General features: G+C 44.2%; 5 protein-coding genes across 5 annotated transcripts; all 5 read left to right on the top strand.

Annotated features, from left to right (window-relative positions):
• Window positions 1–42,131: 42,131 nt before the first annotated feature.
• On the top strand, window positions 42,132–67,324 carry SLC30A5 (solute carrier family 30 member 5). Its single transcript, XM_056848395.1, has 16 exons — window positions 42,132–42,243; window positions 46,847–46,969; window positions 49,642–49,708; window positions 50,617–50,702; window positions 51,551–51,638; window positions 52,033–52,120; window positions 53,645–53,721; window positions 55,048–55,218; window positions 57,593–57,881; window positions 59,954–60,162; window positions 61,369–61,526; window positions 62,662–62,791; window positions 63,627–63,852; window positions 64,671–64,897; window positions 65,396–65,524; window positions 66,913–67,324. The coding sequence occupies exons 1-16, from the start codon at window positions 42,167–42,169 to the stop codon at window positions 67,081–67,083; spliced, it is 2,316 nt and encodes a 771-aa protein (XP_056704373.1). The 5' UTR covers window positions 42,132–42,166; the 3' UTR covers window positions 67,084–67,324.
• An 11,627-nt stretch (window positions 67,325–78,951) lies between these two features.
• Window positions 78,952–85,503, top strand: CCNB1 (cyclin B1). Its single transcript, XM_056848063.1, has 9 exons — window positions 78,952–78,983; window positions 79,927–80,079; window positions 80,171–80,284; window positions 81,498–81,680; window positions 81,923–82,081; window positions 82,324–82,560; window positions 83,958–84,098; window positions 84,513–84,623; window positions 85,389–85,503. The coding sequence occupies exons 1-9, from the start codon at window positions 78,963–78,965 to the stop codon at window positions 85,491–85,493; spliced, it is 1,224 nt and encodes a 407-aa protein (XP_056704041.1). The 5' UTR covers window positions 78,952–78,962; the 3' UTR covers window positions 85,494–85,503.
• A 7,103-nt stretch (window positions 85,504–92,606) lies between these two features.
• CENPH (centromere protein H) lies at window positions 92,607–99,654 on the top strand. The gene is made up of 8 exons (XM_056848853.1): window positions 92,607–92,657; window positions 92,882–92,930; window positions 95,166–95,240; window positions 96,114–96,170; window positions 98,009–98,072; window positions 98,218–98,269; window positions 98,559–98,722; window positions 99,552–99,654. The coding sequence occupies exons 1-8, from the start codon at window positions 92,630–92,632 to the stop codon at window positions 99,642–99,644; spliced, it is 582 nt and encodes a 193-aa protein (XP_056704831.1). The 5' UTR covers window positions 92,607–92,629; the 3' UTR covers window positions 99,645–99,654.
• Window positions 99,655–101,515: 1,861 nt separating this feature from the next.
• On the top strand, window positions 101,516–109,680 carry MRPS36 (mitochondrial ribosomal protein S36). Its single transcript, XM_056848764.1, has 4 exons — window positions 101,516–101,572; window positions 103,590–103,653; window positions 105,951–106,153; window positions 109,585–109,680. Exons 1-4 carry the CDS (start codon window positions 101,534–101,536, stop codon window positions 109,600–109,602), a joined length of 324 nt encoding a protein of 107 aa, XP_056704742.1. The 5' UTR covers window positions 101,516–101,533; the 3' UTR covers window positions 109,603–109,680.
• Window positions 109,681–112,151: 2,471 nt separating this feature from the next.
• On the top strand, window positions 112,152–134,826 carry CDK7 (cyclin dependent kinase 7). Its single transcript, XM_056848616.1, is given in 13 exon segments — window positions 112,152–112,241; window positions 112,243–112,332; window positions 118,377–118,436; window positions 120,437–120,470; window positions 121,836–121,903; window positions 123,095–123,163; window positions 123,908–124,018; window positions 126,178–126,296; window positions 129,395–129,494; window positions 130,561–130,647; window positions 130,804–130,953; window positions 133,070–133,217; window positions 134,613–134,826. Coding segments are annotated over 13 exon segments (1,152 nt in total). The 3' UTR covers window positions 134,639–134,826.
• The last annotated feature ends 8,590 nt before the right edge of the window (window positions 134,827–143,416 follow it).

The following is a 143,416-nucleotide window of genomic DNA, read 5'->3' as shown; positions in this document are numbered from 1 at the left end:
CCAAGTACAATCTGCATACTTCTGTCTGCAGCTAGACTTTTTGCAACTTTGGATTCTTTAGCTAGTGCATTAATTTGAGACAAAGCATATAAATTCTTTTGTTTATGTTGATTTTTTCCCCTCTACTATGTATATAGTTATTATAAAACATTAAATACAGTTAAGCTAGAATTTTATTGCTGGTACACGATCACTCATAAAAAATAAGGAAGAAATATTTTAAAATCACTTTATGGCTCATAAATTGGCCCAGAAAGAGCCCCTATTAATATTTGAAGAAATGCTCTTGCTTCATTTTTCTTCCTATCAGTCATCTCTTCTGCACTTTTCAGTGGGAAAAGTTTTCTCTAACTTCCTTTATTCTTACAACACCTCTCTCAGGTAAAACAAGACGAGGGCAAGAAGATAGCCAATCTCCATATGACTGCAAAATGCAGATTACAGGCTAATGATACACCTCCTGCTGAACACCCTGTCATCTGAACTATGGGTGTCTTGACTAGGGTTTAAGTAGTATGTAGGAGGGCTCTGATTGGCTGCAGATTTACAGCCCATTCCTGACTTCTGAGGACAAAGGTCCTCAGGAGTCCAGGAAGGGGCTGCAATGGCGTTGGGGCCCCCCGTGCCAACGCCTAGGCTATTTACGCCATCTTGAGTGGCCCCAATGCTGGCAGGGAGGCCCAGATGCCAGTCTCCTGGCGCTGCCATGGCAGTGCCGCCCCGGAATGCCAGCTGGGCCTTCTGCCAACATCCCACTGGCGTAAAGTCCCACGCTGCCATCCCGGGGGCAATCCCAGCTAGTGCCTGTAGGCAGCTTCCTGTCCCCGTTCAGCCCAGAACGCCGGTGGTGAGAACAGCCTTGCTGCAACTGTTTTTTAGCAGGCACAGCATCGTTGTTCTCTATGGGGAGAAAAACCTCATTTTTACAAAAAAAAAAAAAAAAGCTTCTAAAAGGCTTTTTTAATGTCTTTCAGTGGCCGTGAAACAGCTTTGGAGGCACCGCGGCGGCACCTTGGCCATGCCACTATGCCACGGTCGCCGAAAGTTCAGGAATGGGCTGTTAGTCTGCATCCTAATTTGTGCCGAGGCTTTGCAGTATGGTGGGAGGCTTTTATGGAATATTATGCTGACCAGGATTATCACCTGTGTAGTACTACACTGGTGCAGGGTCATGCTCAAGGCTAAGGAGACTTAGGATGCTGTCTTGGTCCAACCCCAGCATGCCCGACATCTCCCATTTTTTCAGTGCTGTTGCTGGAGTCATACTGGCTTAGTGCTGCTCTGGCATGACTTGGAGTTACAACAGCTTTGGGCTCAGCCTCCATCCTCAGGTGTTCAGCAGAAGGGTTTAACATGGCCCCTTAATCACTCCTGATGAAGAGAGGGAGCAAACTCAGGTGCCCTTAGAGGAGGCACCACAGGGATGGGTGCTCTCCTCAGAGTGGAGAGAGAGCCAGTGGGGTATAGTGGTTAATAGTGGTGGACTCTAATCTGGAGAACCAGGTTTGATTCCCCACTCCTCCCCATGAGCGGTGGACTCTAATCTGGTGAACCAGGTTGGTTTCCCCACTCCTCCACATGAAGCCTGCTGAGTGACCCTGGGCTAGTCACAGCTCTCTCAGCCTCACCTACCTCACAAGGTGTCTATTGTGGGGAGAGGAAGGGAAGGAGATTGTAAACCAGTTGGATTCTCCTTAAAAGGTAGAGAAAATTGGCATATAAACATCAAATCTTCTTCTTCTTCCACACAGTAAAGGGAAAATTTGGGCTCTTAGACAAAAGCAGGCCTCCCAATTAATATTTGTTTTTTAAGCCTGCCTTTGCTATCAAAACTTTGGAGAAAATTTGCTCACAAACACAGAGTGAATTTCATATTGTAATTAAATACAGTTGATTTCAATGTATTTAAGGGAGTTTTATTCTGTACTGGAGTATGCCTACTGTATAAAGTCTGAAATTAACTCACTAGAATACAGCAGTGTGATTCTGGAAGACATGACTTCCTGTATAACTACAGAGGGGAAGTTCTGTTTACAACTGCTGTTGCAAAACCAGCTAGAGAAAGCAGTTTTTGCTCAGTGGCTGAGGCTGGCTTTTTAAATAGTTTTTTTATTGCATTTTTCCCAGCAGTCGGTTTTTGAGGAAGCATCAATACATTGATGTAATCTCTGCAACACTGGCTTCTTATTTTTCATCCCTTTTCTAATATAATTGATAATAAAGAAAAGGTAGGGTTGTAAGTAAAACTGCACGTGAGCAGTCAGAAAAGACCTTTTAGACATTCTTCGGGACAATTAGCCTTCTCAGTCATCATATTTCACCAGCCAGCTCACCCCATTTGAGTGAGCTGAAGCTATGATTTCTTACTTGCACGGTTTTACTGTGTGTGTAACGTTGGGAAGACATTGTGCACCTGAGGATTACTTTCGTAGCATTTGTTGCAAATACTTTGCTCCTTCCTAATAACTGTGCTATTTGTGCCAAGAATAAACTATGCTCCATTTAAAGTTTTCGTTGTATATAGTTCTTTATTGCATTTGTACCCCGTCTTACTTCATGATGGGACTCAAGATGACTAACAGTGCATTCCTGAAGGGGAGGCAAAAGCTCTTAGGAGCCGGCGTGACCACTCGCTGGTGTCCGTGCCACTTATACAGTGCAGACTGGCACAGATGCCGGTGTAGGGGCACTTACGCCGGCCCCCCAGTCCACCTTTTTTGGTGTCAAAGCATCAATGGGGCCTTTCCCCCTATTTTTGGCTTTCCCCCCTATTTTCCCCCCCTTTTTCACCCCACAGCAGCCGCAAAACCTCTGAGGAGGCGCCATGGCCACGCTGTCCCTGGCCACTCTGGCTTTCAGGAATGGGCTGTTACAATAGCATTTATAAGAGGTATGTCATCCAGGCATCACAGGCGGTCTTAGTGATTCTGGAGCAATGGGCAAAAGTCCAGGATGGGGCCCCAGAATCACTGCCCACCCAGCCAGAGCCGTACCAGCCCGCCCTTGCCCTGAGTGATGCAGGCAGCAGCTACTGCTATTGCAAGCCAGAAGCCTAGGGTTGCCAGCTCCGAGTTGGAAAATACCTTGAGATTTTAAGGGTGGAGCCTGAAGAGGGCGGAGTTTGGAGAGGGGAGGGACCATTTTCTCCAGGGGAACTGATCTCTATAGGCTGGAGATCAGTTGTAATAGCAGGAGATCTCCAGCCACCAGGTTGGCAACCCTACATGGAGCCTGAGTGGGCTGCCTGAGGTCCAGGTTTGAGCAGCCGCCACTGTAGGTGGGCAAGCAACCTAAGCTAGGGCAGGCATGAGCAGCTGCTGCCAGAAGCGAGCGGGTGCGAGCAGCCACAGCGGTGAGCAAGCGGATGGGTGAGAGCAGCCGTGAGCAGGCTGGTGGGCACGAAGCAACCTTGGCTGCAAGCAGATGGCTCCAGCCCCGTGGGAGACCACTCTTCCTCCTTTCTCCAGGAAACGCATTTGGTGTTTTGGATGAATCATTCTAGCTGTTATCTGGAAAAGTGAGCTCTGGCTCACGAAAGCTCAGACCCTGCCAGAAATTCTGTTAGTCTTTAAGGTGCTACTAGACTCTTGCTCTTTTCTTCTGGATTAATTGAGTATGTGACAAACACGGTGGTTGTTCTTGATGAACTAGTTAAGTGATAAATACTTGTCATATTGGTAGATCCATATCTTTATTGCATATATTGGTTTATTGGCTATATAGCATTGGAGAAACTATTTTTATTGTGTTGCTTACTATATACTGTTGAATATATTTCGTTGTTACCATTAAAGTGTTCTTTTACTTTGGTTTCTCCATTTATACAATTTCGGAGCTTGCTCAGTCAACCTTTTTTTGGTTACTTAATCTGAGATGTTGTTCAGACTGTTCCCTGAGCTCTCTGACCTATATTCCAGAATTGCTTTTCCATTTTCTTATTTGAGTCAGATTTTGGTCATTTATGCAGGGGAAATTTGTGTTTGGTTTGCTGCAGTTTTCTGCTCCAAATTCTCAAACATCATATGCATGAGGGATTCTCCCCACCCCGACACACACACACACACACACACACACACATATTCCAGGAGTATCTTGTGATTAATTAGGTATCCCCAGTGAATCACGGAGCTTCTGAGTCTCCCCCGAAAACACAGCCTTGTTGCACTTTACTTAGAGAAGGCCGGTCAGCTCTTAAAGGGGCTGCGTGTGCTTTTGCTGGGTATTCCTCCCCACCTTTCTTCAACCGCTCACTACCGGGAGCTGCCTTCCAATCTTTGCAGTCTTCTTCGGTGTCTTCCTGCACATTTCATGAAGATTTAACTCCCTCTTTTATGCTTTGCTTTGAGGGAAGAGGTTGGATGGGAGGGGCAGACACATGGAAGGGAGAAGCCAAAATGGGTGTGGGGAGAGAAACCCGAAGTTAAGAGCTGTGCATGGAATTGGGGGGAATTTGCGTTGCTCTTGCCTTGGAGCAGTATTTAAATTCATCCTAAAACAGGATCCTAGAACTGTGGGAGAAGAACGAGGCCAGAGCAAAGTCATGTCTGAAGGTCAGTAAAATCATGAATAATGCAAAAGAAACCTCAAAGCAGTCCAGCAGGGTCTGCGAAGTAAATACCCCTGCATAAATGGCCAATGTCTTTGTCTCAGCTCAACTTCTTATGGTTTCCAGGACCTGACATTCTGCTCCTCCATGATGTCCTAAATATGTATATTTGAAAAAGGGCTCAATTCAGCCCACATATGCCATTTTAAAAAGTAGTAAAATAGGAGAAAAATCATAAAACAGCATAAAATCATAAAACAGCATTTAAGAGGAATAAATGTTGTGTACTGAGCTTCCCAGTTTGCCATACTAGGACGTGTTGGAATTCAGGCTCTCAACAAGAATAGTTTCACTTTCCTGTTCACTTGGCTAGTAGTAGGGTTGCCAGATCCCTCTTCGCCTAGTAGGGTTGCCAAGTCCCTCTTCACAACCGGCGGGAGGTTTTTGGGGCGGAGCCTGAGGAGGGTGGGGTTTGGGGAGGGGAGGGACTTCAATACCATAGAGTCCAATTTGCCAAAGGCAGCCATTTTCTCCAGGTGAACTGATCTCTATTGGCTGGAGATTTTGTAATAGCAGGAGATAAACACACGAACACACGAAGCTGCCTTCTACTGAATCAGACCCTGGGTCCATCAAAGTCAGTATTGTCTACTCAGACCGGCAGCAGCTCTCCAGGGTCTCAGGCAGAGGTCTCCTGCTACAACCTGGAGATTGGCAACCCTATTGCCTAGTAGTCAGTTCAACTATGGATTATAATGCAGCTACCAGCTAGTTGTGTTCCTTCACCGTGGCCTTCATGATTGTTTTATAAATCCAATACAGAATGAAAAGTACAGAACTGAAGCCAGTATTCCAATCCAAGTGATATTAATATAAATTTTAAAAGCTTTATCTTGTTTCCAAAAGCACCTGGAGTTCCACACTTCCACAGGGAGTTCACAAAGTTGAAGCACAAGACATTATTCCAGATCTCAGAGTAAGAAACTCCCTCACTGTGCGGGAAGGCGTTCTCTGTGATGCACTGGGCAAGTCTATTTGTGTGTGTGTGTGTAGCTCCATTTCAGCTACTCCTAGGGAAAGAAATGAGAATCTTAAGGTTGTCAGCAAACAGGAAGAATCAAGTCTTACATTATTCAGTGCAGTTCCAAGACAATCCAAAGTGTATTTGGTCTAAATATTTTAACAGTGGGGTGGAAAAATAGAACAAAGATCTGACACAGTAGGGAGTCCAAAAACTTCAGACAAATAGATAAGGTCAGCAGGCCTAGAAAAGGACAGCTTAGCCTGAATCAACATCGCTTGCCTGCTTCAAGCTTCCAGTTGATCGATTTCATGACTACTGAGTTCAACACAAATTCAGAGAGTCAAATAGAGGCTAGGCAATCATCTCATTGTTTGTTTGTTTCCTGCTTCCTTGGTACACATTATCAAGACTCATAAATCATACAGAGGTGGCCATCTGAAACTGTACTAGGTCCCTTTCTCAAATACATGGAGGACTTCTGCTATAAGTAGATCAACCCCCAAAAAATGGAAGCAATGAACATGATTCTAATGCAGTAAAGGCAGGAAATATTATCCCAAATATACAGTCTGTGTAATGCCTTTAGGAATGGCTCCATCAGCTAGAAAATGATTGAATTGTGTTAAAACAGAGTTGCTGTGGTTGGTGTGCCAAGTTCCAGCAACCTCTATTTCATCCCTGGGGCCGAGTGCCCTTAGAGCTAGGTGCACCCACTTTTGGGAGGACTGCACCGTGGAGGGATCAGCCATCCATACGGATGCTAGGTGAGTGTCAGGGGTTAGGGTTGCCAAGTCCCTCTTCACCACTGGCGGGAGGTTTTGGGAGCAGAGCCTGAGGAGGGTGGGGTTTGGGGAGGGGAGAGACTTCAATGCCATAGAGTCCAATTGCCAAAGTGGCCATTTTCTCCAGGTGAACTGATCTCTATTGGCTGGAGATCAGTTGTAATAGCAGGAGATCTCCAGCTAGTACCTGGAGGTTGGTAATCAAAGTTATGGCTAGTGCTGACCAAAACAGACGTACGACTACGTAGTGCTGTTCTTTGTAGTACCTGGAAGTTGGCAACCCGATAGATAGATAGATAGATAGATAGATAGATAGATAGATAGATAGATAGATAGATAGATAGATTTGTGTTAAAAACAAGTACATTGAAAATAATTGTGTTGACATAAACTTTGTCTCTCAGTTCAACAGTCCCAAGCACATGCATACATGGAGGGGGGGGAAACCTAGTGAGAACTGCCAGTTTCCCAAGTCTGAAATTTCTCTCTTTCCCTCCCTTCTCTCTCATCAAAGAAAAATAATAATATCAGGCATCAGCTGATTTGTTTTTACAAGCCCAGAGCCTTCTGTTGGAAGTCAAAGGAAAAGAACAAGTTCGGACAGATTTATTTCAGAGGCTGATGTGATGAAAAATTGTCCTGACTCTTTTTCTGGCTCTGAAATTGTTGTGTGGGATCATTTTATTGTCTGGTTTATGTGTAATTATGACTCTATGTTGTTTGTTTGCATTTGTAAATCATCATGTGTCAGTTCATAAATATACTAAATAAATAGTGCACATGTCCTATTATAGGTATATACATATTGGTGGGGTTTTTGCCCCAGTGGCTTTTCTTTCATCTGAACTTTACTGCAACTTATTATTTTCTAAGTTTTTGCTGTTCCACGTGCATAGAATGTTTCCCATGAAACTGCGAAAATGGGAAAACACCCCCCTCCAAGCACTGTTTTTGCACAGAAAAACAGCTAGGGGGCGGTAGGAACCCATCCGAGCCCTGCAGTGACATTCCGAGCCCATTTGGGCCCTTCCTAATTTTTAAAAAAGCCATTCCCAAAGTTGCTGTGTGGCTACTGGGAACCCAACTCAATAAAAACCCGAATGTATAGTCTGGCCTTTCGTTGGTTGGAAGAATATAAATTTTAGAACAAACCAGCTGGCACTTTGTTCTCCTGTTTTGCCATATCTACGATTAAAGGTTCGAGTATGACACGCTGCAGACTGCGGACCTGTCCAAATTGCTGAGCAGCTGCCAGGGTTTGTAACAGGAACAAAATCTCGGTTGACATTGAGACATGCTTTGGAATTAAATAGGCAGCGGTAGCTTGGCTAGCACGCAAATGTAAGTCTGATTTGTTAGTAATATTAAATAATTAAGTCACACCCCTGTTTAAAGCTCCTCTGTCGAATGCCCAGCTTTCTATTGATCCCTGTCAAATAAATCTTCATTGTGCTCAAAATAAAGAGCATGTACACTGGAAGTCACCTTTAGGCCCCTCAGTCGCGAGCCTCCAAGATTCTGCGCAGGAACTGGGTGATATTGGGCGAAAACTTATGGTCGCTTTAGCCTCCTTTATTCTCTATTTCAGCCAGGATTCAGCCAGGATCGAACGCAGTTCGGCGAAAACGCATGCGTTCGATCCGGGCTGAATCCTGGCTGAAACAGGGAATAAAGGAGGCTAAAGCGACCATGCCTTAATGGACCGCACCACTTCAGGCGGCAGGTAAGTGATCACATCTTGGAATGTTTTATTCTATTAAATAGGCCTTGCAATAGGCCTATTCTATTAAATAGGCAAGATCAGCAATCAAAATGCTGGAACTGAACTGATCTCCCTATTCTGTGATGTCTGTAGGATACTGTTTCGTATGACAACCAAGTATTGACAACCAAGACCCTGTCTGCAGTGGCGGATCTACTAAGAAACTAATGAAGCTTAAGCTTCAGGGCCACTAATCACAAAGGGCCCCTGAAGCAACTTGTTTTTAATGAGTGAATTTTTCAACAAAATCGATGGAGTTTTTTAAGTGTTTGTTATTAAAATTAGGCTATTTTAGTGATAGAATCATAAACCAATGGGTTGAAGTACTTAATATTGACCTTAGAATATGCTCTAATACCCATTTCATATGGCCTCAAAATGTCTCTGTAATTGGTCAAATTTCAAAATTTTCTTGGGGGCTTGCAGCACCTGAACCCCTAGCTGTATGGGCTCGCTGAGCTCGCCAGAATCTATTCATAGTCTACATTTTGGCAGCTGGATCCTTGAATCCTTCATTAGTGCACAGCTTAATAGTTCTATAGCTCAGCCCTTAGGCTAGAGCCAATTGGAACCATAAAAAGACATCTGAATTCTCAATTCAGGCTGCACTCGTCTCTCTTGTGCATTTTAACAGCAAAAGTCAGATTTTAACCGCTTTATCCTAACGAGCTCCCTCTGAGGACCTTCTACCTCTCTTTTAGAGAATGAACCAATACATCCGCCATAGAACAACCCTATTGAAGACTATAACAGCGGTTACCCAGACCTCGTTGCTGGTGGGAAGGTACTCACTATTTGGCCCATTTTCAAGGACTGCACCCCACCACCCTGTTCTTCACCATTTGGGCCTTGAAGTCTTTGCAAGGGCAGCAAGGCCCTTTGGACCTTGTTGGACGTTGCCCTATTGTTGCTGGTTCTGAAGAGGCCCCCATAACATTTCAAGCTTCAGGGTCCCAAAAATGTAGGTCTGCCACTGCCTGTCTGCAGTCTGATATGGCACAATCCATTCTACCACCTTATTCCCATTTCCTTTTCCTGCAAAACAGACCAGCACTACAGAAAAGTGGTGTTGTCTTTTTTTTTCCCCACCTGGCAAGACTTTTGGGCTTTTAGATGGCAAAAACACCTCCCCTGCTCAAGACGCAACGGTGGAGAAGATCCACCTGTTGGCTTTTTTTAATATCATGCTGCTATTAAAAGCACTGGAGCCCCGCCAAATTTTTTAAAAATGTAACTCCAGAGGAAATTAGAACATAGAATATTCAGTCCTTACTGTAGTCAATGGAAACAATGAAGTGTACTTGTTTTGAAAGTGAACTATCAGCAGATAATCATTGCTGCTAAGGGCTCACTTTGCAATTCTGTCCACTCCATTTGCTCTCATTTGTTTCCACATACATTTTTGTAAAAAGGATTTTGAAACAGTGTCATAGGATACCCTCTCTTATGGTCTCATTAATTCAGCACCGCAATAAGCATTTTTGTGAAAGACCCTGCCTGCCTTCTCCTACACAATTAATCCTGTGACCTCCCGTCAAAGGTTTACCAGAGAACAAGAAGTAGGACAGTCTCTTCTGTGAGACACAGAACACAGTGCCGCAGCTGCAAGGAGACTGGGGAGGTCAGCGCCTAATAGGGCTGCAGGTCTTTATAAATACTCCCACACACTTAATAATTGCCAACCTGTTTGACTCCACACCTGGCCCATTTAATTTAGGATGCTGATACACTGTCCACAAATAATTCACATCCAGATAACTTGAATTTCATCATGGCATACCTGTAGGGAAGAGTGATTATCATAATTCTTCCAGTACATCAAATGGGATCCAACCCTTTAAGAACACAAATGTCGAATAACTCATGCCGCATCATCCAATGGAAACTTGGTGGTGGTTCAATATTTCAGGGAAGCAATCGCACAGTTCTTTCAGAAGATTTATTTCTATTAATTCTCCCATTCAGATTAATCTCTTGATCCTACACAGATTCACAAAATATTTTAGTTATCAACAGAAAGTTCCTACGGACTGGAGATGCTGGTGTCCATAGCTCCTGATCTGAAGGATGTGTAGCCTATCTAGTTAAGAGGGACATTACTCAGTGGCTAGAGAAAGGCAGGATGCCATGCTAAATGACAATTTCAACTAGATATGTAAGAATTTGAAGACATGGGGGGGAGAGAATAGAGTTTTCTTCTACTTTTTGGAAAACAACTGAAATTTGGGGGAAACCTAAATATGTCCAATAATGATTTTCTTATCGAGCCTAAGCTGATCTTGCTGTTTTAGCAATATAAAATATGTAATTAGCTTATAAAATGTGTTATTTGGCATATTTATAATATTTAAACATATAAATGCCTTACAATCTAATTCTGTGCAGATCTAGTTCAGTCTAAGCCCTTCGAAATCATTGGGCTTACACTCAAGTAACTCTGCAAAGGAATGCACTGGTAGTTTTATACAAGCAACCTTGTGAATTTAACCAATACCAAAAAGCTGAAAACTGCTACACCCTATGCTGTCTTAGCCCTGATACTTTTTTGCCATCTGAGAGGCAGAAAAAAATTAAGTCAAAGAGGAAGCACAGATTTTATAGGTTCTTGTAGGTTATCCGGGCTGTGTAACCGTGGTCTTGGAATTCCAAGACCACGGTTACACAGCCCGGATAACCTACAAGAACCAATGAACTCTGACCGTGAAAGCCTTCGACAATATACAGATTTTATAGTTTTAAAAATGTGTGTTTAGACTGAAATAGTGTTATACAGGACTAACATCATACTTTGGTATCGGGATAAACATTAAAATATTGAGATCAGTGAAATCTTAAAACAATGCCTTTGAAATAGCTATTTTATCTATAAAATATACCAGGAGATCATAGTGAAAGCAAATAAACTCCTTCCACAGGATTGGAACTCCTAATTTGCTTCTAAAAGGCACCTGGGGAATGGAGCAGGCAATATGGATTGGAGCCATCACACGTGGGAAAGATGGATTGACTCTTCTCTCTTAAATTCATATGGGTTTCCCAGTCAAAAATGTTCCCCTAGGCCAGGGGTCCTCAAACTTTTTAAGCAGGGGGCCAGTTCACTGTCCCTCAAACACTGTTGGGGGCCGGACTATAGTTTGAAAAAAATATGAACAAATTCCTATTCACACTGCACATATTTTATTTGTAGTGCACAAAAAATAAGAGAAACAATGTAATATTTAAAATGAAGAACCATTTTAATCAACATAAACTTATAATATTTCAATGGGAAGTATGGGCCTGCTTTTGGATAATGAGATGGTCAATATCCGGTTCCATATTTGTCACTGCTAGTCATAGCAAGTGATACAAGTCCATTCTAACTAATAGCCTTGAATACCCCTCTCCTCCATGAATATGTCCACTCCCCTCTTAAAGCCCTCCAAGCTGGCAGCCATCATCACATCCTGGGGCAGGGAGTTCCACCATTTAACTATGTGTTGTGCGAAAAAATACTTCCTTTTATCTGTTTTGAATCTTTGAATGTGGAATCTTTGAATGTGTTTTGAATCTTTGATGTGGAAGACCTCTGCCCAAGACCCTGGAGAGCCACCGCCAGCCTGAGTAGGCAGTACTGAGGGGGACCAGGGGTGCCACCCTGAAATCTCTGTAGCCCTATAAAAGAGCAAAAATCCAGCAGTACCTGAGAGACCAACAGAATTTCTGGCAGGGAATGAGCTTTCGTGAGTCACAGCTCCCTTCTTCAGATACCAATCTCTGAAATCTCCGCAGAGGCTTAGCGGAGGAGTTTCGGCTGGGCGTGCTGAGGGTCCTAGGGCTAACCCCTGGCAGCATCTTTGGCTAAAAGGGCAGGGAGGAGGTGACAAGAAAGACCTCTGAGGCCTGAGACCCCAGAGAGCAGCTGCCAGTCTGAGTGGACGAGGCTGACTCTGACGGACCATCCCAGAGAGGATGAATTCCACCTCAGGATTCTGGGCAAGTCGGTCTCCCCCTGCAACTTCAGCTCCCTTTTCAGAAACCATATAACCAACCCTGCAAGGCAGTTGTGAAGGCACGCCAGGAAGCATCGTCAAAACACAGTCCGCATGCATGCGCACTAACACAACTCTCCCTCCCTCTCCTCAAAGATCTGAATGCTCCAGCCCACCCCACCCCCTCGCAAAACCGCTCCCCAGGCACGTTGAGGGCTGGAAACGGGAGTCTGAAAAGTGTTTCCCCCCCCCCAACAGGCCGAGAGGGGGAAAGCTCCGCAGGGCGAGGCCTTTCCTGACCTGAAAAGTGTTTTCCCCCCTGGGGGGGGGCGCTCGGCGGGCTTCGCGGGGCTCGGCAAGGACGAAGGCCTTGGGCTAGGTGCGCTCCTGGCGCCGGCCGGCCAGCAGTCACTAGAGGCCACCCTGCCGCTGGGGCCCGGCGTCCGGGCCATCGGGCAGAGCAGGTCGCGCTTGCTGGGGAAGGCGTGCAGGTAGGCGGCGGCAGCAGCGGCTCCCTCGCTGCAGGTGCGGCCATGCGCAGGAGCCCCGAGCCCAAGCGTGGCAGCTCCTGGCCCTGCCGCAGGCGGAAGCTGAAGCTCTTGTGCAGCGCACCCCAGCCCGCCCGGCCCTCTGCCGCCGTGCTCGCCCACGCCCAGCAGCAGCCGCCGCTGCCGGCATGCCCCAACCTGGCGCCGCAGCACCTGGCAAGCGCCCGCCTGCATCCCGCCCACCGGGAGTGGCGGCCCAGCAGCCCCGGGGCGGCACAGAGCAGGGGGGCGGCTGGACCTGCATCCTCGCAGCTTGTCTCTCTTCCCTCTTCCCTCCCGTGTGTAGGGAGCTGGGAGGAAGTACCTTGCGGCTGCACTCTTTTAAAGGGGCCGGGTTCAGGACCCTGACGGGCCGGATCCGGCCCGCGGGCCGTAGTTTGAGGACCCCTGCCCTAGGCTTTAAAAGTCAAGATATGAAATATCTTTGTATCACTCTTTGTACCACTCTAGGTGGAGCCAATTCATGTACCTCGGAGGCCCTATTTCCAGTCTGGCAAATCGCACCCAGGTCCCTGAGTTCTGGCTTTGCTCTCCCCTCTCTTTACCCCTTCCTGGGAGACCCTGAAGTACTTCAGCTGATAAATTGGGTCATCAGCTACAGCTAGGGTTACCAGGTCCCTCTTCGCCACCGACGGGAGGTTTTTGGGGCGGAGCCTGAGGAGGGTGGGGTTTGGGGAGGGGAGGGGCTTCAATGCCATAGAGTCCAATTGCCAAAGCAGCCATTTTCTCCAGGTGAACTGATCTCTACCGGCTTGAGATCAGTTGTAATAGCAGGAGATCTCCAGCTACTACCTGGGGGTTGGTAACCCTAGCTACAGCCTGGCTTTGTTTACTTCCGGTCATTGTATTTATGTTGCAACTCGTAGAACTGCTGAAGAGCCATAAGTGATTGTGTTTCCAACAACTGGCTTGCACAGCTCCTACTTTTTAGTTACTCATGAAGTGTGTTCCATCCAATGTTCTTTGATCCATTTTGTGCCATAATATTATGCGAAATAAATAATTTGAGTGATGCTACTTTGGCAGTCTTACACCATTGGAAATAACCAAGATGGCTGCCAAACTATTTTGGCAACAGAACAGAGTTCTTTGAATTAACATGCAATTCATCAAGTCAATGTTTGCTACTAATTAGAGTAATTATAGTTCAAATTTGCTTCATACCGACTTTATGGCCCACTTAAAGAAACAATTCATTTTCCTTAACATCACTTGTTAAAATTTACTTGATCACAGTAGCCCGAAAAGAAAGCAAAAAAATCACTTAAGATCAGCAAGAATAACAAATAAAACCAGCATGAGCATCAACAACAAAAAGTTATGTTTTTGTTTAATCTTTTTATTTGCAGAGCTGGGTTAATGAGAACATAGCCAATGATATGTAGTGATCAGAGTGTCAGTGTAGGATCTTGGAGACCCAGGTTTTAATCCCCACTCTGCCATGGAAGCTTGCTGGGTGACCTTGGGCCAGTCACATACTTTCAACCTAATCTACCTCACAGGGTTGTTGTGAGGATAAATAGAAGAGAGAAGAATGATGTAAGTCACTTTAGGTCCCCACTGGGAAGAAAAATTGGGTATAAATGAAGTAAATAAATAGCGCGGGCAGTATAGAAAAGCCACATTTGCTATATTTCAAATATAAGAACTCAACCATCACTCTGAAAATTGCTCCATAAAACAACGTATTTTTGATTAAGAAGAAGAGTTGGTTTTTATATGCCGACTTTCTCTACCACTTAAGGAAGAATCAAACCGGCTTACAATCACCTTCCCTTCCCCTCCCCACAACAGACGCCCTGTGAGGTGGGTGGGGCTGAGAGAGTGTGACTGGCCCAAGGTCACCCAGCTGGCTTCGTGTGTAGGAGTGGGGAAACAAATCCAGTTCACCAGATTAGCCTCCGCCGCTCATGTGGAGGAGTGGGGAATCAAACCCGGTTCTCCAGATCAGACTCCACTGCTCCAAACCACTGCTCTTAACCACTACACCACACTGGCTCTAAACATACACGATGCATTATAGCAATTTTTTACATCTGTATTACTTAGAAAATAAACAATTGGACAGAGGCATCCCTAAACCAAGCTTGCTTCAAAGCATTGAAAGAATGAATAAAATAGAAAACTCAAGTATAAGTTAGTCTGAGTTAGCAAAATCACTTTTAAGGCACCCACCCCCACATACAAATACCGATTAAAGTTTTCTTGAACATTAGCTACTTTATCAGGCTAACCATTCTTTCCATCATCTCCTTCCCGCAAACTGACCTCTTAAATCTCTCTTACCTTGAGAGTCAAACAAGGCCTACCGTTTTGTACCAGCCAAGGGAAGTCAGAAAATGCTTGTAAAAGCCATAACAAGTGGTGTTGCTTATGCCCCAGAAATATTCATATTACTGTGCAAATACAGGGCATTTGCGGTAAGAGAAGCAATTTCATTAAGAGAAGCCTTATCTGCATTGATATTTGATTAACAAAGAAAGAAGTCAAACAGACTGTGCTTTCACTTTGGCAACCAATTCCATTTCCTGGGTACAAGACCAAACTCTTTTTTTTTTTTAAGAGTGTATTTTTAGATGCAGAAATTATTTATTACCTGCTATAGGCTGTTTCATCACTATTTGCTGTCACCTTCATAAATCTTTTGGATGAATGAACTAGATACATTTGAACATGAGCATCCCTCCATGGAAGCTTAAGAAGCCTGAAACCCTCAGTAAATAAATGGAATCTAAGTATCTAAGAAGCCTCTCCATCCATTTATCCGTAACACGGACTGAAAGAAAGTTTGCCTGAACTTTTTAAATGAGCAACTCAACCACAGTTAAGTGTCACTCATTACAATGTAGAGAACGTTCAACACAAGTTTAAACTCTGCCATTGAAACCAACAGGACTTTAAAGTTTATTTGTTTATTTGGGATACCTCCTGCCACTTCTTCCAAGCCTTGCTTGAAGTATCTGATATTTAAAAACATAACCATGTTTTTTTTAAATCCATAAAAATCAGCCATTAAAAACAAGCCATGGGACATAAACAGCATCCATAAAGTAGAAGCAGACCATTGAAAAGCTCGTAAGATAAAACCCCTAATTTCAAAATCTGGGTTAAAAAATATGTTTTGGCCTGAAGCCTGAAAAGAAGTAAAGTAGGTGCCAGATAAGCCTGAAGGGGGAGGGTGTTCTCGAGGTGAGGTGCCACCCTAGAAAATGCCCTGTTTCTAGTTGCCATCTGCTTCACTTCTGAAGGCAGGGACACAGAGAACAAGGCTTGAGAGGTGGATCTTAACTGGTGGGCTAGATAGTACAGGAGGAGTTGGTCCTTCAGGTACCCTGGCTCCCAAGTCACGGAGGGTCCCTCTTCGCCACTGGTGGGATGTTTTGGGGCGGGGCCTGAGGAGGGCGGTGTTTGAGGTAGGGAGGGACTTCAATGCCATAGAGTCCAATTGCCAATGCGGCCATTTTCTCCAGGGGAACTGAACTCTTTCAGCTGGAGATTAGTTGTAATAGCAGGAGATCTCCAGCCAGTATCTGGAGGTTGGCAACCCTAGCTCTAACAGAACTGTAACTTGCCCAAGGTCACCCATCTGGCTTTGTGTGTAGGAGTGGGGAAACAAATCTAGTTCTCCAGATTAGCCTCCGCCACTCATGTGGAGGAGTGGGAAATCAAACCCGGTTCTCCAGATCACCGCTCCAAACTGATCCAGAAATGTTTTATTTTGAGAATATCAGTTAATCCCCAGAACACTCACACTCAAACCAAAGGGGTATAGATTTGACAAAAATTAAATCTTTTACATGATGACTACAGAAGTAACCATTTGGATTAAAATCTTCAGAGAGTGTCATTGAACTCCTGCTGCTTATGGATTGAGGAAGAGGGGGTCTTTTGAGCACATTGCCACCGTCTTTTAATTATCATTTCCTGAACTCGATATGTAATTCTTCTCTTCAGTACAGAAACTTGCTATACCACAAGGGCTGAAATACAGAACATTTGGCAGATGTGGCATAAGTGATGTCATGCTCAAGTATTTCATTACGCATGCAGCTCCAGGCTTCTTCCGAGGAATGATTTATTACATTTTGTCAATCTAGTTCTTAGGTATCCACATCATTTTTTAACGTCATTTTTCTTCTGGACATCTTTACACTTTTCCAGAAGCACATTGAAGAAAGGCATTGTAACAGGGCAGGCAGTGAAGTTGGCAATTTAGAAATAATGTTATAAATAAGTATGTGGGTGTGGGAAGGGGGAGAGCAGAGTGCGGAGCTAAAAGCAAAGGCAAGCTGAAAGACAAATTTGCTTCAGAAATAGTCAGGCGGGAGAGGGGAGCCCAGGGAGACAAACCTACTAGTGTGTCTTTCTGCCTAGGTGCAGAGCATGAAGGGGGGGAATGCTCACCCTCCTCAGTTTGTTCTTTCATTCTCTTTCCCTTCATTACCTCGAGCCCCCACTTTGGTGTCAAGGCTTACTTCTATCGTCTGCCGTCACAAATAAACACTGGCCTGCACAGAGAAAACAGGGACTGAAGGGTAAGAGTGAGGCTGCTCCTAATTCAATCACACTAACCCGGAAGAGTTAAAAAAAAACTGGCCAGAACTCTGAAGTAATGAAGGAGAAGGAGAATTGGCTTTTATATGCCAACTTTCTCAACCACTTAAAGAAAACTCAAACCAGCTTACAATCACCTTCCCTTCCCCTCCCCACAACAGACACCCTGTGAGGCAGGTGGGGCTGAGTGTGACTTGCCCAAGGTCACCCAGTTGGCTTTTTGCGTAGGGGTGGGGAAACAAATTCAGTTCACCAGATTAATGTCCGCCGCTTATGCGGAGGAGTGGGGAATCAAACCCAGTTCTCCAGATCAACCGCTCCAAATTACCTCTCTTAACCACTACACCACGTTGGGGAGAGTCCAAGCTGTCTTACATGCAAAGAGATCCCCCACAGCTTCTCGGACACTTATGGGCAAGGAAAGCAGGGAAGGGGCGAAAACGCATCATGGTCGCTTTAGCCTCCTTTATTCCGTTTCAGCCAGGATTCAGCCAGGATCCAACGCATGCGTTTTGCCGAATGTGCGTTCAATCCTGGCTGAATCCTGGCCGAAACAGAGAATAAAGGAGGCTAAAGTCGACCATGCGTTTTCGCCCAAGGATGGGTCCCTTCAGCTGTAGCCACTTTCTTAAGAACAAAAAAAAAAAAAAAAACAATAAAAATCAGCCTGCATTTTTTTTTTATAAATCTGCATTGATTTTTAGTATTTTTCTTCCTTTGAGATGGTAATGTATTCTGTGCAGATGCTAATATGGTCTAAACGTGATGAGACCCAGAGGGAAAGAGACCTTGGGCTTGTAGTAGACAGCTCAAGGAAAGTGTCAACCCGGTGTGCCGCAGCAGTGAAAAAGGCAAACTCTGTATTGCAGATTATTAGGAAAGAGATTGAAAATAAAACAGCCGTTATTATATGGCCCCTCTATGGTGTGGCCTTGCTTGGAATACTGTGTGCAGTTCTGGTCACCATATCTCTAAAAGGACATCACAGAGCTGGAAAAGGCACTGAAGACAGCAACTGAGATGATTAGGGGGTTGGGGCACCTTCCCTATGAGGGAAGGCTGAAGAGTCTAGGACAGGGGTGTCAAACATAAGGCCCGAGGGCCGCATCCGACCCCTTGAGAGCTCTTATCTGGCCCGCAAACCAGCCAAGGCAGCCGCCCACCACCCCTGTCAATCTGGCCAGGCCCAACCAAGTATCATTCATGTCATATCTGGCCCTCGTAACAATTGAGTTCAACACCCCTGGTCTAGGACTTTTCAGTTTAGGAAAGAGATGACTAAAGGAGGTCATGATATAGGTTTATAAAATAATGAACAGAGTGGAGAGAGTTGACAAAGGCCATTTATGCTTGGTAATTAGCAGCGTGCTCCAGGCTGAAGTGCCCTGCATATTTTTTTTTTTTAGTTTTTCACACTGAACCGTCATTCAGGAAGTGACTGTGAAGCTGGCGCATACCGGCTTTGCATTTCTTAAGAGCCCCTTTCACACAATCTTTTGTGTTTGCTCCGCCCTCGCCATGAAGAATCCCCTCAAGGAAGCATGCAAAACGACAGCTGCGCGTTAGCTATGCAAACGGTGGTTGGCTAATGAAAGGAACAAAGGAGCAGGCAAGTGGGGGTGGGGTGGAATTTCTCCTTTTGCGTTGGGACCGTGAATAGGCATTTTAAAAAAGAGCTTTGAGCAAGCATCAAAATTGACCCTGCAAAAATGGCCAAAGCGAACTTTTTCTCCTTCTCCCAAAATACTAGAGCTCAAGGATATCCAATGAGGTTGACGGGCAGTAGATTTAAGACGGACAAAGGAAATAGTTCTTTACACAATGAGTGATTACAATGTGGAATTCACTGCCAGAGGATGTAGTGATGGCCACAGGCATTAAAAGGGAAGTGGACAGATTCATGGAGGATAGGTCTATCAGTATCTACTAGCCATGATGAGAAATGAGAACCTCCACATTCAGAAGCAGGAAACCTCTGAACACCAGTGTCAGGAGGCAACATCTACAGAAGGCTTCAGCCTCTATGCCCTGTTGTTGGACTTTCAGAGGAAATGGCTGGCCACTGTGTAAGACAGGACGCTTGACCAGGGAAACATGCATAGATTTCAAGCTCAGCAGAACACATTAGGAGTCATCACCCAAAAAGCAAATGAGAGCTCTGTTGAAGGTGTTTTTAAGGTTCTGCCACAAATATGGAAAGAGCAATTAAGTCTGTGGGGGAAAGGATGCATTTTTCTCTCCCTTGGCAGGCTATTATCTAGCTATCCACCATATTTAAACTGGCGCAAATGGGAGTTTCATTTTCTTTTCAGATTAAAAGTCAGGATGCAAATGAGAATTTTATTTTGCATGGAGGAGTGACAAAATATGGGCCTGAATCCTTCTTGATCACAATCTTCCATCATTTTGATTTTATAATTACTGAATGGAATCAATCAGCTTTCAATTGTTACCTTGGTGAAAGATTAAAACATCATTACATGTCATACATATTTCACACTTTAGCAAATTTAATAAACTGAATGCATGAGGAATGGTTGCATTATCTTTCATAGAAGTGGGATGCTAATGACATTTCTATTGATTTTAATTCATATTTGTTGGTCAGAATTACTCAGATTCAGGCAAGGAATGGTGTCTCATAATTATCGCTAACAAATGAAGACCACAGAATACTGAACCAGCCAAAATGAAATCATTAATCAAAAATACCGTAAAATAATTGCCTACAAGTTAGGCAGGTCTAATCTTTTTTAATGACCATCTTTTATGGTATATTGATCTGTTTATAATTTGTTCATGTAGGTGATTTCTCTATCAGAATTTTAAACAGTTTTTTTTAAATATCACTACAAAATGGACATGTGGGAAGATGATGTAAGTGGTCATTTCACAGGTGGAAAACTGCCAAAACATGATACAGTGATGAATGCAGGCCACATTTCCTGCATATTGGTCCTTCAGGACAACTTGTTGGCTACTGTGTAAAACAAAATGTTCAAGGTGAATCACTGGTCTGATTCAGACTTCTTTGGTTTGCATTTCCAAACAAGCCCATGGTCCAGGAGAAAGGCACACTACAACTCTGGGAGATAGCCATAGCTCAGTGATACAGCCCATACTTCGGATATAGACAGGCGCAGTCCAGTTGTCTCAACTATCTCACGTAACAGGGATGGAGAAGATCTTTGCTTGAGACCTTGGAGGTGCGTCTGGCAATGGAGAAAATACAGTGCTAGGGGAACCAATGTGTACAGAAGTGGGAAAATATGCAACCCATAATCACCATGAATATACAAGTGCTTCTTTCAGTCTGCCTGTCAAACAAACAATATAGTATTGTCGAAGGCTTTCACGGTCATAGTTCATTGGTTCTTGTAGGTTATCCGGGGTGTGTAACCGTGGTCTTGGAATTTTCTTTCCTGACGTTTCGCCAGCAGCTGTGGCAGGCATCTTCAGAGGAGTAACACTGAAGGACAGTGTCTCTCAGTGTCAAGTGTGTAGGAAGAGTCAGAGAGGGGTTGGGTTTGAGCTGAGTACTGTCCTGCAGACGTAATGTGCTAATCATTGTCCTGTAAGTATCAAGATAATGTACTAATGAGAGTGTGGTATGTTAATATGGAAGCATTGTGTCCTGAAATGATCTGTCCTTCAGTGTTACTACTCTGAAGATGCCTGCCACAGCTGCTGGCGAAACGTCAGGAAAGAAAATTCCAAGACCACGGTTACACACCCCGGATAACCTACAAGAACCAAACAATATAGTGGTGCTGTGTGAAAATGCCCATTGGTCTTTGGCAGGTCAGTTGTCCTCCTCGACTAGGCTTTCCTGAAAATTCCCACAAGAAATCATAGTTGAGGGGGAATTATCAGTGAGGGCACATATCGGGCAATTTTCAAAGTGTTTTACAGCCTGATAATTGTATTCCTCATTAAAGATTTGTCCAAGGGATATGAAGTTTGAAATTAAAAAACTCTAGCGATGTGCCCATTCAGACACATTTCAGAAAAAAATCAAATGAAGTATGGTTGAGTTTAAAACATTTGCTTTGGTCACAGTATGCATAGGGTTACCAGCTCCAGGTTGGGAAATACCGGGAGATTTTTGGGGCGGGGACTGAGGAAGGCAGGATTTGGGGAGAGGAGGACTTCAATGCCATAGAGTCCAATGGCCAAAGCAGCCATTTTCTCCAGATGAACTGATCTCTATCGGCTGGAGGTCAGTTGTAATAGCAGATCTCCAGCCACCACTTGGAGGTTGGCAACCCTAAGTATGCAGCACTTCCATATTTGTGGCCTATCATTTGCTCACCCAAAGTGTAATTTTTCCTTTTCCATATTTAGAGTCATTCAAAAATGCAAGGCTATGCCAGTATAGGGGACAAAAAGATGATTATGAGGAAAGAGGAGAGAGAGAGATATGGTTGTGTTGTGCATGGTATAGAGATACAGAAAAATGTGTTTCTTCGTAGGAAAGAGCAAGCACAATGAAGAGTAGGCACATGTGATGAAACTCTTAGTGGAAGAAGCATCTACAATGCCTTCCCACCTCCGCCATCAACCTGGTGCTGCTCAGGCAGATGCCAGCTCTTCCCCCTCGCATTATGCTATCAGCATATGTAGGAGACTTGTGCCGAACACTGTCCCATTTCCTTAGTTCTTGTTGATTAAAATGTGCACTGCAAAACCTCATATCTTTAAGAATGCGCTGGGAATGCTCAAATGCATGAAGATGAGCCCCCAAGATGTAATGGCAGAAGGCTGAAAAACATTTGAGAATGGGCCTGCGCGATTCTCCCGACAACTCCCATCTCTTGTGGAAAATATATCTTTGGAAGCTTACTCAATGAGGACAACTTATAGGCATCATCCATCAATAGGCATTTATACACGAAACCATTATTCATTGTACTTGCACGGAATGGCTGCCTGCCTGCCTATTTTACAGTTCAGGGCCACTTCGATTCAAGACCCTAAAGAGCTAGTTCCAGTTTTCCAGTATTCTGACCACACTGAATGCATGAACTTTGAGTGCTACAAAACTATCCCGTACATATTGAACTTTTTTGACTCCAGAGTTTGGCACTCAGATTTATATTGATTGGTACCACAGAAATAAGAGGCATTTATATGAGGCTTTTTGGTAGCGATAGCGAAAGATAGGGAAGCATTCATGCAGTGTTCCAGTCCATGTATGAGAAATCTACTTGGCCCAATAGTCCAGTTAGGCCAGTAATCTCCAAACACAGAGAGTGATTCTTCTGGGACTTGAGACACGCACCAATCTATATCCTACCAATTTGCTCAGCAATATTTGAAGCTTTCCACCAGTCTAGGGAACCTTTGACCACTTAAGTTGGAGGAAGGCTCCTTAGGTTGGAAGAAGACTGCAAACTTTGCTGGGTGGAGTGTAAGGCTGCCAACTCCAGGTAGGGAAATTCCTGGAGATTTCAGGGTAGAGCCTGGGGAGGGCAGGGTTTGGGGAGAGAAGGTGTCAGGAAATTGGCCTTTTCTAGCCATTTCTTGGCCTTTCAAAATCTTTGGTTCAAGCTCTGGGTCTAGTTAAGTTGCTGAAGCCCCCTCTCTGGAAAATAAATGTCACAATGACTTGCCGTTTCAGAGAGAGAGGTAAGGATGAGATGGATTCAGACTAGAGTTGCCAGCTCTGGGTTGGGAAATACCTGGAGATTTTTGGGGCAGAGGCTGAGGAGGGTGGAGTTTGGGGAGGGGAGGGACTTCAATGCCATAGAGTCCAATGGCCAAAGCAGCCATTTTCTCCAAGTGAACTGATCTCTCTTGGCTGGAGATCAGTTGTAATAGCAGATCTCCAGCTAGTACCTGCAGGTTGGCAACCCTAAGTCAGACCCAGATGTAAGTGAGATTATGGGCCTAGGAGCTCCAAGGCTAGAGACCAAGAGATAGTTTCACACCCACATTCCATCTCATTAGCACAAGGAATCCTGGGCATGGGAAGGTTGCGTGATTGTGAATATGTGTCAGTTGCAGAGGTACATAGTCACATGTCTTAGCAACACAACAGATTGGTCAACCAGAATCAGTCCAGATTCGGGCAGACAGGCATAAAGGAAGACCATTCATTCTAATTTTGATCCTTGAACCTTCCTTGATTCTTGATTCCTTTGTTGGGCCCTGCATGGCCGGAATACCTGCTTTTGGACTTTGAAACTAGGGTTGCCAGGTCCTCTTCACCACCGGTGAGAGGTTTTGGGGGTGGAGCCTGAGGAGGGAGAGGCTTGGGAGGGACTTCAATGCCGTAGAGTTCAATTGCCAAAGCAGCCATTTTATCCAGGTAAACTGACCTCTATCGGCTGGAGATCAGTTGTAATAGCAGGAGATCTCCAGCTAGTACCTGGAGGTTGGCAACCCTATTGGAAACTCTATTTGGCCTCTTGTTGTGTTCCCCCAGCGCACACACACACCCCAACCAGTTTCTAACCTCACAGGGGCAAGTCCAATCCAAAAGTCAAGTCCAAGACTTCAAGCCGAGGTCCAGAAAGAGCAACAAGGTCAGGAGCAGATAGACGTGTTGCTTCCACACAGCTATGCTCTTTCCAGCTGCTTATCAACAGCATGCCACTCAGGCAGCCTGTAATGCCATGCACCTGCCAGCCACCTCAGAGCTGCTCCTGCGAACACTCATCCCTGCTATCCGTGCTGGGTCAGTACCTAGCTGCCAGTCGAGCACTTCGTCTCCGATCCTGTAAGGTCCTGCGTGTTCGCCTCCTGCGCCATTCCCGAGGCTCTGGTGACGAGGGGGGTGAGCAGACAGGCAGCTGGCTTTCTGCAGCCAGCTCAGAGCTGGAGGGCTGAGGAGCTGCTGCGCTGGTCCCTGGCGGCAGGTTTGGGTCTGGCCCCGCAGGGGCTGCTTCTTCCTGTGCCACCTCAGCTGCTGGCTGTGTACAGAAGGGCTGCTGGCTGACTCTTCATCAGAGGAGTCGTCAGTGTCCCCTGGACCTGGCTGCGCCATGAGACACCTCTGCACCTTCAGGTCTGATTGGGTAACACTGGTGAGCCATGAACACCAGTGACTGGGCACACACTTCTTGTTATCTCCCCGTGCCCCTTTTGAGGTGATGGCAACCTTTGCATCGTATGAGCCATGGACCTGCTTGAGGTCGCCATGGGAGGGAGACTGCTGGGGCCCTTGCCAACTCTGACAGCCGCCCAGGGCTCAATCCCTTTAAGGGGGTGGGGGGGTGCTGCAGACACAGCTCTTCAATCCATGGCCTTCCCCACTCCCACCCCTCTGCTGCAACGTCTGCAGGGCCAGGCCCCCGCTCCTGCCAGTCCCTGATTGGTTCTGCCTGCCCAGTCCGTCACAGCCCTGCTATCACACCTAGGGACCTGTATGGGATGCAACAGCACAGTTGCTGAGAATGCTGATGCAGTTGCAGCCTCAGCAACCCAGCTCCTATGTCTTTTTCCTGCCTCCCAAAACTCTTCAGGTAGCAGACCGGCAGCACCATGGTTACATGGGCAGGTGGCTGGTGCGGCACAAGCATCCCTTTGAATTGCACTGTTAGAGCATCAAAACAGGGTCATAGATGGATTTTTTTAAAAAAGTTGTGACACATGTGACACATTACAAAATCATAATCAAGTTCTTTCAAAAAGCACAAGAATAAAATGAGCAAGAGTTGAGTAGTGCCTTAAAGACTTACCAAAATTTCTGGCAGCCATTTGTTAATCTTTAAGGTGCTACTGGACTCTTGCTCTTTTCTACTGCTACAAACAGACGAACACAGCTACCCATCATGAAGAATAAAATGAGATATCTTTTAAATGCTATGTGGTTCTACTTTCTTTCCCAGACTTAACGAATATGATTTTTTTTTAATTGGAGACATTCCAGAACTGTTCTAATCATGAAGAAGTGTCACCTATTTCCTGCTCCACCCATTTCTTTCTGATGTGTCTATGGTGGGATGATTAATTTTGCCACCCTGCCTGCTGTGCCTTGAAGTTAGAGCCATATTTAATCTTTCCCTTGGAAAAAGATGATGTAAAACGAAGAAGAGGTATTTGCTTGCAACTGTTGCTAAAATATGTTTGCTAAGTTATTTCTTAAGTAACATTCTCATATTTGCTAACTAGCAACATTGGGCAAAACATAGAGAGGACATTCTTCCTTGGACCACTTACAGCGCATTCCTGAGAGAAATGCCTGCGCTGGGCTTAGGAGGCAACCCAGCGGTGTTGCCTCCTAAGGAGGTTTCGGCAGTGCCGAAACCTGTACCCAGCGCAAAAAAACCATGCAACCCTCATAGGGTTGCACAGGAGATACACCACCTAAAAGGTGGCATATCTCGGCAAAAAAAGGGGGCATTCCTGAGCCGAAACAGCTTAGGAGGCTGACTAACGTAGGCCCCGCCCCCCGGCCAAAACGCCCTGGGAACGCCTCCCGGGGCGCTGGAACATCTCCCAGGGCGCCGCTGCAGCCTGTGCCGGAGGCCAAAGGCCGGCGGGAGGCTCCGGCGGCATCCGGGCCCAGAGCTGTTGTGGCGGCAGCCAGGGACCTGCACTGGGGCCACTAATGTCGGCGTACGCCTTCCGGGGGCCAGCGTTGTGGGCCCTTGTGCCGGGGGAGGCCTTCGTCGACCTCCAAAGGCCTTTGGGTCAGCCCACTGGCACGGCTCAGGAATGGGCTGTTAGCATCCTATATCTTTTTTAAAATGTATTTTGATAGATAGATAGATAGATAGATAGATAGATAGATAGATAGATAACAATGTATAAGGTCTTACATAATCAGAAAACATTGTATTCCAGTGCTCTATAAACAAATCCAAGTTTTAACAAATTGTTTGACAGAACTCCTTCTCCTCACCTTTTAGGATAAGTCATTTTAGTCAGAAGGGCCACAATACAGATTCTTTCATATCTATTGGTGGTCGTTCTTTAATTTCCAAGCAGTCAAAGATGTAACCAGTTCTATATCATTATTCCAATATGTTTAAAAAAAAAATTATAACAGAAGCACTTTTAAGTTTCCAGTGGCATTAAATACCTTTGATCTGTTTCCAGAACGATATAATTAATGGGCATTTCCAGAACGTGTATGCATTATATCTGAAGCTGGAGTATGACATCACCAGCAATCTATTCTGTCCAATCCATAAATATGTTTCAACCTCAAGGGGATTAAATATCACCTTACCTAAAGTTTTTTTTAATTAGATTTTTCAAAGTATAACACAATATATACAGCATATTTCATACTCCCAGCTACAGAAACAAAGAAGCATTATAATAATTCATAAAACAGATCTCTTACCACATTATTCCAAAACATTATAAACAATATCCAACACTCAATAAATTTATCTGAACGTTACAAATCATTTCTCTGATCCCTTTGATGTATTAATTTAATTAATACCACAGTATTCCACACACATTAGATCTATTCAGCCTCCATATCTGAAAGGGCAGCATACCCTTTAAATAAGCCAAGGGAATAGCTTTTGGAGGAATGGGATGTACTGCAATCCAACATTTCATCAAGAAACTTAATTACCAATTATCAATCTGGGTTTAGGCTTGGGTTTGGCACAGAATTGAGCTAGGTCTCCCTGACTGGTGATCTTCACCTGCACAGGAGAAGTGTGTCCCTGTTGATTCTCCTGAACCTCTCAGAAGCATCTGATACTGTTGACCATATAGCATTCTTCTGAGGAGGCTGATTTTTAATTTGTTTGTTTGTTTGTTTGTTTGTTTAGGAAATGTTTATACTGCCTTTCCAAACCTGCACAAGGCAGCTTACAAAAGAAATAAAAACCCAGCCCCACGTAAAAACATAAACCATAAAAACAGATCACTGACATCTTAAAGTAATAGTTTCCAGACCAAGATCGTGTTAAAAGATCAACCTCTTAATTAAAAGCCTGGGTGAATAGAAATGTTTTGGCCTGGCACCTAAAAGAAAGCAATACGGGCACAAGGTGATCCACAAAGGAAAGGGCATTCCATAAGTAAGGTTGCCACACCCCAGGTAGGACCTGGAGGTCTCCTGGAATTACAACTGATCTCCAGAGTACAGAGATCAGTTCTCCTGGAGAAAATGGCTGCTTTGGAGGGTGGATTCTATGGCATTATACCTTGAATTAATGCATTATTTCCCTCGCAAAACTTTTATTTATTTATATATATATACCCCACTTTGTCTAAAAGATAAGATTGATGAAATACAAGTAGTACAATGCACACTCAAAAATCTCTGAGTAAAGGGTCCAAGGAAAGTCAAGACCCCAGTCAGCTCGAGTCGTTTCAGAACCTTTGTGTGAACTAAGTACGTTTATTCTACTTCTCACATATGTGCTAAATGCCAGAATGAACCATATGTTTAAAACAGAATGTGAGCTGTTGACCCCAGACCCTGGAAACAGGAAATCAGAGAAGGGAGGTGAAAGATCAGCATTACTCATCATTCCAAAGGTTTTTTGTTACATTTTATTGCCATTTTTGTTATAAATATATTCTGTAAAATATTATGGTATTTATATCTTATGACTCGCTCCCACCAGCACAGAAGAACGTAAGGACAAAGAAGCAAATTGCCATCTATAATTGAAATAGGTAGCATTATCTTTGTAAAATACATTTCTATTTAAATTCTATTAACAGGAAATTAGGAAGATATCCCATCAGCGTTATTGTTTGCTATACAATGAAAACAAATAACATTTAAAAAATCAGCATCAGTGCATAGGGAATTCAGAAATGGATGTAAACCATGTTAATTACGATCCCCGTGTGTAGCTTATGGTGACCGGCAATTTGGGTATTCATAAAGAACAAAACCAAAGCTGCTAAGAGAGAAAGGACCTGATGAAAAGAACAGATGACCTTGCACAGGTACAGGATGTGTGTAAAAAATCTGCACCTGTACATAGGGTTACCAACTGCCAGGTGGCGGTGGGCAAACCCCCACCAATCCACCTGGCTGCCCACCGACCAGCTGAGGGTCAGCGGGCAACACGTGCACGCGCACCTGCCCGCAGCGCCACGTCACTTCTGGTTTACACCTGGAAGCGCTGCATTGCAAGGGGCTGTTTACCACTCAAACTGAGAGTCAGAGTGGTAAACATCCCCTTGTGGTGCGTTTTACACCCAGAAGTGCCGCATCACAACAGGCCTTTTACCACTCAAAGTGGTAAATATCGCAACACCAAAGTGGTAAATATCGCAACACCATCCAAATCCACAAAACAGTGCTGATATCCAGTAATCACAGAGCAACATGACAACCATCTTCCCATGTTTGCCATGAATGGAAAGAACCAATCCTCACACAGCAGCATCAGCCATGACATCACCGTACCCAACAGAAAACAGAACATGGAAAATATCAGCACAAACACGGCAGCCTCAATGTGAATTACTTCAGTGTACATTGAAGTGCCCACAATAAAGGTATTTTACCTGTGGCACTATTAACTGCCCCTGTATACATGAACAGGTGCAGGAACCTCCTTTTAGACGTGACACCCATGTAGATAAATGCGGGTCAAGAATCACCCCCCTTCCTCCTGTTCTCTCTCTCTTCAAACTGAGTTTGCATAAGCACTCACATACATTCCTAAATGTTGCAATATCGCAAGCACAGCGGCTTTCCTGTGCTTCGCTAGCTTCCTGGTAACAGGAACTTCACGTTCAGCTAAAGAACTGGCTTAATGCAGAATTGTTTGTTAAGGATGACAGCATTAGAAAATTAGGATTGTATCATCTTCCTCCTCTAAAACTTCCTCCTCTAAAAACTTGTCTTATGGAGCAAATGCTGGCTGGGCGCGTGCTCGTCGGGATGGTGCGAGCCGGCGTTCCCCGCCCCGACGGCCAGCTGGGAGGCGGGCAGGGCCGCACAGAGCGAGCCGGTTCATGCGCCCAGCCGGTTCTGTGCGGCCCCGCCCGCCTCCCAGCTGGCTGTTGGGGCGGAGAATGCCGGCTCGCGCCGTCCGGACGCGCATGTGCCCTGCCGGCTCTGTGCGCCCCGCCCGCCTCCCAGCTGGCCGTCGGGGCGGGGAATGCCGGCTCGCGTTGACCCGACACACACGCCCAGCCAGCATTCGCTTCATAAGACGCACTGACATTTCCCCTCACTTTTGAGGAGGAAAAAAGTGCGTCTTATGGAGCGAAAAATACGGTATATGTGAGCCACCAGAGGGTGTTAGGTCCAGAAAACCTCAAGACTATGAACCTGCCCTGGGGTGGGCATTCTCAAACAAATTCTCCTGCAAAATCTAGATGTATTTTAATCTCTTTTTCCAAACAAGCAACTGAGAAACAGTAAGATGTACAAGATTTGCAAAGATCTACTTTATCATTATTGCCATAACATTCATCAACCAGACTTAAAATTGGGTTTCCCGAACCTCAAATGTAATGATAAACAGAATTGCACTGGAACTTAAAACCCAGTAACATAGCAAATGAAAGGTTGGCTTTGTTCAGATTGGCTACCGGGCTGATGTCAGCTCTGCTTTATCAGCAATCAATTAGCCCTCCCTGAGTCACAAGTTTATCAAAGCACCTTTCTGGTGCAAGCACAAAAAAAAAAAAGCCTTCGCATGTTTACAGTAAAGAAATGTGACTTGAGATAAGATGCGCCTTGTTTTTCTGGATCTTATACCCTATCCCGTGCCCCAAAGGCTTAGTTTCTGCAACACTGAAAAGTGTAAATACAAAAATGATACTAAAATACATTCTCAAAACAGTTAGGAGTATGAGATAGAGCCCTTCAGTAGTGTTGTATTTTTTAAAAACAGGAGAGTTTTTAAAACAAGACACTGCCAATTAGGGTTACCAGGTGCACACTGGTGGCGGGCAAACCCCTGGCAATGTGCCCTTCTGCCCGCCAACCAGCTGAGGGCCGGCGGGCAATCGTGCACGCACGTGCCGCCTCACGAGGAGCCTTAGATCCTATTTGTTTGGAAAATGTTTAATCAGTATCATGTTGTTTAAGCCAATAAAGGTGTTGATTGATTGATTAATTGATTGAGCCTTAGACCACTCTTAAGAGTTTGAGTGGTCTAAGGCTCCTAGCAAGGCTGCACTTCTGGTTGTAAAGGAGAAACACGCGCGCACACAAGATCTACACAGAAATTGTAATGAAGAAACAACATTCAAAGAAAATCCTCCCCACACGAAACTTGAGATGAGAGCCTGTATGAGAACCATACCACCTTGTTATGCATGTTTAATTGTCTGCTCAGGCTATAACTAATTTTGCCCTTTATTAATGCATCTCAAGCCCCAAAGTAACTTGTGCTACAGTCACCCTGCTAGCTCTACATCCTGCGAAAAAGCTAGCCCTTAATTTGAAAGTGTGTCTAGTGAATATGAAATCAGTGTTACTGAGTTGTTTCAATAACTTTGAAGTGGTCTTTTTTTTAAAAAAATCCTCTGGCTACAATACACAACAAAAAGTCCACTTCAAAGTGAGATGTTCCCTATGTTGGACGCCAATGGAATATAGAGATAATTTGGTGTAGTTATGATAAATGTCCTGAGCGCTGGCATAAAACAGCCAACAACTGTTTCAAAAGAATGCAAGATTAAGCACATTTGGGCACTTATCTAGGGAACTGTCTTGCTGGCTGTGTACGGTCTTGTTTTTACAATATGTCGCTGGTAGAAAAGCTTCTGACATTTATGTGCTATGGAACAGTGGTATTTCTGAGAATTCAAAAAACACACCACAGGGCTATTTTTGGCCAGGTGGGAGGGGGAAAAAACCCCAAACCAAAGCAGTTGTGTCTAGCCACCGATGCAATGGCTCCCATACTAACCCATCTATGTGGGCAGAAACACAGTTGAGGGGGGTCTAGTTCCTCCCTTTCATAGGAGAATTCCACAGCAGAGATGGTTGAATGGGCTGCTAATCTCCTGAGAGCAAATTCCAGACTCTCATAACAAAATGAATTTCAAACTCAGCCACAGTCTAGGCTACCTACCCTATATATAGGAGCACTCACTCATTCACCCACCCACATATATGCACACAAATAGAAAAAGCAGGCACGTTACTACAAAGAAAAGATGCCTATACTTTTTGTCAAGGCGAATGGCTTGCAGGGGGAGGGAAGACAGCATGGGTATAGCCTGATCTCTGAAGCTAAGCAGGGTCAGCCCTGGTTAGTATTTGGATAGGAGACCACCAAGGACTACCAGGGTTGTTATGCAGAGGAAGGCACTGGCAAACCACCTCTCTTAGTCTCTTGCCTTGAAAACTCCATAAGGGGTCGCCATAAGACGGCTGCACTTGACGGCACTTTACACACATGCACATTACTTGAGGAGGGAAGGGGACATGGTATGTCAGATCTCAGAAGCTAAGCAGGGTTGGTACTTGGAAGGGGGACCTCCAAGGAAGACTCTGCAGAGGAAGGCAATGCCGAACCACCTCTGCTTCTCACTTGCCGTGAAAGCCCAATTGCTGGTAGGCTTGCCATCCTCCAGGTGGTGGCTGAAGATCTCCTGCTATTACAACTGCTCTCCAGGCAACAGAGATCAGTTCGCCTGGAGAAAATGGCCACTTTGGCAATTGGACTCTATGGCATTGAAGTCCCTCCCCTCTCCAAATCCTGCCCTCCTCAGGTTCCACCCCCCCAAATCTCCAGGTATTTCCTAACCCGAAGCTGGCAACCCTACTAGCTGAGGTTGCCAGAAGTGGGGTTCAGTCTACTAGGCTGCCTCTGTGTGGTCCCCCAGAATCCTAGACGGGAATATATTTAAACAAATCAACATTTTTAAAGTTCTTTGTAAGTTAACTATACATTTGCAAGAATCTTAAGATCCATCCTCTCTCCAAGTCTGCTAAGGGGTGTTTTTTTTTTTTTTTTTGGTGGGGTGGGGGTATTTTATTTTTGTTTTAGTGGGGGAGTTTTTCTAACAGCATGTGCCAGCCCTGGAATTCCCTGCTTCTTGCTGGAGATCCTATTACTCAATGGAGGTATTAAGAACTGAACCCAGAGCCACGGAATGCAGCCGTCTGCGTGCTTCTCTGCAACAGCTTACCCCACTCCGTCATATTTTTGTACTTGAAAACCATACGTGCAAACGGTGGCAGGAGCAGCCGAATGAGGAAACCAAAAATACAAAGCAAAGCCTTACCATATGTTATATCCTCTTGGGCTAAAATGGGGGGGGGGAGGCAGAAGAGGCAGACAGATACACCCGCCATCATCCCCATGCCTGGTTATTTTGTTACTCAGCTGTCTCTTCCTTGACTAGCCTTCTGGTTGCTATTGCTTGATAAACACTAGGCCATAGATGTAGGATATATATCGGGTTGCCAACCTCCAGGTGGTGGCTGGAGATGTCCTGCTATTACAACTGATCTCCAGGCAACAGAGATCAGTTCACTTGGAGAAAATCGCCACTTTGAAAGGTTGGACTCTATGGCATTATACCCCATTGAAGTCCCTCACTTCCCCATACCTTGCCCTCTTCAGGCTCCACCCCCCAAATCTCCAGGTATTTCCCAACCCGGAGCTGGCAACCCTAGATCTATAGTCTAAACCTCAACCCAGCACTGAATTAATAGACTTGCTAGGAACTTTACAGTTATAATCAGTATCCATTTATTAAGCATTTTAAGAAACATTAAAAACCAAATCCTCAGATAATCCTTAGATTGCTATTTTATACAGGTGCTTCTCTCACTTTTGTTTAAATTTCCAGCTTTTGGTCCTTTAAAAATATTTATGGCATGTATTTACTTGATATTTATTTTGTCCTTAATTTTTAAATACCTACTTTTTCATTTTGTGTCTGTGGAAGGATTCCTTCCTTTCTTTATTTTTCTTACCTCTTTCTTCTCACTTTGCTTTAAACAGAAGGGTGACATTTAAAGAAAAGAAGTGGGTATTTCCCAACCCAGAAAGTTAAAGAAGAATCTTGAGATATAAACGTGTAGGAGGCAATTATAGATGTAAGTACCATGCATATTAATTTGGTCTGTTTAAACATTCCTCTCCCGTCCCTCCACATGGCAGCACAGGAGATCTAAACGCAGAAACACTCTTCCGTACACAGATAGACCTGAGGGATCAAGATCCACCCATGCAACATGGTGCTACTTGCATGAATCTTTGGCTGGATTGCCACTGGGATTGTGCAGAGGCTTCTTCATGTCAAATTGGGGGCCCCACACACATGACACACACTACTGTGGACTGGATACAAACTAGGGTTGCCAGCTCTGCGTTGGAAATAGGATTGCCAACCTCCAGGTGGTGGCTGGAGATCTCCCGCTATTACAACTGATCTCCAGGCGACAGAGATCAGTTCCCCTGGAGAAAAATAGCCGCTTTGTCAATTGGACTCTATGGCATTGAAGTCCCTCCCCTCTCCAAACCCCACCCCACTCAGGCTCCACCCCCAAAATCTCCAGGTATTTCCCAACCTGGAGCTGGCAACCCTAGCTGAGAAATATCTGGAGATTTTGGGGATGGATCCTGGAGAGGGCGGGGTTTGGGGAGGAGAGAGACCTCAGCTGGGTATAATGCCATACTGTTAGGGTTGCCATGTCCCCCCGCTCTGGCAGGAGGTTTTTGGGGTGGAGCTGGGGCAGGGATCACGCTTGTGTGGCTGCGCCGATGCAATCACATCACTACCAGTTTACACCTGGAAATGCCGCATCAGGACAGGCCTTTTACTATTCAAAATCTGGGGGTTTGAGTGGTACAAGGCCGTCGCGATGCCGCACTTCTGGGTGTAAACCAGAAGTAACATGATCGGGTCAGTGCAGCCATGCGCACGATCCCTGCTTCTGAGCTGTGCGATGGATTGGTGGGCAATTGCCCACCAATCTAAGCGACCTGGCAACCCTACATACAGTCCACCCTCCAATGCAGCCATTTTCTTCAGGGGAACTGATCTTGGTCATCAAGAGATCAATTGTAATAGAGGGAGAACTCCAGGCGCCATCTGGGAGGGGGCAGCAACACTAATATAAATCCATTTGCACAGTTGGGATTTGCACAGTTGCACAGTTGCCCTCCCACTCCAGGCCCCTCTGCTTCAGCTGCTTGGTAAAGCAGTGGGAGCAAAACTGGAAGGGGGAATCAGTGAAAACCAGTGTCTCATGGACACTGCAACATCATTTCAGGACCAAACCCGGAACTGCTGTCACCGTGGTGGGGTTATGCTCTAGGCAACTCCCATATTCCATGGTAAAACTACAGAATTTCAGGTGAATCCTAGAGTAAGGTTGTGCATATTGATAAACCCGATCCGAAAATAAACCCAAAATTAGCCGTTTCAGCTTCGTTCAGGTTTTGGGTTTACTGAAGCCAAAACCTGGGGATCTCCTCGAAGCCAAATAGGCGCTTCCTGAAAAAGCCGTTTTGGGTTTGGGACTAGTTTTTTTTTGGGGGGGGGACTAGTTTTATTAGGGCCCCATAGTTGAGGCCCTTTTGAGGTAGGGATTGTGCATATGGAGCCAACTTGGTCTGACCAACCTTCCAACCACACGATCATCCATCATCATCACCATTCAGTGGGTTAATCTGGATAAAGTATATGGGTTATTTAAAAGACAGGGCTTACCCAGTCCCATCCGGAGAGATACACCCTCCAACTAAACAGGTGCCATCTTCAGCTCCTGCTACCACCAGGCTTCTGAAGGAGATTTCTTCATCCACATGGATGAGCAATCTCCTTCAGATGGGCCCCGTGATTGAGACTTTGACTGGCTCCGATCTCACCCCCCCCAAACCTGCTCTCAAACTGACGGTCGCCCCGAGTAGAGGCTTCGTTTCCCTGCACTGTGATCATCTCTTTAAATCATATTTTTGATGACCACAATAAAGGACTGTTCACAGGATGTCATTTGCCACCAAAAGAAATGTTTTCTGTGTCTTATTTTTCTTGCATTTAAGCCTTTTTCCTCAGCTGGGAAGCTGATTTGCATGGACATCATGCTATGCACCCAAGATATGAAGGCAGCCCCTAGACTTTGAAGCGCCAGCCTGGCAATCAGCTCTTTCCACCAGTCCTCGGCAACGCTGAACTTCTGAACCTGAAACCGATGGACAGCTCGGGTCACAAATGCCTGGAGGATGGGGGCAACCCCTTTGCAAGCCCATAAAATCGGACCCCCTGTCCCAAAGCTCACCAAACTTTGATGACCATCTAAGGAGAGTCCCTTGCAGCCGTGCTGCAAATTTGGGGACCCTACCTCAAAAAATGCCCTCTAGGAGCTTCAGAAAATTCAGAAAACCCGAATTTTTCGGTAAACACAGCAATAAGCTGAATGCCAATATTTACCGGTATGGGTATTCAGCTTATTCCAGGTTTACCAAAAAAAAATCAGGCCCAATAAACCCAAACCCAACATTTACCGAATTTTTTTGTTTTGCACAACTGGAGATCAGTTGTAATTCTGGGAGATCTCCAGGCCCCACCTGGAGGTTGGCAACCCTAATTTTAAAACATTGCTACCATACCCATTACCAAAGAGCTCAAAGAAGCTAACAAGAAAAATCAAATAATTTCATTAAAATGATCTGAACAAAAACTACTCAGTTTTAAAAAAAAATCAAATCCTTGAAGTCTACCAAAAGCCAGATATCAACCAAAAAACCCCAGCATTTTCTCACATGGCCGACTGAACAGCAAAAGAAAACTAATCGCTCTGAATATTAACAGAAACTCTTTTGAAAAAGAACTATCTTTCTTCCTGAAAGCCTGCTGCATGACCTCAGACAAGTTATTCCAGGGCTGGTGATATACCAAAATTTACCAGATTTCTAGTAGAGAACAGGTGGGCAAATGGGGGGAGGGAGGTGCGGCATACCCAAGGTGGTATGCAGGTATCACGAGAGGCAGTCCTTCACATATGCGGGTCCCAGGTTGACCAAATCAAGTCAATTTCAGAAGGCATACATGGAAGCAACCCCAATTTGTTATCTGAGGGCAATACATGCAGTAATGTCTAGTACCTTATTTCTATCTTTAGCTGCCATTATATCTTGAGGCATACAGCTATCCCTGTGATCTCTTAGCCTGAGTAATCATTCCATAAGTTTAGTACCGTATATTCAGGAGAATGCTTATAAAAGTGGTGATTGCCTAACTCCAGAGATTTAAAAAAAAAACACCCCTGCAAATATTATGCAAACAGTCAACTCTTGTCTCCCAATACTTCGCTTAAGTGTCTTCCTGAGGTCAACTCTCCAGAACTCTTTAAATATGCATTCTGCTGTTTGGCAACATCTCCCCCTTCTGGATATAAAATCCACACTATTAAAAAGTATCCACAGTTAAATATATATAGTGGAGGGGGAAGAGAATTTGTACAAATCTCAGCAAGAAAATTGAGTCCCACTGGGGCTATTATCACAAAACAAAAAATCTAAAACCAAGACTTTTAGTCTACGGGACTGTAGAATTCTCTGGTCATTCATTTTGCACACATAAGAGTTAGGTGTCCATGAATGGAAGGCATCTGTCTAATGGAATAACAATGTGATACAGGCAAAAGTGGCTCATCATCTGGTATTTGCATGAGTGAATTTGAAGTCAGCAAACATAAGTTGCAAGTATGTGCTCTCGCTTTCTCTCTGCCTCTCTCTCTGAGACCCTTCCGTTGAAACCCCAAGTAATATATCAATTGTATAGCCTGAAGGAGCTTAAATGCAGGCTATGAGTCACTGGGAAAATCAATGCCGTAGCAACAAAGTTCTCCTGGTCGGGTATCATCAACTTTAAGGAGACACGACCAGTTGCTAAGTTTGACACAAGCTCCTCCTTCATCCTGACAAGCAAAATTGTGTATGGACGAATCTGGGCCAAGAGCCAGTTCTCCAAAATCATTGATCTCCCAGTCAAGGCAGTATGAGCTAGTGGGAAGAATCTATGCCACCTCTTCTGCCACCAATTCAACTGTGTAGGGAGCTGTTTTAAAATCTACCTGTCAATATTCACGAGACGTTTCTTAGGCATGGAAACACAGTTGTCCTGGCACTGGAGTTCAGCAATCCATTGAAAGCTACTACCCTCCTCAGATCAATTAAAGCTGAGGTCCTTTGCAGACATACCTAGAAGTAAGTGTCTGTGAATGTGGTAGGGCTGCCAAATCTTGGTTGGGAAATTCCTGGAGATTTGGGGATGGAGCATGGGGAGGGTGGGGTTTGGAGAGGGGAAGGACCACAGCTGGGTACAATGACAAAGAGTCCATCCTCCAAAGCAGCCATTTTCTCCAGGGGAAATGATTTCTGTATACGGTTGCCAGGTCCCCCCCTCTCCTCCAGTGGAAAGTTTTTGGGATGGAGCTGGGGCAGGGATCGCATGCGAGCAGCTGCACCAATGTGATCACACCAATGCAATTCAGCCTGGAACACCTGCTAATTACCATGCAAAAATGGCCATAGATTAGTTCTGACTGTGGCTGAGCCACTGGGGGAAGCTGGGAAGCTGATTTGCATGGACATCATGCTATGCACCCAAGATATGAAGGCAGCCCACCACAGACAAGCAAGTTTCTCTTACCTAGCCAGTGAGAAACTCTCCCCTCCCTCATTGAGCCTTGAAAGCGGAAAGTCAATGAAGGGAGAAGAGGCCCCCAGTAGCAACCACAGGCAACCCAGGGTTCCATCAACAACTATAGCCAGTTTGAAGAAGCAAATCTGACTATGGAAGCCTAGAAGGGCAGGAAACCTGATCTATGGTAGAGGGTGGCAGCTAGAGAATACCTCAGAATATAAAATCATCACGGTTCTTCACACTGTTGGTCAGGTAGAAGACAACAGGGTTGCCCTAAGGCAGCTGCAGGTATATTGGATGAGGCATATCATAGCCCAAGCTGGAGGTTCAGAGCACAGATAACGATCTTGGGACCCCAGTTGAAAAGCATGGAGGAGAGGAGTTGACAAGACAGGACAAAAGTCGGTCATACCCTTCTAGTATCTTAGCAATACAATAATGATAGCTGGTGGGTTGAGTAACTTTGGGCAAAAACGCATGGTCGTTTTATCCTCCTTTAATCCCTGTTTTAGCCAGGACTGAACTCACATTAGGCGAAACGCATGGGTTCGATCCTGGATGAATCCTGGCTGAAACAGGGATTAAAGGAGGATAAAGCGACCATGCGTTTTCACCCCTGATATTTGTTGGGCAAGGAGTGAAGGAACTCCACCCAGGGCTTTTCTTTTGTGACCAGGGGAGAGGTTTAAATCTAAACACATTACACCAACAAAACCGGTTCTCTTACAATGGACTTGGGAGGGCCAAGATTAATGGTCGGGAGGTGGGGGGGAGTCCACAGAGTTGAGTTCTGTCCAGTGGAATGCGACCCCTGGTGCACATCCTGTAACATTTTGTCGTACCTACTTGGGAGTCAGCCTATTCTTAAGCTTCCCTCAGTTGTTCCAGCAGTTTTTTTCCCCTTTCAATAAGAGAAAGAGGTATTAGAATTTCTCACGGGCAATTCTTACATGTGTCCAATGTGTGGCACTGTTGTAACACAATTCCGCAACCAAACATCCTTCCTACATAATAGTCTAATGAGAAGTCGAATTGTACAGCAAGGAGACCACAGTAAACTTCCTTTGCTCTTTCCACCTCAAAACCCACATCAAATTGAAAAGGGAAGCTGGAATTAGCAAAGTGAACATCTATGGGCCATTGAGACAGATTAACATAGAGTTCATTGAGAGAGCTTGCTTCACTTACTATTCATCAGCCTCTCCCACAGTACTGTTGTAAGAATAAAATGTGATAATCACCACATACATGGGCCAGAGATCCTTAGGGAAATGGAATCTCATAAATTTGATTATTTTTTTTCAGTTACAGGTTTCTGAGTCCTTAGAATCATAGAGTTGGAAGGGACCACCAAGATCATCTAGTCCAACCCCCTGCACAATTCAAGAAACTCACAACTACCTCCCCCACACATCCCCAGTGACCCCTACTCCATGCCAAGAAGATCGCAAAGATGCCCTCCCTCTCATGAACTGCCTAGGGTCATAGAATCAGCATTGCTGACAGATGGCCATCTAGTCTCTGCTTAAAAATCTCCAGGGAAGGAGCACTTACCACCTCTCGAGGAAGTCTGTTCCACTGATGTTCCACTGTTCCTTGTCTGATGTATGATACATTTACAGCATAAATATTTGTTTGTTTTTGATGTTCATGTCATTTTGGGAAAAGAAGAAACATTCTCTGTTCAAATATAACATGCTACCACAGTACACGGGCCAGCCAACATTATAGAAAGACAACATGGACTATAAGGTCTGGGTTCAGATCCTTATTTCCATGCAAAAATAGCTGAATAATCTTGAACAAGTCATACAACTGTTAGAAGCACTGGGGAAATAAGAAGCTGGCATGCTTTTTCCAGGCATTGGTTTGGACCCTCTAAGGAGATCAGTCCTGATATCTCACTCCTGCCTTCTAAAGGCCCATGGCTTAAAATATGCATCAGGAGTAATTAATCTGCATTAAGTGACGCTCGGTCAGGTTAACGTGCCCTGATTCTCATTTCTTGCTGATGTGTTCATATTAGCTTGTCATGGGTCTAATCACTTGTCGGAAACCAGCATCGACGCTGGGTGTTGAATGACCACATTTTGAGTTGCAGGGCTGGTAGAGAGTCTACACTGGTAGGGTCAGACGTGGCCAACTCCAGTGTCGCCTTTCACAGTGGCTGGATTTGCCTGTCTCTTGCTGAGCTTCCAAGGCAGGGCTTCCAACAAGTGTCCAGCTGGTGTGCACGGAGCGGGTGGACAGAGCAGCAGGCACAGAGAGCCTGGGCAGCCAGGGTCAGGTCAGATCATGTCAGGGGGTGAAACTGAATGTAATTTCAGACTCTGAGACTCCCAGGCCTCCCTAGCAAGGTGTGAAATTACACTCATTCCTCAGTGTGGAAGGTCAGGAAAGAGCAGAGCACTTGGACTGTCGTCGCATGCGTGCCAACTTGGGAAGAGGCTAAATCTAACCACTATACCACACCACTATTCTCAAGACACACGCAGGGCAAAAAGAGGTTTGCCAGCCATCAAGTATTTTACCTGCCTGTGTAGTTTTTCCTCTGTTTCAGTACCAAGAATGTTCCTGGAAAGCCACCCCACTCACTGTTTTCACTGGTGAAGAAGAGTCCTGAATTTCCACCTCAAAAACTCAGCACTTTGATCCACTAATAATTGTCTCCTGATTCACAGGTCACACCCATCAGGCTCCACCCTGTGACGCATCCTGACTCCACTCACTAACCCCACTTCCCTGGGACTGGAGTTCCATTGCCAGTGCGGGTTTCCTTAAAGATCTGAATCTAGCCCCTTTCTGCCAGCAGATCGAAGGATAAAAACAAGGCTACTGCTGCCTCCATGGACGGCGTTTTTTCAGAGAGCAGGAATCGACCTCCATCACCTCCTTCAAAGCCCATAAGCTTATGCCTCAGGAACACTGCACAGTTCAGTGATTTCCCCCAGCGAGCAACAAAGGTCACCTTTAAGTGGGTTTGAGAGCCAGATGCCAACAGCACAAACTCTCCTTCCTCGCACAGAATCCTTCCCTTGCTGTAGTGGAAAGTTGCACCCACTCAGGGTGGCTACCCCCCACAAGGAAGACAGTAGCCATTTTGGCCTCTGATAAGAGAGCATCACGTTTTTGTTTTTTGTTTTTAGCGTTACTGTTTTTATTCACTTCCTTTTTTTAAAATATATTTTATTAACATTTTCAGAAAGAAAACACACAAATTACATATACACACATTCACGCAGTTTGTACTCCTCCGGGGAGTCTGTCTCTTCATTTCAAATACCCTATACATTATTCTTATAGTCAACGTTTTGTTTTTAAATAAGTTCCTTCTATCCTATATAGTAAGTTTTATAAACTAATATTTATCTCTAACAATCTATTTTTTTCTATTTAACATATTCGAAATAGCATTCCCATTTTTTTTGGAAGTCTTCAGTCGTCTTCTCTTTTATCAAATTGGACATCACATTTCTTGAGGTCTGGGTGGAGCAAACTCATTTGGTAAATACTTTAAAGCCAATAATTAAGATGTAATTTGTGATCTACTGGAAGTATTGTCCCAGCACAATATATTCTAATTAATTCAGATATGACTCTAAGAATATAAAATAAAAATTCAATCAGTCAGGATATTTGGAGAGTATCCTATGTGGAGATCTGGATTTAGCTTGTTGCAGAACACATGCAAGCAACAGACAAGCAACCGGTATGATTCCCTAATGGGCAAATCACTCAAACAAAGGCTAGAGAAATGGCCAGTGGATAGGGTTACCAGGTCCCTCTTTGCCACCGGTGGGAGGTTTTTGGGGCGGAGCCTGAGGAGTGGGAGGTTTGGGGAGGGACTTCAATCCCATAGAGTCCAATTGCCAAAGCAGCCATTTTTTCCAGGTGAACTGATCTCTATCGACAGGAGATCAATTGTAATAGTGGGAGATCTCCAGCTAGTACCTGGAGGTTGGCAACCCTACCAGTGGAAAAGCAGAGGAGAGTTAACCTCAGGGTGTGAGCTTTCGTGAGCCACAGCTCACTTCTTCAGAAGTGAGAAAAAGTTACTTCTTGAAGAAGTGAGCTGTGGCTCACGAAAACTCACACCCTGCCAGAGAATGGGGGAAGCCTATTTCCAACTCTACCCCGCCCGTTTGGTCCCGGATGGGACCAGGGCGCTTTAGCAGCGCCAGATCTAGGCCGACAGGTGGCGCAGGAGAGCCCATTTCCGGTGGGAGGGGCGAGGAAAGCCGCCTTCTTCCTCTGCCCTCAGTTCCCCCTCCCCCATTGCGTCAAGCGTTTCCGGCGGCAACTGAGGACGTGGCTCTTCGCGCAGCCGTGGGCCCGCCTCTTCCTGTTCCGTTGCGGGCCGAGGCCTGCCTGCCTGCCTGCCTGCTCGCGGGCCTGGCCTCTTGGCGCGGAGGATGAGGGAGGCCCGCGCTGGCGGAGGCGGCGGCGGCTGACGAAGCCCGGCCCCAGAGCCGGCATGGAGGAGAAGTTCGGCGGCGGAGAGGTGGTGGCCGGAGGCGGGCGGCTGGGGCCCGTGGATGTGCCCAGCGCCCGGTAACTGCCCCTGTCCGGGGAGGCTCGGCTCCGGGGGGAGCCGCGAGCGCTGAGGCGCCTGCGGCCGGAGGGAGGAGGCGGAGGCCAGCGCCGCCGCCGCCTCCTCGGCTGCTGGGGGCCCGGTGGCTCCCTGGGTTGGGAAGAGGGGCTGGGGGGGGGAGGCGCAGAGGGCGTCAGTACGGCCGTCGTCCGAGGGATCTGTCGTGGGGATGTAGCCTTCCAAAGCAGTCGCTGGTTGTGACGCCCTCAGTGCACCTGTTACTTTACAGGGCCGTGAAAATATAATGCAAGTACAATACAGAACTGGGGAAGGGGCTTATGGCTCAATGGCTTTTAGGCAGGCGGCCCCAAGTTCAGTTCCTGGCATCTTCCAGTTAGAAAGATCAGGTATGCCCCTGACCTGGATGGCCCAGGCTAGCCTGATCTCGTCAGATCTCAGAAGCTAAGCAGGGTCAGCCCTGGTTAGGATTTGGATGGGAGACCACCAAAGAATACCAGGGTTGCTGTGCAGAGGAAGGCACTGGCACTGGCAAACCACCTCTGTTAGTAGTCTCTTGCCATGAAAACCCCAAAAGGGGTCGCCATAAGTCGGCTGCGACTTGAAGGACACACACACACACCTGTCTAACTGGCCAAGCGAAGGAGCTATTGTTATTGCTTACATTGCCCTGACCTGGATGGCCGAGGCTAGCCTGATCTCGTCAGATCTCAGAAGCTAAGCAGGGTCGGCCCTGGTTAGTATTTGGATGGGAGACCATCAAGGAAGTCCAGGGTTGCTGTGCAGAGGAAGGCACTGGCAAACCACCTCTGTTAGTCTCTTGCCATGAAAACCCCCAAAAAGGGGTCGCCATAAGTCGGCTGCAACTTGACGGCACTTTACACACACACACATGCCTCAAGTTGCCTAGTATTGAATCAGACTGTCGGTCCATCAGGGTCAGTATTGTCTACTCAGATGGCCAGTTGCTCTCCAGGGTCCCAGGTGGAAGACTTTCATCGCCTACTATGTGATAATTTTAACGGAAGATGCCAGGGATTGAACCTGGGATCTTCTGCATGCCATGGCTCCTTCCCCAGGAAGTATAGGTGGTATGAGAAAATAAGTAGGAGGGCATGTATGCGATCATTTGAATGTACTCGGTCTTAGTAGAAACATGAATGAGATCTGAGGGATGTTCCCAATGGTACATTTTGTAATAAGGGTTGGTGTTGCACAGGTATTCTAGGAGGCAGTTTCAGACATATGGAAAAGCAAGTAAGATGCAGCCAGAACCAGTTGTTTCTGCTGCAGATGACTGGCAGCTATACATCTACAAGTTGTGTCCTTTCACAGGTTGTATAGAAAAAGAAAATACAGCATGTGCATGCAGTGCTGCTCATGTGCATTAGTCCTCTGAGGTGGTAGCTGCACCTGCTACATTTCGACTTCTACATGATGATTAAATGTACGATAGTACAAGAAGTCTTGTGGCACCTTCTGGCTCATGAGGCTTATGCCATAATGTATTTGCTTCTCTGGAAGGGGTCACAAGACTCCCTATAGTTTTGGTTGTAGTAGGCTAACATTCCCTGTTACCGGAAGGTAAAGGTATAGGCGTTCTGCCTCCTGTGTTTCTGGTTGCATTTGTTCTGAGATTCTGTATCTAAGCATTATGCTAAATGAAGAAAATGAAGCAGGAACAGCTGAGATCTGGTGTTGGGTTCTCCCTCCTCCCAACTCTTATGGCTCTACATTAACATGTTTCTGCACAGAATATGCAGGTGTGTGAACAGCTATGTTGTATACATATTGTGAGGGATCATAGCTAAAGAGTCTTCAGCGGTTTACAGATCATGGTGGAGTGCCATAAGTTCTGTATAGAAATTTAATAGTATGTGAATCAACCCTTAAAAGTTCAGAAGTCTTTTCAAAATGTGGACCTGGAAACCTGTGTGTTCTTTTATTAAGCTGCTTGGTGTGCCATAGTATTATAAATTGCGCAGAAGTGTGATAGAAATATATGCTTATGAACATTTTGGCTTTCTTTGTCCCATTTACCTTTTTGGCATTTGTTTTCTGGTTACGTTGAAATTTCATAGTGTTCCTTATTATTCAAAACAACAAAGTTGCATGATATTCTGTTGATTTTGTGTACATTCATAGTATCCCATAGGCTACTTTCATGTGCACCATAATGCAGTGTTTATGGATCCGTCCAGCCTGATACTTAACCTCTCACCTATTTATCAATCACTAATGCTGGACCAGAGTGGTAAGCTGCAGTACTGCAGTCCAAGCTCTGCTCAAGACCTGAGTTCGATCCCGACAGAAGTCGGGTTCAGGTAGCCTGCTCAAGGTTGACTCAGCCTTCCAGCCTTCCGAGGTCGGTAAAATGAGTACCCAGCTTGCTGGGGTTAAAGGGAAAATAACTGGGGAAGGCACTAGCAAACCACCTCTTAAACAAAGTCTGCCTAGTAAACGTCGGGGTGTGACATCACCCCATGGGTCAGGAATGACCCGGTGCTTGCACAGGGGACCTTTACCTTTAATGCTGGACCACACCTATCTGGGATTGTTCTTGAAATTTGCTACCCTAGAGCAAGAAATCAATACCTCTGTAGTGCATTGTGAACTAAATACACATTGACTGATCACAATCCTGTAGGGTTTGATAAACGAGATGTGTCATATGCAGCAATTTTTTTATTTCAAAACATTGTAGTCCAAGGATGTTTTGTACACTAAGCAGGCCTACAGGCCAACAATGCTTTATAGACCAAATAACATTTTAATTATCTACCAAAATCAAGGAAGTTGTATAATAAAATAACCTTAAGCATTGGAGTTTTGTGTCTGGTCCACTGATCCAATGCTCTGAACACTAGCCTGTTGTCATAAGAACATAAGAAAGGCCCTGCTGGATCAGACCAAGGCCCATCAAGTCCAGCAGTCTGTTCACACAGTGGCCAAACAGGTGCCTCTAGGAAGCCACAGACAAGACGAGTGCAGCAGCACCATCCTGCCTGTGTTCCACCTCACCCAAAATAATAGGCATGCTCCTCTGATACTAGAGAGAATAGGTATGCAGCATGACTAGTATCCATTCTAACTAATAGCCATGGATAACCCTTTCCTCCATGAACATGTCCACTCCCCTCTTAAAGCCCTCCAACCTTCTAGTCTCTGAAGGAAGACTTTTTTCTCTAATTGCTTCCTTCACCATACCCGTTAGCCATGGTGGTGACCTCTTGGACTTATTACTACCTTTCCTGACCTGTGGTATACAAGCTAGCTGAGCCTCTAGTAATGTGGACTTGAGTAACCCCCAAGCCTTTTCAAGAGATTTAACCCTCCTAACTGTTCCTTTCAACTTCCTCTTTACCAGTTTTCTCATTTTAGAGAAGTTCCCTCTTTTAAAGTCAAAGGTAATTGTGTGAGATTTCCCAGTCACTTTCCCACTTACATATAAATTTGATGCTATTGTGATCACTTTTGCCAACTAGCTCAACTACATCCACATTCCGCACTAAGTTACTGGCAACACCACAGAGTATTAAATCCAGGATCGCCTCCCCTCTGCTTGGGTCTATGACCAACTGTTCGAGGGCACAGTCATTTAGGATGTCTAAACATTTTATCTCTTTGGCTTGACTGGAGCATACATTTATCCAATCAATATGAGGGAAGTTGAAGTCTCCCATTATTACTACTTCATTACCTTTACATGCTTCCCTAATTTCATTTTCCATCTCAAGATCACCCTGAGCCATTTGGTCAGGGGGCCGATAGAACGTCCCCAGTACTAAATCTCCTTTGGGGCCTGGAATTGTCACCCATAAGGATTCTGTGGATGAGTCTGCCCTTTTTATGGTCTCTAGCTTATTAGACACTATGCCTTCCTTGATATACATAGCAACACCCCCTCCAATACGCCCTTCCCTGTCATTTCTATACAGTTTGTAACCGGGGATGACTGTATCCCACTGGTTCTCTCCCCTCCACCAGGTTTCTGTAATGCTCACTATATCTATGTTTTCTTTTAAAACCATGCACTCTAATTCCCCCATTTTTGCTTGGAGGCTTCTAGCATTAGCATAGAAACACCTCCATACTGTTTCTCTCTTTCGACTTGCCTGGCATGTGCCTTTGGGCATCTTTAAGTGGCTGTCCATCATTTTTTTTTCATTCCCTTTCATGTCTAAGTAATTCCTGTGTGGGCAATCTGAAGCAATTTTCCTTTTGTCCATGTGAACTGAGTTTGCCCGAACCAGATGCTTCTCAGCTCCTGTCGGCTTTCCCCCCAGGTTCAGTTTAAAAGCTTCTCTGCCACCTTTTTTATATTACACGCCAGCAGTCTGGTTCCATCCTGGTTCAAGTGGAGCCCATCCCTTTTGTATAGGCCCGGCTTGTCCCAAAATGTTGCCCAGTTCCTTACAAATCTAAAGCCCTCTACCCTGCACCACCGTCTCATCCATGCATTGAGCCTCACCAACTGTGCCTGCCTAGCTGGTCCTGCACGTCAGTATACCCAGTTTTGTCAATATACCCAGTTTTATAATCTGTATTCTTTTTATGAGATTACCATAATTTCTTAGTAATTTTTGTTCCTTTCTCCCTCCCCAGGCTGACCAGATATATTGTGTTGTTATGTTTAGCTAAGTTTTTAAAGGCTTTAGGATTGTTTGAATCCTATGATCTCCTGAAAGTAGTCCATCTTGCACAGTTTCTCTTCATAGTAAAACTTGGGTAAGTAGAGTTTTGCTTCATCATTCTACAGCTGTTTTCACATGCTTTTGAATTAATCTTGTATTGGAACATCAAGGTTTTTGTTTCTTATTCCTAGGTTAGAGGTCTGCCTGCTCATTCCCTTCCCCAACCCAGTTACATGTTGTTCTTCCAATATTCATCAGTACTTTGAATACTGAATGAGCAATTCTGCTTCCTGCTAGAACTGCAGCAGTATTTGATGAAGCAATAGCAATCGTCTTTTTTTTTGGTGAACTGTAGACCAAATTAGATTGCTAGCAAATGTCATACCCCCCCTTTCTACTCAATGAGGACTTAAAACAGTTGACATTGTTCTCATCTACATTTTATCCTCACATCAACCATCCTATTAGTTATGTTAGGCTCGGAGTGGCACAAGGTCACCCAACAAGCTTCAGTAGCAGAGTGGGAATTCGAACCTGGGTCTGTGAAATTCTAGTCAGATACTCTAACCACTACAACTATACCACACAGGCTCTGATAGGGAAGTTGTTAAATCCCCTTTCTTTTGTAAAAGGATATTTCCCACCCTTCCTGTCTGTGATGCCTGCACTTTTTTGGCACCTCATGAGTAAAATATTTGCTTCTGTTGCAAATAGGAGATGGATGTTCTGGAACTAGTCTGTGCTAGGATGTTCTGATTCCCATCAGTTTTGGCACTGCAAGTCCAATCCTGAAGCTGGTGACCAATTTTGAGGCTTCTAGCTTTATTTTCTGAAGTAGTTATGTGTGCCACAAATGGGGAGAGACTTTCAGTGCATTCCTGAGAGTTACTCCAGTGTAAGCACATTAGTTTCAATGGGCTTAGACTGGAGTAACTCTCCTTAGGAATGCACTGTTTATTATTACTTTAGATTTGTGGTGGAAAATATCAGGCATTTATCCTGTTTTGCTTTGCTGATCAATATCCTGTGATGACTTCTTTCTCATGTGGGCATTCTCCTCCCCATCTCTTTTCTGCACCAGCTCTAAACTAGTTAGTTAAAATCACACCTACATTTTAGCTAAGGATGCTGTCAAGGTGAATGGCGCATTGTGGTTTACCATTTTCATGTTTGACCCTTGGCAATCTTGACTGATCACATTCAGTTGAAGGGGAGTGGACATTTGGGTCTGGGAGGGGGTCATGTCTTGTTAAGAGAGTGGGCAGTTACTGCCTCCTTGAAGGAAGTGGCAGTGAGACAACCGTTATATAAGTTTTTTCTGAAACCTATCAATTTGTCTACTGATCAGCTGGTCACTAATCTCTCCTTTTGGGTAAAGTTGCTTAAACTAATCGGCTCCTGAAATTCTTGGCTAATGCAGATTATCCATATCTACTTCAATTTGGCTTGGGACTGGGTTATGAGCCTGCTTTGGTTGCCCTGGTAGAAGTTCTTTGCTGGGAAATAGGGAGGTCAAGAAACTGCTGATTCTCCTGGACCTGAACAGCTTGCGGTACCATTGACCGTAGTAATTTACTGGATCTTTTCACACATGCTAGAGGACTGTATTACATATAGATGAGAGAAAGATATGATGAGATTAGTGCCTTGCTGCTGTTTATCTTCAAGAGCATCATGCAGAAGCAGTTATGCCTTTCCAGTTGTTGGGGGGGGAGCAGATGGTATGCCCATGGTGGTGGAAACACCATACTAGCTCATGCTGTCTTTCTCAGATATTTTAAAAATCAGCTGTGCCCTTACTTGCACTGTAATCTGCAAATTCTGCAATGTGTTGTACTGTTGCTATTGAAAATCGTGTATCAATCAGTAATATTATGGTCTGTAATGGCATCAAGAATACTGTTGCAGTGTGGAGATAATCGAGAAGGTGGCATGAGCAGTAAGGTTAGGTAACCAAAAAAGGCTTACATATGGAATGATGTCTGGAAATTAACAAAAAAACCTAAAATTATACTCCAAAAACTGTAATCAAATTAGAATGGATAAGCAAAGGAGTATTAAAACTTGGGACTTGTGCCGTGTCAGTGGGGGGTCTATAAACTGCTGAGCAGTGTCTCCATATGCTGCACACTGCAGTCTGCAATGGAAGGATGCTGCTAGGAGGAAGAGTGGGCAAGGGTATATTCAGCCCCCTTTTCCCTTCTGACCTAAGGCCACAGGGAAGATCCTTGGTAAAGAAGCAGAGCAGGGGACCACCAGGGATAGCGCGGCAGCAGCAGCACGCAATGAGGAAATATGATTGCCACTTAGTGGGTCAGTTTGCGTGGAATGGCCATACTATATCAAGTCACTTATTGCCTCGTCTCAGGCCCACGTGCTTCCTTCCTCTTTCTCCATAGCTTTTTGTTGTGTTTGCCCACAAACCAAAATTGGAAGCCATAGTTTCTTAAAGGAGGTGTGTGTGAACTGACAGCACATTCCCCGAGAGTCTGGAGATTCGGAAATGTGATATGTGGCCCAGCCTGTTGAGGTTTCACACTATCTTCTAAAAAGAAATGCCGTAGTAAGAGGGAATAAGGTAATTTGTGGAACAGCCCCCCAACGTGTTTGAAACTAGTAGTTCAAGGTGTGTTTTGTACAATTGTTAATTTTGTGAGGAGTGCGGTTCTAAAACGTATAGCCAGTGTTGCGCTGAAAAGAAAAAAAAACTTTAATTTTTAAAACTATTGTAATTTCACAATCTAACAAACATCCCTGTTCACACAGGTCTGCATTTTTTATGGTTTTGTTCCAAAAACCATTTTCTTCTGGAAAACCTATAACCAAGCATCAGGTGAGTAGAATATTTATTGCTACTATGCACCACAAAAAATCCATGTTTTATAAAGGAAATGTTTGCTTCTAAAACATGAGATTTAAAGTTAAGGGTTTTTCCCACTGCGAATGGGAACTATATTGCTAACTCAGGGTAACAGCCCCATTGAAATGAATGGCAGTGGTTCAAGGGCTTGAGTGTTCAAGATGGATTTGTGCACAAGAGAACTTTTGAAAAATCCATCCAGTGGGAAGGCTTCATGCTTTTATCAGCTTGGCGTGTTCACAGGTTTAAGTATAACTATATTGGTTCTTACAATTTCTGAGTTTCTGGGAAAGGGATGTGTCTGGCATGCTCAGTCATAAGTTCCTTTGCTGCTAGCTGATCCAGAAGATTTCATGTAGTTTTCCACACCAGAGGGATGTTCACAGAATGCTTCCTTTATGCATACATCCAGAAATAGTAAACCGCGGAAGATCAGTGCTAGAAGACAACAACATGCCTTGGCCTCTTTGCCCTGTTTCTTGTCCTTTCTGGACAGCTGGTTGACCACTGTGTGAAAAAGGATGCTAGACTCGGACCACTAGTCTGATCCAGCAGGACACTTCTTATGAACAAGCTGGAGGCTGGGGGGCAACCAAAAGTGCATAAGATAATATGATATGGATGTCTAGCAATAGGGTCTCATGTTCTTTAAGGGGGGAAAGAGTTAGTACAGTAGCAAAGAGTCTGAGATTGCAAAGCAATATTAAAATTAATTGCAAAGTTTGATGTCTCATTACACTGTTTATTGAAACAAAGCTGCCAAGTATCCTTTTTCTTCTATAGGAAAACTGAAGTAAAAGGAAGTGTCTGATAATTTTTTAAACCATTACTTGGTATATAAATTGTGTACCTATTCATTGTTAAAATATTTTCTCTTGCAGTGGGTGAAAATAATTAAACATGCTGTTGGTGGCTGCATAATTTCACTCTTGTGGTTTTTTGGCCTCACTTTGTGCGGACCTCTAAGGTAAATATATATTTTCAGAACTGTACTTGGCAACTGCATGCATAAGCAGGCATTTGAGTTGGCAACTTGTCTGCTTTATCAAAAGAATAAAGTGTTCCGGTCACCCAACACTAACAGTCATTGAAATAAAAGATCTTGCCACAGTAATTACTCTGGCCAATGTTCAGTTTTATATTTTGACGTAAATATCGGAAGGCTCTTTCGAAGAGTGTGCTTGTTTTTATGTACAAATTTTGTGGTTTTTTCTGCCAAAATATGAATCTTGAAGCAGCTTGTGGAAATTAGAAAATTATTTCAAATTATATATAGTATCAGTTAAAATGTAATAGGTTCTCAGTGAGGGAAACTCAGTCCGAGTATGATTGGTGAAGATTCTGCCTCTTCTCACTCTGGTTGCAGCAGGTAGTTGTTGGTAAGGGCAGGGGGTGGTACTCAGCCAGAGCCAGGAGTTCTCAAAGTGACTTGAACAATAAAAGAGTGTATTCTTACTAAAAGTTCTACTTGTCAGCCTGTGGTGGAATGGCTGGCCATGACACAGAGCGCTTTCACACATGCTGAATAATGTGCTTTCAATGCACTTTAATGATTGTTTGCAAGTGGATTTTGCCATTTCACACAGTAAAGTCCAGCTGCAAAGTGCATTCAAAGTGGATTGAAAGTGTACTATTTGGCATGTGTGAAAGCGCTCAGAGAGCCCCTGCCCTTGTGGCTCCTCAGGATGCTGCAGCTGGAATCTGAAGGAGTCATCTGTGGTCTCCTCGGGAGCCTCAGATGGTCTGGCTGACTGTCAGTTTGTCTGCCTTAAAATCGACGTTCTAAAGTGAGGATTTGTATCTCTTGATTTGCAGGACTGTATTGCTCTTTGAGCACAGCGATATTGTTGTCATTTCACTGCTTAGCGTACTGTTCACGAGTTCAGGAGGAGGCCCAACCAAGGTATCCATGTTACTTTGTAAAAATATATGATGGTTAGTCCAAACCTCTTCCACAAGTAGAACCGTAAGAACTGCTATAGAACCTCTCTATTAGCATTGCTTGTACACACGCCAATGTACGCATTTGCCCCCTTTTTTCGTATTCAGCTCATTATGTATTGTAGTCACTTCACCAAAGAGCCCTACATGAAGACTGAAGATTTACCGTGCAATCCTATGCAGTTGGTGTCAGTGTGTTTGGATGGGAATAACTAGACACTGTAGATTTCCCCCTTCTCTCCCTCCCCCCAAATTAAATGTAATTTTATTGCACGTTCTTTGCATATCTTTTTGAAGCTTCTCTGCTGTTTCAAACATTTACTTTACAAATCAATTATTGATTTCTTGCCTTTCAGACAAGAGGTGTGGCATTTTTCATCATTGCTGTGATCTGCCTGTTGCTTTTTGATAATGATGACCTCATGGCTAAAATTGCAGAACATCGTATCCTTTCTGGCCATATGAGAGGGATCGGATCTCCTTGTTTCAGCTGCCTCTGCTGGAGTACTTGTTACTGTTAGTTAAGAAATCGTATGTGGCAAAATTTATGCTCCTGTTTTGTGTCTCTGCCCTGACCGGGATAGCCCCAGGCTAGCCTGATCTCGTCAGATCTCAGAATCTAAGCAGGGTCAACCCTGGCAAGTATTTGGATAGGAGACCTCCCAGGGTTACCGGGGTCATGACGCAGAGGCAGGCAATGGCAAAACACCTCCGAAGGTCTCTTGCCTTTAAAACCCTACAGTGTCGCCGTAAGTTGGCTGTGACTTGATGGCAAAAAAATGTGTCTCTGTTTTACTTTCCCACTGGATAGACTGCTTTCATACCATTTTGGGAGGGTGAGAAGGATATTTGTTTCTACCGTTAAACGTTATGAGGTCCCTGCTTTCCCAGCAGTAATGCGCTGGAGACAAAGGACTGGATCCAAACTTTTGTGAGCGGAAAGAATTTGCAGCAACATAATTTTCCTGGCTTCGACTTCTCCCAGCAACCCCTTGTACCTGCAGCAGGCTGAGAAAAATGCCTTGAGACATTGATAGGCAGGCTAGAGGAATAATGGGCAGTTGTGCAAAATGCATACACACCATTGCCCTTGTCAGTGCATTGTATCCTATGTAATATGAGAGGGGTAGAATTTAGCAGGGATAGTGCAGGTAGAAAGGGGAAGAGCATGGTTCAGCGGTAGGGCATCTGGTTTGCATGCAGAAGGTCTATCATTCAATCCCCAGGATCTCTGGTTAAAAGCATCAGGTACTAGTAGATAGAAAGACCTCTGCTGAAGACCCTGGCGTCTGCTCCACTGAGAGTAGACAGTACTGACCTTGACAGACCAGTGGTCTGATTGTGTGCAAGGCAATGTCACATATGTTCCGTTATGCCATGAAACTTGCTGTGTTCCCCTAAGTGGGCGATTCTTCCTGCACATACACACCCTGGCCTCTTTTGGTTAAGAGGGAAGAAAAATCTGCTTCTGCAGACTCCTGTGAGTGTTTGGATGGCGCCCACCTGTGGGAAGCACATTGCGCATCCTTGTGCCAACTCTTCTGGAGTTTGTGCTTTTTCCAGCATGGCTGAAGAAGAAAGATGTGAACTCTCCACCAGCGGCCCCACCTTTCTGTGACAATTCACTCAAATATTGCCACTTCATTCATGTTGTCTTTTCTGAAATCTCACTTTAGGTACCACTCCATTTTGATGGGAACAGTTTCTCTGCTTAAATGGCAGCATATTGTGTCTGACTGTTAAATGAACCCCTGATCAATAAGTATTTTTTTCCAGTGAAGTGTGTTCCATAGTATTAGCCAGTCCTTTAAACCTCCCGCATCTTCCCTTACTGTATTTGTATTGCCCTCCCTTACTGTATTTGTATTGCCCTCTGTTTCGTCTCCCCAGAGATGGAGATTCTCTTCGCATTTAATCATGATTGAGGTAGGATTCCAAGGTACATTTTCCTGACCTTAATTTTCTCAGCTGAAGGACACCATGACAGTGCTCTGACACACATACTTTATACAGTCATCGCTTTCTTAGGAGTGGCAGATCACAAGGTAAATGCTGTGGCTGATAGTATGTACTGAATTGTTTAAGAAGTGTATGGTACATGGTGTTAGGAAGCGGAATGAACTTTTGCTCTGGTAGCATGTAGCAGCGGTACACTTTTTTCCAATTACCTTTAACTTTCCTTCTTTGCTATCCTATTTCAATGACAGATTTTAAATATGCCCAGCATTTGTATGCTGAGACAATTATGATAATAATACGTTAATGAACTTTAGAATCTAGAAATAATAAAAAGCAAGTGAAGCTCTACCAAACTTGCAATACCATGTTCATAACAAATAATTTGGTTTTAGCAGGGACTAATGTGCAGCATTTCAAACAGCCTTTTCCTTCACATTAATCAACATATTTAGTCACTGGGTTGGATCCAGACCTTCAGTTCCCTCTTCCTGCTGCAGACCCCCAATTTGCCTGAGCAGTATTTTGGGGAGATCAGTGGGCTTTAGAGGGTGGTGGGAGCAGGAATGTTCCTTTCTGCTGACAGAAGTGCCTTGCATGAGTGGAAGATTTTGTTTGGATCCAACCCATTGATTGTGCAGGGGTTAAACCTTAAGATAACTACATTTTGTATTTCTTTCCTTCTCTTACCTCTTGGCACAAACTCAGGAGTCCATCGTGTCTGATGGAATGTCCACTACGGACACGGGGAAAAGAACTAATAGAAGTGAGATCAATTGCTATGTGTGATTTATAAAACTCTTGTCACATAATCTTTCAAAGAAAACAAGACTAAGCATGGAAAGCAAATTAAGCAAGTTTAACAGCATGCCTAGAAGGCAATTACTGTAATTAATTATCATGATTAAAAGTACACTTGGTTGTTGGTATTATATTACTGATCATTGTAATGACTATATCCAGTGTGCAGCAGGGCACAACGTATTTTTTATCATAATTACAGTGGGTCAGTGAGAAAGCACAGAGGAGGAAATTCCTGTTCATGGCATGTTTTCAGCCATGCAGTTCCTCCAAGGGGTAGCATTTTACATTCATGGAAGAGTTGCTGATTTTCCCCAATTTTCCCCTCCTACTTCAGATCTCCACTTTAATCCCCATGCTCTTTCTAAGGATCCATTGGCCCCACCTCCTAGGACAAAATTTTGAGGGCTCAGTGCAGCAGGATGGGGAAAGTGGGAAAGCCTGCACCGCAAACCCCACAGGTGATTGGAAACATGCCTGTACATTTTCTGTGACTCACATAATGAGCAGAAGGGACATCAGAAGTATTTCTTACCTAGTCTTTACATGAATGTGAAGATGTGCAAAATACCTGATTTTTAGGCATGCTGATTGGTATCTTTCTCTGTTTTCAGGGCGGAGTGCTTCTGCTTGTGTTAGCATTATGTTGCAAGGTCGGTTTTCACGCGGCTTCCAGAAAGCTCTCGGTAGATATAGGCGGAGCCAAACGCCTTCACGCGTTGTCTCATCTAGTTTCTGTTATCCTCCTGTGCCCCTGGGTGGTCATCTTGTCTCTAACGACAGAGGTAAATAGCAACATACAAAACAGTTTAACTTTAAAACGGTCAGAGCTATACTGCTGCAGGATGAAATGCAACATGTTGCAGCTGTTTCCAAACCTGGAAGAACAAAGAAGTTGCGACTATTTTTCAAAGAATACATAGCAAAAGTATTTGGAAGAGAGATTCCATAATTAACACTATGTAAAAAGATTGGTTTCAAGTCTCCAAGAGGTGAGACTAAGCAGAGCCTCACCTGGCTACATGGTGAGGGAAGATAATATGGAAGAAGATGGTAAACCCAGCAGGATTATGCCAACCTCTTAAATCCTGCCTGGAAACCATCTGGTAAGCAGTATAGTTCAGAGAGTGCTGGTGGTTTAAGCTGTCTGCAGATGTTGATGGAAGACAAATATCTACTTTGTGCATTATTAAGTTTCTAGACAGCTTTCAAAGACAGCCCCATGTAGAGTACATTGCAATTGTTGTAGAAATTGCATAGCCATTAGCCTTATCGGTATATCTAATTCTCAACATTGCCATGTCTGTGGATACTTAAAATCCAGAAAATAGAGCCATGGGCAGACAAGGCAGATCTTTCTACAAACCTGAAAAATGCCTCCGGTTTGCAAAAAAAACTGAAACCGAAAAAGGGGGTGTTAAACTCCCCCCCCCCCAGTTAATAGAAGCAATGCCTGTATCTTTAAGAAACTAATGCCTTTGGTGGCCGTTGCTAGGCAACCGCTAGGCCTTTAAGCCTTTCTGTAAGTGAAGGATAGGGGGATGGAGCAGGGCACTTTGCAGAGATGTTTGACCTTTGAGGGAGGACTGATTGGGACCAGGCCCACCAGCAACCACTGGGTAATCTGCTACCACCTGACTTGTATGAGTCACCCAGGCCTGGCTGCTTGCTGTTGTTCAATAGCAGTCACCCTATAAAAGCCAGTGTAGTGATTCACATTTCAGACCAGGATCTGAAAGACACAGCTTCAAAATATTGTCGAAGGCTTTCACGGTCAGAGTTCATTGGTTTTTGTAGGTTATCCGGGCTGTGTAACCGTGGTCTTGGAATTTTCTTTCCTGGCGTTTCGCCAGCAACTGTGGCAGGCATCTTCAGAGGAGTAACACTGAAGGACAGACACTGTCCTTCAGTGTTACTCCTCTGAAGATGCCTGCCACAGTTGCTGGCGAAACGTCAGGAAAGAAAATTCCAAGACCACAGTTACACAGCCCGGATAACCTACAAAAACCAAACACAGCTTCAAATTCCCCCTCTGCCTTGATAGCTCAGGCCAGTGGCACATTCTCAGGCTAACTTACGTCATAGGGTTGTTGTGAGGGTAAAATGGAGGAGAGGAGAATGAGGTAGCAGCATTAAATCCCCATTGTGGAGAAACGTGGGGCAAGAATGAAGTAAATAAATAATGTAGTTGAAGTAGGAGATCAGATCAAAGGTTGATTGGGTGGGAAGGAGGGGAGAAAACAGAGAAAGGTGGTGATATGGAGGTTCCTCAGAGGAAGGAAAGAGGAAATAATGTGGGGAAGGGGATTCAGGGGGAAATGAGGTGCCTTCTGCAAGACCTTGCAGGTTCCCTTCTGCAGAACTGGGCCTGGCCCGACAGCCTGCTCTAAACAGCTGAGCCACAGTTTTCCCAGATAGAGACTGCGAGTGGGAGGGAAAGCTGAAGATGGGGCAGATAAAGGTAGGTTGGCTGATGGTTGGGACAGAGAGAAGGCAGCAGGAAAAGAGGCTACAAGAGTGTTCAGGGAAGTGAAAGAGAAAATAGTGGAGGGAGGGGAAAATTACATGTCCCGCCAAGTTCTGGGGGGCCGCCCACTTGTTTTCCTTAGTTGCCAAAGGGATAAACTTATTAGATGTTGTGTGCAGTCACTATATGCCTTGTTGGAAGTCAGTATTAAAAGCTACCGTTCGCTTTGATCAGTTATTCTCTATATTTTTTTGATTAGCTATGCTACCAACACTTATTTGAAGGGCGAAGCAATTATAGGCTATGTTCGAATAACAGCTTCTGCTTAAAAGTGTACCGGACTGGCTTCGAAATGGAATAAGCTTGAAGTTGCTAATACATAGCTGAGGTAGGCAGCAAAGAGGTTGAGGCCTACTGGTTAATTTCTAGTGGACTGCCAAAGGCCCATTTTTTGCTGGGGTTATTGTAAAGAATGCTCGGCCAGGTAGGCCTTGATCTGATCCAGCAAGTTGTTTCTTAAATTCCTAAACAAGAATTGTAAATTCAAGATGGTGGATAGAGACAGCTTATGCCTTAAGAAATCTTAACACAACTTGGATAGACAGGTTCACTGTTGTGTAACAAAATTTACTGTGCATACACATTTGTTTTGCCACCGATGCTAAATGCTTTTTTTCCCTTTTTGATTGCAGAGTAAAGTAGAATCCTGGTCTTCTCTTATCATGCCTTTTGCTACAGTTATTTTTTTCGTTGTGGTTTTGGACTTCTATGTAGAATCCATGTGTTCCATCAAGATGGAGGTCTCAAAGTGTTCTCGTTATGGATCATTTCTCATTTTCATTAGTGCCCTTCTTTTTGGAAACTTCTGGACTCATCCAATAACAGACCAGCTTCGAGCAATGAACAGACCAGCACACCAGGAAGTCACAGAGCATGTTCTTTCTGGCGGAGTGGTAGTTAGTGCCATTTTCTTTATTTTATGTACGTCTTAGTCATCATATTTAGAAGAATAGTAGCATATTGCTAACATTTTTTTCCGTGCATTATTAATAAGAAGGAATTTGGCATGCCTCAGTATAGCAGAATGTCTGAATGGTGGGAATGGTGCTAGACATAATTTACATTATGTTCTGAAGTAGTAACTTGATTGGTCAGAAACTTTTGCTGAAGTTTCTTGGTGAAAATCAGAGGCTGAGAACCGTTTCTAGTGGGGAGACCACATAGTTACTTTTAGTCAGTGGGCTACACCAAAAGTATTTTGTACAGGTTGAGTATCCCTTATCCGGACTGCTTGGGACCAGAAGTGGTCCATATTTTGTATCTTTCCATATGTTGGAATATTTTGGAATTTTTACATATACATAATGCGATATCTTGGGGATGGTACCCGAGTCTAAACACGAAACTCATTTATGTTTTGTATATACTTTGTGCACATAGCCTGAATGTAATTTTGAACAATATTTTTAATAATTTTGTGTACATTGAACCATCAGAGGCACTGCTGGGGGCCTGTGAGTAATGCCTGCATGCTGGCTCAAAACATCCAATTTTTCGGATCAGTCTGGATATCGGATGTCCAGATGAGGGATACTCAGCCTGTACCTGTAATAGGAAAGGCTACGTTCCTATGCGCACACAGACTTTATGTGGCCTTTTCTCACTCATTGTATTGCTTGCTCAATTTCTGAAATGGCTGCCTTTTCTTGGCAGCCCCCAACCTTCTGGCTGCCCTTACATTGCCTGTCCACCTGTGAACCCCACCCCCTTCAGAAATCTCACCCCAGTTCATGGGGCTGTAGGGCCGAGGCTAGATCAGACTGTGGAGTCAACAGTGAGGTGTTTGGGTTTCTGATCCAGAGATTACTAACCTTTTGACCAAAGGCATAACTGTGAATAAACCGTAGCAGTTTCACTGTGTGTTGGAACTAACCAACATGTCTAGTGCTTGATGCATAAAACATCCTGTACCTTGAATTGTGCCAAAAACAATAAGCATATCCCTATTGTTATAGAGTGATAAGCTGATGAGGTGTGATATAAAGGCTGTTGCTGTGGTGGTTTGTACCATTGTAAAGTAGAGAAATGTTCTGTGTAAATGAGCCCACTTCCCATACTGGACCCAGAAGTATGCACACATTGCAAGTGTAGGGAACAAACCTCTCTTCCTCTGTCCATCGTATATGTCCAAGGTGAGAGCTGCAGACTTGGGTGAGAGCTGCAGATCTGGGTGAAGTAGAAAAAACAAGTCAGTTGGCTTGAATTATTTATATTCCACTCATATAGTTGGAATATTGGAGCAGTAAAATTCCCACACTAAGATTCATGATACCCCAGCATCTGCACACACTTGTTCAATGTGCAGACTCCACAGTAACCTAGTCAGTAGTTGGAAAAGAGAAGGGTATTTCCTGTCCTGAATGAGGAGGTTTACTTAGGGAGAATGCCATGCATCCAGACAGCCTACTGCCTTTGAACCTGCACCAACTGGGAGGAGATTCCTGTTGAAAGCTCACTAGGGCCACAGAGGGACCCAAACAAGAGTTCTGGTGAAACCCATCGGGAGTCCAAGGAGAAGTGCACAAAAGTGACATGCAACGAGAGCCAGGACTTGGGGTACATAGTAGAGCAGGGCTATCTCAAAATCTGATTTCTCTGGATGGGTCAGGGCAGCTAATATAGGAATGGTGGGGTGGAGGATAATAGAAAACCAGGCATTTCGGTTTTTCCTAGTTTGGACAAAGTAAGGTTGTTGGATTATGGCAGCAGATACTCACTTGATTACCTCTTTGGAACTTGGGTGTTATATGAAAGGAGAAAACTCTATTAAGGTAAAAGACCGATGTGTCTGGGGTTTCTTGTGTTAGAAAGGAATGGGACTAGTTGGTCATAAGCCCAAAGATAGATGAGAGTGGAGAAAATCAAAATGGAGTCTTATGGAACATGGCAGACAAGCAGTGTAAGAGCAAATTACTAGCTGTTATGAATGCCTTTGAGAGCTTTTTATTTGTACATAGTCCAAATATAAACAACTCTTTTTAATTATTTTTTAGCTGCCAATATCCTCTCCTCCCCAACACGGAAAGGGCAGAAAGGCACTCTTATTGGTTATTCTCCTGACGGAATACCACTATACAATTTTATGGGTGATGCTTTGCAGCATAGCTCTCAGTCCTTACCTCGATTCATCAAGGAATCCCTGAAACAAATTCTTGAGGAGTCTGACTCAAGGCAAATCTTCTATTTTCTGTGCCTAAATTTGGTAAGCATGCTTCTTGAAACTTGGGTTGAAATTATGTTGGGTCAGGTTAGTTTCAGAGTCACATGTACTGAACTAAAATCACAGCTAGTAGGATCTCCACGAGGCATCTAGACAAGTCCTTCAGCCTAAGTCAAGATGCCCTTGATAATTCTTGACAGTTGTTTTTCCAGCTTTGTTTTAAGGAGGAGATTCTACAGTCTACATGGGTCAGCAGGCAAGACTGTATAACTTGATAAATTTTAAGGTGTTCAGTGATTACCTTGTAGAGCACCATCCGAACATGCACCTATTTTCCTTTCTTTAAATTATTTATATCCCATTTTTCTCCTGAACAGTGGGACTTTTGGGTGCTTCATTAGTGCAGACATGCAAATTATGTCTGCAAAATATACGAACAAATGCATTTACATTATCGAAGAGATCACAGTGTTCTGGATATTCACCTATAGGGGAAATTTGTGGTCAGGATCCAAAGGCTTGCTTTTTCTTGAAAAGTGGCCCACTCACGCTGCAAGGCAGACTGCTTTTTAACTTCCATTCAGTTTAAGAGCGTGGAAGTCTGGGGGAGAGGTCTACTGAGCTAGAAGGATTGGGATCCCAGCCCTTGTCTTTTTGGTGGTTCCTTGGTAATATTGATCAGCTGCATGGTGGTGTCTAAAATGGGAGGGGGAGTGTTGGGCCCCAAGTCAGTTCTGCTGTTCTTTTTCCCAGACTCGAGTGGGAAAGGAGAAGAGTAGGTCCTTTCCTGCCCCAATACCTGCACGTTCATCTTCGTGGCCTCTTTGCAGTCCCACATGGAAACTGTGCAGACTGCAAATAGGACCAGTCAATGAATAACAGTTACAGGTAAGCAACACTGTTTTCATCTTCATGGCCTTCTTTGCAGTCCCACATGGGAACTACACATGTGCAGGCCAGCTGGCCTGCACATGTGCAGTTCCCATGTGAGCCTGCAAAGAAGACCACTCGATGAACAACGATTACAGGTAAGCAACACTGTTTTCTTCTCCCTCAGAAAAAGCAGGCATTAAAGACAGGAATTCAGCAAGTAGCTTTCTGCCGTATTATTCTGAATGTTTTCTCCATCATTCAATGATGGCCTGTTGCATAAGAGAGTTTCAAGATAATGTTCACCGTATCTTTTTCCAACATGCAATATCTCCACGTTCAAAGGCAAAATCAAATTCTGTGCACCTTTTACTCTAGGCTTTTACTTTTGTGGAACTGTTTTACGGTGTGTGGACCAACAGTCTTGGATTAATCTCAGATGGTTTTCACATGCTTTTTGACTGTTCGGCTTTGGTTATGGGTCTGTTTGCAGCGCTGATGACTCGATGGAAAGCAACCCGTATATTCTCCTATGGGTATGTATGTTGAATAAATTACAAGGATTGATTCAAAGGGTGCTGCCCATTTTACCACTGCTTTAGTCTTCATGTGGTATTTGGACACAGCTGTGTTCCGGTAGTATCTGGCACCGTAGCACTTCTGAATTGTGAAGGGTGGAGTCTCTCTCCAAACACACAGTGGACCCATAAGGCAGTGGCTGCCATTCTCTATTCCATGCCTTGTGTTGAGATACCACACACCTCCTCTTCATGCTTTGCATGACTACTATAGCACACAGCAGTGGACTCTGGCTACCATGTAATGTGCAAAGCAATTTGTCATAGACTATTGTCTAACAGTTAGAGCAGTTCCTCAGTGGAACAGGCTTCCTCAGGAGGTGCTAAGCTCTCCTTCCCTGGAGGTTTTTAAGAAGAGGCTAGATGGCCAGCTGTCAGCAATGCTGATTCTGTGACCTTAGGCAGATCATGAGAGGGAGGGCACCTTGGCCATCTTCTGGGCATGGAGTAGGGGTCACTGGGGGTATGGGAGGGGAGGTAGTTCGGAATTTCCTGCATTGTGCAGGGGGTTGGACTAGATGACCCTGGTGGTCCCTTCCAATTCTATGTTCCTATTTGATTGCAGTGATGAGAAACCGTTCTTAATGCTAACTGAGGCAAATTCCACATTGTTATGACGGGCTGGGGAACTAATACTAATCTGAAACCGGTTTTCATATGTTCCAAATGTTAATCAATTGTGTAATGGTAGACAGCCTGAACATTGTGCAGTAGCTTATGTGGTGGTGGAAAGGGCCGTTAAGTCACAGCTAACTTATGGCGACCCCATAATGGTTTTCAAGGCAAGAGACATTTGGAGTTGGTTTGCCATTGTCTGCCTTCATGTGGGCTGAGAGTTCTGAGTGAACTGTGACTGGCCCAAGGTCACCCAGCAGGCTTCATGTGGAGGAGTGGGGAATCGAATCCAGTTCTCCAGATTCAAGTCTGCCGCTGTTAACCACTACACCACGCTGGCAGTAGCTTATACTCATGCCTAATTTGCTTACATTTTCATGGACTTTCTGGTAGAATGCTTTGCAATTTTTGTTCCATTCAAGATTTCACCAGGATTTCTTCAGCATTTTTTTTAAATTCCTCACTTTCTCAATTGCAGGTATGGCCGTGTAGAAATTCTCTCTGGGTTTATTAATGGCCTTTTTCTCATGGTAATAGCTTTCTTTGTCTTCATTGAGTCTGTGGCCAGACTGGTTGATCCTCCAGATATCGACACAAACATGCTGACTGTAAGTTAGTTCAACAATCTTGAATTTACTCCTCTTGAGCATTCTTTCTTACTGAAAATAAGGAATGTCAGTTGTGTGTAGAACTGCAGTTCTTTGTTTATATAAGCATAGTGCAGCTATAACACTCTTTACAAGTGTAGCAGAAGGATGTGCTGCGGGATTGCACACCCCACCCGTCTCATCCTTTCATGGGAAATCCTCCCACCAATCTGAACTATGGTCAGGGGTAACATTAGGACAGGTGTTAACTATGGCTGATGCTAAGGGACAGTGTGGCGTGGTTAGAAGACCTGGGTGAAAGTCCCCACTTGGTCATGAAGCTCCCTGTGGGTGTTCTTGAGCCAGTCAGTCACTCTCTGAGCCTGACCTGTCTCACAAGGTGGTTGTGAAGGCAGAATGGAGGAGGGAGAACCATGAGTGTGTCTCTGAACCTCTTGGAAGAAGGACGAGGTACAATAGAATAATGTTCAAATCCTGACTAGGAATTAGCCCAAGTTAGTGATGGCCTTGGTTAGTGGAAGGGTCGACATAACTCTTAGCTAAGCTTTCTAGGAGAATTGATGCACAACAAAAAGTGTGCAGACCCACAGCCCCATATCTGTCCCGGAACTCTCTATGCTTAAAGAATCCAAAATACTATGGCTGCCTTGGAGATGCTTTGGTCTCTGTGGGTCAGTAAAAGGAGGATTTTTTTGCTAATTAGTACAGTGGCTATTTGAATATAAAAATTAACTGTGTGGTTTTTTTTAAGTAACATGCTATATAAATTGTTTTCTTGGACATACGGAATGATAGGAAATGGAGGTTAAAGAGGATTTTTCTCTCCCTCGTGCAGCCAGTCTCAGTTGGAGGATTGATAGTAAATCTTGTTGGTATCTGTGCCTTTAGCCACGCCCATTCTCATGGGTCTTCTCGAGGAGGATGCCCTTCACACGAGCACAGCCATTCACATCATGGGCACGGCCACAGTCATGGGCATGGCCATTCCCACAGCGATCACGGGCACAATCACGGACATTCGCACGGATCGCTCGGCAGTGGCATGAATGCCAACATGAGAGGTAAACGAGCAGCAATGGGTCTTTGTGAAAAATAGTCTTAACAGAAAACACAGCGACATGGATTTGAACACACATGAACCTGTCCTGTACCGAATCCGACCACTGGTTTGTCAGTATTGCCTGCTCTGTGAGTGGCAGCAACTTTCCAGGGTCTGGGATCAAGGTCTTTCATGTCCCCCTTCTACCTGATGGCTTCCATGGGAGATGACAGGGGTTGCACCTGGGACCTCCTGCGTGCATTGTTTTACCAGGTTGATAACTGCACACATTTTATATGAGAGACATATACAGCCCAGCATAACAACTTGAGACAACCTTACCAGATGTTTGTATAATTGGTAATTATTATACAACCTATATACATGCCTGGTCTGAAATAAATTGTCTGTATATGTGTGTGTGTATCTATCTATCTGTAAATGTGTGTATGTTTTACATCGGTTTCAATTGACCACTGAGGAAGGCCAAACAGGCCGAAATGCATCTGTCATGTGGTTATAGATCTCAACCTTAGGAAACGCCATTATGCTGTTTTAACGTTTTTAAAATAATGTTTATCTTGACATAGCTCTTTAAACAAATTATATTTTCATTATCTATGCATTTTATTTATCCCACCCAACCTTGGGTACTCACCTTCTGCGTGCACACCAGATGCTCTGCCACTGAGCTATGTCTCCTTATTGAATTTGCTTTAAAACATCAGTTGTGCAGTTAAGGAAATGAAAGCCCTTTAGGCCCAGTGTTTGCTCCTGTCTAGATTAGCTGCTGTGTTGTCCCATAAATGATCTAGAAAATCATTTCTTTTTTTGTTTCAGGAGTGTTCCTACATATTTTGGCAGACACGCTTGGCAGTGTTGGAGTGATTATATCAACAATATTCATTCAGCAGTTTGGATGGCTGATAGCGGATCCTCTGTGCTCTCTCTTTATTGCTACATTGATTTTTCTCAGTGTTATTCCACTGATAAAGGATGCCTGTCAGGTGCTCTTGTTGAGGCTGCCACCGGAGCATGAGAAAGATCTGCACATGGCTTTAGAAAAGGTGTGTCTCTTTATTTCTCTGCACATTTTGTCACAGATTTCTATCTACAAGAGTGTTTAATACTGGTCTTCATATCTTTGAGATCAGCTACAATCTTGCGAACAGTATCCATTTAGAGAGGTCCTTGAAGATGCTTTTGAGTCTGCTCCCCCTTTAAAAACAGCAAGCTTTGCAAAGCTGGATGTACAGAGCTGAGATACGTTACAGAGATACAGAGGAAAACACTATTACTGTTTTTCAGAAGCTTCCCTTTCAAACCGAAAAACATCTTAAAGAACTCAGTTGCTGAGAGAATAATTTACAGATTAAAAAGCACAAGATCTTTCAACAGTTATATTTTAAGCAAGATTCAGATTTGTAAGGGTACCTTTATCCTGTACACTTTTCATGATAGCTTTTTTGCTGTATAATTTTCTGTAGTTCAGTGAAAACTGGCTGTAGGCATAAAATAATAGTTTTATGGAGTATTACAAGTGCTGCTAATATCTGTTTCTACAGATCCAGAAGATAGATGGTGTCATCTCCTGCAGAGATCCTCACATCTGGTGTCATTCTGCACACGTTGTAGCAGGCACGATACATGTACAAGTGATGTCCGATGTAATGGAGCAGAGAATTATTCAGCAGGTAACTTGACGGAGTTGACTTTATGCATGGACGGGCTCTTATAGCCCCAGTTCATGCTGCTGAGTGTTTCCACATGGACGGCCTGGTCTGTAGTTATGGCTTCTGGGTGCTGCTCATTGTCTATCTTTGTAAACTAAGGATCATCCTTTTACAGTGTGAAATTCTGAATTGCTTCAGTTGGATTAGAGCCAGTATAGCTTGGAGCCCACTTCTTCCCCATGTTACACCTCTTGTATAGTCTCTGAGATCTACCAAGGATACAGTCTATTCATGCCATCTAAGTCTTGAGCCCAGGCAACAAGGGTAAGAACAGAGAAATTAGCTACTGGCTTCAGTTGTCATTCTCTCCTATCACAGACTTACCACAATCTGACCCTAAGCATCTTTTGGAACTGCTGGGGAGATTCAAATTACTTTGAAACTTGATTCAGTTTGTTTCAGGCAGAGAGGTTACTTTAACACCACCTTGAGCCCCTTGCAGTGGGGCAGGCTATAAATAAATGGGAGCTAGGTAAAAGTAAAGGTCCCCTGTGCAAGCACTGGGTCGTTCCTGACCCATGGGGTGACGTCCCATCCCGACGTTTACTAGGCAGACTTTGTTCACGAGGTGGTTTGCCAGTGCCTTTCCCAGTCATCTTCCCTTCCCCCCCAGCAAGCTGGGTACTCATTTTACTGACCTCGGAAGGATGGAAGGCTGAGTCAACCTTGAGCCGGCTACCTGAAACCAACTTCCGTCGGGATTGAACTCAGGTCGTGAGCAGAGCTTGGACTGCAGTACTGCAGCTTACCACTCTGCGCCACAGGGTGGGAGCTAGGGGAGCTCTTATTCCTCCTATTTTCTTGCATATCGTTATATCAGCATAATTGAGGGCGGTGATGTCCCTGCTCATGTAGCTTTTCATGGAGGATAGGATTGTGATAAAAGAACTCAGCTGCCAGGTGAGTTCCCCTTGGCCCCTGCGAGCAACACAAGTTGTCTGATGCTCAAGCTTTGTAGAATCATAGAGTTGGAAGGGACCTCCAGGGTCATCTAGTCCAACCTCCTGCACAATGCAGGAAATTCACAACTATCTCCCCACACACCCCAGTGACCCCCGTTCCATGCCCAGAAGATGGCAAAAAAACCCTCCCGGATCCCTGGCCAAACTGGCCTGGAGGAAAATTCCTTCCTGACCCCAAAGTAGCGATCGGTATTACCCTGGGCATATAAGAAAGGGCCCTGAGAGCCAAGCACTGACGCGACCCTTTCTGGCCTCCCTCTCATGATCTGCCTAAGTTCAGAGTCATCACTGCTGTCAGATGGCCATCTATTGTCTGTTTTAAAACCTCCAAAAGAAGGAGAGCCCACCACCTCAAAGACTCAGTGTCCCTGTTTTTATTTTGCTTAGGTTTCAGCTATTCTTAAAGACTGCGGAGTGAACAATTTGACTGTCCAGGTGGAAAAAGAAGCCTACTTCCAGCACATGTCTGGCCTCAGTACAGGATTTCATGATGTCCTCGCCATGACCAAACAAATGGAATCCATGAAGTACTACAAAGACGGCACTTACATCATGTGATCTGAAGCTACGTGTTTGTATTATTTTTGTCAAAAGAATTTGCACATAATTGTACAGAAACAAATGTACTATATATTTGGATTTTTAGAAGATGTTACATTTTTAAACCCAGATCAAAAAGCTTAAAAAGAGGTGGGACTACTATAACATCTGTTGTATATGTGGAAATAATGACAATGTAAAATATTGCATTTGGTGTCCATTAAACACATTTTGCTACATGAGTATGGATGCGCACAAATGTCTCCCACCCTAGAATATCAGTCATTTCTCTTCCATTTCAGACCTAAAGAAAATCATTTTGGGTTGCAGGAGAAACACACCAAAAACGTTTTCTTCAAAATTATGTTGGTGTTTTGTTGTTGGTATTTGTACTGACATATTAAAATGAGTGCAAGTAAGTTTTTCAACGTTTATTTAGATAACAAAAGAGTATGTAAAACTTTGTATTTGGCTCCTGTATATAATTCTATTTTCTAAGCATATCTTTTGTTAAATTAGGGGAAATTGATTCTACCATTTTAAAATTTAGTGAACTAATTTTTTAAAAAAGAATAGTCATGTTGGCAACAAGTTAGGGAGAAATAAAACCTTTTTTTATTCTTGCACTCAATGTTCCTGTTCAGTGGGAAACTTGAAAAACTAATCTGAACCACTATGTGAAATAAACATATTTTTTTAATAAATAACTGAAAGTAGACATATTGCTTTAACTAAGCCTCAAAGAGTGGTAAGCTGCAGTACTGCAGTCCAAGCTCTGCTCACAACCTGAGTTCGATCCCGACGGAAGTTGGTTTCAGGTAGCCGGCTCAAGGTTGACTCAGCCTTCCATCCTTCCGAGGTCACTAAAATGAGTACCCAGCTTGCTGGGGGGAAAGAAGATGACTGGGAAAGGCACTGGCAAACCACCTCGTGAACAAAGTCTGCCTAGTAAACGTCGGGATGGGACGTCACCCCATGGGTCAGGAATGACCCGGTGCTTGCACAGGGGACCTTTACCTTTTTAAGCCTCAAAAAGCTGGTCACTGGGTAACCTATCCCCTCACAATGAATGAGGGTTTAGGCTGCAGCCCTAAAGATATTGTGCTTGGAAGTAAAATCTATTGAAAAACATGGGACTTGCTTTTGAGTAGACCTGCTTGTGATTGTTCCGTGTGTTCACAAGTAGACTGCTACAGGTTTCTTCTTTCCAATTGATTAAACAAAGTTTAGTTGCCATAACATACTTGTTTTCTTTAGGGCCATGAGAAACTAATAAAGCATTGTATTTGGTAGATATTGTAGTGTAGATTAATAGAAGAGTTGGTTTTTATATCCCAATTTTCTCTACCTTTAAGGAGTCTCAAACCAGCTTCCAATTGCCTTCCCTTCCTCTCCCCACAACAGACACCTTGTGAGGTAGGTGAGGCTGAGAGTTCTTAGAGAACTTTGACTAGCCCAAGGTCACCCACCAGGTTTCATGTGGAGGAGTGAGGAATCAAACCCAGTTCTCCAGATTAGAGTCTATTGCTCTTAACCACTATACCATGCTGGCTGTGGGGACACTGTTAGACTTGCTGGGTTATTCACTTACACAAGATTTCCACACTTTTTGGTTGGTGAAAAAATTGGGGTAGGGAGAGAATCTGTATTTTACTTTGCCAAACTTGTTCAAAGTAAGGGGGTGGGGGGAGGATTGTGTGCACACGATCAATAAATTTTATTATGTCTGTGAATGCTGCCTCTCTCCACCACCACGTTCTCCAGAGATAATTCCATGCATGTAATATTTTCTGAAGACATTTGACCTAGAGGTAGGTTCTATGGGCATATCCTCGGTAAGACTGTGAGCTACATATATGGGAAAATGTCCCTTCCATTTATGGGCAAGCCTTTGAAGAAGGAGGTGTAGGTATTTCTGGATGAAACTGAGTAGATTCTTTTTCAAGCAAGATTCAGGGCAGGTTATGGTAGAGAAACTACCCTGGTTGCCTTGTTCAGTGGTCTATGCTGGTTGACTGATGGGGGAAAGCATATTCTTACTGTTCATCCTGGACAGCTCAGTTGTCTTTGATACCATAGGATATGGAATTCTTCTGGTCCACCTGATGAAGGTAGGCCTGCAAGGCACAGTGGTTCACTTTCTTCATGCTTCATAGAGGGCAAGTAAGTTGTAATCAGTATACTGATGACACACAACTCTACTTCACCAGTGAAAACAAGAGAGGCAGCAGAACTGTCAACCCGATGGCTGGATGCTGTGAAGGACTGGATGAGGGTTTAGTAAACTGAAACTTACAGCCCAAGCCTGAGCTGGCAGCGGCCGTGGACGGTGGGGAGGAGGCACCACCTCCTAAGCCATTCCACGGCCGCCGCGACCCAAAAAAATGCCTTTTAGAGGCTTTTTTTGTCAAATGGGGCCTTTTCACCCCATTGAGAAAAGCTCCTTTCGCCACCGGCATACCTGGGGCAAACGGGGACAGCCTCGCCCCACCCCCCCTGGAATACCTCCCAAAATGCTGGTGTGGGCCTTTACGCCTGTGGGACGCTGGCGGAAGACCCAGCATGCCAGGGTGGTGGTGCTGCGGCGGCGACCAGCGTCTGGCCCTCCCTGCCGGCGTTGGGACCACTTACGGTGGCGTAAGTAGCCTGGACGCTGGTGCAGTGCCTTCCTGGCCGCCTAAGGGCTTTCACCCTTAAAGGTCAGGAATGCACTGTTAGATCTAGACAAGATGGAAACCCTGGGTGTGGGGACAAAGGCTGATCCAGGAAGTTCTGGATGTGGTTGCACTCCTGAAGATTGTGCATACAACATGGGGGTATTTTGTTTACTTTTAGTTCATTTATATCCCTGTCTTTTTCCCCAATGCTGATCTAAAGGGGCTTGCATCATTCTGCTTTCCTTCATTTTACCCTCTCGACATCCCTGTGAAGTAGGTTCGGCTGAGGATGTGTGAATGATCCAAAGTCATCCAGAAAGCTTCCAGGACAGAGTAGGAATTCTAAACTGGGTCTCCCGTATCCTAGTCTGAACCCGTTACTACTGTATTATATTGGTCTCCGCATTGTTCTTGGACAAACAAATATCAGAAGTTGCTTACAATGCCTTTTACCACCATGCTTATTTATTCGCCGCACCTGTTCTTGGAGAAAACCAAATTTAGTGTAGCTACACATTTATTGATTTATAAGGTTTATACACTGCCTTTCTGCCCTCATAAGAGCTACCAAGGCAGCTAAGAAATTAAAAATATAACAAAATCACATCTTAAAAACCATTAAAAACCAACAAAAGCACATCATTAAAACAATTAAAACCAAAGCTAAAATACATATGCAAAAAACACTAGGCAGGAGGGAACACCAAACGAAACAAAAAAGTATTTCCTGGCTGATGGAAGATAGCAACAGAAAGGGACAGACCAGTCTCCCAGAGGAGAGATTTACAGACTAACCTGGCTATTGTAACACACTCTTGTTGGAGCTGCCCTTGATGGTTTGGAAGTTGCAGTTAATTCAAAATGACAGCAAGAATCCTGAACTGGAATGTACTGCTGGTAAACATATTAAGCTATGAAATGTCATCTTCACTGGCTTCCAGTTTGCTTCTGGGCCCAATTAATAAGGATTCTATCAAAACAAAAATTCTGCAGATAAAACTTCCTGATGCTGCCTTGATAAAAGTAAATCACACTAGAAGATTTTCTCCAAGAACAGAAGAATGTTCATAGCTGGGTGCTAGCAAATCATAACAGGGAAGCAGGACTGCCCTCCAACACAATTGTATCTAGTAAATATTGCCACTTGGCAAAAGAGGAAAGATCAGAAATTCTCTTGCTGTCACAGTTGGAACAATCCACACCAATTTCTCAGAGATTTGGTAAATAGGTAGGAAAACCATAGATGTCATACATCTGTAAGTGGCAGTGGGTTGGATCCAGACTAATGTTTCTAAAGGCTCAAGGACTTCTACCCATGGGGAACAATTTTCCTGCCGCCCCTTCCCACGATACCCCAAATGCCCCCTGAAGTTGGACTCCTGAAACAGGATTTTGGGGGGTGATCCATGGGCAGACATCTTGCACCAGCAGAAACATTAATCTGGATCCAAGCTTTAAAATGCAATATGTTCCAAACATGGATTCTGTACAGATGCTATCCAGGGGGAGTAATTAAATTTTAAAATCTTAATTAAGATCACGAAGTGTGTGCTCATTTTTCTTTAAGGCTCACTTCAATGGTGCATTGTCAGCCATCACTGGTGACTTGTAAGTGTGAATGAGCCACTACCAGTAGAGTTAACCGTGGGTAATCAATTCAAACACGTCCTTTTCAGTAGGGAGAGATGATGCTGGTTCACTCATGCATTTGTGTGACTTGATTCCTCATCAATTTAATAACACAGGACTCAACTAAATATTAAGTAGATGTCTGACTTGTAAAAACAATTGAAAGGGATCAGGTTGAAGATGACGTAGAAGACCTTTACCTGAGATTCTGGAGAGCCCCAGACAGAAGAGACAACAATGACCGTGATAGACCAAGGGTCTGACTCAGTAGAAGACAGCTTTGTGTGTGGCTCCCTGAAGGAGGGGAAGAATCTGAAACTTTTATCTCCTGTACCACTTTACTATTGGGGAAATGGCATAGCCTAGGGTAAAAGGTTAACATGTAGGGGGCACAATTTATAGTCATCACAGGCATGAGTAAACCAGCCACAAGTCATTATGAAGCAAATAAGCCAAAAATATTTAAAACACTGAAGTTTCTGTTTGACATCAATTTACACGGATTGCATTTACCAAAAGTAAAGTCATTCCATTGTAAACACACGGATAAATGATAAATAATGAGACTAAAAGGGTAAAAGAGGCACAAAATATTTCCCTCCTCTTCTGCCAAGAGAATAATAGTTGAGAATGTGAGAATTTGCTGTGTAACAAGAGATAACCTTTCAAGTTCTTTGTTCTGCTTTTATGTGTCTTTTTTATGTTACGAAACAGTGGCGCTTGGTCATCCGATCCACCACTTTCATTATTTCGTTTCGGTTGTCCTCCACTATTTCTCAGTACCTTTGTGCCATGCAAACATCATAATCATGCAATACCTGGCAACAGTCCCTAAATCTTATAATATGATTTTTTTTATAGAGACCACACATCCTTTAGGAGCTACAACTACCTACTAAAATGGTAACAACAAAGATTTCAGGCAGCTCATGCGGCCCACAGAAAAATTCTGAAAACAAATGTTGCATAATATCTACAATACTAGACTATCAGTGTAGTCCTAAGCATAGTTAGTGGTGGGAAGTGCCATCAAGTCACATCTGACTTTTGATGACCCCAAGAGTCAAATAGAGCTGGTTTGCCATGGCCTGCCTTTGCGTAGCACCCCTGGACTTCCTTGGTGGTCTCCAATCCACGTACTAACCAGGGCCAACCCTGCTTAGCTTCCAAGACCATAAGATTGGGCTAGCCTGGGCCATCCAGGTCCCTTTTTAAACTCACTGAAGTCAGTGGGATTAGAAGGGTGTAATTCTCTTTAAGATTGCGCTGTACGTAGTTGTATTTTTGCAGATTACTCTGAAAAGACCAGTCCTTGATTGCTCTGCATTATTATCCGTCTTGATCATTCTATTTTTTATTTTATTCCACCCTTTCTCCACAGCAGTGTACACAGTTCTACCTAAGTATACATTTGTCCTCACAACAACCCAGTGAGGTAGGCTAGACTGTGAGTTAATGACTGGTCCAAGGTCATAGCTGAGAGGGGATTTGAATCTGGCCTGACGTTCTGATTGCTACACCACACTGCCTCTTATTAAAAGCCAGACTATTTTCTCTCTTCTGTGTGTAAGACTGTTTTTTATATATATATATATATATATATATATATATATATATATATATATATATATATATATAAAGCAGGACCAGTGTCATTTCTGCAGTGTCAGCAGCATTTTTCCAACAGCCAGAAATGTAGTGTTACCAACAGCCTTGGAGAAAAATGTCCTGTCCCTTTAATAGAGACTTAATGGGATTACTTCCATGTCCTGAAAGCTTCAAGGGTCCATTTCCTCACATTAACCCCCTATTAAAAGGACAGGACATTTTTTTTCTCCAGGGCTGTTAGCAACCATTGCAGACTATCTAGGCATACAGCCTCATTTTCACAGTGGTTTGTTAGTTCAGTTTTGCACACAGTGTGGATTATGCAGGATTGAAAAATGGGCATTTGATGCCTGTGCTGGCCCTAGCCGCTCCCTGATGTTTAACATTTTGCTTACCAACACACTGCAGAATCAAATACTCCTCTAGAAGTAAAAGCATTTTTTTAATCCAATGGCTTTGAATGGCTTGTTACTAAATATAAAAGGAGATGAGTGGCAAAATCCTGAATTGTAAATCCCAGGGCAAAATTAAAATATCAAGAGGATTTTGCAAATCTTACTTCCCTCCAGAGAAATCTGCATGTGTGGTTTCCAAGTCTGTCAATCAAGCAGACCTGTTTTATATGCAATTGAACCTTACCCTTACAGATAGTGCCTTTTGTTTTCTATTGGCCTTGGACCCCAGGGTTTCCCTGCTTTTATTCTATGCCCCAATAAAATTCTGTAAGGCTCCTTTTTTGTCCTCTTGTTTGTTGCTCTGATGCATTAAAAAGCACTCAAACATGAGCATGAACCTTCTATTATCCCATTCTAATCAATGATTAAAATACCGGTCTTGCTGCCACATCGAATGCATTTGTTACCATTATTTTAGCCTGCATCGTGGATAAGAACACACCTGCTATGGATGTGAGTGTTATGTGATGGTACTTACTATGCATAGCAATAAGCTGATATGTATGCTAGTAAACGCACTGGGAAATTTTCCTAAATTGGATTCTGCTGCAGAGTACCAGTGCTTTCATCTGTACAGGCTTCCCGTAGGTGAGAGGTGGCAGAGAACTTGGTTAGAGTGCAGTGCGTTTTAAAAGATAATCAAACTGTATTTTGTTTCAGAAGCGTTTTGGTATCTTATAGCACGCTGTGCTTTCTAGGCACATTTCAGTAAATTGCTTCCTGGCCATCCAATCAAGGGCAATGTGTAAATAGAACAGTAACTGTATTTCTATCTCCTAGTAATGTAACTTGGTCATGTATAAGATGAAGGCAGTGCTGATCCTTGGGATGGGGTCTAACTGGAGGAGAGGCTGGGATATCTGTGAACAGCTGTGTGGGACCCCAGAGCCGTGGCATGGGGCAGGACAGAGTTTTAACTCCTCTCACATGGTTTTGCTAGCAGTTCCCAGTTCCCAGCACTCTTATCAAGCTTAGAAAGAAAGACAAAAGATGTGCCTGAGTTTTTCCCCTTCCAGGGCTAATTTCAGCATGGGAGGACAGTCAGTTTTGATTGGCCACACTACTGTGTAAGAGTAGAACATCAGTTTTTCCTCCCCCACCATGCAACGGCCCTGATTCAAATGAGTAGGGTTGCCAACCTCCAGGTAATAGCTGGAGATCTCCTGCTATTACAACTAACCTCCAGCCGATGGGAGATCATTTCACCTGGAGGTTTGGGGAGAGAAGGGACTTCAATGCCATAGAGTCCAATTGCCAAAGCGGCCATTTCCTTTAGGCGAACTGATCTCTATCAGCTGGAGATCAGTTGTAATAGCAGGAGATCTCCAGCCACCACCTGGAGGTTGGCAACCCTACGTTGGACTGGCTTGAGTTGTGAGCTGTACATGACCACTAGAGGTGTTTCTATTGTCACTTTCTTTTGGCTTGGCTTGTAGCAAGCTGTGCCTGGGTATCATTCTGGCCTTTCCAATCATATTTCTTACCATATCACAGGATATTGTAGTTGCAGAAATGTTTGCTGTAGGTCCTTCAAGTGAGTATGTCTGTCTGAGGGGTTGGATCAGATGCAACTATAGCATAGAGCTTGGCTATAGACAATGGGCTATTTGATACGGCTGCGGTGGTAGCAGGAGACATGTAGATATGTTTGTCAATCTCAGTTTCCGGTGTAATGTGGTGCTTGTGTGTCCCTCATGTATCCGTACTGTGGTGTCCAGGAAGTTTATTCCTTGTTCAGAGTAATTCATTGTTAGATTGATGGTGGGGTTCCCTTGTTCAGAGTAATTCATTGTTAGATTGATGGTGGGGTGGAAGTTGTTGAAAGTCTTGTTAAATCTTTCAAGGGTTTCTTTGCCATGAGTCCAGGCAAAGAAAATGTCATCAATGAATTATACTTACAGGTGGGGCCTCAGAATGATTGGGGTGCTCAAGCGCTTCACTGGATAGTCCAAGTTACAGCAACTATATTAATACATATATAAGGCCCCTGCATAGATCTATGGGGTGGCTTCATTTGGAACACTGTGTGCAGTTCTGGTCACCGTATCTCTAAAAGGACATCGAAGAGCTGGGAAAAGTACAGGAGAGGGCAACAAAGATGATTAGGGTGTTGAAGCACCCTATGAGGAAAGGCTAAAGAGTTTGGGACTTTTCAGTTTAGAAAGGAGATCACTAAGGGGGGACATGATAGAGGTTTATAAAATTATGCACAGTGTGGAGAGAACAGAACCTTTTCTCCCTCTTCAAATTACGAGAACTCAAGGGCATCCAATGAAGCTGATGGGCAGTAGATTCAGGACCGACAAAAGGAAATATTTCTTTACACAGTGAGTGATTAAAATGTGGAATTCACTCCCAGAGAATGTAGTGATGGGCACAGACAGCTTTAAAAGAGTATTAGACAGATTCATGGAGGGTTAAAGGATCCTCCATGATCAGAAGAAGTAAACCTCTAAATACCAGTGCCATGAGTCAATATCGGGGGATGGTCTCAGCCTCTATGCCCTGTTGTTGGACCTCCAAAATAGCTGGTTGGCCACTGAGTGAGACAGGATGCAAGACTAGATGGACCACTGGTCTTATCCAGCAGGGCTCTTCCTATGTTCTTATATGTGTGCTCATGAACATAAAGCAGAACATGTGGGTGTCTGTGATCTGTGTGTATGTTCAGGATCTTCCACTTAAAATTAGGATCACAAGCCAGAGAAGCCTCAATTTTCTTTTCCGCTTCACAGCTCTGAAGAAGGGCAAAACCCTAGCCTCTCTTCCTCTAATTTCTCATGGTCCCATCATTTACCATCTGTTTCTGCATCCAGAATAAGCAGAATTCTAATTTTATTTCATCGCAAATGGGGCAGGATAATTCTCTCAGTTCCAACCTAGCAGTGGGATGATATGAAAATGTGATTTTGGACTGTCACGATGTCTATGAAACGTGCAATGGTACAGTCTTCACCTGAAATCCCTTTTTCTAGACACAGCCTTTTGCAGAGCCTCCTGTTGTATGAGTCTTGGTAACATGCCTGTTGCTCCCTTATTTCCGCTCCCCAAAACCCAAGTATCAAGAAGTGTCAGGGTTCTGACACTCACTTCCCTCTGCAGCTGGTGAGAATGAGGAATGCATAAGAAAAGCCTTGCCAAAAGGTCCATCTAGTCCAGCCTCTGGGAAGCCCATAAATAGGGCAGAAAGACCACAGGCCTCCCCTCTTATTGGACTCCAGCAACTGGTTTCAGGAGCACAGTGCCTCTGAACTTTGATAGCCCAGCCCTCCACAAAGCTATCCAAACTTGTGACTATCTAATGACAGTCACATGCATTTGCAAATGCCCTGGGGGCTTTTGATTTGGTTTTTTTTTTTTTTTTGCAATGAAGTCACATTTGTCTTATAGCGACCCCTAGTGGTGTTTTCAAGGCAAGAGATGGTTCAGAGGTAGTTTGCCATTGCCTGCCTCTGTGTAGTGACCCTGATACTCCTTGGAGGTCTCCCATCCAAATACTAGCCAGGGTTGACCCTGCCTAACTTCTGAGATCTGACGAGATCAGGCTACCCTGATCAGGGCTTTCGATATCAAGGCTTAAAACCAGGGTTCTTTGCCCAACAGACAAGCCCACAAGCATTTGTCTGACCTTTGAAGCAAAGCAAGATGCATCGAAACTTCTTCCTCTCCCCCCTGCAAAGTGTCTGCCATTTCAGGAAGCATCATGCAGCATTTTAAAAGCCTGCTTCCTCATCTGAACACAGTTTTCCAGTTTCCACAATACACAAGTGGGGTGGGGGTATCACCCCTGGTCTCTGCAGTACAAGACTTCTGTTCACAAAACACACACAGGCAAGATATCATTGTCCTAAATCAGTTCTCCACAGTGAAAATTTTTCCTGAGCAACGAAGGATGCACAATGGCAAGCACTGTACTGCACTGCAATCCCAAACAGAATCTTACCCTTCCAAATCAATGGGTTGACAAGGGTGTGATTCTCCTTAGAGTGGCACTGTGAATGTTTCTGTGAGCGCGTGTAAGTGCATGTGCACTAGCGATGCAATGCCTCTGCTCCCCTGGTTGGCCACTGTGTAAACAGACTACCGGACGATGGACCTTGGTTTGATCCATCATGGCCTTTCTTATGTCTCCCCCCCCCCCCACTCCAGACTTAAACTTCCAGAGATTTTGGGTTAAAACAGTTAAGCCCCTGGAAAATGATCCATAAACGTTTCAATAGCATGCTGAAAAAAAGGGCAGGGATTAACCAGGAGCGAGTACCAGAAAAGAGGAGCAGTCAGCACCTCTTATTCTAGTACTATTGAGCTTTTTTTGGGGGGGGGGGGCGTCCACAGTATCCGTAATGCTCTCCTCCAACACCACATTTCAAAAGAAACTACTTTCTTCCTATCAGCTTTCTTCAATGTCCAGCTTTCACACCCATACATAGTAATAGGGGATACGATGGCATGAATTAATTTGATCTTGGTGGCCAGTGACACATCCTTACAAAAAAACAACAAACAAATCAGTGGGTTTTAGATCAAATCAAGCCTGAACTGACCCTAGAAGCTAAAATGACTAAACTGAGGCTGTCGTATTTTGGTCACGTCATGAGACGACAAGAGTCACTGGAAAAGACAGTCATGCTAGGAAAAGTTGAGGGCAGCAGGAAAAGAGGAAGTCCCAACAAGAGATGGACTGACTCAATAAAGGAAGCCACGGCCCTCAATTTGCAAGATCTGAGCAAGGCTGTCAAAGAGAGGACATTTTGGAGGACACTGATTCATGTTGGAAGCGACTTCACGGCACTTCACACACACATTGAGCTTTCCCCTCACTCGCAAGCTTCACAGTGGGTAGCCGTGTTAGTCTGTCTGCAGTAGTAGAAAAGAGCAAGACTAACAAAGACTAACAAAAACATTTTCTGGCAGGGTATGAGCTTTCGTGACCCACAGGTATCCGAAGAAGTGAGCTGTGGCTCACGAAAGCTCACACCCTGCCAGAAAATATCTGTGTTAGTCTTTAAGGCGCTACTGGACTCTTGCCCTTTTCTACTATAGCTGTATTGTTATGAGCTGTGGCTCACGAAAGCTCATACCCTGCCAGAAAATATTTGTGTTAGTCTTTAAGGTGCTCCTGGACTCTTGCCCTTTTCTACTATCGCCAGCTTCAGACCCTACACCAAGCGCCTCCGCCGCCTCCCCCTCCCCGGGATTAGGCTGCCCCGCCCCGCTCCAGCTGTACTGGAAAGGCAACAAGGAGGCGCGTGACCCAGGGAGCCGTCAATCCCCCCCTTCGCGGCAACGCCTCCTTTTTCGAACGCTCGGAGGAACCAGCCACTCGTAGCCGTAGAAACGCATTTGCCGTAGAATGCCCGAGCGGCCAATGGGAAGCGACGGAACCCCAGGGAGCAGCCAATGGGCTCGGCCGAGTGCGTATTTTAAACTTGCTGCGGCGGACCAGGGGCTTTCGGACTCGTGCGCAGCAGTCATCGGCCGGCTCTCGGGCTTAGGGGAGAAGCAGCCGGTTGCGAGGCGTGGAAGCTGCAAGGATCGAGGCTGGGCGATGGCTTTGCGGGTCACTCGGGTATGGAGGGGTTGCAGGGACCGAGCTTGCCGTGCGGGAGTCCGTTTGCAGGCGATGATGATGATGATGGGCTGTTCAAGCCTGGCTTTGTTTCAGAGGGGTGGGGGCTTGTTCGCAGGCAGACATCTTGCAGCTTTATAATTGCAGGAAACGATTGTATTAAGTGAAGATAATTCCCAGTGGGTAGCCGTGTTAGTCTGTTTGCAGTAGTCAAAGCTCATACCCTGCCAGAAAATATTTTTGTTAGTCTTTAAGGTGCTACTGGACTCTTGCCCTTTTTGACTATTGTATTAAGTGGTTCTTGTCGGTTATCCGGGCTGTGTCACCGTGGTCTTGGTATTTTTCTTTCTTGGTTTTTTTCTTTCCACGGTGACACAGCCCAGATAACCGACAAGAACCAATTAACTCTGACTGTGAAAGCCTTCGACAGGATTATATTAAGGATTTTCTCTCGCTCTCTCGTTTGTACCTCTGCTAGCTTTTACAGTTTGCTTTCCAAACACTTTTCTCTCCCCCCCCCCTCACCCCCTCTCCCCCACGGATAAGTAAGGAGAAAATGAGGGGCGGCCCTGGCTTGTAAGACCTTTAAACTCTTAAGTAGGGTTTGCCAACCTCCAGGTAGTAGCTGGAGCGCTCCTGCTGTTACAACTGATCTCCAGCCGAGAGTGATCAGTTCCCCTGGAGAAAATGGCTGCCTGGGCCATTGGACTCTACGGCATTGAAGTCCCTCCCCAAACCCTGTGCCAAAAAAACCTCCTGCCGGTGCTGAAGAGGGACCTGGTAACCCTACTCTTAAACCTTAGCGGATACCGGTACTCTGTATAGGAGTTGATATTATGGAGGGAGGCAGCTGCGCGTTAAAAGCCCTTTTCCTCTTCTACTGCTTGCTTCTACTTTTTACAAGCGTGTTGAGTGTGCTAAAAAGGTTCTCCCTTCCTCGTAGAACACGAAGGTCAATGCGGAGAACAAAACCAAACCTGTAATGGCAGCGAGTAAGCGGGGTGCTGCTGCCAAGCCCGGCCTGAGGCCTAGGACTGCCTTGGGTGATATTGGCAACAAGGCCTGTGAGACAAAGCCCAAGGAGCTTCTGAAAAAAGTAAGGTTCCTCTTGTCCTCTCCCCCCACCCTCTACTGGAACTTTGGGGACTTGCATGAATATTACTGCTGTCCTGTCTCTTTCTGCCTAGGAAATATTGAAACCTGCAGTTGTGGATAAAGTCACCATCAGAAAAGCTGCCCGAGCTGTTGAAAAGGCAACTGAGCCTTTGAAGGGAGAAAAGCCAATCCCAGAACCTGTTAAGGTAACGTGTAACTGGCTTTAAGAAACTGGGGGGAGGGGGAATCAGGCATACTATGTGGGGTTGGTGTTTTCCCCTGTTGCTCTTTTAAAACTTGCACTTGTGGGTCGCTGTGCTGACCTCTGTAGGCCTGCCGCCTGGGTAGGCTGCATAATAAATGTGTACCCCTTGACAAGTTACATTCATACAGGCCCACCCTTAAGGTGCCTGAGGAATAAATGCGGGCAAGTTAAAATCAATCTCCTGCCAAATGGATTCAGCTTAGGTCAGATTATATAAAAATCAACAATTTTAATCCATCTGTGTATCTCTTGGTGGTTGAGGAGAAACAATTCAGAAAACGGCAACTGGCTGCTTGTGCTTACAAGCCGGAGTAAACTACCTAGATGTTCCCATTGCTGATAACTCTGCACCCAGACTTGCTAAAAAGCTATAGCAATGGAACAGAGGCCTTACTGGTGGCTGAAATCCAAGCAGTCTCATCCTGCGTCCGAGTGACTTAGTAAGATGCAGAGCTTTGTCTTCAGGCTGGCTGCAGTCCTTTCAACACCCTGGCTGTGAAATCAGTAGACATTACTAGCATTCAGGTGGTTTGGAGAGGTGGACTCCAAACCACCTCTCTGGAGAACCGGGTTTGATTCCCTACTCCTCCACATGAGCGGCGGATACTAATCTGGTGAACCGGATTGTTTTCCCCACTCCTACCCGTGAAACCAGCTGGGTGACCTTGGGCTAGTCACAGCGTGGTAAGTCATAAACCCCCCAAAAAGCAACACAAATACTTGGTTCAGCTGTTTATGGTCATAGATCAGCAGTATAAAACCTACTTGTTGCAGGCAACTGATAGTTCACTGGGGAGAAACACTGATAGAACTAATTAAATTCCTAAGAAGGGTGAGCTACAATTTAAGTGTCTGCAGGCTTTTATGATTCTGCTCAAGCAATGAATGTAACCAGCCATAGTAATGGCAGGTGGGAACTTGTGAATCTGGGTGAGGAGACCAGGTTTGTTCTAAGAACTACGTATTCAAACCAGAACCACCAGGCAATGAGGAATCCTTATTCAGGAGTTGCAGGAGCTTTGGGAGATCTACCATGACCCAGGCTGTATTCTGTCAGCCCTGGAACCATTAGTGGTTCCTACACATCAACTGTCCATTTCCAATTGAAAATACTTTCGCTTAACTTAAAAATGGGTGACTTGTCTTTTTTTCAGCTGGACTCTCCGTCCCCGAGCCCTATGGAGACTTCTGGCTGCGCACCAGCAGAGGAAATGCTGTGCCAGGCCTTCTCAGATGTTCTGCTTGAAGTGAAAGATGTAGACACAGATGATGCTTCTGACCCAAATCTCTGCAGTGAATACGTGAAGGACATTTACAACTACCTGAAAGTTCTTGAGGTTGGTTCAAGTAGCTGAGACCGACCCAGCCAAGCTGATTCGCCTGGTGTGTTCTTGTCAACCTGACACACTGAGCACATTTGTTTCCAGCGACTGGGCAAGCAGCTGTTTTGCAGGGTTGGAGGGGGGTCAAAATGGAATTGGCTGGCAGCAATGCTTTGTTCTTTAGCTGCTAGTTTGATTTTATTAATGTTGTTATTAACATTAATGGTTTATTAATGTTTATTAATGTTTTTTGTTAGGAACAACAGTCGGTGAGACCAAACTACCTGGCAGGCCAAGAAATTACTGGAAACATGAGGGCCATCCTAATTGATTGGCTTGTGCAGGTTCAAATGAAATTCAAACTCCTGCAAGAGACCATGTACATGACAGTGGGCATTATTGATCGCTTTCTGCAGGTAAGGGCTGCTGGCCACAAGTCAGACCTCCCAATGCTTGGGCAGATACCTCAATCAGCAGATCTTGATATCCAAACAGCCTTTTTACCGAGGCTCTGTCTCCTGTTTATGCTAGACTAACTCCCATAGGATCTCTATGGGATAATTAGTTTGGCCGATATGTGTTGGGTCAACTTAAGGCCTTGGCTGTCGGGAACAGGGGTTCCAAACCCATCTGATCAGCAGTGCTCTCTGTATTGCAGAACAACAAAGTCACTAAGAAGATGCTGCAGCTGGTTGGAGTGACCTCCATGTTCATTGCCAGCAAATATGAAGAAATGTTTCCTCCAGAAATTGGTGACTTTGCCTTTGTGACCGATCATACTTACACTAACCAGCAGATCAGACAAATGGAAATGAAGATCCTAAGATCTCTGGACTTCAACCTTGGCCGCCCTCTTCCACTGCATTTTTTAAGAAGGGCATCCAAAATTGGGGAGGTAATGCTACTGTTGCCTGGGAATGCCTCACTTTGTAGACCAATGTATAACATCTGTAGTCTACTTCTGAACTTGAGCTTGATCCTCTCCATTTATATTGCTTCATAAGGAACTCTTTCAAAATACTTGTAACTCACTGGGCTCAAAGAGCCCCATGGCGCAGAGTGGTAAGCTGCGGCATTGCAGTCTAAAACTTTGCTCACAACCTGAGTTCGATCCTGACAGAAGTCGGTTTCAGGTAGCCGGCTCAAGGTTGACTCAGCCTTCCATCCTTCCGAGGTCGGTAAAACGAGTACCCAGCTTGCTGGGGGGAAAGGGAAGATGACTGGGGAAGGCACTGGCAAACCACCCCATAAAACAAAGTCTGCCTAGCAAACGTCAGAATGTGACGTTGGCCCATTGGTCAGTAATGACCTGGTGCTTGCACAGGAGACTGCTTTTACCTTTTACACTGGGCTCAAGCTACCTGTATATAAACAAACTCATGGAGAACCCGCAACCTTATGTTTGGGGAAACACCGTTCTCTCCTCCCATGCCAGTCACTGCCAAACACCCTGGTGACTGAGGATATGATACAGTCCTTATAGCCTAGCCCTACACCCTTGCCTCTTCCCTCCTTCCTGGCTACTTGACTGGCCAATTCCTCAGTGGCTCTCCTCTGCCCTTTGCATCCCCTGGGGTTTCTATGCCCCACACCTCATTCTGCTGCTGGGTGTCACCTGCAGTCTTCTGAAGGCATTTGCAAATGAGCAGACCATGCTAATTTGAGTGGGACTAGGCTTGCACAGAGGAGCCCCGTGGCGCAGAGAGGTAAGCTGCAGTCCAAGCTCCGCTCATGACCTGAGTTCAATCCCGATGGAAGTTGGTTTCAGGTAGCCGGCTCAAGGTTGACTCATCCTTCCGAGGTCAGTAAAATGAGTATCCAGCTTGCTGGGGGTAAAGGGAAGATGACTGGGGAAGGCCCTGGCAAACCACCCCACCAACGAAGTCTGCCTAGTAAACATCAGGATGTGATGTCACCTCATGGATCAGGAATGACCCGGTGCTTGCACAGGGGACCTTTTCCTTTCGGCTTGCAGAGACATCTGTACCAGGTAGCTCCATCACACATAGATTTCCTGTGCGGCAGGGGCCACCCACAGGTGCTATGTTACCATTGTACTCATCAGCTCTGAAAATGGAACCCAGTTATCAATGCTCTAGTTGTAAGGGTGAAGTAGACGCACTTTAGCATGTTCTTAAATAAAAGGAGCTGTTAAAGAGGTATCTGCCCCCTCCCAGTAAAATAACATGTGTCATAACATATGGTGGGTTTGATGTAGAATTGGAAGGATCTTGACGACCTGAGCCTTTAAAGGAAGGGTAACAAGCCTTGTTTTAATGCTCCCTCCGCTAGGCGGATATACAGCAACACACGCTGGCAAAATACCTGATGGAACTCTCACTGGTGGATTATGACATGATACACTTCCCTCCATCTCAGATCGCTGCTGCTGCCTATTGCTTGTCTACTAAACTTCTGGATGAGGGAGAGTGGGTGAGTAATGGAGCCTGCAGGCATGGCCCTAAGTTACCATGGCAGGGGGATGGGAATGTGGGTGTAATCCTGAGGTGCAGCATCTTCATAGGTAGAAGCAAACATTGTAGTGAAAGCTGTGTTTGGAAAGCTAGAGCTAAGCATGCAGGTAGCCAGAGTAACGAAGAGGAAGACTTAGAAGCTTCTGACATCATCATGGTAGTAGTAGGCAGTCTTATCCATCTGTTGGATGAAATAACTACTTCAGTGTTAAGTTGGCATGGACTATCTGGTGATATGTCATGCTTCGAACACCGAGCTATGGGAATGCCATCGAATATTGCAGAGGCATGTGGGGGCAGGGTGACCTTTAGCTGGAAATTGTGGCCGGCGGTTTCCTTAAATGTTCTGACCCACAAGTCTTCCCCTTCCTAGACACCAACCCTGCAACACTACATGCACTACACAGAGAGTGACCTTCTGCCTGTCATGCGGTATATGGCGAAGAATGTGATACTGGTGAACAAAGGCCTTACCAAGCACATGGTAAGCAAATGCACAGTCTATTACAGTACGCCCATCTGTTCTCAACACTTGTAACTATTGACCTACCTAGGAGTCCCAACCCACTGGTCTGAGTCCCACCTCTAGAGCTGTCTTTTGGGAAGGAGCTGCCGCTAGTGCTCATACATGGAAAACACAGGGCACCTTGACTCGAGTGTGCACGCTGAAGAGCAACAAGGTGGAGGGGGCCTTTTTCACCCTGTGGCTGAAATGGCTTGTTCCTCACCACAGTGCAGCTCTTGGTGCCTGGCTTGTGTCCTCTGTCCTTGGCTCTCTTGGCCTGTCCTGGCCTTGACACTTTTGAGGTCATAACTCTGGCTGCCCTGCTTCCTGACACAGGACATCCTGTCCTGTGTCTGGAAAGGTTGAAGACCACTGTCAGACTACAGAATGAAAATCCTTTTTAAAAACAACCTTTGCAGGTGGGTTAATTTACTATGCCTAGTTATGCTGTGGTAGAACTAAAATTTTATCATGAGAGCCCTAGAGGAAACTAATGTTTCAAAGCATTGGCAAGTACAGTGAACCAGAAGATTGAAGGTCTTGGGTGGGGGGATGACTCTGTTAATAGTAACTACTGCTCAGTCAGATGCCAGTTCCTATAGACTCCAGCCATACTGAACATGCATGCTTGGGTCATAACTACTATTCTCATTCCATAATAGGGTCCTTGTTCTACAGTAACAGCACTGTATTATTGAGTAATATTAATTTTTTTTAAATTAACAAAAGCTGTCTCCTTTGCAGACTGTCAAGAACAAGTATGCCAGCAGCAAGCATGCTAAGATCAGTACCCTTCCAGCACTGAACTCTGCAATCATACAGGATCTGGCGAAAGTACTGTCAAAATAAATACTTTAACTCTTGGACGAAGTTGACACCATGTGTCAATATTCATGTGTGTATATATATAAATCTATTGTCACTTAAAATTTTAATAAACACTTTCTTTTTATTGTAACATTTTCCATGACTTAATTGAAGAGGGATCATGGTTAGATAATCTGAAATTATAACTGAAGCTTTATTGTGCATAGGCTTGCAGAAGAACAAATAAGGGGTATAATACCTTAGCATGTAACTTAGAACCATTAAACTTGTCTCCTACAGTGTTATTAGACGTAAGTAACTGAGAATTACTTACACCAAAGCTTTAGACCAGTGAACACATGAAGTTGCCTTATACCGAATCAGACCCTTGGTCCATCAAAGTCAGTATTGTCTGCTCAGACAGGCAGCGGCTCTACAGGGTTTCAGGAAGGGGTCTTTCCCATCACCTACTTGCCAAAGTGGGCAGTACCACCCACTGGGGGGCGGTGGGATTACCTAGGGGGGCACTAAGAGGCAAGGGGGCAGCAGGGGGTGCTAGAGGTGGGCCCCTTCAACTGTGTTGCTGGATAGGTTAGGGGGCACTGAGGTTTAGTTTTTGGAACCAAGAGGGCTGTGGCCCAAAAGATTTGGGAACCACTGCTTTAGACTAAGAATACTTACATTCTGACTGAGGGAAACACCTCAGATCCATTTAATTTAATAGAGAGCCCTGGAAAGAGGCCTGAATTCAGTTGTCCAACCAATTCCAGAATAGACCTGGGACAGAGCCTCCTGCACAAAATGGGGTCCTTAGCACCTGGTCGTAGCTCTAATACTAGCACCCTTCATAATAAAGTCATGGGTCATCTGTTGTCTACTCCATAGATGGTGTTCGAAGTGCTACTCAGCTGGAGCCATCTTCCTGGGAAATAGTATTGCCAATACAGCAGTATGTTTAACTATTCAGTCCATGTGCAGTCTAGCCTTTTCCAAAAAGTTTTCCCTAGTGTAATGAGACGTCTGATTCAAGACCACCATGGTACAGCAATTAAATAGCTGACCATCAATCGGAGCATTTTTTTCCTTTACTCCTCCCTCCAATGTCTAGCTGCTGAGTAGTGTGTCACACTTTTGTGGGTTCTAGTATTTGCTTTTGGAGGAGAGTGTTACGGATACCGTGGACTGCCCCCCCCAAAAAATCAGTGGGTTATAGATCAAATCAAGCCCGAACTGACTCTAGAAGCTAAAATGACAAAACAGGCTATCATATTTTGGTCACATTATGAGAAGACCAGTCACTAGAAAAGACTGTCATGCTAGGAAAAGTTGAAGGCAGCAGGAAAAGAGGAAGACCCAACAAGAGATGGATTGACTCAATAAAGGAAGCCACAGCCCTCAATTTGCAATATCTGAGCAAGGCTGTCAAAGAGGACATTTTGGAGGACATCGATTAATAGGGTCGCCATGAGTCAGAAGCGACTTGACGGCACTTAACACACAGTATTTGCTTATTGTGCTGTAGAGTAGGGCATACAGGAACTCTTCAATTCTGGAATGGTCAACTAGAGCTCCTAGCAATATGTATGTTCACTGTCTCTGTAGTAACTGTATCTGAGGCTTGTGACAATTGTACCCAGAGAGCAAAACACCGTTTTTTCATACCATACCACTATAAGAAAAGGAAAAACGAAGTGATTAAGCTTAATTTTTTAAAAAAAATATCCAGTTAAAAAGTGATCCCATCTGAGTGGGTGAGAATGAAAAGGCCTGGAGTGTGTAAAATGCTGTCACGTTGCAGCTGACGTACGGCAACCCCATAGGGTTTTCAAGTCAAGATTTTCAGAGGTGGTTTGTCATTTTGCCTTCCGCTGCAAAGTCTTGGTAATCTCTCACCCAAGTACTGACCCTGCTTAGCTTCCAAGATCTGACAAGCTCGGACTATACCATTCCTTGTTCAAATTGCCAAGTAGAATAAGTGAATTTTCAAATCTAGTCAATGAAAGTAGAGTTAGAAGTGATAAATACAACTCAACCAACAGAGGAAAGTACACGTAACATACTTTGGTTCGGTAAAACTAATAAAAGGGTGGAGAGGCACAGGCCTAGCCGAGATAGTAACCATAGTGAATTAGAAGTCCCAAGTCTAAGATAAGTAGTCCCACCTTTAGCTAAGATATTTAACAATGAAGTTATTGGGAAAGAGGTTCAGGACAGACAAAATTACTCAATGAGTATTTAAACTGGAATTCATTGCCAGTGGGTATAGTGATGAGCATGAATGGTTTTCACAGATTTATGAAGAACAGATCCATCAATGGCTGTGTGTGTGTGAAGTGCCGTCATCGCAGCTGACTTATGGCGACCCCTTTTGGGGGGTTTTCATGGCAAGAGACTATCAGAGGTGGTTTGCCAGTGCCTTCCTCTGCACAGCAACCCTGGACTTCCTTGGTGGTCTCCCATCCAAATACTAACCAGGGCTGACCCTGCTTAGCTTCTGAGATCTGACGAGATCAGGCTAGCCTGGGCCATCCAGGTCAGGGCATCAATGGCTACTAGCCATGATTAAAGGGAACATCCATAGTCAAAGGCAGCAGACTTCTGAATGCCAGTGCCTAAGAGGCCTTCAGTAGAAGGCCTCAGCCCCTACGCTCTATTTGGCTCGCAGGGGCAACTGGTTGGCCGATGCGTGAAATTGTATGATGGACTAGATTTTATTTATTTTCATTTAGTCTGTCTTTCTCACTGAGACTCAAAGGGGATTACAAATGTAACAGAACTATTCAGTGAATCAGCAAGATTGCAAAATATAATGTTTGAGTCTAACAGCTAAGCTTCCTAGTAAAACAACATAAAGCAAGTAGGCCTGAGATTGAAGACCTGGAGGGGAGGAATCTCTAATAGATGCCACTCCCGAAGCTGATCTCCCTTACATCACCCTTCTACACTCTCTACAAGGATACCCTTCTGAACAATTCCATTTCGCACATTTTATAAAAAGACTGAAGCAAGGGGACATTCCTAATAGCCTAAGGCAAACCACTATGTAATGCAAAAGCCTCTACAGAGAACTCATGTGAGCTATGGGCAGTTGCTGGTTTTATTGTTTTGCAGAGTGGCATCTTCAGAAGGCTTTGCTCTGATGTGCAAAGATGTTGTAGATGGACCACTGGTCTGATCCAGAAGGCTCTACTAATGTTCTTAATAATACTAGTGTGTCAGAAATCCCAGGACTTTGTTTAGTGTTGCACTTCTTAATGGATTCCAGTTTGAGTTTCACATTGGAGTCTGCCCCGAGGATGTTTTGTTGGAGAATTGTCACTTTTTACAGTGTAATCCTATGCATTATTCAAATGCAAGCCCGACTGTGTTCAATGGTGCTTACCAGGATTGCAGCCTAACATCTGCAACAAAATGCATCCAACTGGCTAGAGAAATTCGTACCGCTCATGGGAAAGCATAAATTCATGGGTGATTTGTTGCTTACAGGGCTACCTTTAAGGATTTGGCTCCCAATGGCCGTTCAGAATCTATAGCCATTCACAAAGAACCATGTGGATCCCAAGAGCCATTCTTTGCTGTTTGTCTTAGCAGATTTTTGATGAGGAACCATTTTGAAGCTGAGAGAGGCTGGAGTGACTTGAAACACTTCTTTTCCTTCACCACACCCTTTTAAAGAGCCACACAGCAAGAGGCTACAATGAATGAAAATGAGTCTCCAGCACTCACCTCTGGGATTTGTTTGCTCGGTTGCCTTCTCGGTGAGGCGTCTTTCACACCGCCCAAATAATGCACTTTCAATGCACTCTGAAGGTGGATTTCACTGCGTGAACTGGCGAAATCCACTCACAAACGATCGTTAAGGTATCCGGTATACCTTTAACGATCGTTTGTGAGTGGATTTTGCCAGTATCTGAAGAGATACCGGACAGGAAAGACTGGATAAATAAGATGCTGGAACTGACTGAGATGGCAAAACTTACAGCTTTGATAAACCAAAATGATAATGTACAATTGGTTCTTGTAGGTTATCCGGGCTGTGTGACCGTGGTCTTGGTATTTTCTTTCCTGACGTTTCGCCAGCAGCTGTGGCAGGCATCTTCAGAGGAGTAACACTGAAGGACAGTTACTCCTCTGAAGATGCCTGCCACAGCTGCTGGTGAAACGTCAGGAAAGAAAATACCAAGACCACGGTCACACAGCCCGGATAACCTACAAGAACCAATGAACTCTGACCGTGAAAGCCTTCGACAATATAATGTACAATTTTGGGGGGGAATGGGAGGTGTGGAGAATTTACTGTGAAAATCAATTTTTAATGGGATCATTTAAAGGATATTCGTTGATCCAATCCCTTATCTATAGTTTGCTTAATACAACAAGATAAATATATATTAAATAATAATGGGATTAGTTTCGTTAGCAAAAGATTATACAATTTATTTTTAGATGGAAGAGGGTGAGGGGGAAGTCATATCACTGTTGAATTGCAATGTAATTTGTTTTCCTTTTCATCATCATTATTTTTAATTTTTAGTACTGGATATTGTTTTATATGGTTTTTTTTGGGTTTTTTATTAAATTTGTTATTACATTTTATAATTTGTTTTATATGTTGATAAAATAATAAAAATTATAATAAAAAAACAAAAATGGTTTTTTTATTATTTTTATTACTTTTATAATTTGTTTTATATGTTGATAAAATAATAAAAATCATAATAAAAAACAAAAATGTTTAATTTTTTATTACATTTTATAATTTGTTTTATATGTTGATAAAATAATAAAAATTATAATAAAAAACAAAAATGTTTTTATTTTTATTACATTTTATAATTTGTTTTATATGTTGATAAAATAATAAAAATTATAATAAAAAAACAATTTTTTTTATTAATTTGTATTACATTTTATAATTTGTTTTATATGGTGATAAAATAATAAAATTATAATAAAAAACAAAAATGTTTTTTATTATTTTTTATTACATTTTATAATTTGTTTTATATGTTGATAAAATAATAAAAATTATAATTAAAAAACAAAAAAAAACCCCAAACGATCGTTAAGGGGCATTGAAAGCGCATCATCTGGGCTGAGCGGCGTTTACTTCCGCGCAGAGGGCAGTTTTCCCGACGGCATCCCATTGGTCCTCGGAAGCGCGTGACTGACACTCTATTGGGCGGTTGACCTTCGCCGCCCACGAGGCTTGAGGAGAGAGCGCCGCTGCTCTCGTCCCCGGCCCAGAGGCGGGCCTGCTCAAGGCAGGAGCAATCGATCGCGGCTGTCGATGACGTCAGGCGGCGGGCTTTTCGAAACGGCGGCGGAGAGGAGAGGAGAGGCGGCCGCCGTCGGCGGGATGGAGCTGCTGGGGGGAGCGGGGGACGCGGCGGCCTGCCTGGGGGAGGACGCGGCGGCGGCCTGCAACGGTTCCTCCGAAGAGGTGGCGGCAGAAGCGGCGCCTAGCCGCAGGCTTGTAAGCGAGGATGGGGCGAGTCCGGACCTGGTCACCCTCTTTCGGCAGGTTCCTTTTCTCGTTCGCGTACGGGGGGGGGGGCTTTAATGCATACAGACTTCGTGCAGGTTTGCCCGAGAAAGTCCCGGTTTGGGGGGTGGGGGTGCGGTTTCTCCCTGTTTTAGCAAAAGCACTGAGACAGCAAGGTAGACTTCCCCTGACTATGGAAGATCCACTGATTTGGCAATTTGTAATAATCTAAATATTGTCGAAGGCTTTCACGGTCAGAGTTCATTGGTTCTTGTAGGTTATCCGGGCTGTGTGACCGTGGAGACCACGGTCACGCAGCCCGGATAACCTACAAGAACCAATTGTAATAATCTCTTTTCCTTTCTGTAAATGTATTAGGGCCCTGACCTGGATGGCCCAGGCTAGCCTGATCTCCTCAGATCTCAGAAGCTAAGCAGGGTCAGCCCTGGTTAGTATTTGGATGGGCGACCACCAAGGGATACCAGGGTTGCTGTGCAGAGGAAGGCACTGGCAAACTACCTCTGTTAGTCTCTTGCCATGAAAACCCCAAAAGGGGTCGCCATAAGTCGGCTGCGACTTGACAGCACTTTACACACACACAAATGTATTAGGACAGCAAGGGAATAGCTTGTTGCTGGGCAGGGTATCTCTGTGTGTCGGTGTGCTAATAATTGGGGCAAGAGTCACGGAGGGTTACAGTGAACCATAACGAACTGGGTGAAACTGTTACTTTACTGCCACGCCTCTATGTCTGTAGTGCTATCAGCTTTACCCTGAATGTTGATGGGTTGTCATATCTTGAATTTGGATATATATATCTCCCTCAGTACAATCGGGACTCAGAGATTTCTGCCCATTAGGGCCTCTGGGTCGCAGCTGCTCCAAATAAATAACTTTCTTGAAACAATGGTCTTTGGGTCTCTCTTCCCCCGAACCCCAGGTTTGTCACAACAGTACAAGACAACCTAGAGAGGGAAGCAAGTGGCGGCTGCTCTAAGGCCACAAAAATAAAAATAAAACTGCTAGTCTTCCAAGTGTCACTAGGGACCAATGATGAATTTATTTATATCCTGCCTTTTCCCCCCAATGGGCCCCCAAAGCTGCTTACACAGTTCTTCTCTCCCCCATTTTATCCTCACAGCAACCCTGTGAGGTAGGTTAGGCAGAGACTGGCCCAAGGCCACTCAGCAAGCTTCCAAGGCAGAGTGGGGGGATTCGAACCTGGGCTTCCCAGATCCTAGTTTGATACTTTAACCACTACACCAGAGAAGCTGCACAGTGCTATGGCTGACTTCCACCCCCTAGATTTGTGCAAGAGATAAACAAATGAATTCATTTTAGAAATGGGGTTGACCCCCACCTCTCCAAAGTGATCGAGAACTCTTCCTGTAGGCAAAACTTCAAATTACAAAGTTTTTTTTTTACAAAAGAGTGATGAGTAATCTTGATATGTTCTTTTGCTCTTTAAAAATAAGCATCAATCAACGTAGTTTTGAATCTGTTTTCAGCAAAGTTTCCTAAAGCCTGCTTAAAAGTGCTCAACTGGTCATATGCCTAATATCGAGTCAAAATAGTTGCAGTTAACATATAAAGGAACAACATAAGCTATAAATGGCTATACATTTTTTGTTCTTGTTTGATTTTATTTTTATTTTTCTACTCTAGAGTAAGGGAACAAATAAAACAACATCTGATGGAATACAACACAGCTATTAAAGCAAGTAAGTGTGTGCTCACCATTGTAAAAATGTAACTACTGCCAGCTTTCTTGTATCCTCTATTGGGGCAATTTTTAAAAATTGCATGCTAAGAAGATGCTTGTTTATAAAGTTGTATTTGGTTTTACTGCACAGATCAGTGACTTTTGACCACTGTAGTTCTCTGTGTAATCCTAGGGGTGGTCTTTTTTGCTCATCTTCTTTGACATATCGTTTTTGTCTGGCAGGTGAAGAAAGCATTCCAGATCAAGTTATAGATGAAAAGGTAGTTGAGAGGTATGTCCTTTGCTAAGTTGTTGAAACTCAAGAAGATCGGACCAGAACCAACGGGTTGAAATTAAATCAAAAGAGTTTCCGTCTAGACATTAGGAAGAATTTTCTAACAGTTAGAGCGGTTCCTCAGTGGAACAGGCTTCCTCGGGAGGTGGTAAGCTCTCCTTCCCTGGAGGTTTTTAAGAAGAGGTTAGATGGCCATCTGTCAGCAATGCTGATTCTGTGACCTTAGGCAGATGATGAGAGGGAGGGCATCTTAGCCATCTTCTGGTCACTAGGGGTGTGGAGGGGGGAGGTAGTTGTGAATTTCCTGCATTGTGCAGGGGGTTGGATTTGATGGCCCTGGTGGTCCCATCCAACTCTATGATTCTATATCACTTGGATCTGCTATTATTTTGTCCTATGCAAACCCTGGAAGTGAATGACTAGAACAAAATCAAAAGGCAAAGGGCTAGCAGTAATACCAGTGATCTTAGGAGGTAAAGGAGCAAGAAGCGTTTCAGTTATGCCATGGATTCTATTTTCTTCAGGGAATTTTATATGCCACCTCTCTAGAAGGTAGTTTGGCTTTAGAGAGTTAGTAGTGACTTAACGCCCTGACCTGGATGGCCCAGGCTAGCCTGATCTCGTCAGATCTCAGAAGCTAAGCAGGGTCAGCCCTGGTTAGTATTTGGATGGGAGACCACCAAGGAATACCAGGGTTGCTGTGCAGAGAAAGGCACTGGCAAACCACCTCTGTAAGTCTCTTGCCATGAAAACCCCAAAAGGGGTCGCCATAAGTCGGCTGCGACTTGACAGCACTTTACACACACACACACACACAGTGACTTAACAATATAGCTCAAAGTTTCATGGCTTGGCATATTAGGCGCTCTTGAATATATCATGTACCTTCTAAAAAGGATATGGCTGGAAGGTATGTGATAGAGTATTGTTGCTGAAGCTATGCAGATGAGAGTCTGGATAGCATAGTAGGCAATCGCTGGGCAGGAGACCTTCTGGGAACCCTCTACATGCTGCCTTGAATTCTATGCAGGGTGAAAGGTAGAATCTACATCAAAGTATTTTCTTTGCCTTTGCTATGAATTTACATGGTAATTGTGCTACACTTTAAAGTAAGGCCCGGTTTAAATGGAATTTATTTCTAAGGAAGTGGACCGTATATACTCGTGTATAAGCCGACCCGCATATAAGCCGAGATGCCTAATTTCACCCCCAAAATGGGGAAAAATTAGGCACCCGCGTATAAGCCGAAGGTCGGCTTATACAACGCCCCTGCCCCGGGTTGCCCGGCCTCCCGGGCCCTCCAGACCGACCCCAGTGCCACCCCCTCCTGGGCCCTTCACACCCACCAGTGCCACCCCGACCCCAGCGCCATCCTAGGGGGGGAGGGGGAAGAGCCCCTGAACCCCCTACTTACCGGGAGAGGTGGGAGGAGGAGGCCCGCTGATCAGCTGGAGGCGGCAGGGGAGCCCTCCCAGCACTCGAGCCGCTGGCGGCGGGGCCCTGCCTGTGCGCAGGCAGGCCCCGCTGGCCGCTTCCAGGCCGCCCAGAGGGCGCGCGGGGCGGGGGCGGCGGCGGGGCCCTGCCTGAGCGCAGGCAGGCCCCGCTGGCTGCTTCCAGGCCGCCCAGAGGGCGCGTGGGCTGGCAGCAGGGGCGGCGGCGGGGCCCTGCCTGCGCCGCTTCCAGGCCACACAGAAGGCATGCGGGCCAGCGGCGGCGGTAAGTTCCTCTTCCCTCCCTCCCCCCTCCCTCCCCCCTACCGTATTGACCCGCGTATAAGCCGAGTTTGGTTTTTTCAGCCCTTTTTTTAGGCTGAAAAACTCGGCTTATACGCAAGTATATACGGTATTTGAAAGCGATGTAAATAATGCTCAGATATGCCTCTTTTAAAAAAAATTAAAGTTCTGTAGGAATAAATCCTGAATTCTGTGGCTCTCTGTACATTACGAAAACTAAGGATATTTGCATATGTTGTACAATTTTCTGAATCAATGTATTTATGTCAGGGATGTTAATGTTTCACTTCTACAGGCCTTTGTGCACTTTGGCCATATCTGAACACAGCACTGAAAATTGTAGAGTTGATATCAAAGCAGAGAAACATTGGGAAAAATGTTATATGTTGTTCTGGCTTTTATAAGAATTCAGTAGGAGAAGCAGCACCTTCCATGGAAGGTAACTTTTCAGATCTTATGGGCATTATTTGTTAATTGTCTTTTTTCATTTTTATTTTAGTTCCATTGAAGATTTGGAAAGAGAAATGGAAGAGGTGAAGGTTTCATACCAAAACAAAACACTGGCCTTGCAGAGGTAAAGATTTGTTTGTTGCTGGGCACTTCAAAGTACAGTGTATAAAAGAAGGATTATTATAGAGGGAAATATAGAACATCCAAGTTGTAATCTAGGTGCTGTGGAACACAGGCAGGATAATGTGCTGCAATCATCTTGCTTATGGGCTTCCTAGAGGCACATGGTTGGCCACTGTGTGAACAGACGGCTGGACTTGATGGGCCTTGGTCTGCTCCAGCATGGTTTTTCTTATGTCCTTAAACATTACATGGGCTGAATTCCTATTGAAGTCAGTGCTGGATTTGTCAGAGTTTGTCATCCGTCTTACATGAGTAGAAAGTACCTTATGCTGGAGGAACACACAGATACCAATGGAACAAAATGGTAGAATCCAGTCCATTGTTGGTTTTTCAAAGACCCAAGCAACTATAAGGTTTTGTGTTATGAAGTAAAAGATCATAGATTTCTCCTGTCTTTCAATCCCCCTTTTTGGCAAGGAAGGATCATTTATGAGGTAAGCACAAGATGGTAATACCATAAAATGTGTAATTCTTATTTTGTAAGCCTTTACCTTAAATCATTTGTAAAGCATAAATGATCTCATGCTGAGTCATTTCATATGGATAAATATGCTGTGTGACAAACTTGGGGGTTACGTTCAAGAAGTAATGCAATGTCTTATGTCAGTGGAAGGGGCCTTGCACTGATGCTGATAAAAGAAGATGCTAGGATCCATCCCTGCAGCTAGTTATAATAATGCCCAAGTGTTGGATCATTTGTGCACAAAAATGTATAGATGAGGGGACAAACAAATACTATGCAGTTGTAGTTTGTTGTGTAAACATTTCTAGGGTATTTATACATCTCCTCTTGTAATTGCTCTGTGCTGCATAGGATCCAAGTAACGGAGGCCCTCAGAGCCAAGCTGAGGAATGATGACGCAGACTCCAAGTAAGAGAATCTGAAGGCTTAAATCAAGGAGATTTCTTAAACTACATGATTTAGATATTTAATCAAAGTTTTTACTTGCCTATTTATGGCTGAGCTGCAGTATGGATATGAGAAATGTGATTTATCAGGCTGAGCAATGAGAATATAATTACAGTGAGTGCCCTAAACATTTACTGGAAGTAACCAGTTTGTTCAAATGTTGCCACAAGGACTGTTACTGCAGCCAGTGATGTAAATTACCTGCTGTGCAGCTAGAGGCCCTGAAATTGTCTTTATGAGGTCCAGAACAATTCTACACTTGGCTTATGCTGCTGTCTGGAAGCTGTTCAGTGGGAAGGTGGATAATGGTGCGTTGAAATACTGAAAGCATTTAAGTAGGCCACAGAAATCTGCCATTTTAATCCTTTGCAAATACTTTTATGGTGGGGTCTCATTAAACATTAAAACATTTAAACAAAAAGGGCGTTGTTTGGTTGCTAAACCTGGGCTCAGACTCGGTGTGAAGGTGTTGGACCCCTGCATCATAAAATCAGCAGCAACCTAATTCCGCCAAGTAATGGCTGAGTCAACGTAAAGCACATCATAAGGAGGCAGGGGGTACTCTGGGCCCTTCCTCTGGCCACGTTTCTTCCAACTTGGAAAAAAATTTCTCCCTCCGGTTTGCTCTTGTTGGGGCTACCTTACTGTAAGTCAGGGGTGGGGAACCTTTTTTCTGCCAAGGGCCATTTGGATATTTATAACATCATTCGGGGGCCATACAAAATTATCAACTTAAAAATTAGCCTGCTATATTTGGTCAAACATTTAGCCAAGAGGCACGACCGGAGACGGCTCCGAGTGTCTGCCACATAGAGCGACTCGCTTTTGAGCTCTGCTGTCCCCAGCTGGGCCCAAGAGATTCAGGCAGGGCAGCATCCTTCTGAGCTAGAGATCTACCAGGACTCATGGCCAGACCAAATGATTTTGTGGGCCTTATACGGCCCCCGGGCCTGATGTTCCCCACCCCTGCTGTAAGTGATCTCCCCGCCCCCCCAGGGAAATCAGTTGGGAGTGGACTTTTTAATTTCTTTTTGAGGGGGGCGGGAATTTGGGCAAAAGAAGAGTTTGGCTGGCCTGCCCATTCTGCACATCATGTGTTCCCCCACATGGGCAATCAGAATGACCTGCTTTTTTAATGTATGGTTTGTGCTACCATAATGTTGACTCCAAGTCTTAGTACTTTTCCTTGCCAGATGATGAATCCTGCACCTATGATGGCTGTTACTGCTCACAATTTAGTGTTGATGTCTTCCTCATTAATACAAGCTGAACATGAAGAGATCTCATAGATTTCTCTTTTTGCCATTGTAAAGAGAAAACTCCAAGATTAGCGTTTGTGACTTTTGGTAACAGCAGATCTTTGACGTCTTTAATGAGCAGTTAAAAAAAACGGTAGTCTGAAACCAGTCTTAAAGGGTTTGAGCACTACTTAAAGTAAACTAAGGGACAAACTTTTTCCTCTAAGGAAAAGCAGCTCAGGATGGGTGTAACTTTGGTTAGAGAAGTGGATTGGGGGGAAAGGGGGCTGCATAATTTCCTTGGCCACTATTTTCTGATGCAGCTCCTCCTCCCCAAACTGCTTATGCCCTCATGGGATTCCACATGTGTGTTGCTAGTAATACCTGCATGAAACCTTATGGGAGGGGGGAGCAGACTGGAGATGGGAAGACTGCCTGGGCAAAAGGCTAAATACCCCTTCCTTTCTAGCACCAAGTGGTTGGTAGGGTTTTGTGTCAGGTCTGCAAAGCTTGCCTTGAAGCTTAAGAAATCATACTAATGCCTGTGTATGCTCTTATTAGGTTGATCTGGGATACCATGAAGCACATCATGCTGCTGAGTACTGCAATACTTAAATCTCAGCAGGTATGTAGACTTCATATTGGAATGCTAAGGCTCATTGCCTGTAAATGTATATTAAAACCAGCTGCAGTGCGAACATAGCTTTAAACTTTTAATGAAGTTTTGCAGCTGTGCTGTTTGATACAAGAAAAAATACTTATTTATGCAGAAATCTCGTGAGTTGGAAGAAAAACTGAATGAGGTTAAGCAGAGCAGACTAGGTAAGTTCTTAAAAGGAAAGTAAATTACGGTTACCTTGATTTATATCCAAGCTCCCACAAATTGAAGGAGCTTACAGGAATGGGTCTTTTTGCTTTCCCCCAATAGTCCCTCAAAGAACCGCTGAGGTCTGAGAGACCCTTTTGAGTGCATGGTGGGCAGGGGGACAACAAGGGGGGGGGACTGGGGGACCTTGCCACCCTTCCCTCTTGTCCTCACATAAAAGTAAAGGGTTGGTGTGTTTGAGAATTAGCAAGCTTATTACCTTATTTTTCCTCTCTAAATGAATAGCACTAAAGAGAGCAGGGGAATGCAAATTGGCTCAAATACATGAAACAAAGAGAAAACAGAAAGAGGAATTAGAAAATATGGAAGTGGGAGAAATTTTAACGAAGGCTCGTAGAAACCTGCAACAGGAAATTAAGATGACTACGCTGATTCAAAATATTTTTCAGGTAAAATAATTTTTTAAAAGAATTGACAGACATGTTAGATTACGTCTGTATTAGCTCATCTTGATGAAAATATGTAAACTGATGCCCTTAGTTCTTTTTAAATTACTGGTAAAAATTGCCAGTAAATATTTAGCTGATAGATGGATATAACATTAAACTCCTGCAAATATGGGATTATATCCAAAGACGCACTTGCCTGAATAGAAGGCACTTCTGCTTGCACAAAGGGAAGTTCCATAATCTCTGTGCAATTTTCCCTGCTATCTCCAAAGATTTCCCAACCAGCCCTCGGAACGGCTCTTCAGGAGGCTTCCAAAGGGAGGGAGGGACAGAAATCGGTTCCACTAGTAGAGTTCCCCATCGTGCTTTTTTGTATCCAGCTATGGTATGAAACTTAAAAAAACTTAAGTGGTCCTCATACTAACTGTTTTTATGCAAAGTACCATGTGACAGCAAAAGAGCCCCGTGGAAGTCGGTTTCAGGTAGCCGGCTCAAGGTTGACTCAGCCTTCCATCCTTCCGAGGTTGGTCAAATGAGTACCCAGATTGCTGGGAGTAAAGGGAAGATGACTGGGGAAGGCACTGGCAAACCACCCCGCAAACCAAGTCTGTCTAGGAAACGTTGGGATGTGACGTCACCCCATGGGTCAGAAATGACCCAGTGCTTGCACAGGGGACCTTTACCTTTTACCATGTGACAGCAATGTCCTAACAGTGAGTAAGTACTTCCGAAACAGACATCAACTGAAATAAGTTCCTTTAAAGCAAAGTGTTTTCGTAGGTAATTGTTACACTACAATCTGAGGATGTATGTAACTGATCTGTTTCAGAATCTCATTACTGGAAGTGGAGTCAATTGGGCAAAGGACCCAGATTTGAAGGCAATTGTTTTGCAGCTGGAGAAAAACGTGGCGGGACTCTGAAGAAGCAGCATTTATCAACATTGCGTTTTGTATACTCTCTGAACCAGCGATCTGAAAAACTGTTCTAACAAATTAGATGTTCTTAAGCAGGCATTTTTGCAAGAACACTTTGTACTGATTTATACTTCTGGACTCCAAAAAGGAAGTGATTGCTGTTATGTGTAGTTTAATTCTATCTGACTAGATTTGTGACCCCTAAGTTGAATAAATAAAAGCAAATGTCCGTAGGGAGGAATAAAGAATATTGTGATTTCAGCCTCATCTTCCTCCTGCTTTTCTACCTGCTGGAAAGGTACTGGCTGTTTATCAGAACAATATTCTAGGTGGGTTTTGTCCTCTCTTCCTGCCAGAGAGTTTCACAGATGTGGGTTGTGGTGGTGGTTCTGGCAATTTGGACTTCACTATCAGTTATTATTCATGAACACATTTTACGCAAAACGTATTTCAAAGTAGCAGTGTAAGAACCAGTTTAAGATTTTGATAAAGTTTAAAATCAAATCTAGCTGCAGTGGCTTTAGAATTACAGGTTCAACAATATTGGATTTGCATTTCAAAACTCCAGGCAGCAAAATATGCTTACATGTTTTAGGTTAGATTTCTATGGCCATTCATCTTTGTGTATATGTATAGGAGAAGAAAGTGAATTTAGCAGCACGGGCTTAGCTTTTTAAGCTATTTTAATGATGGTGGGGAAATTCACATGCTTAATACTCTAAATAAAACCCTTTTATTGTCATGGGAAGGAAAAAATGCATCTTTATTAATACATTTTGCTACTTTTAAGGCATGTTCTATTAAAATGAAATTACTTAAAGGTAACTATCAGTTCTTTCAATTAATGTAAATTGGTAGAGGGGTTGATTTCAATCTGAAGGCTTTCACTGAGGTTTTCTACAAGGTTGGGTTAGGGTTGCTCACCTCTGGGGGAGTGGGGGGGGGGCTGGAGATCCCCAGTAGTACAATTGATCTCCAGACTACAGAGATCAGTTCCCCTGGAGAAAATGGCTGTTTTGGAGGGTGGGCTCTAGGGCATTGTACCCTAACAAGGTCTCACCCCACCCCAAAAGCTCCAGGTCTTTCCCAACCCAGAGTTAGAAACTTTAGTATGTGGTAAGGTTAGAATGTTTGTTTTTCTATCTTCAGTATGTTGCATATGTAATTCTCATATGGTGGGCTTCCTTATTGGCTACTAATAGGATATCACTATAAATCTGCAAAAAGATGCTACCTGCCTGCCACACGATGAACACAATTAAAATCCATCTACAGAATTTAGCATATGGTGCTTGAAGGTTGATTACATAACTGCTTGCCAGCCTGTTGTCAAACTCGCTTCCGTGACACACCCGCGGTAGCTCAAACTATAATTTGCGCTTGCAGTGCTTTGGCTACTGAATGTGTGGAAGCTGCGCTGGGGTGGGTGGGTGGGTGGGGGTAGCGAAAACCTCCCTTGCCAGCTCTTACAGGGCTGCCAGGCCCTCCTTTCTCACCGGCGGGAGGTTTTTTGGGGGGCGGAGCCTGAGGAGGGCGGGGTTTGGGGAAGGGAGGGACTTCAATGCCATAGAGTCCAATGGCCAAAGCGGCCGTTTTTCTCCAGGTGGACTGATCTCTTATCGGCTGGAGATCGGTTGTAATAGCAGGCGATCTCCAGCTAGTTGGCAACCCTACCGCTCTAGCTGACATCCCCAGGGGGGCCGGGAGTCCCGTTTTCCAGGCTGGGCGAGGCTCTTCGCGCCCCCGCCCAGCAGAGTCTCCGCGCACAGGCGTTCCACCCGGGCGAAGCTCCGCCCTTCGGTGGGCGGGGCTTCTTGAGACCCACGCCCCCTCGCTCCCGCAAGGCCTAGCCCGCATGCGCTCTTCTCCCCCCCCTGCCCGGACCAGGGGTCACCATGGGCAGCAAGATGGCGGCCGCCAGGAGGGTCGTTCAGGTGAGTCCGGCGCGGCGCCCCACCGGAGCTGTGGCGAGTGCCGCGGGATTGTGGGGCCGGCGCGTTCAGGCCTGGCCTTGGGGGGTCTGGGGCTGGAGACGGAGCGACTCGTGGGCGGGGAGGGCTGCCGCCGGGGCCCTTGGAAGGAGGGGGCACCTGCAGGGGGACGGAGGGTGGTGGGGAGGCAGGAGCGAGGCTGCTTCCCCCGGGCGGATGCGCCCATGCCCCTTGGAGCCCGTGGTCACTGACGCGCGGGAGGGTCTCGCCTCGGAGTTGCCGCTCTCTGCACGCGCATTCCCCCCGTCTGAATGCTCCGAACTCCAAAACGAGCCCCCGTGCAGAGTTTTGAGCGTTCGGATGGGGGAAAAGTGCGTGTAGAGAGCGGCAATTCCGAGGCGAAACCCTCCCGTGCCTAAATGGCCTGTGTGTGCTTGAGGATCTTACATGAACACATGAAGCTGCCTTATACTGAACCAGACCCCTTGGTCCATCCAAGTCAGTACTGTCTACTCAGACCCGCAGCATCTCTCCAGGGTTTCAAGCAGAGGTCTTTCCCATCACCTACTTGCCTGGTCCCTTTAACTGGAGATGCCGGGGATTGAACCTGGGACCTTCTGCATGCCAAGCAGATGCTCTACCACTGAGCCACGGCCCCTCCGCAAATAGCTCATGGACACACAAAGCTGCCTCATACTGAATCAGACCCTTGGTCCATCCAAGTCAGTATTGTCTACTCAGGCCGGCAGCGCCTCTCCCAGGTCTCAGGCAGGGGTCTTTCGCATCACCTACTTGCCTAGTCCCTTTTTAACTGGAGATGCCAAGGATTGAACCTGGGACCTTCTACATGCCAAGCAGATGCTCTACCACTGAGCCACGGCCCCTTCCCCTTTGTGTCTGATTGAACTCTAGAATTCTAAATAACTGTAGTATACCTTAACAGTGCAATCCTATGCAGAGCTACTCCAGTCTAAGCCCGCTGATATGAATGGCCTTGGACTGGAGTAACTCTCCTAAGGATTGCACTGTTAATAAATAAACCACATCAAAAACGTCTCTTGAAAACCCTGCGGGGTCGCCATAAGTTGGCTGTGACTTGACAGGGAAAGGGGGAAAAAAAGGTACATGACAGCCCTCAACTGTAGACCTAACATTCACACTAGAGGTACCCACATCAAGCCATTGGACTCTATCTTAGTTTGACAGACGGTGTCACAGCCCTGGGGAAGATAGTTACTGCAAGGCCTAATGTAAACCGCAAAGTGTACCTGTGTTACTTCGCAGAAGTTCACCGTGTTATGCAGCTTAACTTGCACAGCTTTTGAGTATCCAGCTGGGGTGCTGACCACACACACACGTAGCTGCTTTTGCGTGGGTTGCAGCCAGGACCATAGCCAGAAACATGGCACGGTGACTTTGCGGGGTGGGGGTTGCTAGGTCTTTCTTTTTCTTCCTTCCCTTCCTCTGCCCAGGATGAGAAAGTATCATAATGCATTCCTTGGTGAAAGAAGTGTTATGTAATTGCTCTTTAAGAAAATAGCCCAACACCAAGTTGCTTCCCTGAAACAGAAATAGTGCTGAAAGATAAAAAGGGAAAGACCTTTTTGGGAATTGATATTAAAAAATCAGTGTAACCCTTTAATGCTAGCTAACCACCTGTGCAACTAATCTCTGTCCTTGAGTGATACAAGAATGAGCCTAGCATCCCAGTTGCATTTATTTCTGGGCATCCTTAGAAGGTGAACTGACATAAGGGGTTTGTCTCTGTAGATGATTTAGGAATATATTTTGAAACTGAAATCTTTATCTCTTGTTCCTGTGTAAATAACCCTTCTGCAGAAAGGGTTGCTTACAGGCATAGTGTACTGCTGGTCTTTCACTCCAATAGAATAGAAACAGCAAAGCATCAGTACTTGCTGGATTTCATCTTTGGCAAGAAACATTCTATCTCATACATGTATTCCTGACTTACCTTTTCTTGTATATTCCATTTCCTTTTACTTACTTGTTTTTCCTTTAGGTAGTAAAGCCACATATACCCTTGATTAAGTTTCCAGACAGAACAAATACTCCCAAACTTAAAAGTAAGTATCTCATTTGTGAAAATACTTGTGTGAAACTGCTTTTTTTTGGAGTAACAATGGCAGTTTTAAAACGGGATATAATCAGTATGCTCACTTTGACTAAATAACCAGGAGCTGCCATCACAGTATTCAGCTAGTGCCTGAATGTGGTGGTCAATTGAAACCGAATCCAGGTGAAGCTGTCTTCATTGATAGTTTTCCTCACTATTGATGGGATGATTGATGGGATGCAGCTTTTGTTGAAGGGTAAAAAAAATTATAAAGGTCCCCTGTGCAAGCACTGGATCATTCCTGACCCATGGGGTGACGTTACATTCTAACGTTTCCAAGGCAGACTTTGTTTACGGGGTGGTTTGCCAGTGCCTTCCCCAGTCATCTTCCCTTTACCCCCAGCAAGCTGGGTACTCAATTCACCGACCTCGGAAGGATGGAAGGCTGAGTCATCCTTGAGCCGGCTACCTGAAACCAATTTCCGTTGGGATCGAACTCCGGTCGTGAGCAGAGCTTGGAGTGCAGTACTGCAGCTTACCACTTGCCCTTTTTTGTTGAAGGGTGTGTGTGTGTTAAGTGCCGTCAAGTCGCTTCCGACTCATGGCGACCCTATGAATGAAAGTCCTCCAAAATGTCCTATCTTTGACAGCCTTGCTCAGATCTTGCAAATTGAAGGCTGTGGCTTCCTTTATTGAGTCAATCCATCTCTTGTTGGGTCTTCCTCTTTTCCTGCTGCCCCCAACTTTTCCTATCATGACGGTCTTTTCAAGTGACTCTTGTCGTCTCATGACGTGACCAAAATACGATAGCCTCAGTTTAGTCATTTTAGCTTCTAGGGTCAGTTCAGGCTTGATTTGATCTATAACCCACTGATTTGTTTTTTTGGCAGTCCACGGAATCCGTAACACTCTCCTCCAACACCACATTTCAAAGGAATCTATTTTCTTCCTATCAGCTTTCTTCACTGTCCAGCTTTCACACCCATACATAGTAATAGGGATTACGATGGCATGAATTAATCTAGTGTTGGTGGCCAGAGTCACATCCTTACACTTCAAAATATTTTCTAGCTCTTTCATGGCTGCCCTTCCCAGTCTCAATCTCCTTCTAATTTCTTGGCTGCAGTCTCCCTTTTGGTTGATGGTGGAGCCAAGGAATAGAAAGTCTTGAATAATTTCAAGGGTATAATGTAGCAAAAAATGCATTCTTTCAGCTGCACTTAGTTCAGAATGGGAAATATAAATATTTTCAGTAAATGAGTAACATGTCTTAATTTAGAATAATTATTTGTTGCCTGTCTAGGTGGCTCATGAAGTATAATGTAATAAGATAATTAAAATTAGCAAACCATAAAAAAACCAGCCATAGCATTAAAATTGTCTATGGAGGCCCAGATCACAGCCATGGTCAAGGCGGCTTTCCTCCATCTACACCGGGCCCAGCAGCTGGTGCCCTATCTCTCCCGCCCTGACCTAGCCACGGTGATCTATGCGACAGTCACCTCTAGGCTAGACTACGGTAACTCGCTCTACGTAGGGCTGCCCTTGAACATTTCAGTAGAGACCTTCTTTTAGGACAGTCAGAGGCAGAGATCTAATAAAATCCATGGCCAATGTCTCTTCTCAAATCTAGAAGTGACATATAATTTGCAGCCTTATGCCTTTTATAACACTATGCTTTTAAAAAATATATATTTCCTGAGGCGTTTAAACTATGTCTAGCACTTCCCCCTGTTCTGGTTCTGTGGAGTTGTCATTGTCTTCAATGACAACTTCAATGTCTAGATATTAGGAAGAATTTTCTAACAGTTAGAGCAGTTCCTCAGTGGAACAGGCTTTCTCGGGAGGTGGTGAGCTCTCCTTCCCTGGAGGTTTTTTAAGAAGAGGTTAGATGGCCATCTGTCAGCAATGCTGATTCTATGACCTTAGGCAGATGATGAGAGGGAGGGCATCTTGGCCATCTTCAGGGCTTAGAGTAGGGGGTCTCTGGGTGTGTGTGTGGGGGGGGTAGTTGTGAATTTCTTGCAATGTGCAGGGAGTTGGACTAGATGACCCTGGTGGTCCCTTCCAATTCTATGATTCAGAAAATTCATACTGTGTTTAGATGAGCATGCTGGGAATTTTTCCAATGTGTTTGGATCTCAGGACCTCCGTTATCTGAAGGATCATCTCAATATCTTGATGAACATTTTATTTCTTGATGTCTTCCTTTCTGCCATGTTCGATAATGAATAAGTGCATAATCTGAGATATCTGAAAATTTTTGCTAATGCAGATGGTTTTGAATCTGTTTTGCTGATCATTCAGTGCAGGCGTCTTTGGAGCCAAGGGTGCCTCCACTCCACCCTTCAACCTCACAACAGTCCATAGGAAGTGGGCCGCCGTCCTATCAAAAAATTTCATCAATTAGTAGAGCACAAGGCACGCCAGACACTTCAGAACTATTACGAACGTTACCTACAAAATACCGGAGGAAACCAGTGACAGTTGAAGAGATGGAATACATCCAAGTAAGTTCCAGAATATTTGTTACTACTTGTAGCTTCCTTTGGTATTTATTATCTCTTAAAAACTTTGAAGTGACTCCACTACACCACAGTTATGAGCTCTTGTGTATACTTACAGCCCTGTCTCGTAACTTTTTTTCTGAATTAAAGGGTAATTCAGTGAACAGAGTTTTTTCTGTCTGGTTGTAACTGCTTATAAAAACTTCCATGTGCAATAAAAATTAGCTCAGTATTCTTCACAATCCCCAGATTGGTAGGGTATCTGTCTGTATGCTATTGGTTGTGGGTGCATACTCAGAACTATGTAGCTAATCCTTCACAAAGGGAGCATTAGTGAATGAGCTACAGCTAGATCTGTATAGAACTATAATCCACCAAATCTGAGGGACTGAGGGAATCTCTATTCCCATTTCAGTGGTAGAACAATGTAATTATCAGAGCATTCTGAAGATGGTTGCAAATGAAGTACAATATTTTTAGATTATTGTTTTATGTTTTGTTGCTAAACTAAAAAGGATGTATACTTTCAAATCAATAACATGAATGTATTGTATTCATGCTGTTTACAACCATTAATTTGTACACCAACAGTTATAATTTGCTTTAAATAACCCTTTCTGCTTTGTTGCTACTCCTTCAGGTGTCAGTTGGTACATATTAATTTTATTTTTCTTTAACCATATTCCAGATTGCAGTATTTTGGGGAGAAGGTTGCAAATTGCTGGCCTTTTGTTACTTATCCATGGTTTGTACTGTAGGACAGTGACATTCAGTCCACAGCTTGCAAGTTGTATATGGCTCTTTGTGTCTTGTCACCAATGGCTCTTCCACAACTCTGTGAGATGGGGGAAGAAAGTGGTGAGACAGAAGATAGAGGAAGCTTTCTTGAGTTGATGGCAAGCGAGTCAAGGCAATCGTAATGTACTTGAGGCTGTAGCAGATGCCAAAGAGGGGATCTGGTAATACAATGTCTTGGTGGAACTTGTTGGAACCAGTGACTGCTTTCAACGCACGCACACAATAGGGGGAGTTGCCTGCTTCTGCTGCACGCCCTCCCTTCTCAGCAGTGCTTGTTGCTTGCTGGGGCTTGCAGCCTCAGACGGCTGGAGTTCTCTTGCAGATTTGCTGCAGACGCAACTTACTGGACTCCAGCGTGCACTGCCACCACCTGGGCATCTTTTGAACTTAAGCACGTGTAAGGTTTTAAATGTTATAATGTGTATTTATTGAATTGTTGTGTTTTCTGTTGGTAGCCACCCTGAGCCTGACTGTAGTCCAGAAAGGGCAGGATATGAGTCTAATAAAATAAACAAATATCCTGAGGGAGGCCACCAGATTAAACTCTTCTGCCCACTCTCACTACAGTTTACTCTCTTTTTCTGTTGTTCATGAGCCGGGAGGGAGGGGAAAAAAGCAGGCGTGTATAATGTACAGGTAATTTGAGGCTTCATTTGTGTCAGACCTTTTATTATTGCACAGTCAATAGTTAATCTTGTTGGCTAGCCAGAACCCACCATAGCCAAGAGAAGGCAGGATATAAACAAAATGTTGTCGTTGATAATAATAATAATATTTGACCCTGCAATAAAAACAGATCTGACACAAATGAAGCCTCAGTTTACTTGTACGTTGTACATGCCTGTCTGTCTTTCCTCTCTCAACATACACAGCTTTCTCTTCATTATGGAGAGTCGACAGCTAATCCTCACAAATCCAAAACCAAGCTCACAGTTCAACACAAGAGATAAGGATATTCTTAACTCTGTACTTGATTGTGGTTTAGAGTGGAAAGTTTCTTGGCCAGAAACTAGAGAGCATGTTCTCAGATTGCCTTGATCCCAGTTCTTCAGGAGCCAATCCTAAGTAGGTGTACTTGGCAGTAACTCACATTTTATGCAATGAAGCTTACTCCCAGAAGCATGTTCTTAGGATTGCCGCCTCTGTGATGCCTTACTAAGAATGCTAACATGTTGTGTGCTGGGGCCTCCTGTGCCTTTAAGAGTTGCATGACAGGTAGAAATTGTGCAGATGAATTTGACCGTCTGCAGTGCTAATGTTTATATGGGTGCCAATGAAGCAATGTGAGACATGCACCCCAGGAGCGTCTGCACGAGACCAGGCTCCACCTCTTGAGTCATGTGGTGCAGGCAGTTGGGGTGGTACACTGTTTTGCTCTGCCCCTAGGAATATATGCAAAGTCTGGGCCATTAACTTTGTTTTACTTTGTTCCATTGAACTGTGATAGCACTCTTTGCATCAGACTGGTACATGTGGGAAAACATTGACAGTTTGTGAATAAGGCTGTGTTTTGAAAGTAAAATTAACTTGAGGCACCTTCTGCTGCTCAGGTGTCTACCAGGGAGCCATGTGTGTATTATGTGTTGTCAGGGGAGGGGCTGTGGCTCAGTGATGGAGCATCTTTTTGGCATGCAGAAAGTCCCAAGTTCAATCCCCATCATCTCCAGTTAAAGGGACTAGGCGAGTAGGTGATGTGAAAGACCTCTACCTGAGACCCTGGAGAGCCACTGCCAGTCTGAGTAGACAATACTGACTTTGATGGACCAAGGGTCTGATTCAGTATAAGGCAGCTTCATGTGTTCATGTTGCTTGCGATTTATGTCAAAACTATGAATTAATGACCTCCCAAAAGCCCTATCGTTAACAGTCTTCCTCAGGTCTTGCAAAATGAAGGCCGTGGCTTCCTTTATTGAGTCAGTCCATCTCACGTTGGGTTTTCCTGTTTCCCTACTGCCTTCAGTTTTTCCTGGCATTATGGTCTTTTCCAGTGACTCTTGTCTTCTCAGGATGTGACCAAAGTTCAGTCAGTCCTCAGTTCAGTCAACCAGTCCTATTGAATAACTTTGAGCACAATGCACAGGCCATCCAGTAGTCATGTGGCTCTTTTGATTGATGGTGAATGTGGCTCTCTGATCTGTGGAGTGAGTACCACTGTTCTAGGGAATCAAATGAGCACTTCTGTCCTGGATGAAAGAGTGGAATGGACAGGGTACCATAAATCTACCAAGACTAGGGTTGCCAGGTCCCTCTTCGCCACCTGTGGGAGATTTTTGGGGCGGAGCCTGAGGAGGGCGGGGTTTGGGGAGGGGAGGGACTTCAATGCCATAGAGTTCAATTGCCAAAGTGGCCATTTTTCTCCAGGTGATCTGATCTCTATCTGCTGGAGATCAGTTGTATTAGCAGGAGATCTCCTGCTACTACCTGGCAGTTGGCAACCCTAATCAAGACCCATAAACAACAGATGGAGAAAAGCCTTCTACAAGAAGTTCCAAATGTGTTTTTTGTGTTTCTGTATTCCTCTTGAAGTTAATCACTACATCAGTGGCTTAACAAGTGCAAAGAAAGCCCAAATTACTATTAACAACATAAGAATATATACTGATTAAAATATTAATATATAGTATTTTCTTTTACAGCGTGGAGGTCCAGAATAACACAGAAGATGAGACTGTTAGCTGCTGGTGAACAACCAATTATTGTATTCACAATAAAGGCCTTCATAATTCTTTGAATGTTATAAATGTCTATAGGCAAATAGCTTTGTTAAAGGCCTTTTTAATGAGGGATGAAAAGGTGTGAATGCCCAGTGTAAATATGCCAAATAAGAAGACAGTTCTGGCTGAGTATATTTCCACTTTATTGCCGCCATACTATTAAAATTTATTTTATTAATATGCTCAGTAGTATAATTTTTAAGATCTCATTGTGGCAATAAGGAAGAATCCAGGAACTCTGGCAGCAAAATTTCTTTTGCGTATCAGCAGACTGCCAGTGTTTCCTCCTTTTGATATTTCCTCTTTTTTTGTAGTGCCTATGTTCTTCAAGTGAGTAATAATAGCCTCGTCTTCTGGTGCAGTGAGGAGAGATGAGTGCAGTGCGACTCTGCTGACGCAAGAAGGGCAACATTGTCTCCCCCCCCCCCACTGCAGCTTACTGACCTGTGTTGCTATTACACCAGTCCTACAACCTCAGGAACTGGCTTTTCCAGGGTTGGGAAAGACTGCTGAGTGGGAGAGGAAAGCAGGGCAAGATCTGAAACCATATTTGCCTTCCATTGATGAATCGCAGGATCCAAACCAAAGATCTGGTCAGATGGTTTAAACTGGCTTTTAACGGTTTAATTGAACTTCCAGCCTCTTCTTTTTTTTCTTTGTTTCCTCACCCCATGCACATTGTTCCAGTATAAACTTGAGAAAATAGCCTGACTGAGACCATTTTCAACCAGAGTCATCAGAAAAAGTGACCTATACCCAGTAATGCAGAACTTAGACTAGGGCAAGTTATTTCAAGTTGAACAACATCAGTGGGACAATATTCACATAATGCTTGGGTGTACTCCACAGTAATTATGTTAACTGGTTTCTGTAACTAGGAGCAACAGTTGATAGGACACATTTATAATGAGCCTTACAGAAGCTGCCAAGGCAACAAATATAGATCTGGATCCAGCCAGCTTTTCTGCTAGGGGGAAAGGAAGTAGGGGGATTCCCTTTGACATCAAGGAAGGTTATGCTGGGCATCATGGGGCCTGCATGAACAAAAGCCATATGGGATGGGGGAATTGGATGAGACTGAGTTGGGGGGAGAAAAAACTGTCTGGACCCTAACTTCCAGTCCAAGGATCAAAAAACAAGCTTCATTTGCATTGTTCAAGTCCAATATACTTACAAAGGATATCTTTCAAAAAGCTAGCTCTGAGAGCAATATATAAGATATAAGGAACAATATGTTAAATTTCCCCTTGGTCAGGGATGAAAAGGTGCTATTCTCCTGGACTTCTGATTTTGCATTTTCCCAAATATGCAGGAATTACTCAAATTTCTCTCTGTGTACCTGATGCTAATTGACTGGGCTTACAAAGGTGCTGAGGCTGTTTTTTAGAAATACACTTCCTTGATTTATTTTCTTTTTTGAAAAACTCCCAACCAGTTAATGTTGGCAGTATTTTATGGACTCCAAAATGCACTGTGTTCCAGATAGCCTCATGTAAATTATGTGAATTTCTTTCAGTATAAAGCATTGTGATCTGTGTGTACAAAGGATGGATGGTTTTCTGTGTGTGAATAAATAAGCTGTTGTCAGGCTGCTACACCAAGAATAGATTACCAGATCAGGGTGTAAAATAAGACTCACCCTAACTTACATGATGCATACGAAGAAATTAACTGGTGAAGAGCGCCAACAGATTGAATAACAAAGACTTTGGGAGGCACCTCACCTGTATTTATAATAAACAATTATTATAATAAACAATTACAATTTAGTGTCTAATCATTATCACTGTGTGAGGCTCATTCTGAATGCTGACTGACTTCTCAAGCCTTGAGTTGCTGCTTCCCTTTCGTTTGCATACCTTCTGTACCAGAAGTTGCGAGAAAGGCAAGGCAGTACATAGGGGCAGATGATCTCCGTCATAAAGTAACCAGGTAGCACCCGCGTGTTTCTAATGTTACAAACTGCAGTCGCAGATGGCACACTGGGTCCTTCAGCTTTAGCAAAGCGACAAAATCAGTTAATAGATATTTTTAAAACTGTTTAGACACTTCTTCAGAAGTCGGGTGATGGGTCACTTTTTAAGGGGTGGAGGGTCGAAGGGGTATCTTGGGGTTGTTGTTTTTTTGAACTTTATATATACTTAATACATTCATGGTTACAAAATTATAGATACTCTTGCATTTTCTTTTTTTTATTTTCTTTTTTTAATTATTGTATTTGTTTGTTTTATTTTATGTTATAAAAATAAAATAAAAAATTATATAAAAAAAATCAGCCAAGCCACGAGCGGAAGCGTTCCAGAGGTCGCCTCACTTCCGTCGGCAGCAGAAAGGTCGCCGTTCGCGTCGGCCTAGAACGAATTCGAAGACTTCCGGAAGCGCCTCGTTTTGTTTTAGAGACCGTTGCTAAGGTCTGGCGGAAGCCGAGCGGGCGACTTTTATTGGTTACCGCCTGGCGCATGCGCAGGAGGCCAGGGCGGGCCCTGGAGATGGAGGCGGAGTGTCACGCGGCGGGGGCGGGGAGGGAGCCGGAAGCGGCTCGGAGCGTCTGCGGAGACGGTTTTAAATCCCCCTTCCTTTCCCTTCCCCCACCCCTCTTCTGCTGTCGGCATGGATGCGCGAGCTCGAGCCAAGCGCTACGAAAAGCTGGCCTTCCTGGGCGAAGGGCAGGTAAAGCACACCGTTAGAGGGTTGCGAGCTGGAGAATGGAAACGGAGGGAGGGGGGAGAAAGAGCAGGTGTGCCGCGGGTAGAAAGCTCCGGGCGAACTGGGACAAAAGTGTGTGAAAATACAGGGTGCGCGTTGTGGCTGTTGTTTTTTACGAATAACCTCCAGCCCCTTGTCTGTGCTTCCCCAAGTACACAATGCATGAAAGTAGCAACGTGTACCCCACCCTTGTAACAGCCTGAGTGTTTTTTCCTGAGTGGGCCCCCCCACACACACACACACCTTGCTCAGTGTTCGACGGATCCTTTTGTATTGCTTTATTCTGCAGTGGTTTGTTCTGCCTTACACTGTTTCAGAAGTTAAGAATCATAGTGTTGGAAGGGACCCCCAGGGTCATCTAGTCCAGCCCCCTGCACAATGCAGGAAATTCACAACTACCTCCCCCACACACACACACCCAGTGACCCCCATGCCCAGAAGATGCCCAAGATGCCCTCCCTCTCATGAAGTGCCTAAGGTCATAGAATCAGCATTGCTGATGATATGGTAAACAAGGGTTCGTGGGGGGAGAGAGACCTGAGATCGATATTTCAAGAAAACAGTTTATTTGCAGCTGCTGACCCAGAGGCCCTAATGGGCAGAAATCTCTGCGCTCCGATCATACTGAGGAAGGGATATTTATCCAAATTCAAGATATGACAACCCATCAACATTCAGGGTAGGCTGATAACACTCCAGACATCGAGGCGGCAGTGGAGTAATAGTTTCACCCAGTTCTTGTTATGGTTTACTGTAACCCTCCATGACTCTTGCCCCAATTCCTTAGCACACAGGCATACACACACAGAGATATCCTGCCCAGCAACAAGCTATTCCCTTGCTGTCCTAATACATATACAGAAAGGAAAAGAGATTATTACAAATTGCTAAATCAGTGGATCTTCCATAGTCAGGGGAAGTCTACCTGCTGTCACACTGACAGATGGCCATCTAGCCTCTTCCTAAAAACCTCCAGGGAAGGAAAGCTTACCACCTCCCGAGGAAGCCTGTTCCACTGAGGAACCGCTCTGTTAGAAAATTCTTGTTTCTGATTGGTTAATGATTCATTGGTTCTTGTAGGTTATCCGGGCTGTGTAACCGTGGTCTTGGAATTTTCTTTCCTGACGTTTCGCCAGCAACTGTGGCAGGCATCTTCAGAGTAGTAACACTGAAGGACAGTGTCTCTCAGTGTCAAGGGTGTAGGAAGAGTAATATATAGTCAGAAAGGGGTTGGGTTTGAGCTGAGTATTGTCCTGCAAAAGTATTGTCCTGTAAGTATCAAGATAATGTGCTAATGAGGGTATGGTATGTTAATATGGGACCACAAAACGCAGCATACAAACAAGGATAAAAGAACATGAAAGATACTGCAGACTTGGCCAACCTGAGAAATCAGCAGTGGCTGAACATGGACTGACACAAACAGGACACAGGGTCTTATTCCAAGACACTGAAAGACTGGACAATTCTACCAACTATTTTGTCAGATTGCACAGAGAAGCCATTGAAATTCATAAACATCAGCACAACTTTAACAGAAAAGAGGAGAGTTTAAGAATGAATAAGGCTTGGCTTCCTGCCCTGAAAAACCTCCAGACAAAGACAACATTCAACAATAGCCATACAGATTAGCTTTGGATTACACACATTAACAGATCACTTCAGGATACAATGGTTCCATATTAACATACCATACCCTCATTAGCACATTATCTTGATACTTACAGGACAATACTTTTGCAGGACAATACTCAGCTCAAACCCAACCCCTTTCTGACTATATATTACTCTTCCTACACCCTTGACACTGAGAGACACTGTCCTTCAGTGTTACTACTCTGAAGATGCCTGCCACAGTTGCTGGCGAAACGTCAGGAAAGAAAATTCCAAGACCACGGTTACACAGCCCGGATAACCTACAAGAACCAATGAACTCTGACCGTGAAAGCCTTCGACAATAGGTTAATGATTCGTTGAAAAAACAAATAACCCCTGCCCTGCACTCTGCTGTTGTGTGTATGAAGTGCCCTCAAGTCCTAGGCGACTTATGGCAACCCGGTAAGTTTTCAAGGCAAGTGACTTAACAGAGGTGTTGTGCTAATGCCTTCCTCTGCATAGCAACCCTGGTATTCCTTGGTGATATCCCATCCAAGTACTAGCCTGGGCCATCCCTGTCAGGGCACTCTGCTGTTACCAGCAATTTGAAGAGAGCTTTGCCAGCAACTGAAGGAGTGTGTATTTATAGGTGTGAAAGATAAATATCTGTTTTCTAGAGAGCTTTGGGCAAGGGCACCTCAAGCAACTCTCACTAACAAGGTATTTCCCCCACTGTAGAACTATGTGAGGAACACATAAGTACCTCTTTATACCAAAAGTACATTGTCTGCCACACACGTGTGTGTTTCCAGCTGTCATCCCATGCATATCCCACAGTCTGTTGTCTACAGTCAAATGCCATGTTGCAACTGTTGCCAGTCTTTGGGAAGGGTCTCTTACCTAAAGGATTGTCCTAAAGCATTTTTAAAACTATGGTAAACACCCCGCAAAGTGAAGAAACAGGCACACAGAAGGAGCCTACTATAAGACACACCTCAAAAAAGTAACAGAACCCCACTACTTGTGACACCTAATACCCAGTAGAAACCAGTCCAACATCGATACCCTGACCTGGACCATGATAATATTTTTGCACAGGCCTTGGGTGGTGGGCCTTACCTTGCTTACAGACAATATCCCCATGTAAAACTGCTAGCAACTACTTGCAACCAAACAAAGCAGGAACCAGGCCCTACAAAAACTTCAGGTGTTAACATTGGCTCCATATGCATTCAGGCAATTCTATTGCATGGTTTAATACCACAATCTGCACACTATCTTGGGCTTATCCTGTAATGTGATATATATGATCCCGTGTCAACAATGCTTTGCTGGTCTTTGAATCAGACAAATAGGTCAGTCAGTATGCAAAAGAATAAACCAATGCACATCTTACCTTAAATGTGACAATATTCAAAAGCCAGTGGGAGAGCATTTCAGTTCTCCAAGGCATGCCATTACTGTTCTTAATCACCGTATTCCAGCAAACGAACTTCGGAGAAAGACTTCAGCATAGGGTTCATCAAGAAGTTTGACACCATCTACCAAAGGCCTGAGATTCCTCAGCCATTAGGGATTATGGATCTCTCCCCAGAGAGATTCATCTGTCTCCCTTTATTGTTGCCTTCTGCCAGCAGGTGAAAACTTTTTTTTTTGCTTGGTTTGGTATTCCCCCACGAACCTTTGATGGCTCTCCTCACTGGTTGTGTTGTCACGGTTCATGCTGTTGATGTGACTAGGCTCTTGGAAAAGACCATTTCCTGAGAAATTATATATTATCTTATTCAGCCAGTCACCAAAGCAAGACTCAATGATTTACTTACTTTTAAAAAGCAAGTCTTTTTCTTGAAGTGTGCCAAATAAATTTATAAACAGTGGGTTTCATTTTACCTTTTATTTCACATAAAATATATGCATGTGAGTATTTACACACTCTTAAAAACATGTCATAAAGTATAAACATTATGATTCTTTACATGTTCATTTATGCAAGCAATCTTAAACAACCTTAAGCATTTTCTATGTTTCTGTATATTTCTCTATATGAGAGTTCAAACCTTGAACTTGTAATTCCATTTCATTCAGGAATATAACAGTTACAGAAATCTTGTAAAATATGATTAGTACAATGGAAAAGGACCTGTTATAGTTAAAAGCATCTTATTTCAGAGTACCTAGAATATAAAACATAAGTTGCATTAAACCAAGTATAACCTTATATTATTTCTAAATCTCTCCAGCTCATATGCTTAGCATAGGGAAATTTGTAAAGGTTTAAACATAAGTTAGGACCTTTGTTCATTCTCAGGATATGCAAAACCTTTTCTGTAAGATTCTATGTTCTAGCAATATTTTTGGTATATGCAAAGGTCAGAGAATCTCTGGTTCCTAGTTCATATAAGAGCTGAAGTCTAAAAGCTCTTATTTCATGCTAGTTTAGGTTCATGAAAATATAGAACTATCTTGTTCTGTATCAGAGAAAGCTGCTTCATGCCAATCTGGTCAGTACTCTGCAAGACCATCAATCAGTCAGTAACTTGTAGCTATGTGTAGCTTTTATATTCAAGAGTTGTTCTTAAAACTCTGAAGTATCTCTATATGCCAATTGTAGAGAGATCTCTAGAGGTATGTGAACCTCTAGTTCAGTGCAAGAGTCTCTGTATAAGCACTCTGTGTATGCACTATCGTTATAGCTGAGTGCAGAAGCGTCCCCTGCCCGATGGGGAAACCTCTGGCTCACTCATACCCTGAGAGATATCTCTGGTTGTTTAGAGAAATCTCTGAGAGCGTCTCAAAGAACCATGTTCCTAGTCTCTTGGAAAGCCAAGTCAGACTATATAGATCTTTGTGAGAACTCATTAATCCTTGCTGGAATCAATGAGATGTCAGTATTCCAAATATGGAAAGATCCCATTACTCTTAGACCCACATTAAGGTTAGTAGGAATTCTAAGAGTCTCCATCCTATTCATAGGAAGGAATAGTCTGCAAGCATCCATTTCAGACATCCAGCCTTAGCAAGTTATCTTTAAATGAATCTCCTCCAAAAAGGAGCCTTTTCCAATCTCACAAGAAGTTTTGTGAAATATCACGCAAGATATAAAATAATAGAATGAGCTATGGCCAGACAACAGTGTTGCCCTCCAATACCTCAATTCTTATATCTCACACAAGAGATGAGGAAAGCTAATGGCCAGACAATCAGTATTGTCCTCCACTAACACTCCTAGGTTTTATATCTTGGAGATGTGTGAAGAGAGTGAGGTCAGACAGCCGAAACTGTCTTCCATCAACCCTCTCTCCTTTCTGCCTGTTCGGCTCTGCCTTATATCCTTTCCAGATCAAAGGTTATCTTGATCTGTTGCTGCTCCTGCAGTGTGTGGCAGGGCTTCTACACCCCTGGTTATGGTGCTCTTGCATCTGTGAAGCCTTGGGTTTGTCCTTGACAATGTGTTGTCATATCCTTGCCAAAGATGCAGTGCTAAGGAGAATAGTTTAATCCTCTAGGTTAGCAGCTGCGAGGAAGCTAACCTAACACATCATTACATCATACAGTTCAAAGTCAGCATATTCACAGGATATTTAAACATTCCCTCTCTGCTTATTTGACCTTGAGATGAGCTCTCACTCCTAGAGGAGAAAGACCCTTAGTCAAAGGAGAAAGACCCTTAGTTAATGACCTTGCTCCAAGACAGCAAGATAGCTTAACTCATATAAGGAAGAGAATCCCTATGCTTCTGATAAACAGTGCTGATGTCTCTTCATATCCATATGGCAGGCAACTATACACAGCTCATAACCTTGCAGCTGTATGCCTATCTTAGAGGAGTACTGAAAACCCCTCCTGAGAACAAGTATTGTATAACCATTACAGCATTATGGTACAGCATTATTCTGCATCATTTATACATCTAAGAGTATGATATGGGATTATATGAGCATTTTATCCTTCATGTACATCCAGGGCCGTGACAGTGTGTTTGTGTGTACATGTTTAAACTCTGTTGTAATGTTTTAAGGTTGTTGCCTTGAGAACCCTATTTGGGTGGAAAGGTGGCATAGAAATGTTTTAAATAGAATATAGTTTTAAGTAGCTATATCATTAGAAGTAGCCTTTTATATCATGTTAGCTTCTAAGCTAAGGAAGAAATTTGTTAAAAATTAGACCCCAAAGCTGACACAGAAAGAATAATTTTAGGAGAACTATAACATCCAATTCAGTAACAAATATGTATATATGCTGCTTCCTGTAACATTTAAAAAAAATTATTCATGTAACTCGGGGTGTTGTGGGCTTTACATTGTGTATGGTTTTAATCTGAACATTGTTAAGGTCTGTGACTAAAACATTAATAAATTGGAACTTGGACTATCATTAGAAAACTGAACTTTTAATATGTTTTTCCCCTTCAGTTTGCAACTGTTTACAAAGCAAGAGACAAAAACACAAATCAAATTGTTGCTATTAAAAAAGTAAGTACTTGCTTTTTGCCCATTTCTGACATCATGCCAAAGCATGGCTTCCACCAACCCTAGTTAAGAACCCAAGCCATCATTTGTGCTTCTAAATTGTTAGCCAAACCGTGCTCTAGAGATGCTTAGTAGCTTTTGTTGTTCATCTGCTCAGCATCCCCATCCCCAGGGACCTAGAGACAAGAAAACCTCAGGTCAGGCTCATCATTTCAGATATACCAAACCATGGTTTTCAAACCCATTGGTTCTGACTCTGATTTATTGGTCAATCAGAAAACATGTCTGATCAATTAAGACATCGCAGCAAGCTATAATTAGAAAGAATGTCTTCATGGTATTTGGCTAGTAATTTTTATTATTTTAAAATATTTTTATTATTTTTAAACTCAAAAGCAGAATTTATCCCCTGCATCATTCAGAATAGAATGTTCTGTTTGGTCCCAAGGTAGTATTCTGTTTTCAAACAAGCAGACCCATTCATTTTTCTGGTTTTTTTTTCTAGCCATAATAACAACAACATTTATTTACAGCTATTTTGGCAGATGAAACAGAGGCAAGCCTTACACAGAATAAATTTACAGTCCAAGACTAATAAAATTATGTGACACCGAATTGACCATTTTCCAAATTAGTTTGGAGATATACTCTAAGGCAACGTACCTTAAGTGCAACCGTACAGTATTTTTTGACCTGAGTGGTAATGGGGTAATTATCTCCCAACAAAAACGTTTTAGTCCATTCACAATCTCCACAACCACCCATTTTCCCAATATGAGGGTTCAATAATCATGGAGCGGGCTGTCTTAAAAACATCTGAAAAAAACCATGTCCAGTGGTTTCCTAGTCCCCTGCATTGCAGGGGCAAAATCTCTCCGCTCTAGGGATTTTCTTAAATTTCCATTCTAAAATGGCAGAAGGTAAGCCTGCACATGTAGCCAGTATATATGCCCTCCAGTGTGTATTCATTTCCAGGGAATGCAGGTAGGCAGCTGGTGTTAAGATATACCTGGAATAATGGGGTGCTATAAATGCAGGGGAATTTTCTCTGGCCTTTTTCATTGCAAAATTGACTTCTTTTGCAAGTTCACAGTCAATAGACAAAATGGGTGAGTCTCATAACTGGACTGGCCCCAGAGCAGAACTTCTACAGTTTCTGAGGAATGTTTACTTGCTTTCCGCTTCTACAATCCCTGGCTATATGACAAAAATTCATTGTGCTAGGTACATTTCACTGAAAATTAGTAAAGTGTACATTAGTAAAGTGTTCAATTCACTTCTCTCCCCCCACCACCACCCAAATGTTTTGGTATCAAGTGTGCCTTCTAGAATATGATCTAGAATCCACCATAGTGTACTAGTGTCCTGTGGCACGTCTCCAGGGGTTTCTTGGCAGGTGAATGGATGTGGAGATGGATCATAATAAAAGTAATGCAGTTAAGTCGTTTGCTGCCTCCTGTATATTTTGTGTGTTTTTCATCATGAGAAATGGCAGTTTAATCAAACTACAGACAAGTCCCATTCTGCTAGCTGTACTTCAATTAATATTCCAATGATGGCCAGCATGCTGAAGGGATGCTAATCCATAGTACAAAGTTAATCTGATATTCTTCTGTATAGCTAACTGTGTCCATATAACCGTGCACAGCCCATTAAAACCCATTAAAGTTTTTTAAAGTAGGGCTTCTCTGCTAAATGCATGTTGGGAGGGGGAATCCCATTGAGTTTCCATGTAAACATAGTTAGGTTTCAATCAGTTTAGATCACTTGCTGGCCTCCAGTGTAGTGTCAGAGAATCATACTAGGATCTGGGAGACCCCAGCTCAAATCCCCACTTTGCCATGAAAACTTGTTCGTTGACACCCTGGGTCATCGTGAAGGTAAAATGGAGGGGCGAATAATGTAAAGCCACTTTGAGTCCCAATTGGGGAAAAGGCCAGGGCATAAATGAAAGAAGTACATAATTAGCAGTGTTGCCCTAATAAAAACAATTCTGTTTTTAGATTAAACTTGGACATCGATCAGAAGCAAAGGATGGTAAGTATTTGAATAATATAAGAGTGTACAGATTACTTTGACAGCTGAATTTTATCACAGTGGTGTTGCAGGGATTAATTCAATCAGGCAAACCTTTACTGGCATACGCAATACCTGCAGAGAACATAATCATACAATTTTACCCAACAGAGCTTGCCTGTTCCTGTTTACTGTATCTTTCACGGATCCACATTGCATGTTGCAAAAACTTAGCTACATGGTCAATTGTGGCCACATCCTGAGTAGACATAAGAAAGGCTACCTTGCGCTCAACTGGGTGCCATTCCCTACCAGCGAACAAGAGGTTGATAAACTTAAGTTGGATTCTCTGATAAAGGGGGCAGTGCAAAATAACATGTGATTCATTCCACAGGGGCATAACCTTGCAGTGAGTGTTATTGATTGAAATCTCCCCTGTAATATTGATGAGGGTAGCACATTTAATTTTGCCACATTCTAGGGGTTAAATCTCCTTGCAGAGTGAATTTAACTTGGCAGCTTGTGGATGACTAGAGTTTTTTAATTAGATAAAATAGTCTTTTGTCCATCTCCATCTTCAAAAGTTTGTCCCACAGAAGGTCTCTCAGTATAGAGTCAAACGTTCCTTTAAAGTCAAGGAAGGCAGCGAATAATTTAGATTTCCCCCCTCCACTATGTTTATTTACAAGATGTGACAGAACAATGCAATGGTCAAGCGTTGATTTTCCTTTGCAGAATCCAATCTGTTCAGGGCCCAAAATATTCTGCTCAGACAACCATGCTATAAATTTATTAGCCAGGTTTCTGGCATAAAGTTTCGTAGGGATTAATTTATCTTTTCACTTTTGTGAGAAAGATAATTAAGGTTAATGTTGTTTCCTTTGAACCAGACAAGTAGCATAATGTTGCTCATAGAGGATGTGAACCTTTCTGTCTATTACTAAAGTAATAACTTGTCCCTAGACAACACTGTAAGTAGAACATATTTCTTTATGGGAATGGTGTAGTTAATAATACATGACCATAATCCTACAGAATTGGGGAAGATAGAGTCTTTGAATCAAATGAGTTTAGGCATGCCCAGTTTGGTCCAACCAAGTGCCAGTGCAGCACACATGGATTTCCCCATGTTCCCTTATCCACCTGTTCCTTTGACCTCTGGAAAGATGATGATTTCCAGACCCACATGTTCACTTCAGTCTAGGCCCAGGGGACTTGGGAGTCAAAGCCACAGCCTCAAAGATGTAAACCTGGCATGCGTACATGACCTAAACCACTGCTGCTCCTTGTCCAGGGTGACTTTTTGACTAAGATAGCAGTACTGGAGGCTCTTTGTAGAAAGTTTAACTTTGTTGTTACTACCTTTTGTGTGTTCTTTCAATCCAGGTATAAACAGAACAGCTCTTAGAGAAATCAAACTGCTGCAGGAGCTTAGCCACCCAAATATTATTGGAGTAAGTATGATATAGAGTTTGTGAGAAATATTCTGTCACCCTGTGAGCTTTTATGAATGTAGTCTATTAGAAGTGGTTTTTTCAGTGAGAAAGGGTTTAACTGTAGGGTTTTTTTTTATTTGACACCAGCAAATTCTCTTTCCTTTATAGTGGAGTTGGCTGAATAGTGTTAGCCTTAAAAGGTAGAAGATTGCTAAGAACCCCACTTGTATGTTAGGACCAACTGATACGTTATCAGCATGGTATGGGAACTATTTATTTGTGGCTTCTTCCCATGCAATATCTGTACATTGAAGTAACATGAGAATGACGTGGCTCCATTTAGTAGAATGTCAATACTCCTGAGTGACATTCATTTGGTGAGATGCATCCCGCAGAAGTGTTCTGAAATCCAAAAGTTGTCAGAGTAGGGTGGGTAGAAGCCAAGAAGCCCTAATGCAGCATGAAGCTAGCATGTGAATATGGCCTCATTGTTGGCCTGCTTCTGTTTTTTTTTTTTAATTTGGTGCATTTTATCCCACCATTCCTTCAAAGAGCACAGAGTGGCGTACATGGTTCACATGGTTCTCCCTTTCTGTCTTCAGAACAGCTCTGTGAGTTAGCTTAGGTGGAGAGAGAATGACTGGCTCAAGGTCATCCAGGAAGTTTCATGAAAGAGCGGGGAGAGGGGATTTGAACCTAGATAATCTCAGTCCTAGTCCAACATTCTAACTATTACACCATGGTAGTTCTCCCAGTTCTGTTGGTATCTTGATTTGAAATGGAATAAGACTTCAGAATCACACTACTGCATGTATTTTACTAACCCAGGTTAGAATTTAAGGCATTATTTAGAGTTGCTTGTCTGCTTTTGTTTTTAATCTGTTCAGCACTTCCATTTCTATGGCACTGTGAACTGGAGAGGTGGAGCAGGGGCAGTAGGTATGATTAATTAATTCACAGGTCAAGCCAAATATTTTGTACAGCCACTTCAAGCCATAGTTTCATGAATCCTATTTTCTGGCTGATCATTATCTGTGTTCTCTCAATTCCGATATCACCTCAAGCCGTAATTAACTGTACTTATAGTGTCTAAAGTAAGCCCCAGTGTTTAAAACCTGGCAGATGTTGCTGCATTTCACAACAGTTTATAAAGCCTATATTACAGAACAAGAACATCAAAGTAATTGAACAATTTTTCTCAACTTTCAGCTTCTAGATGCATTTGGACACAAATCAAACATCAGTTTAGTGTTTGACTTTATGGAAACAGATTTAGAGGTAAGGTTGCTTAAACCATGACTAATTCACTGGCTTCTTAAATCTGGACAAAACACACAGACAAACTTGGATTTTACTAAGTATGTTCTCTTTTTTAAATACTGTAGCTAAAAATCATGGGAGGAAAGTTACAGGGGGCTAAAGAGGGACATGGGAAAGATACTGGGGTGCAGAAGAGGCAGTGGTTCTCAAAAATCTGCAGTCATTAGCTTCCAAATAAAGGTTTGGATGATATGTTAAAGACCAGTGTAATAACTGAGGCATGCATGGAAGCCAGCCTTTGTAATAAGCTCTGTGTGGCCTCAAGAGGAAAGAAGTGTACAGCCAAAGTAGTTCCATAACTACTCTCTGAAGCTAATGCAAGCTGAAATTGAGTGGTTGTAATTGATAAGTCTCCCCAACTGAAGCAGTTCTATGTTGTTAGACAGAAAATGAGCACACACATTCACAGAGAAGCTGAACCGTATGAGGTTGCTATAATAAATATTGCATTTGTGTAGACTGATGAGGAGTGATTGATATATTGATCGATGATGCCTGCATTTTCCATAACCACTTTTCATTTTCAGTGTACATAGCATTTTGCAATTTTGAGAGAGGTTTGTATTAGAGAGAGAGGCTCTCCAGTGAGTTTCGTCTGTGTCGAGTGAACATATCGTTGGGGGCTGCATGTTTCAGGATAATTTTGTATTTCTTTAAAATTTAGTAATGCTATTTTTAAAACCCTTTTGTATTCGTTTACAGGTTATAATAAAAGACACGAGTCTTGTGTTGACACCCTCTCACATCAAAGCATACATGCTGATGACGCTTCAGGGTTTAGAATATTTACATGATCACTGGATCCTTCATAGGGTAAGTCTTGACATTTAAATGATTCTTTCCTGAGCAAACAATGAGTTGCCCACATGCAGGTCGTTGGGTCCAACATCGGATGGTGCCAAAAAAAGCCGTAATTCCGAGCTTAAGGAAAGCCCTGAGTCCTCTCTCAAGGCTATGAACACATTGCTATAAAAAGTAGAACAAACTTTTTATAGCAGTTTTCTGAAGGGTAGTGCTGATGGGCTGGAGTCCTACAAACCTGCTCACAGAAGTGGATTTTCTTTCACCTTCCCCTTCTCACAGCAGTCCTCCCCACCTCCACAAAAGACATATTGTGGGCCAAAAAACTGTGCAACTTGGACCTGCAGTGAGGTGGTGGGCTTGAGTGAAGTCATCCCTCTTGGCTCAGTGTACTTTCCACACACTGCTGGTGGGAGGGCGAAGGATGATTTCTCAGGCCCTCATGTTGCAACTTAAGTGTAAGGATTTGTCACTGGCAACCAAGATCAGGTTAATTCATGCCATCGTATTCCCTATTATGGATGTGAGAGCTGGACAATGAAGAAAGCTGATAGGAAGAAAGTAGATTCCTTTGAAACGTGGTGTTGGAGGAGAGTGTTACGGATACCCTGGACCGCCAAAAAAAACAAATCAGTGGGTTTTAGATCAAATCAAGCCTGAACTGACCCTAGAAGCTAAAATGACTAAACTGAGGCTGTCATACTTTGGGCATATTATGAGAAGGCAAGAGTCACTGGAAAAGACAATCATGCTAGGAAAAGTTGAAGGCAGCAGGAAAAGGAAGACCCAACAAGAGATGGATTGACTCTATAAAGGAAGCCACGGCCCTCAATTTGCAAGATCTGAGCAAGGCTGTTAAGGTTGGGACACTTCGGAGGACATTGATTTGTAGGGTCGCCATGAGTCGGAAACAATTTGACGGCACTTAACACACACACACACACACATGTTGCAAGACAACGCTGCTGGCATGAGGAGGGGGGAATCACAGGATGTTGCTGTGGCGAAGATCTTTGCTCAGAGGATTTGGATCCTAAGATGCTGTTCCATCTTCAGAGGAGGAGATGGGAGATTTTTGCCCATTCCACTTTCCTGCGTTAGACTCCCTGCGTACACCCACCCTGTTCCTTCAGGAGCACAATTTGAGGCACACAGAAGGTTGCAGTGAGGGAGAGGGACGGACAGGGAAAGTGGACGGAAAGAACTTTTTCCTTCCTCTCCCAAAATACTTGCCCATCAGCTTCTGATTCAGGACAAACAAAAGGAAATGCTTCTTTACACAATGAGTGATTAAAATGTGGAATCCACTACCAGAGGATGTAGTGATGGCCACAAGCATAGACAGCTAGACAGATTCATGGAGTAGAGTTCTATCAGTGGCTACTAGCCATGATGATTAAAGAGAGCCTCCATGTTCAGAGGCAACAAACAGAATACAAGTGTGAGGAGGCAACATAATAGGAAGGCCTTGCCCTCGATTCCCTGTTGTTGGCCTTCCAGGGTAATTGGTTGGCCACAGTGTGAGATGAGACAGGATGCTGAACTAGATGGTCTGATTCAGCTGGGTGCTTCTTATGATGCCAAACCTTGTACTGGTGACGTGGTCAGTATGCTTCATCCTAAGCTCTTATTTATAGGAGCCCCGTGGCGCAGAGTGGTAAGCTGCAGTACTGCAGTCCAAGCTCTGCTCACGACCTGAGTTCGATCCCAATGGAAGTTGGTTTCAGGTAGCCGGCTCAAGGTTGACTCAGCCTTCCATCCTTCCAAGGTCGGTTAAATGAGTAAAGGGAAGATGACTGGGGAGGGCACTGGCAAACCACCCCGCAAACAAAGTCTGCCTAGAAAACGTCGGAATGTGACGTTACCCCATGGGTCAGGAATGACCCGGTGCTTGCACAGGGGACCTTTACCTTTTTAAGCTCTTATTTGTTGATGGGGTACGTTTGCGGTCCTGGTCTTGAAAAACTGCTTTTTGCTTGCAAACGTGACAGTTAAAGCCTGATTCTAAATTATTAATTGTAGCTTGCATCTCAGTCCTGTGTGCATTTGCTTACAAATTTCCGGGTGTTTTTAGTGAAGAATATTCCTGTTTAAAGGTACATCTTGATTTCAGTTTTTAAAGAAACAATGGAAGGGAAGGTATTTACTCTCTGTTTTCTCTCTTCTTTTAGGATCTTAAGCCAAACAATTTGTTGCTAGATGAAAATGGAGTTTTGAAATTGGCTGATTTTGGTTTGGCCAAATCTTTTGGAAGTCCAAATAGAGTTTACACGCATCAAGTAGTAACAAGGTAAGAAAAAGATCCTTTTAACATGAACATACATAACTTGCCCACAAACCAGGATTGTTTTAATGTGCAGTAAAATAGTTAAAATGAATAATGGTGTTTATGGAAGCTGTGCTATAATTTAAACAGCATGTATAAATATATATGCAGTACCTTTTTTTTTTTGAAATATTTTTATTACTCTTTATATCAACATTCTCATTCCAAATAATACATAGACTTCACTTTACATTTTACTCCCCCGTGATACCCGCCACCCCCGGAACTTCTCAAAAACAATCTTTATCCATGAGCATAGCCTTTAAGTTGTTGAGCTATATTTGGGTTGGCTTCTCCTCTGTTGATCCAGTCCACATACAAAGTCCATTTTACTTTAATCTCTTCAGTGTTGTTCTCTCTAGTTGTATCCTTTATTATAGTTGCCACAATGTCTGATTGAATATATTCAAATAAGTAATTATTCCAAAGATCCAGAGTCCATTTCTTCCGATCTTTCCATCCACGTGCAATTACTGCCTGGGCTGTTAATAACATAGCCTTGCAAAGTTCTTGTTTTCCTGGGGTTAGGCTTAACTCTCCCCATACTGCTTTGAATAGTATCTCTATATTAACTTGAATATTAATTTGCAGCATATTTTCCATTATTTTACTAATTACTTCCCAGAACCCTTTAACTCCTATCACATTCTACCCACATATGTCCACAATGCCAACATTTGGGGGCTCTAGCCCCAAACATATATGCTAGTTGCATAGGGGTCCGGTACCATTTCCATATTACCTTTCTTCCTAATTCTTTATATTTCCATAATTTCACGCTTCGAATTCCTTTCTTCAATCTATCCAAGTCATGTTCTGCGAATTGTCTTTCTGTGTGCCATTTACTTTGTAACACTCTTAGAAGATCCTGCTTATTAAAAACAATATATGCAGTACTTGACTTCTTGCAGAGATGCTGTTCAGCATACACAGAAGGTGTCTGAATCTTACAGACAAGGTCACTGTGATGTAGCCTTGGCTGCAGATTTGCTGGACCTTTACCTTTTTGAATTAGCTCCCTGGCTTGAGAGTCATAAGACAGATTGGGGGTCTCTTCAGATGATTGTTCAATGACATCAAAGTTTCCAATTTTGTGTTAGACTGGAATCCTTCCTTCCCCCAGGGGGCCATGCTGAACCAGTAAGGAACACAGACTCAGTACTTCAACCAAAACAAACTAATTTTTTATGGAGACACATATGTAGCAAATGAAAACAGGAGCCATAAAGACTGATCTGAATCAGTACACAGAGTGAAAGGCAGAGCCACTGGCTGCAGGGACAGTTGCCTAAAAGTTGAGTAAGATAAAGCTTCAAAGGTTCACAGCACATACAGTCGTAAGAAAAATATAAAGGATTAGATTCAGTAATTCATCACTGGAGGGTGCTGAAGGCTGCAGATTTGTCCTTCTTCCTCCCCACCTCCAGCAGCCATACCCAACCCCAGGAAAGTTGACTCCTATGGTCATGAGACCTACATGTTTTGGTGGGCTGCTGAAGTGAGGAAGGGGAAGAAGGTAAAATTGTCCTTCCTGCTTCTTCCATCAGTCAGGAGGGAACAGTTTTACCCTCCTCACTGCAGCCTACCAGCTCAGGTGTCTGGTACTCCATGTGGATCCCACAGCTCTGGGAATCAATTTACACAGGGTTGAAAATAGCTGCCGGGGGGTGGAGGGGGGAGCAGGGAAGATCTAAGATCCTTCAGTTGGGTCTGCAAAGCGCATTGCAAATTAAAGAACAATTACAAATGGTTACCTAGTAATAAAATTCCCTGCTATCTGTAGCAGTTTGCTCTTCCAATCCATCCACTCTCCAGCCCTTCCAAAATACTCTAAATTACAAAATCAGTTTTGGCAGCTTACCTGAAGATTGGTCTCAGGGTTCCTTCCAGCAGTACCGGGGGGGGGGGGGGGGAAGGAAGAAGAAGCATCCCTCACACAACCTATGCTGTACCTGTTAACATTTTTCCCAGGTTACAGAGTAGTTTTTCAACTTTCATTTTCCCTTTCCCCCCTCATTTTAATCCAAGGGACAATGCAGCCAGCATTTTCCCTTAAACAAATACCCCATGCACTTATACCTGATGTAGTGGTCAAACAAAAGTAAGCGTCAATGTTGGCCACTATTCTACAGAAGTTGTTGCTGAGTTAGATTCTGTCGTTCTCTCCCCCTGTTGCTTTGGTACAATGATGTTGCCTCATTCAGCTTTCATTCTCAGATGTGTTGAAAGATTTGAATTGCTGCCAGGTTGACTCTTCTATGAAGAGAATGCCTCACCAAGCTCCACAGTAATGGTACAATGGCCTCCATTTTTCTTCTCCTGTATCTTGAAAAGGAGGAAAGCCTAATAAGCATGGTGTAGTGGTTAAGAGCGGTGGTTTGGAGTGGTAGACTCTGACCTGGAGAACCGGGTTTGATTTCCCCTCCCCCCCTCCTCTACATGAGCAGTGGAGGCTAATCTGGTGAACTGGATTTGTTTTCCCATTCTTACACACGAAGCCAGCTGGGTGACCTTGGGCTAGTCACACTTTCTCAACCTCACCTACCTCACAAGGTGTCTGTTGTGGGGAGGGGAAGGGAAGGTGACTGTAAGCCAGTTTGATTCTCCCTTAAGTGGTAGAGAAAGTCGGCATATAAAAACCAACTCTTCTTCTTTTTCTTATAGCATGCTGGCAATGATGCGTCACATTACATGCAACAGCCAGCCACTAATTGGGGTGTTGCATGCAAACACAAGGGTGTGTATTTTATAAGAGAATCCAGAAGAGCCAGTATATCAAATCTGTAATTAGTTCTAGTATTCATTCTGCTGAATTGGCTTTGGCAGCTGGGTTCTTCAACAAACCACTATTGAAAACTTTTGTTTTATAAACAAATAAACTATTTGTTTATTGGACAGACCTTTGAAGAAAAAAATGCTGGAATACTTTTTTAAAAAAAACCTCTTTCACCCTTTAAAGACAATGGACTTTATATTGTTTTCAGATTACAGAGCAGATAAAGGTATTACGTGCACCTTATTCATTGAAAGGCAAATGCAAGGTATCTGCATTTTTTCCCCAGGTGGTATCGAGCTCCTGAACTACTGTTTGGTGCTAGAATGTATGGTGTTGGCGTGGACATGTGGGCCGTTGGATGCATATTGGCTGAGTTGCTTCTACGGGTAAGACCTGAGCTTACCTGACAACTAAAATTTGCTCTTGCACATATGGTTAGTTGTTCTGACACCTTACAATGCTGTCCCATCGCAGACCCTCCTCCCTGCTTCAAGCTGAACTTTTGTGAGCTTCAGTGGCCTCAGAATAGGTGGGAGTAGCAAAAAGCCATTAAGCTCCCAATCCCTGGCTGGCTGGTTCTCTGTACCATAGAACCTCCCCGGCCCATCTCTCCCTTGGCTTTGGTTCTAGTCCTTAAGTTGCTCCATCTCCTTTATTCCTTCACCAGTGGACCTACTCCTCCCATGATCCTTCTCTCCAAAAGAGAAACTTACACACTCCTCGTCCAATCCCTTGCTGGGCCCTACCTGGTTGTCTGCCCTCACTCCCAAGATTCCTTGCTGCCACCTTCCTCTGGGAAACATATTCCCCTGAGGCCCATTGGGGCTTCTTGTGAGGTACTCCTGCCTTTTTGCTCTGCTTTGACTGCAGGCTGCTGGTAGTCTCTTGGCACTTCCTTTCTGTCAGCCTTGGAGGAAGTGCCTTGCCCTTTCCATCCCTTGCCATAGCTGCTGGGAAAGACAGTCCCACAAGGTGTGGGGCTGCTGAGGATTCACCTGCCAGAGGGCGGGGCGCTGCCTGCCAGGCCAATGATGACAGGGGTGTTGAGAAGCCACCTGGAGGTAAGTGCAGCAACGCCAACTGGGTTGGTGTGGTTTGGGGCATGGTGGAGGCATCCCAAGGGGAGCAAGGCACCTTCAGCACCACTCCTGGAGATGTCCGGGAGGCCTGTGCTTGGAGTGTCTCTGGACAAACACCCTACTATCCCCTCTTATCAGTTATAAAAGTAAGGTACATATTGAGGTCCGTATGAACCCTAAATACGGGTAATGTCATATCTTTGATTCAATTTGTTTATTGGACAGACCAATTTCTACTACATTACATTTCTAGATGGGGCACTGCTACTAGAGAAACAAGTTTTGAAGGAGTATGATCAATGTTTAATGGTATATTTTTGTTTAAAAATACAGAATTTAATCGGTCAAAAACATTGTGTTCACCTGATTACAGGTTCCATTTTTGCCAGGAGACTCGGACCTGGATCAGCTCACAAGGATATTTGAAACCCTGGGTACTCCAACAGAGGAACAATGGCCTGTAAGTCCAATATGTAACAGAAACCAACAAGAGAAGCTGATGAAAATGGATTGTTTTACTAGTTGTAAAGCTGATGTGTTTTTACAGATGAAGTCTGTTAACTTCTCAGTAATCATGGCATAGTAAAAGGCCTCGATGATGTTTCTCGTTGACCAGGGGATGACCAGTCTTCCAGATTATGTGACTTTTAAACATTTCCCTGGAATGCCGTTTCATCACATCTTCAGTGCCGCTGGTGATGATTTACTAGAACTATTGCAAGGCTTATTTATATTTAATCCTTCTACAAGGGTCACAGCTACTGAGGTATGTACCCCCATGATAATTTTAAAACTCACTACAAAACCTTTTGGGGATTTACCTGTATGCTCCTATTGCTTGGCAAGCTGATCCTACTTTGATTGTCTCTGAACTGACCTTGATTGCCTTCTGCCCTCACAGGTGAAGCAAATGTAGATTCTGCACAAGCTCCTACATACATACAGTCTTTTGTACTGCAGTTGGATGCTCTGTTCTGTTTGGGATCTGTTCATAAATTCTTGCTGCCTGCTACTATACAAGCATGATCTGATGGAAGTTTTGAGCTATATCTTTAGATCTGACCCTGGGAAAAACACCAGGAAGTTAAACCTCCCTACAAAAATGAAGAATGTTGACCAGGGTCTTGTGATGTAACAGTTGGCACTGTGAGGTTGCCTAGCAGCCATGGCACTGGAGCCTGGGCCTAGGCAACTCCAACCCAATCTTGCAGGTTTGGGAGAAAGCAGCAGAGATTTGGGAGGGGAGGAAGTGGAGAAAGGGCTGGGAAGCGAAAGTGGAACAAATGTCTAGGGGGATTTACCTCCCCCATGAGTCTCATAGGTCCCCAGCTTGTCTCAGGTAATTCAGGTGGTTAGAATTCTAACTCCTGAATTTCTACCATCCTCTAGCTGGTTGGTGGGGAAATCAGTACCTTAGTTGCATTCTGGCTCCATTTTTACTGTTCCTTTCAATGAATAGTGACAGCCTCACATAAAACTCTCTCTTATTGAATTGAGTGCTGCGAAATAATGTGGAGCTCCATCTCTTTCATTCCCCATCTTTAACATATTTTCAGTCTGATGTATCAGCAATGCGCTTCTAAGTAAAACAAAGTTTGTGATCCATGCGGCTCCTTCATTACTAGTTCTGGTATAGTTACTGAATTGTCTTTCTATTTCTATTCTGACAACTGCTAAGTCAAATAGATTGCAGAATTTAATCTGAACAATGTTGTGCCATTCCAATAACATAGTTAAATTAAGAGAGGAGTGGACGTGTTCATGGAGGAGAGGGATATTCATGGCTACTAGTAAAAATAGATACTAGTCATGATGCATACCTATTCTCTCCAGGATCAGAGGAGCATGCCTGTTATATTAGGTGCTTTGGAACACAGGCAGGATGGTGCTGCTGCGGGCTTCCTAGAGGCACCTGGTTGGCCACTATGTGAACAGACTGTTGGACTTGATGGATCTTGTTCTGATCCAGCATGGCCTTTCTTATGTTCTTATCTATGCAAGGTTACTCAAGGCAGTGAACTCAGTGTGACTAATTCCCAAGTACATAGTATTGTGTCTTGAGCAATCATGTATCTGAGCTTCTCCCAGCACTTATTTGCAACAATTTCTAAAAGCCCCCATGCAGAATTTTGAGAATTCAGATGGGGAAAATGCATCTAGAGAGGGGCAAATCCAAGGCAAAATCTCCCATGCATTAATGACCCTTGAGCTTATTTGTTAAATGCATACCATTTCAATGTCCAAAGTGATTCACATACATTATCATAGTAATACTTGTAACAGCTTACAGCCCTATAAGGTAGTCTAGTACATATTTGCATAATTGCTTTCCTGTCTTTCTGTGGCATTACATCCAAGGCAACTTTCAATCTGTAAATGCCTAAAATGCTTGCCATTGGGTTGCCATGAGTTGGAAGCACTTAACACACACACACACAAAGATAAACAAAATTACCATAACAGTAAATACTAAACAATCAGAAAAAAAGCTGGCAGCAATGAAATCAGCAGTTAAAAAAAGTAAAGATAAGCAGCAGTTCAAATACTTAACTAAATAGTACTAACGGTATTATCCCTATATTGCTGGGGAGGATGAAGCTGAAAGAAAGCAGTTTGCCTAAAGCTGAGTTTGTGGCTGTGATGTAGTTTTACCCTGTGACCACCTTAACTACAGCTCATTTGCTTAGCCCCCCACGCTACATCAGCTAGAGCTGTGTCATAAAAAAATCTGCTTTGCTCACATGCAAAGCACTGAAGTATTCACTTGCTCACCACACCTTCCTCTTTCCCACCACAATATATTCTTAATTGAGCGCTTTAAAAGAATACATACATGCAGTTATGTGAAGATCTTAGCAATATCTTGTTTTGACCTTTCTAAGGCATTGAAACACAGCTATTTTAGTAACCGGCCAGCACCAACACCAGGAAACCAATTGCCAAGACCCAACTGCCCTGCAGAAGCCTTGAAAGAACAACCAAATCCAGTTCCAAATCTGAAGAGGAAAAGAACAGATGCAAAAGATCAAGGTAATGTCCTTAAAGCCTAAAAAACCTTTTAATTCTCCCACATTTGGAAACATAATGCAATATTGACAGTCACATGTATGTTGCAAGTAAAGTAGCTTGCTACGCTACATCCAGAAAATCAGCATGCAGCTGCTCTTGGGCTGGTAGTGGAGATACTGGTCGTCTATGGCACCAGGGATCTGACCTTGTTAAGTTCCTGGTTACAGGAGATTTGATGATGTTGACGTTGTTTGAGCAAGGCAGCAACCAGGGGGCTGAAACTCTCCATAAAGCCCAGTCATGGAAGAATGGACCAGCTTCCAGAAAGTGAATTTTCTGTTTGCATTTCCTGGAGCATGGGGGTTCAGATGATCATAGGTGCTCTCTCTTTAGTCCCCACAAGGGCTTGTAAATATACTCAGCATGGCTGGAAATGCCTTAAAGGGAACTTATCAAATGAAACCCTACCAAAGAGGCTTGAATTTCCCTCTTGCTGTCTCAGAAGTTATGCCTTCAGTATGGACCTGGGGCTTGGAAGAAAAACCTTGCCCCACACAGAAATCAACATGCAACTTTGAGTTGACCTTTTAAAAATCAAGTAATTGATTCCCTTTGATGCTCGGACTGGATTTGCTACAGTGAATTTTTCTGGAAAAGAATTTATAGCTAATTCCCAGGCCAAGCATATATTGCTTTTCTGGATGCAGGCCCCCTCTGAAAAATGCATCTCCAGCCACTCCCTTAAGTATCTGGGGATGAATATTTTGCAACTGACATGATCAACGTATTCTTTTACCTGTCTTCTGATATGATTAAGAGTTTAGTCTGAACAGTTAATGACAAACATTATAGTTTCCCAAGTACGTAGGTTGCCATTTTCTTCAGGCATAAGATCTTATAAGAATTATGTAAGGTTGCATATTTGAACGGTCAAAATATACTCAACTGGTTACATGCAGTTGAATGTAATAATCAGTGATCCTTTTTAAATCACACATCTTCCCTAAATTACAAAATTGTATACAAAGTGCCTTGAACACTCTAAAATGATAAGTAATAATGCAGTAGACCTAACAGCATTTGGGGCTTTGGGGGGAGGTGGAAGGGCAGTGATCAGCTACATTAAACAGTAATCTTTGGTGTATGGTGGTTCAGTAAATGGCCAAGAAACCACAGATCTTGGCTTTTTGCTTCCAGTCCCCAAACCATAATCTTTGATGCCTTTAGAGGTCAGATAGTTGATGTTTGGGTTTCCGTCATATTCCTAGACTAGCCCATGGTCTTGAGACTAGTGAGAACTGTATCATTGTAGTAAAATTTGGGGAGAGACTGGGCTTTGACAATCCTTTATTGGGTATCAAGTCCTTAATCCTGATGATTAAATTGCCTTGTTCTTAAATGTGCTTATTTTTTTAGGATTGCCCAAAAAATTAATATTTTGACTACCATGGAAATGAGTATTGAATATTTTTGCTGCTGAAGTCTGAAAAGGTGAAATGTAAAGAGTCAAAATGAACATGGATGAAAACTAAAATTGTAAAAGTAAACATGTGTGAAGTGTGTGTGTGTAATTCAGTTCTACAACCATGTATTTTTATTATGGCTTTAAAAATAAAAGTGCAAAAAATTGTTTAATAATATGGAGTATTAGATCTGGGATAGAGGGAATCCAGTATGTGGCACTGCTAAAAGGAGTGTTCTAGTATACATCCATGGGGGTAAGAAATTGTAAAGAAATCCCAGGTGCATAGGGTGCTGATCTGTGTACAGATGAGTCTTTGTTCTCCCAGTATCTATGTTAGATGGAGAAGAGGCCAAAATGTGCGCTGACTTCTTTCTAGTTAGACATGCCAATGCCGTTTGCATGAGGTGATGTTTGTCTGATGTCTCGCAGATGTGTGCTTGGAAAGCCTCTATTATATGTCAGTATTTAAATACTTTTCCCCTCCCAAGACAACCAAACTATAAGTGAGGGAAATAAATATGTTCTGCAGTGGATAAAGATAATGGGAACTTAGACCTGTGTTCAAGTGGTCATCTCAGTCATGGGCTTGCTAGGTAAACTGGGATACATTTTGCCCTCAAATTATTATTTGAAACATCTCTGCTACCTTTCCATCCAACTCAGGGTTCCTAGTATGGCAGTCATTAAAACAGGTAGGAGGGCTAATAAGAGTTAGTGAGGGAATGCCAAGCAAAGCAAAGTCTTCACTGTAGAGGGAAACAGACCAAGCCATGGGGAGGGAGTTCCCAAACTTCACTGTCATGACTGAAAAGGCCTTTTCTTGCATTGCTACCTGTCTAGCCTCAAATGGCAAGGGGTACCCAGAGCAAGTCCTCTGAAGATTTTATTTAATTCATTCATTTATATTCCACCTTTATTCCCAATGGGGACCCAAAGCGGCATACATCAGCCTCCTCTCCTTCATTTTATCCTCACGAGCCTGTGAGGTAGGTTAGGCCGAGAGAGTATGACTTGTGCAAGGTCATCCAGCGAGCTTCCATGGCACACGTGGGGATTGGAACCTGGGTCTTCCAGATGTCAGAGACCAGACTGGTCAGGTACGTTTATATAGGAGTAGGCAGTGCTTAAAATATGCTAGCCCCAAGCTGTATGGGGCTTTAGAGGTCAACACCAGCGTCTTGAATTGGACCCAGAAGCAAACTGGAAGCCAGTGCAGATGGAGCAAGACCAGCGTGATATGGTCCTTATGACCTTCTCCAGTCAACATCCTGGCTGCAGCATGCTATGTCAGTTGGAGCTTCCGGACAGTCTTCAAGGGCAGCCCCACATAGGGCATATTGCAGAAATCTAATCTGCATGTTATCAGGGCATGCACTGTAGTGGTGGGAAAGGCTCACCAGCCAAGTTGGTGAAAGGCATTCCTGGCCACTGTTGCCACCTGTTTTGTCCAAGAGGAAGACCAGGTTTAGTAGCACCCCCAAGACACACACCTGCTTCTTTAGGAGTGATACAACCCCATCCTAAACAGGAGACATCCCAATTCCTGGGTCAAACCTTCCTCCCAGCAGTAGCATCTCCATTTGGTCCAGATCAAGTTTTAGTTTGTTAGCCCTCGTCCCTCCCAAATCTGCTTCCAGGCCACCAGTTCATGGTTTCCACAGCCTCCCTGGGGTCTGCTGGAAGCATGAGATAGAGCTGAATGTCATCAGCATACTGGTGGTAACCCAGCCCAAATGACCTCTCCAAGAAGTAAGAAGGCTTTGTGGGACCCTGTAGGCCAGGGGCTGAGCAGCTGTTCCCCAGTACCACGTTCTGATTCCAACCTTCGAGGTTGGACTGCAAACAGTGCCTCCTTGTCCAAACCCCACAAGGTGGTCCAGGATACCAGAAATGGTATGGGAATGTGTTCTGTTTCAGAGAGGCATTATGAAGGATAAAGGTTATACAACATCCTGTACACTTTAAAAGTGGATCAGATTTGGTAGTACTGTATCTCTGTCAAATGGGAGATTATCAGAAGGGAGGTTGCAGTTCTTGCTGCAAATTGGGGCAGCAGACTATACAATTAAAAACAATGTATAATATATACAATAAGGCAGGATCATTAAATGCCTGGATTTTCACCCCAATGTATGTGGTTCCATGGTCCTTTACTGAACAAGCAAAACAAAATTGTTCCCTGCCTTGAGGAGTTTACAAGCTAAAATCTGACAGAGAACCACAGAGGGTGGGGGAGAAGTCAAGCTGCATTTGATTTTGGTTATATAAAAATTATCCCCACTTTTCTGAGGTAGCTTTTATTGTTTTTTTAAGGCAAACAAGTTCATTAATTTTCTAGCTACGAAGCATATACGTAGTTCTGTGTTCAAATTATTTCGCATACGTTATTGCTATTATAGCATTCTTGTATGGCAGGCCAGTACTGTAGACAGGAGAGAAAGTGGCTCATCTAAAGCTACTTGATAAGTTTTGAACTGGTAGCCTCCAGTAGTCAATATGGTGTAGTAGTTAGAGGGCTGGACTAGAGTGAGGAAGGCCACTGAGAGTTCAGATCTCCAAGGGCGGTTGCGAAGATAACAGGAATTGGAGAGCTTTGCTTGCTACCTTGAGCACTTTGTAGAAAGGGCAGGATAAAAATGTGAGCCATCCAAAGCACTTTCATTTCTTGAAACTGCACATAGATCTCTGTCGCCAGGATAAAAGGAATTGTGCTTACAGCTGACCAACTTTCTTCCCACCTTTTGTTTGTGGCTCATGCTGATCAGTTTATCTTGATATGTTGATATGAACTGCCGGTTCATGAAGAGTCAGGCTTATGGCAACATGCCATGTACCTAAAGACCCAGGTGGCCAATCCATTTTCAGTTTAAATTACACTGAGATTGTAACTCATGTGAAGCCTTTCCCATAGATGGGATGGTCTAGTTTACCCATTGGGAAGTTGATTTTTATTTGTGCCTTGCTTTTCAGCCCATTGAGTTGTGATGGGTATTGGTTCAAATATGTGCTCTGATAGCATTGCTACGACTTCTGCTAGAACCAATCTGCAGATAGGTATAACGTTAGCCCAGGTATTATTTGTATTTCTTTGTTAACCTAACCATCACTCCTGCTTATAGCTGGGGGGTTCCCTTTGCTGCAGCAGCGGTGAGAGGCATGGCTGTTTCCCAGATCATCTGGTCAGCACCTGACTTCCTCCAAGGACTTTCCCACGTGGGGAAGTCAAGCCAGCTTGGCTGAAAGAAGAAGAGTTGGTTCTGCCGACTTTCTCTACCACTTAAGGAAGAATCAAACCGGCTTACAATCACATTCCCTTCCCCTTCTCACAACAGACACCCTGTGAGGTAGGTGGGGCTGAGAGAGCTGTGACTAGCCCAAGGTCACCCTGCTGGCTTCGTAGGAGTGGGGAAACCAACCCAGTTCACCAGATTAGCCTCTGCGGAGGAGAGGGGAATCAAACCTGGTTCTCCGGATCAGAGCCCACCGCTCCAAACCACCGCTCTTAACCACCACACCGGCTCTCCAACCAAAGCCCCACTGCAACGCACCATCTGCTCCCCATCACATGACACTGCCTTATACTGAATGAGACCCTTTGTCAGGAGCAGGCCATGAGGATGGTATATGGTGGTAGTGTGCTGCTTCCAGGTGCTGTTGTGCTATTCTGTCCAAGGCCAGTCTAAGCCCTGCGTTTAGTCTTCATAGACTCCCATACTGTGGGAATTGCCGAGTGCTCCTTCCTGCCTGTTGAAGGGGGGGGGTTGCCTGGGTAACCGGTTATCTCCTTTTGCTCTCCCATACATGCTGTATGCCTTGCCTTTGACCCTTACTAGTGTCCTAATGTGAGCTCTAGCCCTGTGGCAAACCCATAAACAGATTTCAGCAGACGGCAAATCCACGAAAGCAGTTTTATTGGCTAGAATCAACAGGTTTCAGAAGCCATATTCAAAAGGACACTAGTAAGGGGCAAAGGCCTGACCTGGATGGCCCAGGCTAGCCTGATCTCGTCAGATCTCAGAAGCTAAGCAGGGTCAGCCCTGGTTAGTCTTTGGATGGGAGACCACCAAGGAAGTCCAGGGTTGCTGTGCAGAGGAAGGCACTGGCAAACCACCACTGTGAGTCTCTTGCCATGAAAACCCCAAAAGGGGTCGCCATAAGTCAGCTGCGACTTGACGGCACTTTACACACACACAAGGGGCAAAGGCAAGGCACATAGCATGTATGGGAGAGCAAAAGGAGATAACCGGTTACCCAGGCAAAAAAAAAACCCCTCCAACAGGCAGGAAGGAGCACGGCGATTCCCACAGTATGGGAGTCTATGAAGACTAAACACGGGGCTTAGACTGCCCAACGGCACCTGGCAGCAGCACAACACTACCACATGCCATCCTCACGGCCTGCTCCTGACACCCTTGGGATCCATCAAAGGGAGAAAACGCGCGGTCGCTTTATCCTCCTTTAATCCCTGATCCAGCCAGGATCCAGCCTGGATCGAACGCACGCGTTGCGCCTACCGTGCGGTCGCTCCTGGCTAAGACGGGGATTAAAGGAGGACAAAGCGACCGCGCGTTTTCACCCGAAGTCATCCGAACATCAGAAAGGCCCTGCCGGATCAGACCCGGGCCCGCCAAGGCCAGCAGTCTGTCCACACAGGGGCCCACCCGGGGATCCCCCCCCCCGTGCCGGAGAGCCTGACGACAGCGGAAGCGCCCCGCGCTGGGCTGCAGCGGCCAGCCCCTGGCGGGAGGGAAGAGCCGCCGCCGCCGCCGGCGGGGCGGGCTTGCGTGCAGGGCGCGCCGTCAGTGCCTGGCTGGCTGCGAGAGGCCGGGACGGGCGGCAGGAGAGCCCCGCAGCCTCCGGCGAGCATGGCCGCGCCCTGCTGCGCCGGGCAGGTAAGGCGGAGCGCCGGCGGGGGGAGGACAGGCAGCCGGGGGGCCCGAGCCGAGGAGCCGCTTCGGGGACTGCCCGGCTCGCCCCAAGGGCTCCGCCGGCCGCAGCCTCGCCCCGGACGAGCGTCCCTCGCCCCGGCCGCTCCGAGCGGCCGGGGCGAGGGACGCTCGTCCGGGGCGAGGCTGCGGCCGGCGGAGCCCTTGGGGCGAGCCGGGCAGGCGCCGGATCGCGGCGCTGCCCCGGGTTCTCCGCGCGCCGCTCCGGTTTCGGGTGCGAAGACAAACGGGCCCTTTACGCACGGCAGGTTGTGCCTTGGATGGGCCCCTCTCCAAATGCGCATTTTCCCCATCCGGATCTTCAAAACTCCACAATGGCCCTTTACGCATGGGAGGTTGTGCCTTGGATGGGCCCCTCTCCAAATGCGCATTTCCCCCCCCCCATCCGGATGCTCGAAACTCCCCCATGAGCCGCCAGCAACCAGGGCCGTTTATCCGTGGAAGGTTTTGCATTGGATTTGCCGCTCCATAGATGCGCGTTTTCCCCATCCGAATCCTCAAAACTCCACTACGGCCTTCTATACATGGGAGGTTGTGCCTTGGATGGGCCCCTCTCTCCGAATGCGCATTTCCCCCATCCGGATCCTCGAAACTCCACAATGGCCATTTATACATGGGAGGTGGTGCCTTGGATTTGCCACTCTTTAGATGCGCGTTTTCCCCATCCGAATCCTCAAAACTCCACTACGGCCTTCTATACATGGGAGGTTGTGCCTTGGATGGGCCCCTCTCCGAATGCGCATTTTCTCCATCCGGATCCTCAAAACTCCACAATGGCCATATACATGGGAGGTTGTGCCTTGGATTTGCCACTCTTTAGAGGCACGTTTTCCCCATCCGAATCCTCAAAACTCCACAGTGGCCATTTATACATGGGAGGTGGTGCCTTGGGTTGGCCCCTCTCCAAATGCGCATTTTCCCCATCCGAATCCTCAAAACTCCACATAGATGGGAGGTCGTGCCTTGGATTTGCCACTCTTTAGAGGCACGTTTTCTCCGTCCGAATTGTCAAAACTCAACAGTAAGTCCCCATGCTGATTTTTGAGAATTCGGATGGGGAAAATGTGCATCCAGAGAGCAGCAAATCCAAGGCAAAACCGCCCATGCATAAATGGCCAATGAGCCACCAGCAAGAGTTTTGAGAATTTGGATGGGGGAAATGCACATTTGAAGAGGGGCAAATCCCGTGCGTAAACGGCCAAGGCCGGCGGTGCAGGGGGGAAAGAAAACGCGCTTCTGGAACGGGGGTGTTGATATGCGATTGCAATGGGGTCTTCCCTCTTCTTTCGCAAGTGGCCACACAAGCTTGGCGTGGCTGCACGCAGACTTCGATCATTTATACACGGCAGGGCTTGGCCTTGGATTTGCCGCTCTCCAGAAGCCCATTTCCCCCATCCAAATTCTCAAAACTCAACAATGAGCCCCCAGGCAGATAATTCACAGTGGGTAGCCGTGTTAGTCTGTCTGCAGTAGTAGAAAAGGGCAAGAGTCCAGTAGCACCTTAAAGACTAACAAAAATATTTTCTGGCAGGGTATGAGCTTTCGTGAGCCACAGCTCACTTCTTCAGAAGTTCTGAAAGCTCATACCCTACCAGAAAATATTTTTGTTACTCTTTAAGGTGCTACTGGACTCTTGCCCTTTTCTACTCCCCCAGGCAGAGTTTTGAGAATTCGGACGGGGAAAATGTGCATCCAGAGAGCGGCAAATCCAAGGCAAAAACCTCCTGTGCATAAATGGCCTTACGCTGGATAAAAGTTTTGAGTTTCTGAGGGATGGCCACAGCAAGTTGTTAAAAATGTACTGTAAATAAATAATACTCTATCGTGACAGAACTAGTAAGGAATTCTGTGGTATCTTAAAAGGCCAGCAACCATTCTGTGTCATGAGTTATTTGCAGTCTGGTTTCAGATGATTAGTCTGTATCAGGAAAATAAAGCAGGAGTCCAGGGATATCGTTTTAAAGTCCAACACAAGTGGTTGCAGCATAAGCTTTTGTGAGTCACATTTGATGCATTTGATGAACGCAGCTCTGACTCACGCGAGCTTGTGTCGCAATACATTTTATTTGTCTTTAGGGTGCTCTGTCTGGACTCCTCTTTCCTTTGCTGGCTGTAGCCTAACTGCATTGGATGCAGACTGTAGTGTCTGAAATTTGGTGTCCTTGAATCCATGAAGCACCACTGGCTATTTTTTTTAAATGCATTTCTTAAAACCAAGAGGCTTAGCAATTTTGTGGCCTTGGGAAGGGTTGCTGTGAGTTCCTTCTTTGCAACATCCCTTCCTCCTTCTGACTGGGATATAAGGACTCAGAGATCTCCATTCCAACTCAAGCTTATGGCTACAGTAAAACAGCTGCAGTAAAATAGCTTTTGTAGGTGTCTGACCCTAGAAGCTAAAATGACTTAACTGAGGCTATCGTATTTTGGTCACATTATGAGAAGACAAGAGTCACTGGAGAAGACAATCATGCTAGGAAAAGTTGAGGGCAGCAGGAAAAGAGGAAGACCCAACAAGAGATGGGTCAGTTTGCAAGATCTGAGCAAGGCTGTCAAAGACAGGACATTTTGGAGGACATTGATTCATAGGGTCGCCGTGAATCAGAAGCGACTTGACGGCACTTAACACACACACACACAGGTGTCTGTTGAATCCAGGGCTGCCACCCGTGTAGGGGCGGGGGGGACCAAGTGATATTTTTTTTGTTTTTTCCTTCTGATAGTCATAGTTGAAAAAGCAAGGTGCTGTTTTAAGCTGGAGAGCGCACTGTGGTGGGGTGGAGAAGGCTGGCCTGCCCCTACTGCTGTACCACATAATAAAGGAAGTACTAGGGGGAAAACACAATTTCCCTGAGGAAGGTATTAGTTTGTGTGTGTGTGTGAGCAACAGAAAGCACACTGCTACTGTGGCTCTTAATGGCTACGGTGCATGAAGGGCAACGTCACCTCCTTTCCCTCCACCCACCAACACATGTAGGTACCATGATTTCAGGCATCAGCTTTCCTGGGAATGGATATGGCTTCTGTGGGCAAAGAAAAAAGCAGGAAAAATCTGGGACAATCAGCACCTTTCACTGATGAGTCGCTGGATCCAGTCCTTTCTCTTTGTCTTACCGCTGTATTTGCTGTGCACCTCCATGGCTCCTCTGATTTGTAGTTACACCTTTCTAAGTCCTTTGATGTTCGTGGACATAAAAGAAATAGAAGAAGAAGAAGAGTTGGTTTTTATATGCCGACTTTCTCTACCACTTAAGTGAGACTCAAACCGGCTTACAATCACCTTCCCTTCCCCACAACAGACACCCTGGGAGGTAGGTGGGGCTGAGAGTGTGTGACTTGCCCAAGGTCACCCAGCTGGCTTCATGTGTAGAAGTGGGGAAACAAATCCAGTTCACCAGATTAGCCTCTCATGTGGAGGAGTGGGGAATCAAACCGAGTTCTCCACCACTCCAAACCACCGCTCTTAACCGCTACACCACGCTGGGTTTAAAAGGGTGTAACTCTGCTTAGTATTGCACTGTAAATGTGTTTGCTCGGAAATATCCATACGTTCCTTTTGGGAACTGTTCTTATGCTATTGTGAAATCCATTCCAAAGCCATTTTTCCTACATCAGTGTAGTCTTTGATTACAAAACAAGTGCCCTTTGAATGCTATGTTGTGAAATGGTTCATTTTTAAAATGGAATAAACATTGCTAACTGGGAGGGGAAACAGTTAGAGCTGCCACAATAGAATGAAGCGATGTTTGTATTCCATGTTCCATGAGGAACCATGGCTCAGTGGTAGAGCATATGCTTGGCATGCAGAAGGT

This window comes from Euleptes europaea, chromosome 4 (assembly GCF_029931775.1).
Source record: "Euleptes europaea isolate rEulEur1 chromosome 4, rEulEur1.hap1, whole genome shotgun sequence".
In the NCBI taxonomy this organism is placed as follows: Eukaryota; Metazoa; Chordata; class Lepidosauria; order Squamata; family Sphaerodactylidae; genus Euleptes; species Euleptes europaea.
This window is presented reverse-complemented; position numbering and strand designations above follow the sequence as displayed.

Bases quoted from the DNA above. Each gene is read 5' to 3' on its own strand.
- MRPS36 (XM_056848764.1), top strand. From the start codon at position 101,534: ATGGGCAGCAAGATGGCGGCCGCCAGGAGGGTCGTTCAG. The intron at 101,573-103,589 runs GTGAGTCCGGCG...TTTTTCCTTTAG, and splicing joins CCGCCAGGAGGGTCGTTCAG to GTAGTAAAGCCACATATACC. The intron at 103,654-105,950 runs GTAAGTATCTCA...CTGATCATTCAG, and splicing joins AAATACTCCCAAACTTAAAA to TGCAGGCGTCTTTGGAGCCA.
- CENPH (XM_056848853.1), top strand. From the start codon at position 92,630: ATGGAATACAACACAGCTATTAAAGCAA. The intron at 92,931-95,165 runs GTATGTCCTTTG...TTTTTATTTTAG, and splicing joins GATGAAAAGGTAGTTGAGAG to TTCCATTGAAGATTTGGAAA. The intron at 98,723-99,551 runs GTAAAATAATTT...GATCTGTTTCAG, and splicing joins TGATTCAAAATATTTTTCAG to AATCTCATTACTGGAAGTGG.
- CCNB1 (XM_056848063.1), top strand. From the start codon at position 78,963: ATGGCTTTGCGGGTCACTCGG. The intron at 82,561-83,957 runs GTAATGCTACTG...TCCCTCCGCTAG, and splicing joins GGGCATCCAAAATTGGGGAG to GCGGATATACAGCAACACAC. The intron at 84,099-84,512 runs GTGAGTAATGGA...TCCCCTTCCTAG, and splicing joins TTCTGGATGAGGGAGAGTGG to ACACCAACCCTGCAACACTA.
- SLC30A5 (XM_056848395.1), top strand. From the start codon at position 42,167: ATGGAGGAGAAGTTCGGCGGCGGAGAGGTGGTGGCCGGAGGCGGGCGG. The intron at 42,244-46,846 runs GTAACTGCCCCT...CTCCCTCCCCAG, and splicing joins GTGGATGTGCCCAGCGCCCG to GCTGACCAGATATATTGTGT. The intron at 46,970-49,641 runs GTAAGTAGAGTT...CTGTTCACACAG, and splicing joins CTCTTCATAGTAAAACTTGG to GTCTGCATTTTTTATGGTTT.